This window comes from Arachis ipaensis, chromosome B2 (assembly GCF_059453495.1).
Source record: "Arachis ipaensis isolate K30076 ecotype BB chromosome B2, ASM5945349v1, whole genome shotgun sequence".
Lineage (NCBI taxonomy): Eukaryota > Viridiplantae > Streptophyta > Magnoliopsida > Fabales > Fabaceae > Arachis > Arachis ipaensis.
This window is the reverse complement of record NC_142437.1, coordinates 105,705,559-105,849,737: the sequence shown is the minus strand read 5'-3', so window position 1 is coordinate 105,849,737 and position 144,179 is coordinate 105,705,559. Positions and strand designations below refer to the sequence as shown.

General features: G+C 35.7%; 6 protein-coding genes, 1 non-coding gene and 2 pseudogenes across 8 annotated transcripts; 4 read left to right on the top strand and 5 right to left on the bottom strand.

The window, feature by feature from the left end:
• Positions 1 to 107: 107 nt before the first annotated feature.
• Positions 108 to 632, top strand: LOC148575113 (uncharacterized). The gene has a single exon (XM_088506064.1). The coding sequence runs from the start codon at positions 108 to 110 to the stop codon at positions 630 to 632; it is 525 nt and encodes a 174-aa protein (XP_088362190.1).
• Positions 633 to 7,054: 6,422 nt separating this feature from the next.
• Positions 7,055 to 12,173, top strand: LOC107625669 (O-fucosyltransferase 19). Its single transcript, XM_016328362.3, has 8 exons — positions 7,055 to 7,951; positions 9,048 to 9,120; positions 9,217 to 9,284; positions 9,485 to 9,573; positions 9,679 to 9,811; positions 10,159 to 10,391; positions 10,751 to 11,227; positions 11,352 to 12,173. The coding sequence occupies exons 1-8, from the start codon at positions 7,322 to 7,324 to the stop codon at positions 11,599 to 11,601; spliced, it is 1,953 nt and encodes a 650-aa protein (XP_016183848.1). The 5' UTR covers positions 7,055 to 7,321; the 3' UTR covers positions 11,602 to 12,173.
• Positions 12,174 to 30,069: 17,896 nt separating this feature from the next.
• On the bottom strand, positions 30,070 to 34,060 carry LOC107625668 (uncharacterized). The gene is made up of 6 exons (XM_088503439.1): positions 33,970 to 34,060; positions 33,749 to 33,863; positions 31,386 to 31,427; positions 30,982 to 31,084; positions 30,262 to 30,337; positions 30,070 to 30,149 (listed from the first exon to the last, which is right to left on the bottom strand). Exons 1-6 carry the CDS (start codon positions 34,058 to 34,060, stop codon positions 30,070 to 30,072), a joined length of 507 nt encoding a protein of 168 aa, XP_088359565.1.
• An 8,718-nt stretch (positions 34,061 to 42,778) lies between these two features.
• On the bottom strand, positions 42,779 to 91,414 carry LOC107627585 (serine carboxypeptidase-like 11). 2 transcript variants are annotated; one of them, XM_088503680.1, is made up of 15 exons: positions 91,196 to 91,414; positions 48,242 to 48,390; positions 47,709 to 47,735; positions 47,395 to 47,471; positions 47,157 to 47,276; positions 46,947 to 47,049; positions 46,229 to 46,266; positions 46,018 to 46,116; positions 45,835 to 45,921; positions 45,550 to 45,702; positions 45,057 to 45,128; positions 44,620 to 44,735; positions 44,408 to 44,521; positions 43,791 to 43,836; positions 42,779 to 43,123 (listed from the first exon to the last, which is right to left on the bottom strand). In XM_088503680.1, exons 1-15 carry the CDS (start codon positions 91,360 to 91,362, stop codon positions 43,040 to 43,042), a joined length of 1,452 nt encoding a protein of 483 aa, XP_088359806.1. In that variant the 5' UTR covers positions 91,363 to 91,414; the 3' UTR covers positions 42,779 to 43,039. The 2 variants fall into 2 exon arrangements, with proteins under 2 accessions (XP_088359806.1, XP_088359807.1); XM_088503681.1 differs by lacking the exon at positions 47,709 to 47,735 and having other exon boundaries at positions 42,781 to 43,123.
• Positions 80,899 to 81,006, bottom strand: LOC148575112 (small nucleolar RNA R71). Its single transcript, XR_015906631.1, has one exon. It is a non-coding gene; the product is annotated as a small nucleolar RNA R71 (small nucleolar RNA).
• Positions 91,415 to 93,405: 1,991 nt separating the features above from the next.
• Positions 93,406 to 93,901, top strand: LOC148575111 (uncharacterized). Its single transcript, XM_088504586.1, has 2 exons — positions 93,406 to 93,600; positions 93,671 to 93,901. The coding sequence occupies exons 1-2, from the start codon at positions 93,406 to 93,408 to the stop codon at positions 93,899 to 93,901; spliced, it is 426 nt and encodes a 141-aa protein (XP_088360712.1).
• A 460-nt stretch (positions 93,902 to 94,361) lies between these two features.
• LOC148575110 (uncharacterized) lies at positions 94,362 to 95,142 on the bottom strand (annotated as a pseudogene).
• A 5-nt stretch (positions 95,143 to 95,147) lies between these two features.
• LOC107627584 (uncharacterized) lies at positions 95,148 to 98,343 on the bottom strand. Its single transcript, XM_088506063.1, has 4 exons — positions 96,397 to 98,343; positions 95,839 to 95,907; positions 95,400 to 95,759; positions 95,148 to 95,222 (listed from the first exon to the last, which is right to left on the bottom strand). The coding sequence occupies exons 1-4, from the start codon at positions 98,341 to 98,343 to the stop codon at positions 95,148 to 95,150; spliced, it is 2,451 nt and encodes an 816-aa protein (XP_088362189.1).
• Positions 98,344 to 107,872: 9,529 nt separating this feature from the next.
• LOC107627583 (O-fucosyltransferase 19-like) lies at positions 107,873 to 110,446 on the top strand (annotated as a pseudogene).
• The last annotated feature ends 33,733 nt before the right edge of the window (positions 110,447 to 144,179 follow it).

Genomic DNA, 144,179 nt, shown 5'->3' with positions numbered 1-144,179 from the left:
TAGGTAGGCCTTTACTAATTTATTTATCCATTTCTACTAACGCCATAAGCTCGGTCTTGGTTACAAAAACAGGAGGGCAACAACATCCAGTATACTTCGTTAGCAAGATGTTAGAACACGCCGAGCTACTATACCCACCACTGGAAAAGTTGGTGTACACACTGGTAGTCACAGCAAGACGTTTACGACTCTACTTTCAAAGTAACACAATCGTGGTTAAAACCAGCCAACTCCTACGCCAAATCCTAACAAGTCCTGAGGTCTCCGAAAGGCTGACAAAATGGTCGATCGAGCTATCAGAATTTGATATCACCTACGAACCAAGGACAGCAATAAAAGCAAAATTCTTGGCGGACTTTATAGCTAAATTGGACGAGCAGTCAGAACAACATTACACATGGAAACTATACGTTGATGGAGCCTCAAATGCAGAAGGATCAGGAGCAGGTGTTCTACTCACCAACAAATACGACTTACATACCGAGCAGTCAATTCCGTTTACTTTTCAAGAAAGCAACAATCAAGCCGAGTACGAAGAATTGCTCGCAGGGTTAAGACTGGCGCAGTCACTGAACATCACCCACCTTCAAGTATACTGTGACTCACAACTAGTGGTACAACAGGTAACATGACACTTTCGGGTAAAGGACCAGCTACTAGAAAAGTATCACTCAATGGTAAAAGATCTTATTTCTCAATTTCAATCAGTACAAGTCACACATAGCTCGGGAACAGAATACCCGAGTGGACGCACTATCAAAACTAGCAACAACTAGGAAAGCTACGCAAGAATCTATTATATCTCAACTAACAATCGCTGAGCCGAGCTTCAGTAGCAAATCTATTTTTTCCATATCACAGGAACACGACTAGAGAACACCATACAAACAATACTTGCAGACAGGGAACATTCTTGAAGGACTGACAGACTCAAAAACATTCAAAAAAATAGCAGCATCTTACACCTTATTAGGTCACAACCTATACAAGAGGGGTTTCTCTCAACCTCTGCTATGCCGTGTGGACAAGGAAGAAGCTAACATCATCATGGACGAGGTCCACGAAGGAGTGTGCGGCAACCACATAGGGGGAATGAGCTTAGCATCCAAAATAACCAGGGCCAGATACTACTGGCCAACAATGAAACAAGACTGCATCAGCAAAGTAAAGAGATGCAACAGTTGTCAAAAGCACTCCACAGTAATACACAATCCATCCGAGCTGTTACACACCTCGGAGGTAAGCTGGCCTTTTCACAAATGGGTGCTCGATATCCTCGGCCCATTCCCAAAAGCCCTCGGCTAGGTAAAATATTTACTCGTAGCAATAGATTATTTTTCAAAATGGATCGAAGCCTTACCTTTAGCAAAAATAAGCATTGATAAAGTCAGATTGTTCATATGGAAAAACATTATCTGCCGCTTTGGAATACCACATGAAATCATCACTGACAATGGTCGGCAATCCACCAACCAGAACTTGTCAAGATTTTTGCAGGGTTTCAAAATCAAACACCACTTTTCCTCGGTAGAGCACCCACAAACAAACAAACTCGCAGAGGCCGCAAAAAAAAGTCATCCTCCAGGCACTAAAGAAAAAGCTCGGCAACCCCAAGGGAGCATGGGCCGAGCTAATCCCTGAACTCCTATGGGGATACAACACAACAAAACAAACAACTACACAGAAAACCCCCTTTAGATTAGTCTACGGCTACGATGCCATAATACCAGTCAAAATTGCCGTAGTCTCAATAAGAACCAAGCATACAACGTCCGACAACAACAACATAAGGGAGACAGAGCTCGATACAATAGATGAAGTAAGAGAAAACGCGAGACTACGACAAAAAGCAATGCAAGAAATAATCAAAAGAAAATACAATAAAAAAGTGCAACCAAGAACGTTCCCCGAGCAAGACCTCGTCCTTCGATGAATAGAAGAAGCCAGGAAACCACCAACATATGGGAAGCTCGCCGCAACATGGGATAGACCATACCGAGTACACAAAGTGCTTGGGAAAGGAGCATATTCCCTACAAACACTGCAAGGGGACGACATCCCCGGTATCTGGAACGTTTCATCTCTAAGAAGTTACTTTGTCTAACGTGATGAGGACACGGAGAGACACTCTTTTTCCTACTAACGAGGTTTTCCCACCATGAATTTTTTCTCGGAGAGGTTTTAATGAGGTCCCCCACCCCGCATCACTTCATGTACCAAGTTTGTCGAAAGTCAAATAAAAGTGTATACTAAACCATTTTTCTTTCCTCATTACAAATTAACAAAAACAAACCCTAGCGGGAATAAACATTGTGCATGACAAGTCAGCACTCCAAATATATGTTTCGCAAAACAAACAACAGTCAAACCGAGCTGTTCACACAGCGAGCTATCAAAATACAAAATAAAGTCAAATCCTGCACAAAAGGAAACACTAATCAGCCTTTTCTACTGACACACTTTCATCCTGATTTTTGCCCAACGTTCCATCATCAACCAATTGACCATTACTGACAATCTTCGTAACATCCAGCTTGCTAACATCAACACCAGGCGCTACAACACCAATCTGGTTAACAGCTCGGTCAAAGCCCATGGTAAAAGCAGCCAGGATCTCCTCGTCAAGCTCGGAAATTCTCACATTCAACTTCTCATTCTCAGCAGCACTTAAAGTTAGATCCTCCTTCACCTTGTTAAGCTCAGTACCCGACTCTTTCAACTTCTCCTTCAAGTTCTTCAGCTAAGTTCTTAACTTAACCATCTTCTCATCTTTTTCTTGCAAAGAAACCTTCAACTTCTTCAAAGCAGCCAAATTATCAACCTCAAGGATAGCATCCAGCTCAGAAGTCCGATCAATGGACATCAATCGAGCCCCAATAACCTAAAACAAGAAAAATAAACTCAACAACCACACAGAGGGAACGTAACAAAAAATTTCACATATACTCACCTGAAGATACCGAGCCACCCCAGTCTCCCCAGCTTTGTGAATTATCTTCACATCAGACTCAACCTGCGCAAACTCATCGGAAACAGCCATGAGGGGATACCCAGCAGACCACAAAGAGCAGCTCCGGACCATCCTTGTAGCCATGAAGAACAACCTGGCTCTCATGCGCCGAGTTGATTTCTTCAATAGTAAATGTCCCAACATTCTCATTAACGCCAGTAAGATCAAGGACCTTGACGACCCATCACCCCTCTTCCTTTTCAGACTATCATCAGCAACTGAACGACCCACAACAATTTCGCTCTCCTTCACATTAGTTGAGGAACCCTCCTTTTCTTTTTTCTTAGCCTTCGACACAAATGCTTTCAAATTAGCAGTGGTAAGAGTAGAAGTCTTTTCACCTAGAACAAAAGAAAACACACCAGCACCAACAAAAACTCAATACAAAAGAAAAAAAACACCAGAAACCAGAATACCACACTAGATTACCTAGATACTCCTCAATAGCCTCTTTTCAAAATACTAGATATCGACAACAACTCAGACAAAGACATCGCAGAAATCAGAAAATCCAACACATAATCTTCACTCTTTACCCTATCCTCGCAATCCAGAATCTGCTTTGGTTCGGAAGACCAATATACAGGGAACCTTTCAACCATTAAAGAGTCTAAAAATAAAGGATAAAACTCCTCCTCAATCTGCACCTTAACGAACATCTCTTTAAAATCTTTGAAAGACTGCTTATACAAACTAAATATACTTTGACCAGGGTGACTGCTCAAATTCACCCAACCTCCCCTCCACACCCCCTTGGCCTGGAACAAGGAAAAAAAAATAAACCTAACGAAGGGTAACACTCAAGATACTCCAAGAAACACTCAAAAAATCCTGGACGAAAGCCCAGGAGTTTGGATGCAACTGTGTAGGAGCACAGTTCAATTGCGACAACACACCACACTCAAAATCAGAAAATGGAAACCTCACGCCTAGCTCGGTCAACATGCAAGTATAAACATAGAAGTACGACCAGTCAGACCTACGTTCACAAACCCTATCATCCTCACCACAAGGCAGAATCCTTATCCCTAATCGTTCTCCATTCCTGACCCACCTACAGTTGTTTAACTGAGAAACAGGTTCAACCATATTAAAAATCGACGCACGACTCTTCACATCACTGGCTACCCAACCGTATGGATCATCCTTATCCACCACAATCTTGTCCTTTCTAGCCATACCACGACAAGAAAAAAGTAAAGAGACAGTATAGCAGTGAAAGTGAAAGAACAATGTACTAACCTTTTTTACTCATCGTTATTACTTGAATAGAAGACAAACGGATAGGGTGAAAGGGAACAAAGAAGTTACTAAGACACTTTTTCAACTCCGAACACCCGCACGTTCTCCCACAACCAGCGGAAACGAGACAACAAAAATTGAAACCAAACGCCAGCCAATAACACAAGCCAAAAAAAAAAACAAGTTGAACTTAGGGCCCATGCAGATAATACGTCTTCATACGCAAAATTCTGCAGTCGAGAAAAAAGAAGCTCAACCTGTTTTTTACAGGATAAGCTTGGGGGCTGTGTACTATACCAATAACCTCGGCTACAGAATCATTGACTGAGCATTGGGCACAACCGAATAGAACTCCTCAGAATATTCAAGAGCCGAGATTTCCGCACCATTAAACAACATAACCGAAGATATGGAAAACTAACCTAAGAATCCCGAACATTATCTTCTCAGACCGTTACAAAGCTCAGCCCTCTCAGGTCTATATAAACAACTACAACCTCAAATGAAAATAAGACAATTCCACTGAGACTGAGCTATAGCAAAATCCACATACCGATTTTATTTTCAAAACTCCTTATATTCTTAAAAAACTTATTGACTTGAGCGTCAGAGTCTCTTTTGCAAATTCCACGTCAAGGTCGTCGGAGTTCCGAAGAACACCTCTTGAGTAAGAAGTAATCAGCCGAGAAGACGCACGTTCGAGCTATAACTCAGAGAAAGTATCCTTGAACGGAACATACCAATGAATTGTTGTTTATATAAGACAACATTTAAATTTGTTTCAATACTTACTTAAACAGACTAATAAAATAATTATTGTACTGATCTAAATTGGTTAGTTTATATATATATATATATATATATATAGTATTATAAAATAAAATATATAAATATAAATGGTCTTGAATAATTTATTATATATAGTTTAGAACCAAGAAAGTTTCTTCTATGATAGGGGAAACAGAATCGGGAGTCATATATATAATCTCGATCGATTTTCATACTATTTTAATTATTTATTCCAGCTTTCTTAAATCAATGGACGACAGAAATGACTTCTTTTTGTATGGAAATTAAATAAATGAAATCTAAATAGTAAATGAACATACATTTGAAAATAATTAGTTGATAATTATATTAGATTAAATATATACTAAAATCAACTATTAATATAAAATATATATTAAAATATATATAAACTACATACTAAAATTAAACTAAATTATATATAATTATATATACACAAATATACAATAATTAACTTAATTTTAATATTTAAATAACATTTTTGATTAAATAATCTTGACTGCGACATCATAATAAATTTATCATTATTTAAAAAATAATATATAATATCTCATATAATACAATATTAATTAACAATAATTATTTTTCACCAAATCATGAATAATGTAATTATAAAAAACTAGCAACTCAATAGGTACGATCAGTTATTTTCTTATTATTTTTTAAAAAATTAATTTTATTTTTTTGTTAATATTGTTTATCCTTTAAATTTGTTAGATAAATATTTTTTTCTATTATTTCAAATTTAACATAATCTTATTTATATGATATTTTATTAAAATTAAAATTATTATAAAAAATACTTAAAATGATAAATTATAAAAGTACACAATAAAGATATGTATATGTTATCGAAAAAAAGATATAGTTCATAAAATAACGACAAAAATATTATCTTAATTTAAAAAGAGTATATATAAATTAAAATGCATGTTAGTTATTTTTAAAAGATTAATTTTGCTTAAATATTATGGATATTTATGTTTGTCTTCATCTTTTTTAAATGATAGGCCAAAATATGAATCTAAATATGAAGAGACATTTATTTTCCTACAAATAATCAAAGGTCAAAAGAAATAAATTTTTTTTATTTTTTTGTTTTTAAATATCAAACTATAAGATAATTAATAAAAAAATAGAAAAATATAAAAATTGTGTATCTAAAAAAATCTTTCGTAATTCATCATACATCTCTTTATCAATAATTTTTTGCGTCTTGAAAAATTATCAGATTTTTTTAATCATAAAAATAACTATATAAACGCTTTAGGTTTATTTAATTAAATTGATTCTTTATTATAAAGAAGAATTCAATTAAAACTTGTACAATTAAGATATCTTATTTTGTATTGAATTTTTTAAAAGGACAAAAAAAAAATAACATTAATTCGTGAGTTGTTATTAACAAAATGCATATTAAGAAAAGAAAAGAAAAATAATTATGATTTCAAAACAATATTCGGATAGTGAATTAAAATTATATTGTTACCAATTAGAAGAAAAGAAAAATAATTATGATTTCAAAACAATATTAAGATGAAAATATTAAAAAATAATTTCAAAGAAGAAAATAAATACAGAAAATAGTTTTTTAAAAAAATCTCAGTTTAGTTTTATTGAGTGACAGATGATTTTTTTTTATAAAATAGAGATGAAATTTAAACGCTAGACTTTATTTGAAAAATGTTTCTTTTATATATATATATATATATATATATATATATATATATATAGAATAATTTTTTATTAATATTTTTAATATCAAAAATAAAAGAATGTACATAATGGCAATTATTGGAGTCAAAATGAAATGAATGAGATTATCCAAATAAGGGGAAGAATATAAGTAAATAGTAGAAAATAGAAATAAGGGAAGGAAAAGGAGGGCAAAAGAGTCAATTAAAGTGGATTGTCACATGAAGGCGAACATGGGGAAAATCAAAGCAAAGCATAAACACTATATATATGAAATGAAACCATGAGAATATAGAAAACGCAGAAATTTAGCACAACACAAATTCACATTCTCCCACTTCCCCCTCAGATTTCGGAAACCCTCTCTCTCTTTCTCTCTATCTTTCTTTCTTTCTCTCATTTCAACAAAAACGCTTTCTCCATCATTGTTTGCAAAAACCGCAAACCGGAAACAATAAACATACACATTTAGTTAACTTCTTATATTTATTTATTTTTTAAAAATTAATTATTATTTGTTTTTTTATTGTGTTTGCTTCGGCATCGGTCACCGAAACAAAAGCCACGATGTCGTCCGGCGGCGCCGCCGCGAGCTCATCAAGCACAAGCCCAAGGGTCGCACCGGGCCCCACCACCACTCGCCGTCGCGTCGCCGACTCCACCACCATCAACAACAACAACCTCGTCCTCGTCGACGGCGACCCCAACCCCCAAAACCAACCGCAACAGCAACAACACTCTTCAAGCTTCTCCGATTTCTCCGACAACCGCGACGACGACGACGACAATCCTTCATCGTCGTCGTCGTTTCCGCACCACCACCACCACCACCACGCGCTGCACCCAATCACGCGGTACCTGGTCCACCGCACGCGCCACCTGCCGGTGGAGTCGCTTCTGGTGCGGTTCGAACACGCGTTCCTGTGGATGCTGGTGACGATCCAATCCATGAGGAGCGGGAGGAAGATAGGGAGGAAGATCTTGGTGGCGATGATGGTGATGGTGGTGGTGTCGCTTTTCGTGAAGGTTTCGATGATCGGAGGGATGGTTGAGATGAACGGAAAGAGCATCGAGAACGGGCAGTTGATATTGCAGAGGTTCAAACACGATTGGATATCGGCGCAGAAGGTTGTTACGGAAACCGACACCACGGAGACTCAAACTTCAATGCCCAAAAGGGTTCTTGAGAGGATCGAAGTAAGTCTTTGTTTTATTCTATTCTAATTCTTCTTCAATCTTCACCCTCTTAGTCACGTTTCTGGAAAACTGTTTTATTCCAACACTTAATGTTTGTGTTAATACTTAATAGATAACTAACTAATTCAATTTAAAAAAAAAAATAGAGGTTTTGTGTTGTAAAATGATTTTAAGGTGAATTTAAGATTAATTCTTTTCTCGTGTGCGTCTAAAAGGGAATATACTTTAAGCTTGTTTTCTCATTTTCCTTGTCTGGGTTGCTCAAACCCTTTTTGTTTTGTGTTTTTTTTTTTTCAATTTGGTGGGAAAAAAAGCTGAGGTAGAAAGATTATAATAGTGGTGATTTTGGCATTTTTTTTTTTCAAGCTTTGGTGATTCGGTGCATTTTATATTTTTAACAGAGTTACAAATGAATGTATCGTTAAAGCAGATAAGATTCATCTCTCTAGATTTTTTATTTATTACAATATTTCGTTGATATCGTTGGTTTTATTTTTAACATTTTTGCAATATCCTTGAGAGGTTAGCCGTTACTGATTTTTTGTCCCTTTCCCTCTCAATCACGTTTCTACCAATAAAGCTATTTGTCTTTTACCCTCTTTTGGGGAGTCACAGCTTTTTTTCCTTTCCCCCTATTTTATTACTTTTCTTTTATGGAGACAAAGTTTAGTGGTTAAATAAATAAAAAAGGTTAAAAATTAAAAAAAAAAAGTGCTAATTTGGTTGTTAACCATTATTCATCATATTGAGTCTCGGTTTAGTTTGGTGTCAAAAAGTAATTACTTAACTAGGAATGAATCTAACGATTGTGTGCTAAAAAGTCGTTTTTATTTTGGAGTTGTGATTTTCTTGGTGTTGAAGTTTTGATTTTGTGATTAAGTTGAATTGTCTCGTAGTAATATTTGGAAGTTTCTTAGGCCATTTTTTCTTTTCAAAATTTTGACTCGTTATTAGAACGTGTCAGTTTGTATAGTGGGCGCCTACTGGCAACACGGATACTGAAAATTGAATGGGTAGTGTTCTAAGTGTGGTGGCTCTGACCAATAAATTTAATTTATTTATTTTTATTTTTTTTTTTGGTTCAATTTTTTAATAGATTCCAGAAATATGGAGGAAACCAAATAGTGACAACTATTACAAATGCATTTCCAGACCCAAGAATCGACCCAGTATGTATATTATATATTTGTCTTTATATGTTTATCTATACTTATTGCGTTTGATTCACTTGTCTCACATGTAATTGCACATTTTAATAATTTCAGAATCAAAAAAGACCAATGGCTATCTTCTTGTTCATGCCAATGGTGGATTGAATCAAATGAGAACTGGGGTAAGATTTAAGAAGACTCTTAATTTTGCTTTAGTTATATGATTATATGTAAATGTAATATCACCTAAGCACACCACAGGAAAGGTTAATATAATTTATCCTGTAATTTGATACAAAAGTGAGTCATTTTTTCTTTTGCCAAAATGAATATTGATATTTATGTTAATATGCTAATCCTATGAAGCTTGATTAAAATGCAGATATGTGATATGGTTGCAGTGGCAAAAGTAATGAATGCCACACTTGTTCTTCCTTCCCTTGATCATGATTCATTCTGGACTGATCCAAGGTAAATTCCCAATTCCAGTTTTTTATGTATAAAGTGTGACATTGATGATTTTAAATCCTCATGTTATCAATTTTCCAAAAATATAACGTCCCTAATATATTTCAGTGACTTTAAAGATATTTTTGATTGGAGGCACTTCATGAAAGTTTTGAAAGACGACATTGACATAGTTGAGTATTTGCCGGTTAAGTATGCATCTGTCAAGCCACTTCTCAAGGCCCCAGTTTCTTGGTCAAAGGTGTGTTTGGGAAACAATTCTATTCTGCAATGATTCGGCTCTTCTAAAGTGAAAGCTATGTTTTAGGGAGTAAAGTGCAACAGACTCGTTAGAAAATAAATAAAAAGTTGTTGTTTTTAGATCATGCATATGGTTTGTATCTTATTAAGTTTCACATTGTTGATTTTTTCATCATCGATTCGGATGTTGTAGACTCTTAGATTCCAAATCGAGTTTATGAGTCGAGTTTTATGAACAAAGTTTAGCTAAGCTCAGCTTAGGTGGTCTCTTGAGTTTGATTACCTTGAAACAATTCTTGCTTTTCTTAGTGGGCGCAATGGTGGCTTAGATGCTTCTTCATTTTGCAGGCTAGTTACTACAGAGGAGAGATTCTACCACTGTTGAAGCGACACAAGGTCATACAGTTTACTCACACGGATTCTAGACTTGCCAACAATGGCATTGCTTCCTCAATTCAGAGGCTTCGATGCCGTGCCAATTACGAAGCTCTCAGGTACACAACAGAGATTGAAGAGCTAGGAAGGACACTGGTGAACAGGCTAAGAACCAATAATGAACGATATATTGCCCTTCATTTAAGGTGTTTTCTTGTTCTTCACTTAATTCTCTTTGCTTATTTTTGTTGTCTTGTTGGTCTCACCAAGTTCAGTAGATACACAAGATAGAAATAGGACAGTAAGATCGTGTCACTATCTTTGTTTCTATTTCACCAGTTTTTGGATCAACTAAAAAAATGGACAAATTTGTATCACAACAGAAACATTTTCTGCATTATATCAACTAAAAAAATGGACAAATTGTTACCGATCGAGGCATGAAAGTTTTCTTGACTCTAGTTATAGAGTGAAGCTCTGCTTTTTCTTTTTTGTTAATTTATTTACAAGACTTTAATCAACAATCAAACTAAGGCTTCCTACTTTGTTTTTGCTTACTTTGTAGATATGAGAAAGACATGCTAGCTTTCACTGGCTGCAGCCACAATCTAACAGCAGAGGAAGCAGAGGAACTAAGGGTTATGAGATATGAAGTGAAGCATTGGAAGGAAAAAGAGATTGATAGTGTGGAGAAAAGATTGCTTGGTGGATGCCCTATGTCACCAAGAGAGGCAGCCGTTTTCTTGAAGGCAATGGGGTACCCTTCATCGACGACAATCTACATTGTCGCCGGGCCTATATATGGTAGCAATAGCATGGCGGCATTTAGGGCAGAGTACCCTAATGTCTTCACTCACTCTACTCTTGCAACTGAGGAGGAGCTGGAGCCTTTCAAGCCATACCAGAACCGGCTCGCTGCCTTGGATTATATCGTGGCATTGGAGAGTGATGTGTTTGTTTATACTTATGATGGAAACATGGCAAAGGCTGTGCAGGGCCATAGGAGGTTTGAAGGATTCAGGAAAACTATCAATCCTGACAGGTCAGTTCACAAAGTTCTTTTAGAAATGGTACCTTAGAAATGTTGCAACAAATGGGACCTTAGAAATTTTTACATGGAAATGGTATTTGTCACTGACATATAATCTTTTTCATTTCTTTTTCAGATTGAATTTTGTGAGACTGATTGATCAATTGGATGAAGGTTCCATGGAATGGGAAGCATTTTCTTCTGAGGTGATGAACTTGCATTCTAATAGGCTAGGTGCTCCTTATCTTAGACAGGTAGGCGAGTCGCCAAGAATCGAGGAGAATTTCTTCGCGAATCCCTTCCCCGGTTGTGTATGTAACAAGTCTCAGGAGATGATCACAGCACTGAAACTTGATCATCGAATCGGCCTCGACTCGCAAAGATAGTACACTGGATTTTTTGATACGTAGTTAAAATTGGTTGGGGTTCTTCACAATGTGTATTATGTTAAAAATGGCACTGTATTTAAGAAAAGGTTAAAAAAAGGAAAAAGCTCATTCATGTTGTTATGGTGGGAATGTTGCTTCTTCCTTTGTTTCAAGCCAAGTTTGATGTGGCTGCTGAAGAATCTAAAGGGACATTTGTGTTAGGGTTCTTCTCATTTCACTAAAAGGTATGAGTTTCCGTTTTAGGGAAGGAACAGATAGAAGGTTTTTTGTGTATAATCAATACAAGGCATAGATTAAGATTATAGTGGGAGATTGGCATTTATGACGAAATTACCCTCGTGGAAGTGGAGGGGATTATAATGTATTCATTGATTTTTTTTGAGAAAAACAATCTCCAAATGGAGCATATAGTTACAATTCTTCAAGGATGTAACATTTGAAACATAGAAAATTTTTTTCCCATTGAAGTGTTTTGTGTATTATTTATATTGTTTTGCAACAATCTGCCTTTGGGTGCAGTAAAGAATGTACAAATACTTGTAATTACATTGATTTATTATTCTTTCTGATATTCATTGCAGCTATCCATAGCTTATACCTAACAACAAATCTTGGTAAGACAATTATATACATTAAAAATTAGTTATTAAATTAAACAACACTTATATCGACAAATTAAACAACTCTGTCAGTTTTTATAGTTTCGCAAAATTTTTAATTAGGTCTCCATATTTTTTTTTCTTTTAATTGAGTTCTTGCACCAAATTTTATTTTTAGTTACATCTCTATACTTTTTTTTTCTTTTTATTTGGGTCTCTATACCAATTTTTTTTCTTAATTGGGCCCCTATATAATTAAATCAATTACTGTTAAAAGGGACCTAATTGAAAAAATAATTTGGTGTAAGGACTCAATTAAAAAGAAAAAAAAAGTATAGGAACCTAATTGAAAATTTTACAAAACTATAAGGATCAACAAAGTAATTAAACATTTTTTATATATACCTTTAAAATAGTTATTTAAATATTCACACAAATTCAAATCAAATGTAAAAATTGTTTTATAAATACAAAAAATCTTTTAAATCTTCATCGTATCTATAATTTAAAATTATTTTTGTTAGCGATATATACTTTCAAATACCATTTTGGTATCTAATTATTATTATTATTATTCTTGTTTTCGCTTTACAACGTGTTTTCTTGTAGTTGGATTGAGGGAACAATTTGGATACTTACGTAAAGGGAAAATTGATAATTGAACCATACATCATATTATTCATTCTTTCTTTCATAACAGAAGCAATTCTTTTTGTGTGTAAGATTCGTTTAGTTGACTTAATTTGATGCCATTCGAAGCGTACGTAGTAGCCATAACGGAAGATACGGAATCGCAATGCAAATTTTAGAATTCTTAAATGGTTGTAAAATAAATCGGAAAGAGGTAATAAAATAAAATATAAATAAAAAAACATACTATTAGTATTTATTAATATTATTATACTACTATAATAATAATATATTAATATTATATTAGTAGTATATGAAGAGAAAAAATAAAGAAATGCTTTGTAGTGTAAGAAAGAGAGAGAAAGAGTATTTTTTAATTATTGCTGTATATCGTACGTTAGGCTATAAAGCCTTATTTATAGCTATACAAGATTAGCTTTTTCAAGTTTTGGAAAGGATGACATTGTCTACATTAAAGGTTTGTATTATCCAAGCATCTTTTAATTGGATAAAGGATTGGTGGTCATCCATACTGTAACACTCCCCCTTGGATGACCATTATGAATATGCCTCGTTAAAACCTTACTAAAGAAAACTCAATGGGAAAAATTTTAGTGAAGGAAAAAGAGTACAATATTCTTTGTGATGGAGACTGCCTCATTAAAAACATTGTCAAGAAAAACCCAATGGAAGAAAATCTGACCAAGGAAAAAAGAGTACAGTCTCCCCCTCTTGCCAACATCATTTAATATCTCGAAATCGGCGCATCCCAATCTCATGCACCAATCTTTCAAAGGAGGATTTTGGGAGTGACTTTGTGAATAAATCTGCCAGATTATCACTTGAGCGGATCTGTTGGATATCAATTGTCCCTTGATTTTGAAGATCATGAGTGAAGAAGAATTTGGGAGAAATATGCTTTGTCCTATTACCTTTGATGTATCCACCCTTAAGTTGAGCAATGCATGCTGTATTATCTTCAAACAGGACAGTTGGAGCTATCTTATGATCAATCAGTCCACATGACGACAGAATATATTGGATCAAACTCTTGAGCCAAAAACACTCGCGACTAGCTTCATGTATCGCGAGTATTTCAGCATGATTAGAGGAGGTTGCTGCTATCGTCTGTTTTGTAGACCTCCATGATATAGCTGTACCACCATATGTGAACAGATATCCTATTTGAGATCTCCATTTATGTGGATCAGACAAGTAGCCAGCATCTGCATAGCCAACTAGTTGTGTCTTGGATCCATAGGGATAAAACAATCCCATATCAACCGTTCCATGAAGATATCGAAAGATTTGCTTGATTCCGCTCCAATGTCTTCTGGTTGGAGAGGAACTATACCTTGCTAGTAAGTTTACAGCAAATGATATATCGGGTCGTGTATTATTGGCAAGATACATTAGCGCTCCAATGGCACTAAGATATGGTACTTCAAGACCAAGGATATCTTCATTTTCTTCCTTAGGACGGAATTGATCCTTCTCCACATCCAAAGATCTTACGATCATTGGGGTACTCAAGGGAAGTGACTTATCCATATAAAATCTCTTCAAGATCTTTTCTGTGTATGTTGTTTAATGAATAAAGATCCCTTTTTTATATGCTCGATCTGCAGGCCGAGACAAAATTTAGTCTTTCCAAGATCTTTCATCTCAAACTCTTCTTTTAGAGTTTTTATAATTGTTGGAATCTCTTCAAGAGTTCCAATGATATTTAAATCATCAACGTACACAGCAATAATAATGAATCCAGATGCAGTTTTCTTTATGAAAATAGAGGGGCAGATATCATCATTCATGAATCCGTTTTTGGCCAGATACTCAGTAAGACGATTATACCACATTCGTCCAGATTGCTTTAGACCATATAAAGATCTTTGCAATTTAACTGAGTATAACCCTTGCGAATATTCACTGGATGGTTTAGATATCTTTAGTCCTTCAGGGACTTTCATATAGATATTTCGATCTAATGAGCCGTATAAATAGGCTGTTACCACATCCATTAAATGCATATGCAATTTATGATATGCAGATAAACTGACCAAATAACGCAACGTTATCGCATCCACTACAGGGGAATACGTTTCTTCATAATCTATACTGGGTCTTTGTGAAAAACCTTGTGCCACAAGTCGGGCTTTGTAGCGCACAACTTCATTTTTCTCATTTTGTTTTCTCACAAATACCCGTCGGTATCCAACAGGTTTTACATCTTCAGGTGTATGGACTACAGGTCCAAAGACTTCACGTTTTGTAAGTGAGTCTAATTCAGCCTTCATGGCTGCTTTTCATTTTGGCCAATCATTCCTTTGTGGATATTCTTCGACTGATCTTGGCTCAAGATCCTTACTTTCATGCATGATATTTAATGCCACATTATATGCAAATATTTCATTGACAATTGTCTTATTTCGGTCCTATTTCTCTCCTGTAAAGACATAATTTATCGAGATCTCATCATTTTCACAATTTTCAGGTACCTGAACGTCTTCTAGCGTTAAAATTATATCAGAATTTTGGATAATTGCAGGTGTCTTTACTATGTCTTTTTCAACAGGAATAGTATTTACCTCTTTTCTCTTTTGAGAATTTTTATCTTTGGAACCGACAGGCCTGCCACGCTTCTGGCGTGTATTTGTTTAAGTGGCTATTTGTCCTACTGGGACATCAATTCGAATTGGGGCATTTTCCGCCCTGCCACGCTTCTGGCATGAATTTGCTTCAGTGGCTGCTTGTCCTACTGGGACATCAATTCGAATTGGGACATTTTTCGCTGGTATATAAGATTTGGTTATCCTCTTTGTATCGGAAAATGCATCAAGCAATTCATTTGCTATTCTTTGCAAATGTATAATCTTTTGAACTTCTAGTTCATATTGCCCTGATCGAGGATCTAAATGCATCAACGATGTTGCATTCCAATTAAGTTCCTTTTCAGGAAGCTTATTCTCTCCCCCTAATGTTGGAAATTTTGTTTCATCAAAATGACAATCCGCAAACCGGGCTTTAAATACATCTCCCGTTTGTATCTCAAGATACCTCACTATAGAGGGAGAATCATATCCAACATATATCCCCAATTTTATTTGGGGTCCCATTTTGGTACGATTAGGTGGTGTAATGGGAACATATATCGCACATCCAAATATTCTTAAATGAAAAACATTTGGCTGCTAGCCAAAAGCTAATTGCATAGGAGAGAACTGATGGTAATTCGTTGGCCTCAAACGAATAAGTGCTGCGACATGTAAAACAGCATGCCCCCAAACCGAGGTTGGGAGATTTGTTCTCATAAGCAAGGGTCTAACAATTAATTGGAGGCATTTAATAAGTGATTCTGCTAACCCATTTTGTGTGTGAACATAAGCTACTGGATGTTCAACACTTATTCCATTAGCCATACAATAAGCATCAAAAGCTTGGGAAGTAAATTCACCAGCATTATCAAGACAAATTGCTTTGATTGGATTTTCTGAAAATTGTACTTTTAATCGAATAATTTGAGCCAGTAATCTCGCAAACGCCAGGTTGCAAGAAGATAATAAGCACACATGTGACCATCTCGAAGATGCGTCTATTAGGACCATAAAATATCTAAAAGATCCATATGGTGGATGAATAGGTCCACATATATCACCTTGAATCCTTTCTAGGAATTCAGAGGACTCAAATCCAATCTTTACTGGTGATGGCCTTAAAATTGACTTCTCTTAAGAACATGCAGCACAACAAAATTCACTAGTTTTAAGAATCTTCTGGTTCTTTAGTGAATGTCCATGGGAGTTTTCAATAATTCTCCGCATCATGGTTGTTCCCGGATGACACAATCGGTCGTGCCAAGTTATGAATTCATTTTGGCTAGTAAACTTCTGGTTTACAATGGCATGTGATTCAATTGCACTAATCTTGGTATAATACAACCCATATGAAAGTGAGGACAACTTTTCTAATATAACTTTCTTATTTGAATAATGAGTTATGATACATAAGTACTCGTGATTTCCCTCATTCATAGTCTCAATATGATATCCATTTCGGCGAATATCTTTAAAACTTAACAAGTTCCTCAGAGACTTGGTAGACAATAGTGCATTATTTATTATGAATTTTGTTCCTCCAGGAAACAAAATTATAGCTCTTCCGGAGCCTTCTATCACATTGTCCGAGCCAATAATAGTATTAACATATTCTTCTTTTGGCACAAGATGGGTAAAATATATAGTACTTTTAAGAATAGTGTGCGAACTTGCACTATTCGCAAGGCAAATATCTTCAGAATATGTCCTTGCCATTTTTCTTCAAAAACAAATAATGATAATAATAAAATGAGTAAAAGTACATGCACAGTAAAAAATTATTCACATGAATACTTAACAAACACACATATTAAACTATTCCATTATTAATCAAATGGCCAATATTTCCTTCAAAATCCTCAAAGAAATTAGATACATCATGATGAGTGGTGGAATTTTCATAATTTGAAACAAAATTTGTTTCCTTTTCTTTGTCATCCTTTTTCAATGATGCTTGATAAAGATCAACTAGGTGCCTTGGGGTACGACAGGTACGTGACCAATGGCCCTTTCTACCACAACGGAAGCATATATCCTCAATTGATATACTTTGCCCATTGTTTCTTTCTTTATCCCACTTCTGGTGAGATCTTTTCTTGTGAACATAATTTCTTTTCCTTCCATAATTTTTCTTGTTATCAAAATCTTGCCATTTATCTCTTCTGGGGTTATAATTTGCCGCATTTGCTTCAGGAAATGGGGCGGCGCCAGCTGGACGCGCTTCATGATTTCTTAAGAGCAACTCTTTGTTGCGTTCAACAACAAGAAAGTAAGAAATTAGCTCAGAATATTTTTTAAATTCTTTTTTTTTATTGCTACTGCAGGAGCACATTCGAGACATGGAAGGTCGAGAAAGTTTTCTCTAACATATCGGGCTTAAGGAAGTATTTGATGATTGTACCTTTCTTCAAGGTCTTTCCACAGATTTGCAGGATCTTTTAATGTGGGATATTCATTTTTCAATCATACTTCAAGATGATGACGAAGGAAAATCATGGATTTGGCTTTATCCTTTTGGGATGTATTATTTTCAACCTTAATGGTATCTTCAAGATCCATTAAATCAAAATGGATTTTAGCATCTAGTATCCATGATAAATAATTATTTTCAGATATATCAAAAGCATTATATTCAAGATGAAAGAGTTTCAACATAATGAAAATTTGTTACCTTGAGTCTTCCTAAAATTTCGTTAGAGTTTCGTGCTAATAACGTATTGTAAAATAAATAGGAAAGGGGTAATAAAATAAAGTATAAATAAAAAAACACTACTATTAGTATTTACCAATATTATTATACTACTATAATAACAATATATTAATATTATATTAGTAGTATATGGCCAAGGCCACCGCCAAGGACTTACAGGTTTACAGGAATCGAAGCAATGCCTTTAGGTCTCTCCGAAATTGCCTGTGTTGGGAACCACCGGTAGGCAATAGTTTTAAAGTTAATTGTGATGCAAGCTTGCATATGGATTCAAATTTAGCAGGATTTGGGTGTATTATTAGAGATTCTAAGGGAGATTGGATCTCGGGCTGCTCTGGAAGTATTCCCCCTTGGTTTATAATCAGATGTGAATTATTTGCTGCTTGAAGGGGGCTGGTTTTAGCTTGGGATTGCGGTTTGAGAGATATTATATGTGAAACGGATTGCCTTGACATTCTGCCCATCATGCATGAGCTTACAAGTGGGTATTCATCTGAAGTAACAGATTTGGTTCACAAGATTCAGGAGCTTTTATCTCGTCCTTGGCTTGTTCACGTTGAATGGGTGTCCCGAGAAGCAAATAGAGCTGCGGATTGGATGGCTAAATATGGTGCCAAGAGTAACTCTAATCATGTTATTTGGTCTGAGCCTGGTGTTGATCTCCAACGAATCATCCGCTCGGATTTAGGATAGTTTTTGCTTTGTTTCTTTCCTTGTTTAGACACAAAAAAAAAATATTAGTAGTATATGAAGAGAGAAAGTAAAAAAATGTTTTGTAGTGTAAGAAAGAGAGAGACAGTATTTTCTTTATTATTGCTGTATATCATACGTTAGGCTATAAAACTTTATTTATAGCTATACAAGATTAGCTTTTTCAAGCTTTAGAAAAGATGACACCGTTTACATTAAAATTTTGTATTATCCAAACACCTTTTAATTGAATAAAGAATTAGTGGTCATTCATACTGTAACATAAATCAAATTTTCAACCCTTATTATTATTCATTTTATCACCAAAAATTAATTCTTGTCATTGTTTATTTGGCTACCCAAATTAATAATGCTGGTTCGTTAGAGTAAATTTTATATTGCATTTGTGCAGTATTTTTATCCTAATAGTTCACATTAAGAAAAGAAAACGAAGTTATATATACTTGAAATGAAAACCTTATCTCACAGTTTACCTTTTACTAATTATTACTTATTACTAATTTTTTTTATGTAAAGTATCGTTTTTATCTTTAACATTTGAGATAAGTTTTAAAATTATCTTTAACATTTAAATCGTCCTATTTAATTTCTCAACATTTCAATATTACTTTCATTCTAAATATATTTATTTTTTTATAATTTTATTCTTAAAGACTTTTACTTATCATGAAATATTTGTAGAATGACTAGTACATAAACTTACGCAAAAAGAAAAAAACGAGCATGATACATATACAATAAAGTATAAATTGTACCTTTTGTCTCTGATATATCAAAATTTTTTAATGTTTAATTTAGTTAAATTTTATTTTTAATTTTAAAATAAATTTTAATTTTATCCTTCAATAATATCAATTTTTACGATAGATAATTATTCAATTATTTTTTTAATTTTACTCTTAATCACATTAATTTTTTAAGTGAATTTATTTTTGATTAAGAATAAAATTTAAAAATAAATGAAGTAATTATTTGTCATAAAAAATAAAATTATTAAAGAAAAGATTAAAATTTATTAAAAAATTAAAAATAAAATTTAATTAAATTAAACATTAACCAAGTTTGCTATATTAGAGATAAAAAGATATAATTTATACTTTATTATATATATACATTTTTTTTTCAAGATAAAATTGATTTAATTGAATGAAATGGGTGGTCCAAAAACGGACAGCACAACAAAGGTAAATGTGGATGGTCCAACTTAAGTCATAATAGCCTAATTTAATAGCAAGAAAGAAAACCAAAAAGTAAAGTAACTAGTAGGTGAAGGGACTCTTCAGGAATAGATAGTCAAGGAAGGTGACGGTCTTCTTCCATGGCGTGGCGAGCAGCATCAACAATTTGAAGAGGATGGCGCCTTTGGTTTTCGAATAGAGTCTCGTTCTGGGCCTTCCAAATCTGCCATAGTACGTTTGCTGCAAGCTCCTTCTTCTTTGTCGAATTACTTCCAAACTTCAGATTTTTGTCAAGCTCACTCCACCAAATCCATGGTTATTCAATTAAAGTTGGAACAGGTAGATTAGTGATTTGCCAAGCCTCAGTAGCGTATGTGCACATCCAGAGGCAATGAGCAATAGTTTTAGGAGACCGGTTGCATCGCTGACATAATGGACTCACAGATGGAAGTTTTTCACTTAGCCGTTGTTGGACAGGTAGGCCTTTGTGCATAATTTTTTAGAGAAAATTTTTAATCTTGGGTTGGCATTTGATGCTCCAAATATCAGCCCATAGTTACTTATTTCGACACTGTTCTGGCAGGAACTCTACTGGGGAGTGGAAGACTTGGAATGCTAGCTAGTACCCAAACACTACTGGATAGCATCCATTTTCCTCCTTCAGTCAGGTAACCTCATCATCACTTTGTTGGATTTCAGTGTTTATGATAGCTTCTATAATTTCTGGTCTGAATAGTTCTTGTATTAGTATCTAATTCCATGTTTTGTTTGGTAAAATTAGGTCTGAAACCCATGTAGGATTAAGCTCTGAATTAGTCTTTGTATTAGGAGTAATAGACAGATAATCACGAACCCATGAATCTTCTCTTATTCTGATATCTGAATCGTTGCCCACCTTTCATAGGATACCTTTTTCTAGAATTTTTCTGCCCTCTACTACACTCTTCCATCCCCAAGATGGGTTGTTGCCAACTTCAGCGCTGAAAAAATTGGAGTCTTTGAAATATTTACTTTGATACACCCTAAAGATTAGAGAGTTTGTTCTTGTAAGCAGTCTCCAGCCTTGCTTGACTAGCATTGCAAGGTTGAAAGTTTTAAGATTTTTGAAATTAAGACCCCCTTGACTCTTGGGCCTACAAGTAATCTGCCACCCAATCCATTGCATTCTCCTTTCCGATCCTTTTTTACCCCACCAAAACTGCAAGATGGCTCTTTATATGTCTTCTATTAGTGTTTTCAGGAGTTTAAAACAACTGAGAGTGTAAATAGGCACTATTGTGGCAACTGCCTTGATAAGAACCTCCCTTCCACTCGATGATAGTAGAGTCTGTTTCCAATGTTGTAGTTTCTGTATCATTTTATCCTTGTTGTAATTAAAAGTGATTTTTTTTACCTCTGCATTATAGCCAGCAAGCCCAAGTATATATTCTGGTTACCCATGTGTGGAACATGTAGTAATTCAGATAACATATATTGGGTCTGGATGGGTGTGTTCCTGCTAAAAAGATTGAAGACTTGTCCAAGTTAATTGTTTGTCCACTAATCTCTTCATAGTTACGTAAGACCCAGAGTAAACTCTGGCAGTCTTGAACCATAGCTTTACTGAACAAAATTGAGTTATCTGCAAAAAATAAGTGGCTAACTTTAGGACATTTGCGATTAAGTTTCAACTAAGAAAACTCTAGGCTCTGTTCTCCTCTGTGGAGCAGATGGGATAGACCCTCTGCACAGAATGAAAAGAGATAGCGGGAAAGAGGATCGCCTTGTCGCAATCCTCTACATGGTTTAAAGTAACCATGAGGTGCACCATCCACAGTAACAGAGTAGGAAACCGTAGTCACTAGTTCCTTAATCCAATCCACCCACTTTTTACAAAATCCCAGTTTCTCTATCATGGCCCAAAAAAAATTCCATTCAACCCGGTCATACGCTTTGCTCATATCAAGTTTCAAAGCAAATTCATAATCACCATATCTTTTGTTCTTCAGAGAGTGCATAAATTCATGGGCTATCAAAACATTGACACTAATAAGTCTTCTTTTTATAAAGGCACTTTGTGAGTCGCTAATAATCCTGTGCATAACTGGTTGCAATTTGTGTATAATTATCTTTGAAACATTTTTATAAACTACAGTGCTAAGGCTTATAGATTTAATCTGTGTCAAAGAATTAGTATCATGCACCTTAGGAATTAGGCATATATTGGTATGATTGAAAGCTTTTAGTACTTTACCTCCACCGAAAAAATTCTTAACTGCACAGACCACATCTTCTTTGATAGTTTCCAAAAGTATTAAAAGAATTTAGCCGTGAAGCCATCTTCCCCCGGAGCTGAAAAAGGGTTAATTGAAAACACAGCTGATTTGACTTCTTTTTCTGAAATAGGCCTCACTAGAGTGTGGTTTATTGCTGTTGTTATTTTTCTAGGCATTCCTTGTAACTCTTCAGTAGGATCTTTAGGAAAGCTGGTTGAGAAAAGTTTTTCAAAATACCTTTGAGCGATTTCAGCAATATCCATCGCATCCGATGTTGTCTCCCCGTTCTCATCTCTAAGCTCTTTAATTTTGTTCTTTCTATTCCTAGCTTGAAACTTGGAGTGGAAGAACTTCGTATTTTTATCCCCCCATTTCAACCATTGTACCCGGAATTTTTCTCTCCAGTATCTTTCTTTTTGCTCAAAAGCTTCTTTAAGCTCAGCTTCCAAAATACGAATTGTTGCTCCATTTGCAAACTGCGCCTTGTTTGGTTCATCTGATATCTTCTCTTTAAGGCTCATAATTTTTAATTTTGAATTGGAATTAGAGGTTCTTTGTCACTCTACCAACTTATGCCTGCAAAATTTTAACTTCTCAGCCAATTTAAACATTGTTGACCCCACTACCTTGTGCCTCCAAGCTTGCTTGATTAAATTGACAACCTCTTCATTCTCACACCATCGCTCTTGAAATTGAAATCTTCTTTTATATCTCCTTTTTTCCTTGTTTGAGCAGAATAGCAATGCCTTATGGTCCGAGCCTAAGTCATCTAGGTGTTTGCAAAGGCATCAGAAAATTCAGACCTCCATGCCATTGAAACAAGAGCTTTGTCTAGCCTTTTCTGTATAAAATTACCTCCAAACTGCCTATTATTCCAAGTAAATTCTTCTCCTTCAAACCCCATGTCCACCAATCCTCCCGCATTAATGAAATCATTGAACTTTTGGATGGAGGCATCTGATTTAGCTCTACCACCCTCTTTCTCGTGATACGCTCTGATAGCGTTGAAATCCCCAATTACTACCACTCGGTCTCTCCCATATGCCATAATCTGCAGTAGCTTTGTGTATTGCTCATCTCTTCCAGCCTCATTAGTATGTAAGTAAACACCAATAACTTCCCATTTCCTACCCTCCTGTTGGTTTTCCATGATAAAGTGAATGAAGAACGTATCATGATTCAAGATTTGTACCTTAACTCCCTCCTTCTATGTCACGACCAAACCTCCTGCCATTCCAGTAGGATTCACTGCAAAGCAAGACTGAAAACCTATCCTCCACAGCATTTCTTCCACAGTCGAGATATTATTTTTTGTTTTGGATAAAAATAATACAGGGGGGATGGGATTTATTAATTCCTCTAATGTTGTGAGCTATCAAGGGTTTTTCCAAACTTCAACAATTCCACATTACCATCTTCATACCTTCTTGGGTGCCAATTGTTGGGTGGCACCTACTTCATGTTCTGATTCAGCTATTTCCTCCAAGCATTGTTTCTTATAACTAGCTAAACCGCTGCTCCCTTCCGTCCTCCTTTTACTCCCTGAGATTGCACTGTACGAATTTTTTCTTCTAGCTATCTGTTTCATTTTCAGTTTCTTTGGATTCTCTTTCTCTCCCTTCGCCTCCACCACCCCAATGGAGAAAGTTATCCCCTCCATTTTGTTCTGATTTGTAATTATGCTTTTTTCTTCTCCCCCACCCCTTATAACCTCCACTCCTTTTACTATTTCAGTCTCTCTTCCTTCATTTTCCTTACTAGTTAGGACCCTGCAAGAGCTCTGAACCTCGTTCTTCTCTTTTTTTTTTGTGAACTTCTATCTTGAACAAAGAGGTTTGCAAATTCTAACATTAAATTAACAAGTATTGGCTTTTATTTTCCGCCTTTTCCAGGTCTGTTGTTGTTATTGCTGTTTGGATTCCAATTTTTTTTCATCTTCCACTCTTCTACCAAATTGGTTTGCTCGGAGCCATCCTCCTCATTTTTCCTCTACTTCCTTTCCTGTAGTCATATTTTTCAAGTGCTGTTGACAATTTCTGATTTCATGTCCAATACTCCCACAACAATAACAAAAATTACCAATGCGCTCGTATTTGAGTTGAAGTTCAGTAATTATGTTATTGCTGCCAGAGATTTTTAGCACTCTTCTCAATGGCTTTGTAATATCAAGCTTGACCTTAATTTTTAGCAGTCTTCCCTCCTTATTCCTTATAGAGAAAATACTAACATCTATCACTTCTCCTAAAGTCTCTCCTATCCTCTTTCCCAGACCTTTTGTTTTGCACTGTTCTGGAAGGCCCCAAATCTGAATCCAGATGGGTACAGTGATAAATTCTGCATCACAGATCGAAAAATTCTCCCTCCATTATTTTATATTAAGAATGTAATTCTTGAACAGCCACAGAGCTCCCTTTTCTATTCACAAAGCATCAATTTCTTTTTCAAAGAAGAATTGATAAAGGTTACCTCTATACTCTAGAACTTTGAACCCTCTGGTTGAAACCAAATGACATAGAGGGCTGCTTCGAATGTTCCTCCGCTGAATTGTCTGTCAGCGAGGAGTCTTCCAACTAAATTTTTAGAGCATTTTTCAATCCCTTTTTGGATATCTTCATCAGCGTACGAAATCACCTGATTCTCCTCTGCATCACTCACTCCCTCTTGTCTATTTAGAGGAGCAGCATTGGCTGCCATTATAAAACGTGAGGCACTTGACGGAAATTGACTAGCAATTTTAGTATTACTCTGAAACCCTAGCAAAGCACTAAAACCCTAACAGAGCACTGAAACTCAGATATCTTGTAGAGCGAAGGTTGCCTTGTATGTATTTTCTAACTGCCAAATTTTATTATATATATACATACTCTTTCTTTTTCTTTTCCAAAAGTTTATATACTAGTCATTCTATAAGTATGAGTAAAAATCTTAAATTAGTAATACAATTTGTTCTGTTAAAATTCTTTATCATTTTACTTGATTTTGTAATTTTTAAGAGTAATGTATTATTTTTATCTCTAATATTTTCATCATATTTTAAGTCTCTAACGTTTTAAAATTGTCTCAATTTTATCTAACCATCAATTCGTTAACAGAATAACAGATCACTAATGACAAGATAACATTGAGACGATTTTAAAATGTTAGGAACTTAAATAAGACGATCTAAATATTAAGAATAATTTTAAAATTTAGCCTAAACATTAAGAACAAAAACAATACTTTACTCCTCTTTAATTGAATTCCTTAAATCTATCCATTATGGAAGGCGGGGGAAAAGAAAAAAAGAAGACTAAAAAGCAGAAAAATATTTTTGTTTAGAATCGATTGGTTTTATTTTGAAGGATTTTTTGCGGTAGGGTAAGATTTGTTTAAATGTTAAGTATTGCGACTTCTATTAAATTAAATATAGTTGGTTCCTTAGCACTTATTAATTGTTTAGTGTAATTTTCTCATATTAAAGATGCTTGGTTGCTTAGCACTTGTGCAAAAAGGGAGCAAATTGGAAATATATAAACTTGACAAAGTTTATATAATAAAATTTCTTATAGTCTGCTCTGTTGCTTGGAAAACAGAAAAGTACACAAAGTCGTCGTCCACGCACTTTGCATGAAAATATAAATCGTGTAACATCCTTTGCTTTATGGAATTGGTCATGATCAAAGTTATTTAGTGTAACTTTAACTAATAATAATATAATTACATAATTGAGTATTTTTTTTAATGCTATATTTTATAAGAGTTTAATTTTATGTACATTTTTTTAATTTTATCTATTCTTTTGAATATTTATTTATATAATTAATATAAAAGATTAAAAAATAATCATTTTTATTAATATGATATTCATAACTGAATGTATGTATAGGGGTGGCAACGGGACGGGTAGGGACAGATTTTTGCTCTACCCGATCTCGTTTTGCGGTACAACAACCTACATAAAATCCGTCCCATTTCTACCTGCGAGTAGTAAAACGTTGAACTCTAACCCACCCCTGCGGGTATCCGTCCCGTCCTTACCCGCTCCTATAATTATTAAAATTCAATAAATAAAATTAAATTTCAAAATTTATATAATCATCATCACATACATAACATAAATTAAAGTAAAATTTAAATATGATACAATATTATTAATCATTTACTAATTATTTTACATATATTATATATATTATAAATATAGCAGGGTGGGTAGGGGCGGGTATTACCTAAACCCGACCCGTCCCGCCCCTCCCAAAAACCCGCCCCGCTAAAAACTTACCCCGGTGCAAAGTGGATAATTACCCGTTCCGAGCGAGTAGGGGTGGAGTGGATACCCGCGGATTCGAGTAATATTGCCATCCCTATGCATCTATAAACTTGTTTTTCTGTATGTATAATTAAATTTTGTATAAAAGCCTACATGTTAGAAACGTATTTTTATTGGTCTTGTTCTTTCCTAAAACATCCTTATTGAATTCCCCAAAGCTGATCCATTGAATTGTTGACTGCTAAGAAACTTGATTAGCTGAAGATGACTTTAAGTTATAAATAAAAAGTTTAAAGTTTTTTTTTTAAAAAAAAAAAAAAGAGAAAAGAAAAAGTGGGTAATAATTGGGAGGAAGAAGTAAAGAATGGCAAGTTGACATGATACAAGTAGTCCAAGAAAGAATTTCTATAACGAAATCAGTGTTTTTCCACAAAATTTGATCAATTGTCTTGTTTGGCGGGTGATCAGTGATCACAAACGAATTAAATTAAAATGGTACTTGCGAGAAATGAAGTAGGTAACTAGCAATTCAACATATATGGAAGGTGTAAAGAAACAAAAAGAAATAATGGCATTCCTTGAGCAAGAATTTCATAGAGAAATTATTTATATTTACAATATTCTAATAAAAATTTAATTAAACCTTAGAGTATAGTGGGAAGTGCACTTACTAGTTACTATGTTCATTTCCTTTTCGAAGGTCACCTCCACTTTTTGCTTGGTCCTCAAGTTATACGAAATTTTTCTTAAGTAAATTTAAAAAATTATTGTTTCTAAAGACAAATTTAAATAACACTAAATATCAAAATCATTTTGTTGGAGCGAATAAAATTGGCAAGGCTTACCGAATTATCCTTAAAAAAATGGGTGGATCCCACCCGATTGTGATATATTGGAGCAAAAATAGATAATATTTTTTGAGAAAATGGATTTCAATGTCATAATTAACTATAGTCTATTATGCCAACAGAAAAATAATCAAAATATTGTGATATAGATGTTTATTTAATAATATATAACTTTTTTTTATAATATCAACGATCTTTGTATGTATATAAATAGAAGGAATAAGATCTAAGACAATACATACACAATATTATAAAAAAATACTTCTCTCTATGTACATTTATATAAAATAGTATATATATATCATTTTAATTATATTAAAATAATAATATTAATAAATATTAATATTAGATTTTTTATTTATATATTTTTATTTTATATTTATTTTTTTATTTATTTATTTTACAACAATATGCGCATTTTACGACTTGAATTTTTTTTATATAATTGAAAAGCTAAAAACTTATTTTGCAAACCCTTTAACTCTTTCTAAAAAATAAATTTATATGAGAAATGTTAAATAATTAATAATTTTTTTCATTTGAACTTACATTAACTAACTCTATTTTTTTTTTCTAGTAAAAATTTGAGCCCTTGATATTCTCTGTTTGAAAAACTTTGATTAACTCATTGAATTTATACAAACTTATCAAAATTAACATTTTCAGTAAAATAAATTATTTTTATCAGAAAAACTAAATAAATAAACCAAAACAGACACACCTAAATTCTTTTTTTTTTGTTTCCAAAAATTCTATATATATACAAAAAAATTAATTATTAAATTAATTATTATGTATTTGTATATAAAATATATATTTTTTATTATTTTCTATACAAATGACTTATTTAGTAATTGATTTTTTGTTTCCTATGGTATTTTAAGGGTAAACTACTAAAAATGTATTCGAATAATTTTATCGCTGACAAAAATGTACTCAAATTTTGTTATCGACAAAAGTGCCCTCAAATAATTTAAAAACGCGATAAAAATAACCAACATTAAATATGTATTCTCAAAAAATATTTTAGAGATTGAATTTTGATACGATTTTTTGTAAGTATAATTAAAAAAATGAGATATTTTTATCTTTAAAATTTGGTAATTTTTTGCTAAAGTATATATTTTTTTGTAATTTTTTTTGTCAACGACCAATAATATCTTTAAAAAAATAAAAATAAGAGATCAAATTTTTATCTTCTTTGTTGTGTGGATTTTTTAAGCAATTATCTAATATTTTTTATTTTTTATAAAATTTTAGATCAAATACATAAGCTGTTTATCAAATACAAAAGTTGTTTGCCGCTTACAAAAAAATAACATTCTTTTTAAATATTTTTATCACATTTTAAAATTATTTGAAGATGATGAGTTTGGAAAACTCTAAATTAATATGATGATGATCAAAACATTATTAATATTATTTAAAAATTATCAATTTGATTTCATCTTCAAATTAATTGATTAATAATTTCTATTTTTGTATGCAGAATTTTGGTCATTGCATTTAAGCAACAAAAAGTCCAATATAATAATAATATTCAGCTTTGTCCAAATTTGCTATATAATATGAGGCTGAATTATTTTATTAACATGAATTGGGCTAAGAAAGTTTGGTGCAGCCCAAAATCATTGTGATGAAAAGACCAACATTATGGTCCAAATTAAAAAAAAAAAAGAAAGAAAGCAAATGTTGCATGCTTCCCACGGACACCAATTCACTCCATAGTTGGAATTCAAATTTGATTAAATGGAGTTAATGCCTTGGTAAATGGAAAGAGAAAATCTAAAAATTGATGTGTACGCACTACAAGAAAAACACTCATTCAGGTACACTTGAAAAGTGTAGCCAAAAGTGAAAATAAATGATGCCTTAGGCTACGGCTACGCTTTTTGGGCTACGGCTACGCTTTTTGGGGTGATTCCTATTCGCCTGTTGCCTATTCTCAAAGGCTACGCTTTTCTGCACCAAGGGCTACGCTTTTGGCGTTTGGGAATAGGCTACGCTTTTCAAGTGATGCTGTCCAGGACCAAAGGCTACGCTTTTCAACGCTACTACATCACTTGTAAAGCGTAGCCACATTGTATACCATAGCTACTTTTTATAAGCGTAGCCCTAAGTCCCTCTTTTTTTTTTTAATTTTCTGTATAACCATAGCTACTCTATATAAGTGTAGCCTTAGGTCTCTCATTATTTTTTTTTATTTTTTTAATTTTCTATATATATATATATATATATATATATATATATATATATATATATATATATATAATATTCTAATAATTTTCCATACAACATAATATTTAATAATATTATTACATATATAATTTTACATTTTTAATTAAATGAATTAAATATTATAAAATAAAATTAAACACATAATTATACTAAATAATTTTTTTAAATAATAAAAATTATCCTTACACAATTCAAAGACATAATCTTAAGAAGCAATTAACAATCAAAATATAATTTAAGATAATTTAAGTCACATGAAACTTGTATCACATATCAATTAAAATGCAAAGTTTGCACTCTATATCCAAAAAGAATTTAACAAACAGAAAATCGTTAATCTTCTAATCTTGGCATAATGACTAAAAAATATTCTGAAGCACCTTCAAATTCTTCTCAAACACATCTTTTTCATGCTGATCTTCATCACCATCAAGAAAACTCTTGGCCTTAACAATTGTATCAGTGTTCATTCCCTTGTTCATTCTCTTGTTCATTCCCAGCAAGAACTAATTTCCAAGCAGTTACTGCCCTGCTTACAGCTACAAATTATCATAATTCAAAAAGAGAAGCATGTAAGGATTTTGCATACTGATTCACCACCATACGCAATCAATACAAGATTATGTTGAAGGAAATGACCAGGCTACTTACAAATATTCTTTTGACCAGTCTCGCGACACATGGAGAAAACAAAATCATAGAACCGAATGAATTCTGAAAAGTATCCCTGGCAAGAGCAACAAATGAAGCACATGTTCCAATTGCAAGTATCAGATTAAATATTAAAAATACAAGAAAACAAACTTGTTGCTTTTTTATTATTCTCATTAAAGCTGAATGCTAAATTCACAAAATCATGCCAATCAGTTTAATTTCTAGTGCAAAAGGGAAAAACGACGTTGTTTCAAAGAGTAAAGTGAGAATCATCAACCTAAATTGTAAAATTAAAAATGAATTGAGACAGATATATCAATTTTTTACCAATATCTCAAATGCAAAAGGAAAAACCATAAAATAAATAAAATTGTGCTCTTTCTACTGTTATTTAATTATGTCACTCAATCAAACACAACACAACAAAACAAAACAAAAAAAAATTTTTTGGGGGTACCAATAATGGTAGGAAAAACCATGGAAGCTGGAAAACAACAAAACTAAGGGTAAATCAAATAAACAAAGAAAGAAAAGAAAAGAACATTGCTCACAAAAGCTAAACAGAATTGAGGTTGTATTATTGAAAAGATATACGTATAGTTAACTAGTCTAGCCATTTAAAAAGTAAATAAAAAACAATCTTTTTAATGAAAGCTAAGAATCCCAATTCTAGAGTCCTAGATTGCATTGAAGCCATGTGAAAAATTGGTCAATTACCTTGATAAAGGACATCATCATCAACATCATCATCTGCTTGAAAGTTATCAGTTTTGCACTTGATATTGAACCACTTATTGACCAATGTCTTGGGCCATGAAAGCTTCACTAAATAAAGGAGAGTAAGCAATGGCTATGGCAAAATGCAATTGCAAATGAAGCTTGGAAGCACAAATGTCATTTATTTTAAATCGAGCATTGCTTTTCTTGGAAGCACAAATGCCATTTAACAAATCATGTTAGTCACATTGATCACTTCAATTTCATAATTCAACACATACAAATTAAGAATACGCACTATAACAAATAACAAGTATTGTAGTAGGAAGTAGTCAAATGCAACATATTTCAAGTCTTAATTTAGCACTAATTAAAAAGAATGCAATGTTGGATGAGAAATGAACCACGTATCTGTGTTGCTCGAACCTTTCACGGAGGTTAGCTGCCTGAAAAAGATGAATAAGAACAAGAAAAATGGTTAAATAATTAAAGTTAGGGACCCAAAGTAAAAAAAAAAATTAATCAGAAGGGTAAAAGACCCGGTGATATCAATGTATATCAATTTAGCTTAGCTTGTGAAGGTGGAAAGTGTGAGAACTCATCATCAAACAGAAAATTATTGAACAAAAAGGAAATGTCAAAAATAATGCATAAAATCATAATTAGTTTTCTATTTCAAAATTCAAAACAAAACTGAGTACAATGCTATAAGGGAATCACAGATACAGGGAGAATTTTACACATGTATCAGCACACTGGATTAGTGATGGCAACATCAGGAACAGAAGCTAGCACCAGGATGATAGGGTATCATGAAGGGTCTTGCGAGAAAGCAGAGGAGAAAAAATAAACAGATAAACGGGTAATAGACAAAGATAAACAGATGCACAAATCCAGGCACAAATTCAAAAGTGCAAAAAAACAGGAATTCTAGCAAAGAGAAGTGCACAAAACTAGAATTACAACAACCAGAATTGCACAAACAATTTTTAGCCATAACAACACAACTTCAAGTGTTAAAGTGTCAATAAAGCCAACAACATATGATTTTCAGCCATAGCAATTAACTTAACCATATGAAAATATAAGAGGCATAACATATTATACATATACCTAATATATTATACATATAAAAAAAAGGAGACAAAAGAAATCCTAATATATTATTATTTATTTTGAATAGGAATCCTAAAGTGTACTTTGGTTTTGGTTTTGCAACTGCGTTCTAAGAATTTAATTTTATATAATTTTTTAAAAACTGGCTACTGATTTAGTACACTTCAGAAAAATAGCAAGCAGTAACCAATTTAGAAAAATCATATAAAATCCATCTTTGGTTGGATTCTCCTAAAGTTTGGTGTGATTGAACCAGACTTACCCATCTTTCACCCAGTTCAAGTCCCAGAGCATTTTCACTTCTCTAGAAAAAGTTATGCCTCTCGAAATATGGTTTTGTTTTAAGGAAAGGGTGCTGTCGCAGCAGTGAACAGCCCTGCTTCCAGAAGACACAAATTTCTCTATAAAATTCAAATTGTCCTAAAATTTGGACATAAAATACTAGACATCCTAATATTTAATTCCTCTTTAGTTTCACCTCCAAAGAGTTTCAGAGTATTGAGATATGTGATTTTGAAATTGCTGTTTCAGAATTCGTACAGCATTGTTTCTGCAGAAAATGACCATTTTCTAAAAATCATATCTCCCAAACCACACATCAGAAAATTCTAAAATTTTAGGAAAATAATCTAAACATCTTAAGATTTAATAGAAAAATAATTTCACTCATTTTTAGTGGCTAGATTGCTCCTAGTTTTGTTCACAAATTGCTGCCCGAAACTGCATAATTCTGCAACATGTAACCTCGGGTTTTGAGAGGTCAAAAATTGATTCCTAGCTTTTCACTCACTCTAACCTTGCATTCTAACTTTCTTTTACCTATTGTAACTTGTTGGAAAGATTAAATCAGCTCCAAGTATTCAGGATTAATAAATCACCATTTTTTGTCACTTTTTACATTTAAGCGTACTCATATGAAATCAACAATTTCTGCATTACTCAACATAGCAATCCAGCCACAAATCACTCAAACAATTCACATATATTATCATCAATTTACTGCATCATATATAACAAATAGACCAGCATCATCTCAAATAATCATTAGCATGTATCATCAATTAATTCAATCATGAAACTTGGCTTCTAGCCTTTCAACAAATTCTGCATTCTAACAAACTTAGATTTTACATGTATAAGCCTATTGCGCATTTCATCAAATAGCTCAAGTGCAAAATCACCCGAAGGAGCACACAATCAATAAGCTCATAAATCAAACCAGCAACATTATTAACAAAACGCGCAGGCGTCCTATCTCTATCTCAGCATGCATATTTCTTACCATAACAAAACAGATCATCCAACATTCAAAAACAAAAACAAGTCTTTATATAGATAAACAAAAATTAATACATTCAAATAAAGCATCAATACCTTTATATAGATATTTTACCTCTCAAAAGTTATAAGCTGATATAGTTAGGTGAGTGCAGTAATTAACTACCACTTTTCAACAAAAAATCAGCAACTTCAGCTAATTACTTTCCACTAAGATTACTAGGAACGTAGAACTATATATAATAAGAAAACATCACATCAAATTAATTAAGATTAAGAAGAGAACTAGATGAAGTTAGTGTTGTTGGTTGGGTTAGTTGCAGCCTGATTTTTATATTGAAATTTAATCATGATGAATTGGAAAAAAACATACTTTAGCTGCTCTTGTTCTTGCCCTTGCCCACCTTGACACAGCAGATTCTTGTTTCTCCACATCAAAGAATGAAACTGAACTCCTTTTAAGAGCAGCAAAATCCAATGCCTTCCACCTTCATCATTCAAAAACATTTAATTATTTACATGTATAAGATAGAAATTTAATCAAACACCTAGGGCGCACCAACAAAAAAAGGCATGTTTTCATGAAAAACTAACCATAGTTCCTCCACCACCACAGCACAATCTGCCAAGTTTCTTCTGGTACAGTAACTCTTATAAACCTTCTGCAGCTTGGTGGCAGCTGCATCAAGCTCGCTTTGGAGAAAAAAAATTAACAAAAACACAAAAAATGCTTGACAATTAGTACTGTAGTAGTAATCGTAGGCAAGGAATCAAATTTTTGGATGCTTTGGTGGAATCAAATTAGTACTGTAGTAGTAATCGTAGGCAAAGAATTTATACAGCTGTTTTTATCCATATGTAATGTAATTGACTCAAAACTCGGCTAATAAAACTCTTATTTCCAGTGTGCTTCATCAAATAACAGTATTATACATTCTAGGACCAAGTTTTTCCCTTTTTCCCATTTGCTGTTATTTTTTTGACACATTTTAATTGGCTATTATCACTAAAATTCAAAGCATCTATGAAAAATAACCAAAAAAAGCATTTGAAAAGCATCAGAGAGGAATATAACTTGAAGCTAGAAATTGAAAGCAACCACTATGTTCAAGGAATGCGTATGAACCAAGACATAAATCAAAATATTTCAGTGTGAAACCTGTTCTTTTCACTAATTTTTCCTTAAGATGCTAAACTAATTGAAAACCTAAAATTCGAACCCAAAACCCCCAAAAATTCACAGAACCAATTGAAAATTGATACATACCTTCTCTATCTTAATTAGCCGTTGCAGTTCATCATCACTATCAAAAGCATACCCACTTTCGAACTGAAAAGTGAGAGCGAGTTAGAGAATGAGCGAGAAATGGAGGATACAGAACAGAGAATTTTACCTGGTGACAGAGGATATGACGTTGGTGATGAGTGGCGACGGTGAAGAAGAGATGAACGGCGACGGTGAAGAAGAGATGAGCGGCAACGCAACAGCTTGGCGACAAAGCACGACGGCGGCGAGACATCCCTTCGAGCTCCTCGGCGGCAGCACAGCAGCCCGACGGTGGCAGAACGGCGATGACAACAAGCCCTGGCAACGGCGATGGAGCTTCAGTGGCGACGGAGCACCCCCTTCTTCTCTCCTCCATCGCGTTTTCTCTTTTCCTCCAGCTCTCTCTCTCACTGGCGCTCGACAACGACGGCGGCGGAGCCTTAGCCGGCGTCGTCCTTTCCTTCCTTCCCTCACTTTTCTTCTTCTTCCCGTTCTCCCTTTCAGATTTCTTCCCTCTTTCGTGTGTGGGTAGAGTGAGGATGAGGGTGTATGTCGCGTGAGTGAGGGTGACTGGGTGAGGGCAAATTTTTGCTGGGTTTATTTGAGGGTGTGTTTGTGTGCGAAAGGGTTGGCGAAGGTGAGGGTTATGTGCGAAGGTGAGAATGGTGAAAGGGTGTGCTTCTGAAGGGAAGAGGGTTTGCTATGTGCAAAGTGTCTCGTGGGTGTGTGTTCTTCTGGAGGAAATTGAAAGGGGAACAAAAAATTTACTAAGTGTTAGGGATTTGCCATACATACATTAGGCATCACTTTTAAAACGCACCCAAAACATAATAAATAAGTTACTTTTTAAAAGCGTTCTCTTTGATACGAAAAGTGAACCCATAGATATCAACCTACGGCTACGCTTTATAAGTGATTTCTATAATACCTAAGGCTACACTTTTTAAATGATGCCGCATTTGTGTATCCTTTTCTCTTATAAAAAGGCAACACGGAGAAAAGCGTAGCCTATTCTATGAATAGGCTACGCTTTTCAAATGTAGCTTAAAAAAAGTGTGGTTGAATGGGTATTTTTCTTGTAATGGTGATGGCATTTATTGAGTTATGCACGTTACAAGGTAAAAGCATGGGAAGTGGAATTACTTGATTTTAATTGATTATAATTTATATCACACATTACTTCTATTGCTTTTTTTCTTTTTACTCTCTCTTCCATCTCTTTGCATTCGGTCACCTCACTGTCAGAGAAGAAGATGGTAGAAGCAAGTAATCTGAAGAAAGAAGCAGAGGCTAGGCATGGGTAATGTAAACCTAACCCATTTTTATTTTCTTCTTTAATTACATTGCAAATTTTTTTCTGTTCTCTCTTCTCTTTCTTTTGGTCTTGTCTAGCAGGAAAGGAGGGATTTTGCAAGCTATCAGAGTAATGAAGAAGAAGCTAGAAGCAAGTCAAAGACCATTGTAATGATGGTAAGAAAAAGAAAATAAAAAGTATGTTGTGGCTGAGATCTTCAACCAAGAAAGGTAAGATATGGTGAAATAAGCTCAGCCTCTCCATACCAAAAATGGAAGAAGAGGATTTCGGTTAGAGAAAGAAGATCCTTGGAGGGATGACTTGTCTCTAATTTTGCTCAACCACCACAGGAGGTAGCTACAGTGGCTACGTGATGGAGGAGGCAGAAGTTGGAGTAGATGAAGCTATCATCATCAGTAACTCATCAAGGGATAGGAATCCTTCTTGGAGAGCAAGGCAAGATGGAAGACTCGGATTGATGAAGATTGGTGACCAAGGAAGGACCAGAGATAATTGTATGTTGGGTTTTTACATTCAGTTTCCTCTCCTCTCTCTCTGGCCGAACCGGTTTGCATGAAGAAGAAGAAGATTAGCTTGGTTTATTTGGTTTCAACCGTGGAGGCTTCCCCCTATATATAAGGGTGAACAGCCAGGACTTGAAATAAGGAGTGAGAGTGCAAGGCATAGGGTTCTCATAACTACCTAAGCTAACAAAAGTTCTTCTCCTTCAATGTTTCATTTTGTATTTTTCTGTTTAATTTTGTCTGTCTTGAGTCTCATGAAAAAAGGCAAACAGTGAGGTTTGTAAGAAAAAGTCATAGAGCGGAAAAAGGTAGAGAGTGCAAAATTAAAAGAAAAAGTCATAGATGTCCTTAGAGGTCCTTTGTACCTGTGTTGTGTTTCATGATTTTGTGAAAATCCCCTTGCAAGTTGAGTTAGCACTTAGCAGTTGAAAGCTTGGCAGTAACCAAGTCAAGTTTAGGATTGGAGTTTAGATTCTGGATTTGTCCCGGATAGGAAGGGTAGTTCCTAGGGAGAATTGGTGTTTGTAATCAAGAATGATTATAGTGAAATTCCATCATCATTGTGATGGAGACTAGATGTAGGCTGCACTGCACTTAGCAGTTGAACCAAGATATATCTGGGTGTCATTTTCTCTCTTCTACTCCATTTCTGTTTCTGCTGTACAGGAGATAAAATTGAAAAATATCTCGTGTTGAGTCACGAGATAAAAAGAAAAAGTCTCGTGGTTGGGTATGAGACAAAAAAAAAGTGTCTCCAGAAGTTGTTTCAAAGACCAGTAAGTGTTATCAAGTGAAAAATGGGCTAAGATTCAACCCCCCTTCTCTTAGCCACTGAAAACCGCGGAATGGATAAGCGAAAGGGGGCCTTCTCTTTCTTTCTTCAATCGTTCCGATCAGGACAAGTGAGTTGGTTTCGTCCTTCTATCTACGCAATTCCCATTAGAAGATATTTTAATCGATAATAAATTTTAGGTGTATTTTTATCATCAATAAAATTATTCGTATATATTTTTAGTAGTTTATCCTATTTTTAATTATGACATATCAAAAACTAATTTATTATGAATTATAATTTTATTGTTGACAAATAAATTATTATATAAATAATTTTTATTAATTAAATAAATTAATAAATTAACTATTACGTAAACTCAAATTAGTTAATAATTAATTTTTTTATAAGAGTTTTAGATCTTCCAATAAATGGCCGTGGCTCACTTAGTATACGAAATGTTTTTCGCAATTGATAAACTTAAAACCAAATTGTAGACCAATTCATATCTATATCTTAGAAGAATTAAATTGGATAGTTTTATAAGTAATTTTTTTTCTTTTGTATTATTTTAACTTATAAAAAGTTATACCATTAATATTTAGTATAATTTTTAAAATTAAATTGTAATTTTTTAAAAAATTATAAAAAAATTAAAAAAAATTATTTTTTTATAATACAAAGTTTTTAATTATTTTTTTAAATAAGTATTTTTAAAATTAAAAAAAAATTAAATATAAGATAATTTATTATAAATATTTATTATTTAATTTTTTTTAAAAATACTTAATTAAATTGTTTACTTAAATTGAACCAAATAATAACTAATGATTAATCCAAATTTAATGTGAAATCAAGATTTATGGCATCTATAAACTATGTGAAAAAATAGTAAAGTTAATTTTAGAAAATATATAAATAAATAATAACTAAATAAAATAAAAGGTAATAAACAATCTTAGTTTATAACCTTAGAATTTTAATGGTTGAAAAAGAGAAGACTTATATACCTCTAATTGACGGATGATTTATATTGAAGAGACTCACCTATAAATTGAGTTTTTCTTTAATTCATTTCAATCAAGTCATCCAGATAGAATAATATAATATTTCTTTGAGTAGGTTTTTCCTATATATGTAGAGAGAAGTGTGTTCTCCTTTTGTCAAGAAAGAGTATTATTGTAGTCTCCTTGTGATAGAGAGAAGTTGTAATTCTCAAAGAAAGTTATTCAATTGTTTCTATATTTTATACAAATTTCTAATTTTTTATCTCTATATTTTGCTGTGTCATTTGTCTGGTACCTAACAGTGGTATCAGAGCCAAAGGTTGCTGATTAATATTTTTTTTTTGCTGTGAGTTACTGTCTAAAAAAAATGGCAGCAAAGTATGAAATTCTGAAATTCAGTGGGAGTAATTTTTTCATATGAAAATTGAAGATAAAAGCCATTATGTGAAAAGACAATTGCGTGATAGCAATTGAAGGTAGACCCACTGGAATTACAGATAAAAAATGGAAGGAGATGGACAACAATGTTGTTGCAAACTTACACTTGACACTAGCTGACTCAGTTTTATCAAGTGTAGCAGAGAAAAAGACAGCAAAGAAAATTTGGGATGCTCTCACCAAATTATATGAAGTCAAGTTACTTCACAACAAGATATTCTTGAAGAGAAGACTCTATACTCTTCGAATGAGTGAATCCACATCGGCAACGGATCACATCAACAATCTAAATACGCTATTTTTCTAACTCTCATCGTTAGAATATACCATAGCAGAAAATGAACGTGCAGAGCTCTTACTTCAAAGTCTACCAGATTCATATAATCAGCTTATCATTAACTTAACTAATAATGTTTTGACTGATTATCTTTCTTTTGATGACATGGCTGCTGCGGTTCTTGAAGAAGAATCTAGGCGCAAGAATACGGAAGATAGATTAGAGAGCTCAAAACAAGCAGAGGCTTTGTTGATGACAAGAGGGAGATCAATGGAGCGTGGTTCCAGTGGGAGTCAAAGTAGACCAAGGACACAAAGTAAGAAGCAGGTCAAATGCTACAATTGTGGTAAGAGAGGGCACTTCAAGAAAGATTGTTGGAATAAGAAGAGTATAGAGAAGGTTCCAGAAGGAACAAGTTCTCAAGGATGTGTTGCGAGCACCTCTGATGATGGAGAAATCCTGTATGGCGAAGCAACAATTAGTTCTAAAGGTAGCAAACTGCTCACTGATGTTTGGATTGTTGATTCAGGAGCAACATGGCACATGACTCCTCATCGTGATTGGTTTTGTACATATGAACCTGTCTCAGAAGGATCGGTGTTATGGGAAATGATCATGCCTTAGAAATTGTTAGAATAGGTACTGTCAAAATAAAAATGTTTGATGGTTCTATTCGTTCACTTCAAGGGGTAAGACACGTGAAAGGCTTCAAGAAGAATTTGTTGTCGATTGGGCAATTGGATGAACTTGGTTGCAAGACCCATATTGAAGGTGGGATCTTAAAAGTTGTTAAAGGAGCTATTGTGGTAATAAAAGCAGAAAAAATTGCAGCAAATCTATACATGCTTGTGGGAGATACTTTACAAGAGGCAGAGGCATCAGTTGCTTCATCAAGCCAAGAAGAAATGACGATGATATGGCATTGCAAACTGGGCCACATGTCAGAACGAGGCTTGAAGATTCTTGCAGAATGTAATCTCATTCCTGGGCTCAAATCGGTAAACTTATCGTTTTGTAAGCATTGCATTACAAGCAAACAACATAGATTGATGTTTGGTAGATCAACTGCTAGGAGCAAGCACATATTGGAGTTGATTCATTCTGATGTGTGGGAATCGCCGGAGATGTCCCTAGGAGGAGCAAAATATCTTGTATCATTTATTGATGATTACTCTCGGAGGCTATGGGTGTACCCGATCAAGAAGAAGTAAGACGTGTTTGCGATGTTCAAAGAGTTCAAAGTAAAGTTAGAACTTGAATCTGGAAAGAAGATCAAGTGTTTAAGGACAGATAATGGAGGAGAATATGTCGATGGTGATTTTCTAACATTTTGCAAGCAAGCAGGTATTCAACGACAATTCACAGTTGCATATACACCTCAGCAAAATGGTGTAGCAGAGCGAATGAATAGGACTCTCCTAGAAAGAGCACGAGCTATATTGCAAACTGCAGGTTTAGCCAAGTCTTTTTGGGCAGAAGCTGTTAAAACTGCCTGTTATGTGATAAATCGGTCACCATCAACTGCAATTGAGTTGAAGACACCAATGGAGATGTGGCAAGGTAAGCCACCTAATTATTCTTCTTTACATATATTTAGTTGTCCTGTGTACGTGATGTACAATTCCCAAGAAAAAACAAAGTTGGACCCAAAGTCTAGAAAATGTATATTCTTGGGTTATGCTGACGGAGTTAAGGGGTATCGCCTGTGGGATCCCACTGCCCGCAAGGTAGTTGTCAGTAGAGATGTGATATTTACAGAAGATGAATTGCAAAAAGAACAAGAAAATGACAGCATTGTTAAAGAGATAACCGCTGTTCAAATAGATGAAAAATACAGAGAAGGTGATCTTTCTGAAGCAGAACCACAGCACGAAGAACAAGAAGCAGAGGCCAATGACATAGAAGTTCGTCGATCCACTCGACAAAGAAGAACACCATCATGGCACTCAAATTATGTTTTGACAAACCATGATGCATATTGTCTTTTGACAGAAGATGGAGACCCAACAACTTTTATGGAGGCTATGCGCAATCCAGATGCTTCTATGTGGATGACAGCAATGCAAGAAGAAATTGAGGCATTACATAGGAATCATACCTGGAAACTTGTTGAACTTCCAGCAGGTCGGAAAGCCATTGGTAACAAATGGGTTTACAAGATCAAACGAGATAGTAATGATCAGGTGGAACAATATCGTGCAAGATTGGTTGTCAAGGGATATGCTCAGAAAGAAGGTGTTGACTTCAATGAAATATTTTCTCCAGTGGTGAGACTAACTACTATTAGAGTAGTTTTGGCTATGTGTGTTGCATTTGATTTACATCTAGAGAAATTAGATGTAAAGGCTGCTTTTCTTCATGGAGAACTTGAAGAAGAGATATATATGCTCCAACCAGAAGATTTTGAAGAACAAGAAAAAGAAAACTTGGTTTGCAGGTTAACTAAATCTCTGTACGGTCTAAAGCAGGTGCCACGGTGTTGGTACAAGAGATTTGATTCTTTCATTATTAGCCTTGGATACAACAGACTTAGTTCAGACTATTGTACCTATTACAAGAGGTCTGATGATAATGATTTCATCATTCTGCTGTTGTATGTGGATGACATGTTGGTGGTAGGTCCCAACAAAGATCAAATCCAAGAATTGAAGGCACAGTTGGTTAGGGAGTTTGATATGAAAGACTTAGGACCAGCAAACAAGATTTTAGGGATGCAAATTCACCGAGACAACAAGGATAGGAAGATTTGTCTATCGCAAAAGAACTATTTAAAGAAGATCTTGCAACGCTTCAACATGCAAGAATGTAAGCCAATTTCAACCCCACTTCCTATGAATTTTAAATTATCCTCAAGTATGTGCCCTAGTAGTGAAGCAGAGAGGATGGAAATGTCTCGAGTACCATATGCATCAGCAGTGGAAAGCCTTATGTATGCCATGATCTGTACAAGACCAGATATCGCTCAAGCAGTTGCGGTGGTAAGTCGATTTATGGCAGATCTGGGTAAAGAGCATTGGAATGTTGTTAAGAGGATCCTGAGATACATAAAAGGGACCTCGAATGTTGCATTATGTTTTGGATGATCAGAATTCATTGTCAATGGATATGTCGACTCAGACTTTGCAGGTGATCTTGATAAACAAAAATCTACTACAGGTTACGTGTTTACACTTGCAGGAGGAGCTGTGAGCTGGCTATCTAAATTACAGACTATTGTAGCTTTATCTACTACAGAAGCTGAATATATGGCAGCTACACAAGCATGCAAGGAAGCTATTTGGATCCAAAGGTTGATAGAAGAACTCGGGCACAAACAAAGCTATTTGGATCCAAAGGTTGATAGAAGAACTCGGGCACAAACAACATAAGATTTTTGTGTATTGTGACAGTCAGAGTGCTTTGCACATTGCAAGGAATCCTGCCTTTCATTCAAGAACAAAACACATTGGAGTACAATATCACTTTGTTCGGGAAGTAGTAGAAGAAGGAAGTGTTGATATGCAGAAGATTCACACTAAAGATAACCTAGCAGATGCCATGACAAAACCAATCAACACAGAAAAGTTTGAATGGTGTAGATCCTCATACGGCCTATGGAATACATGAGCAACATGAATTTTAAAAATTTATCAAAATTAGCTTTAAGTGGGAGATTGTGAAAAAATAGTAAAGCTAATTTTAGAAAATATATAAATAAATAATAACTAAATAAAATGAAAGGTAATAAACAATCTTAGTTTATAACCTTAGAATTTTAATGGTTGAAAAAGAGAAGAATTATATACCTCTAATTGACGGATGGTTCATATTGAAGAGACTCACCTATAAATTGAGTTTTTCTTTAATTCATTTCAATCAAGTCATCCAGATAGAATAATATAATATTTCTTTGAGTAGTTTTCTCCTATATATGTAGAGAGAAGTGTGTTCTCCTTTTGTCAAGAGAGAGTATTATTGTAGTCTCCTTGTGATAGAGAGAAGTTGTAATTCTTAAAGAAAATTATTCAATTGTTTCCATATTTTATACAAATTTCTAATTTTTCATCTCTATATTTTGCTGTGTCATTTGTCTGATACCTAACAAACTAAAGAGGCTTGTTAGATATCCACCTAACGAACATGACAAAACTTTCGTCCGGCTTGGTATCTTGAGGTGTATGCGATCCACCCTACAATTAAATTAGGTGAAAAAAATAATAATAATAAATTAGACAACTTCTCAAATAAAAAAAAAAATTAAAATGGTTAGATTTCATAATAATAATTAAAAAGTAAGTTTGATATTTAGATAATGTAAAAATGTAATAACTTGAGTATGTAATTAAAAAGTAAATTTGATATTCTAATCATAACCATAGAAAAATACTAGATAAATGCCACATTAGCATGATAATCATTATTGTTATATTAAAGACACGTGGCAACACACTAGAGTGACACATAGTTTGCTAAAATTAACCACTCCAACAAACACTTGGCAACAAGAAGTGATAAGAGCTTGGCTGCCATGTGACACCATCTTAAAGATGTATTCACAAGAAGCTGGACCCATTAGATGTAGAAAAGATTGTCCAAATAAGTTAGTATTTAACGAGGATGTCATTACTCTAATACTATATTAGAATTCATAATAATAAGTTAATAATTCAAGAATAAACATTTTAAAATGCTTAGAATAAGAAATGTCTATTTATAGGACAAAAATACAATCTAATAATAATAAGCCTAGTATCAAACTAAATAACATAACTTCAATGTAAAATATATTTAGATACTATATTAATAATCTACATGAACCCTTATAAACTGTGACAGAAGAGTTTAATTTGTTCTTACTCTTATAGTTGCAAATGTCATTTGATTCGAGTAAGTCCTCGTGTATCTGCATGAAAGGCAAATTTTTCATAAAGATTTGGCGACATGTTTTTCTAGACGGCGTTTGTTTACAGGAATTAAGTCTGAAATTTAGTTTTGTGTTTAATGGTAAGAGAATAAAATTAAAATTTTAGTTTTAAAAACAAAATTTCAATTCTTTCTATACCTTCAAAAAATAAGAACACATGAATGGAAATATTTCAAGACAAAAATTAAAATTTTAATAATATTTTTTTAAAAATATTTTTATTTAACTTTTTAAATTTTAAATTTATCTCTTAGTCTTCATATTTATTTTAAATTAAACATAATACTAAGATATAACTTAGTCCAATATATTTTACACCAAACACAATACAAAAATTTTATTTAGTCGTTATCTATCTGTCTTTATCAATTTTTATCTCTTATTTCAGTCTCCATTCCAAACGCTGTCTTGTAACTAGTGTGCTTAGTAAAAATTATAAAATATTAAATAAAAAAAAAAGTAAACTATGATTGATAGATTCTTTTTGGTATTTGCTCTCCTAATATTATATCTATTGTTTTTCATGTTGCGAAAAAGTTTCATAGCATACCCTGCAACTTGGTCATTTAAATACCATGGCCTCCAATCATCTAGAATGGAGTAATTTAGAGACCTTATCCATCGTTGAGTCGACGAGAAAGGAACTAGTGCATCGTGATCCCCACTGTCAACATAACATCAATAGTGACACAAAATCAGCTATGAAAGAACAAAACAGTTTTCAGACAAATAGGAACCGATTTAGAACGCAGTAATCTTCACCTGTATATCAAGGAAGGATAGCCTTTGGCACTTAGGTTTGCATGAAATGGAACGCTGCTAGGGATTTCAAATACATAATCGTCACCATAGCACCAGTTCCATTTCCCTATAGTTCCCTGCAGAACATTGATATAATAATCCATTAAATACGATTTCAAGGTTAAGGATTAATGAACCAAGTATTGTAAAACACTAATCAATAAAAAGCGGCGATACAAACATTGAAACAGCAATAATAAAAAGGATTGCATTAGTGGAAGATAATTAATTAACTGTGAAAATTCGTGTGCAGTTTATCTCCATTTAAAGTTAATAATTAAAAATTATTAGATAATTAAAAAATTTTGACTAAATTATTATTTATCGATTTTTAACTATCTAATTAAAAATCTTAATTAATACTTTATTAGAATTTTAAACTATAAAATTATACAAACCTCGCGAATATGCAGTGCCTTACGGACAGCAGGGTCATTTATCCATTCCATAAGAAGGAAGCCACCATAAATCTACAACAGGTAAAAAAAACAAGGTTCAGATCATATTTTGAAAACAAAAAGATCTTCCCATGTTATACTATTCCATTCTCGACAATGAATCGATTTGATAGCTTAGCTTAGATATTATTATTCATTATATTCTACCCATATCAAAATTCCACTCATTTTAAATCCTTCTCTCTGGTGTCGATTATGTAAATATTTACTCGAAATCTCACTTATCAGATTTCATTGTGTCTTCTTTCTATCAACTATAATAGGTATATACTCAATTTCAATCACTAAATTATTCACTCGTATATAATAAATGTTAAAATATAAAAATAATTAAACTACATAACTATTTATATACAAATATAGAGGGACTCATTTTTAGTTTGTATATAAATTTTTTTTATGAAACTATACAAGATATGCAAAAGAAAGTTACTTGGCAGCGCATATCCGGCAGTGTGACCGGAGAACTCAAAGGTGCCTTTATCTTCTGAGCCAGAGATCTCCTGGGGTTCTGTCTTGTTCCTTTGATATTCTCATCAACACAATATATCTCCAAAAGGTTTAACAACTCAATATTTTCAAGTAGCTGGAAAAGATAAGAAACAGTGAAAGTTTTACCCATATTGTGAACAAATTCTGAACAAGAAAGACTAGAAAGAAGTAAATAAATAAAGATCCTATAGTAAAATAATTAAGGGTAGTCATCATCATCACTTGCCTCATAATAATACTGCATGTCATTTAGACACGGTTTGTTCGTAGAATCCACATTTATAATGTTGCCGTGACAAGTATTTTGCAAGGACTGTATCCGTAGATAAAAAACATGTTAGAATCACTAGCATTTCATTCTAGTAATAATAATCAATTTCATTGAATGCTTGAAGAAAAATAGTATTACCCAATAGAGTTCATCAGAGATAAGTCCCATTCCGTGAACATATGGGATCTGATCATTATGTTCTAATCCTGATGTTACTGGGTTTCCTAGTATATATCCCTGTAAAGTTTAAGAACAATTTAGGCTTCATTGTTCATAGTTCAAAGAGGAAGAATGCACTTCCTTAATTCTTGTTAGTAGTGAAAACATAGGCAGAGGACTGATTACAAACCTGGAGATTTATCCGGGGTTTGAGACCTCTTTCATTTCCTGTTACGTAAGGAAATTTAATAAAGAAAAGTATAGGTAAATAATGAAAATATTAAACAATGTGAACAATGGATATATCGGATGTTTAATTCACTAGGTGTGCAGATGGTTATTCTAATATTAAGATTTAGATGAGTAATTTAGAGTGTAGTGTGTTTTATTTGAATTGGGCCAATTTTAGAATCCGTTGTTTATGTTGTTCAAGAAAGTCATTGGTTACCTAACATAGCCCATTTAATAATCATGGTTAGTTATGTTTTATTATTGAATATTAATGCAGACAATAATAGTAAGTTTAAGAATAAATAGCTATTTTGGTACTCCAAAGTTTTTTATTTTGACAAAATGGATATCAATTTTTATTTTTGGCAAAACAGATTCCCAAATATCAGTTTTGTTTGACAAAATAGTATAAATATCCAGATTGATGGGTTAACGATTTGTCTATTTTATCAAAAAGATCTTATATTTGGGAGTTTATTTTATAACAAACAAAGACTGAAGTCTGTTTGTCAAAACCAGAATCTTTCATATGCCAAAATGATTATTTACTCTAAGTTTAACTATAATGATGTCTCAGTCAAACTTTTTATATGGTAACCATATATGCAGTAACTAAGTAATATGATTAAGAAACAATATCAGCCATATATGCACATTGATGATTAGAAATTCATTACCATCAGCGATCTCTTGAATAATAGGAGGAGCAGGAATGCCGGAGTATGAATCAGCTGCCATGTAGAACTTATTTGAAAGAAATTCCGGGTTCTCAGCAAGCCACTACAAAGATTAAGACACAAAAATATCATACCTTATTACTACATTGTCAAAGTTATATAGCACTGAATATGTGGGAAGTGACATGTTCTTAAGCATAGTGACTTTACCTTTCTAATAAATCGATGGGTTTGGTGAACAACCTTCCAGTCACTTCGATGGGGAATGACATTTTTGGCGTAAGAGAAGCCAGTTCCCATTGGCAAATCCACAAAAATAATGTTAGCCACCTGAAAAAACAAAAAAGAAAGAAAGAAAAACCATGAAGATAGCAGAAAAACAGTTTATTTGTTAAATAGTCTTATTACTACTAAACAAACCAAATAATTAATGAGGACAAATAGTTACCTTTGTCCATGACTGTGGCCTCGAGATAAGCTTAGGCAAGCTCCCATCATATTCCTCAACTTTTAATTTCATTGGGCCTGTAATTTTGCATTTTTATTAGGAAAACAAATTTCACAACCTTGGCTTCCATTTTCCTGCAGGGTTGAAAAGTGTATGCCAAAAATGGACTATATAACCTTTCTTTTTTTGTTAACATTCGAATATGAGACCTTGCTTAAGAGGAACAAGCATTGGTAAATGGACTACAATGTGATTTTACCAAGGTTGTAAAAATGGATCGCTGAACTAGTGAAGCTAAGCTTTAAAGACTCAACTGAAATTCAAAGGTCCTGGTTCAAACCCTGGCAATTGCAATCAAGGAGAAAATATGGTAATTGTGTGAGGAGTGTATAAATTCCACTAATCCAAAAAAATATTTTTAATTGGAATTTAATCGAATATAATAAAATAATATATTTATATACAAAATATATATTTTAAATCAGTTAATAAATAAAAAATTGATTCGGTTTAATTGATTTATATTTTTTTTTCACAATTTGATAATCAATTTTCGGTTAACCTAGTTGAACCAATCAATTTAATTCGGTTTCATAACCTTGGATTTTACTCGAAAGGCAACTTAGATTCAAAATGCAGTAACATTTATGCTAAAACGAGAAAAATGAAGTCTTATAAATGCTTTACTATACTATTATACTTTCAAACTTGTGCTTCAATTTCATACATTAGTTTGTTTTTATAAATAAAACTAGCATTTTAGAAGTGCCATTTGCCAAATTGTTTTAAAGAACCGGTTAATGTGGGTAAATTTAATCAAATGTTATGAAATAGAATTGAAGATCACCTATTTGATAAATAAAGCCGCAAAATGAAGAACAACCGGGACCACCAGAGAGCCATAGCAAAAGAGGGTCATTCTTACTATCATTCTCTGACTTAATAAAGTAGTAGAAAACTTGCATGTCATCTTCTGAATCCCCCAAACCCACATACCTGTCAAGAATTAAATAACATAGTTTTAATATTGGATTTAATTCCGACATACATTATTATTTGAAAAATTATTCGTTCTTTCAAATTAGTTTATGAGAGATTTTTTTAATTAAATTGATTATTTAAAAATTTTAAATTAGTCAGGTTACTTCTTTTGTTACGTTATTTATTTATGGCGTCAAAATTTGCTAATGTGACACTTTCAATGACATCTCAATACACACCTAAAAATCTGAAGGCGCGTTTATTTTTGTGGACATGATAGAATATGATACGAAAAAAGAGACAATAGAACAGAGACACTAAAAATTATTCTTTGTGTATTGTGTTTGAATACAATATACAAAACACATAATGTCCTATATTATGTTTGGATAGGCATAAATAAGACTAAAATATTATGCGAAATGACTAAAATACACATGTGATTCCAAATTTGTTGCCTCAAGTATAAACTAATTTAATAAATAATGAGAGTCTCTGGGAGTACATGAAATTACAAGAAAAATTATTCTATGAACTAACAAGGTAAAAATGGTATTGAAATAACAAAGTAACGTAAGTAGAAGAAGCTTCTATTGAATAAACTTGTAGCATGCCATAGAGAAGAGAATGAATAATAAAAAAGAAGCCAAATAAGAAATTCTACAAAAAAAAGAGAGTACCGGAAAAAAGAGAGAAAGAATAAGAACGAACGCGAGATAGAGAATTGAAAGGGGAGAGAGAGGAGAGAGTACCTTTTTGAGGAAGACAATGCATAAAAGAATTTCAAATTAGATAAAAATAAGAAAGAATAACAGTGAAATAACAAAAAAATATCTATAGATAAAAAGGAAAAAAATATTCATAAAAAAATTCGTGTCCACCCTTTCTAAATTTCGTATTCATTATTGTCCTTCATAAAAGAATGGACATAAAAATAAAGTAAACTATTCCGAAAATAATGTGTCTAGTGTCTATGTCTCTACTTCCAAACACTTTTTAAATATTCATTGTCTATATCTCTGTGTTTTGTCTCCAAAAATAAATACAGCCTAATTGACTATTAACAAGGATTAATTTATAAAATTAGATCAAATTAATTTTAAAATGAAGGATTCTAAGACCATTTCTAGTAGGAAACTCATCCCAGTCTCTATTTATGTCCCACTTGTCATAAAAAATAACTCCACATTAGCTTTTGCGTCATAAACAGTAAATAGGAACTCAAAACATCTCTCTCTTCTCTATTAGGAGGAACTAACTTTAGTTCCTATTACGGTCCCATTTAATTAATTAATTAAAATAATTAAAATTAATATAATTACTATTTCTTACAATAATATTTTTTAAATTTATAAATTCAAAAATAATTCACTGTTATAAAATATTAATATTAAAAAAATCATACAGAAAAATAATACATAATATATAATTCGAGATTATACTAATTTGTAAAATTATTTAATATAAAAAAACATAGTTAAGCTCTATAGCTAACGACAAATATTGTGAAATTGTCATATGTGTTCAATCAAGTTCTCTTTCAATTGTCTATATTGCTGCTTATTTCGAAGTTGGGCATTTCTTTGAAGAAATTGATGGTATGGTGCAAAATCTTTCTCTCCCAGTTGAGGTTGTGATAAGCCGTTTTTGACATTGTCATACTCTAAGTTTTGAGCAAAAATTCCTGCATAAGTGTCTCTTTCATCATCAACAATCATATTATGCAATATAATACAAGCTCGCATTATGTTTGCAAGTTTCTTCTTTTCTCAAAAGCGCGTTGGACTACGTATAATTGCAAAGCGTGCTTGCAACACTCCGAATGCTTGCTCTACATCTTTCCTTTGCCCTTTTTGGTATTGTGCAAATAACTTACTTTTCTCTCTTTGTAGTTTTGAGATTGATTTGACAAATGTGACCCATTCAAGATAAATACCATCTGCTAAATAGTATCCCATAATATAGTTATTACCATTAATAGTATAGTTTACCTCCGGAGTACGGTCATTTAGAATATCATCGAACACTGGTGAACGATCTAACACGTTGATATCATTATTTGAACCAGAAATCCCAAACAACGCATGCCATATTCAAAGGTCTGAAGATGCTACAACCTCAAGTACTATGGTTGTAACTCCACGATAACCACTCATGTACATACCTTTCCACGCCTTTGGACAATTCTTCCATTGCCAATGCATGCAGTCAATGCTACCCAACATGCCAGGAAAGCCACAACCTTCTACCATTTGTAGCAGGCATCGTACATCATTTGAATTTGATTTTCGCAAGTATTCATCCTCGAACACCGAAATGACACCTTCAACAAATTTTTCCAAGCATTCAATTGTAATGCTCTTGCCTATGCGCACATAATCATCTACGGCATCAGCAGCTACGCCATATGCTAACATTTGTATCGTAGCAGTGCATTTTTGGAGTGGTGACAAGCCCCTTCTCCCAGTTGCATCGACTCTCTGTTGGAAATACGGATAAGCATTTGAGAGAGCATCTACTATCTGAAGAAACACATGTCTTCTCATTCAAAATCTCCATCGAAAAATGTCAGCATTATACACCAGCTCATCTGCAAAGTAATCTTGGAAAAGGCGATCATGTCCTGCTTCTCAATCTCTGTTGATCCATCTACGAGGAGTTGGTAGAGCTTCTATCAGTATCTTCTTCTTCTGAATCATCAAGTAAACATTCATCGATCCAATTATCTATGAGCGTGTTAACTCACCGTCTTCCTTTACCATATAAATCCTCATTAAACATATCATCAAAATTTCTAGCCATAGCTTGAGGTATGTTTTAGTATTCCTTTGAGGTGAGAAACTAGATTTGGAATGGAGTTGCTGAATTATTGATAGTTGATATTTATAAGTGTGTCCGTAACAGGGAGCTACTTCTCAACGGCTAGTTTTGCAATGGCTAGTTAACGGCTAGTTTTTTCTTATCTAAGTTTAAAACGGATAGTTTTACAATGATCACTTTCATAAACAATAATGGCACAATAATATTGACTAATTTAAAATGTTACATCAGAAATGAATAAAACAAACTACATCACATACTAGTAATACACAATAAAAATAAAAACATACTACTTAACTCTACGAATACAAGGAACCATTAAGTAAACCACTTATTGATTATTTTCTCACATGCAATCTCATGAAGAGCTCGTCATTTTTCACTCATTGTAGACATGTCAGCATTAAGTATTTGCATATCCATTTCTCTTTCCCTTTCGTTAGCCATCCTTTCCATTTTCCTTTCCTTTGCATTTATCTCCATTTCTTTAATATCCCGTTGAGTTTGTAATTCTTGTTCTTTCATCGCAGCTTGAATCTGTAACTCCTTTTCTTTGATTGCCATAATCTTTTCTCTATGTTCCCTCTCCTCTTCTCTTTCTTTTTTCCTATCTATTGGTTCCTTTTCTCTAACATTTTTAATATCTTCCATGAGAGATAGTTTCTTAGCAACTGATGATTTCTTCTCTCTAAGATCTTCAGACATTTGTGCTTTTTTCTTACCCTTTCTTTAGCTCTTCTTTGATCATTGTGGGCGAACGGGAGAGTCCACACCGGTTTCGTCACACAACAGTATTTCTGGATTTGATGATGATGAGTATGCTCCAGTTGCACTAACTTTGGTTCTCTTTGAGCCTCCACTCTGTGTAGGTAGTTGGCTTCTCCATTTTTGTTTCAAACGAAGCATATTCCAATGCCTTTTGGAAGTGAATTTCTGACCATAATGTGTGGAATAAAGTTTATAGGCCAACTCTTTTATATCATCAGCATTCGAACCACTCCTTATGTTTCGACTAGCTTGATCGTAGCAACTAGCAAATTGTGCAACTGTTTTGTTGATCTTATACCATCGTTTCTTACAAGCAACTGCCCCTCTTTTTATGTCGGAGTTGAATTCCACACAATAACTGTGAATTTGACTCCAAAATATTTCGCCGTTTTGGTCGGTACCAACTATAGGTTCGGTTGAAATATTCAACCATGCACTGATCAACATCTCATCCTCTTTCCATTGCCAGTATTGAATACTATCTTGCCTACGATTTTCAAAGTCATCTTCATTGAGGTCGATAGCATCTAATGCACGGAGGTTGGCAAAATCTGAATATTATGAATTTGGACTACATTGTATCAGAGTCTAAGGGATGGGTTAGAAGAGCCACCAACACCAAATGAGCTATGTCTCGATGCACTGAATTGAGTTGAAAACGGCAAAGATTTTGGAGCAACATTTCTGATAGACGGATTAAATATGGATAAAAATGGAAAATGTGGTGTTTGTGAATTTTAATTTTGTGGTTGGAACATAGGAAATTGATTATTGTAAGGAGCTTGAAAATTGAAATTAGGAAGATTTTGTGGATTTGGATTTTGAAATGTATTTGGTAATGTGAAGTTTTGATTTGAAATTTAAGAGTTTGAGGTTTAAGATTGTTGGGTATTTGAAATTTGAGAAAAGTTTTGTAAATAATTAAAAAAAGAGTTGAGTTGGTTTGGATCCATTTTTCCGAACAAAAAATAGTAGCAGTAGAACTTTGATTTTGTAAGATTTGAAAAAAGATGAAGAAGAGTAGAAGAAAGTGTGAGAATAAAAGTATATGTAAGTAGTATATATAGAGTAACAAAATATTAATTTATTAATAATAACGACTAATTTTGCAACGGCTAGTTTTGCAACGGCTAATTTTATAATGTGGTTAGTATTTCAAATTTCATATATAAAAATAAACCACTCAACAAAAAATTATTTTCTAATATGTAAAAAATTAAAATTATTTTTTTATGTAAACAAATTTAATTATTTATATTAATTATGATTTAAATAATTAATATAAATTATTAATTTACTAAAATTATAAATAATTATATTAAATAAGTAAATCATATTTAATTTATAAATAATTATAACAATTAATTATATACATAGAGTAAAATATATATAGTTAACATATTATGTAACAGTCATCTTTTATATGTATATAAAATATTGTTAATTTTATTAATAAAATATTATTTAATTTTTTTAATTTAATTAACACATGTTTGTTTATCATTGGTTATAATTGAAAGAAGTAAAGTCTCTTTGAGCAGGATTTTGTTTGCCTCGAAAATTGTGATAAAATTCACTCACAATCAGAAAATGGATTCATACAGACAGATTTACAGACAGATTTAGTCTTTATTACATACAGATTTTTAGTTACCGACGGATTTTGTCCCTCTGTAAAAGCCTCGTCGGAAATTATTTACTGACGGATTTTTACCAGTTACCGACGGATTTTCCCTCTGTAAATTCTTCATCCATTTTCCTGAAATGGCAAACTTTCTGACGAATTTTTTGTCGGTAATCACAGACAGATTTTTCAATGATTTTTCTGTCTGTAATTACAAACGAATTTTTCGACAAATTTTTCATCGATAATTACAGACAGATTTTTCGACGGATTTTCCGTCAGTAATTGAAACTTTAGAAAACCATTCTATACTCTAAATACAGACAGAAAATCAATTATGTGCTTGATTATTTATTAAGTATGCAGAAAATAAGTTAATCAAAACAGGCCCAAGAAAGATGAACACAAGCTCAACATTAGTTCAGCTTGAACAAAGCATTCATACTGTCACTCTTAATCCAAAATTGAGTGGCTGAGCTATATGGAAGAAGAGCAAAAAAACTGGCCCAAGAACATAAATAAGTCCAAATTGGTGGTCCACATCCGAGTCCAATCATTCAACTTAGTTGCTAACTAAGTAATTCAATTTCATTTCATCTGAACCAAATCTCACCACTGAAACCAATTTCTCTCTTCTCTCTCTTCTCTTTGTCCATTACCCACGTGATTTTTCTGAAGTAAAGCAAGAAAAAGAGAAGCTCTAAGCTAGGAAAGAATTAAAGAACAAAAAGCAAATTTTTAAATCCAAACAAAGAAGAGAAAGTCAAAGAGGATAGGACAAAAACCAAGATCACATCTGAAGGGCAAATCACAAAAAGGAGTTTTTAGATTTGTGCTTCATTAAAACTCGATGAAAAAATCCTCTCTTTGCATGCACAGAAGTAGAAAGTTGAAAATATTGAAGATCATGGAGCTCTGCTATAAATCAACACTCAAGAATCTGACTTGGGGACAAAGCAAAAATGAAGGGTTTAGATTCAACAAGCAAGATGAAAAATATTGAAAGAAAAGATAGACTGTATGGATGCATGCATGGTTAAGTCACTACTTCTACTCTATCTATGCTCTGTCACGTCGCTACTGCTTCTATTTTTTTGGGAGAAGAAGTCAAACAAGTGCTAAAGCAAGTTTCAAGTTTTGGAAACTTTACTCCTCTATTAAAGGGGTGAACGACCAAGAATTGGAGTAAGGAGAGAGTGCACAAAGTTTAGGTTCCCATAGCTCGTTGAGTTATTCATTCTTCTCCTTCATAGTTCTCATTGAATATCTTATTTTCTTAGTCTAGTATTTCTTTGTTTTCAATAAAAAAAGTCAATACAGTGAGGATTGTATGAAAAAAAAATCATTAAGTGAAAAAAGGCAAGAGAATTAGACTTGGAGAAAAGCTTAAGTTTATTTCAAAAATTATTTGTAAGTTTTTCTGTTTTGTTGTCATGATCCTAAAGGGATTCCCTTGTAAGATGGGTTAACACTTTACTGTTGAAAGTTAGGGTGAGTTCCTAGTCAAGTCTGATCTGGGTTAGAAACTGGATTTGTCCCAGATAGGATTTGTTAGAATCCTATGAAGAATTGGTGAATGTAATCTTGTTGAAAGATAGTGAAATTCCGTCATAGTTGTGATGGAGATTGGATGTTGGATACATTGTACTGAGTAGTTGAATTAGGATATATGGCCGTGTCTCTTCTTATTTTCTTCTCTGCTTTTGGTTTTGCTCATTAGAAAACAAAACAGAAATATCTCCTGATTATTCTATCCAACTAAACTTCAATATATTACACCTTGCATGTAATTCTATTTTGACTCCTCTTCTGACAAGAGATAAAATAAAATAATCTCCTATCTTTCACCTAAAGCAACACTCCAAAATCCAGAAGTTTCATCCAACTCCAAGATTAATTATGCAAAGCAAAACGAAGATAAGATTTAACCTTCTTTTTCTTAACTATTGATATCTATCGTTATCGACTTACTGTTGATAGATACTTTAAAAAATGTGTATATAATATGCACCTTTAAATTGAAAAATATTATAAGTGACAACTCTATTGAGAGTTGTCGAAGGTTTTTCAAAATAGATAAAAAGAAAGTTTGATAATTATGCTAGTATATATGACTTTAAATTTGGTAGTAACACCTTTTGGAAGAATAATCATAAAATTGACAAATATTTACAAAGACATTACTAGTCAAATCATGTTATTTGAAATTAGAAATAAGTCTATTATTATTATTATTATTAGTTTCTCCTATACTCAAATTAACTAAAGATAAAAATTAGGGCAAATCACATAATTAAGCTAATGGGAGTAGAATATTACACAAATCAGCCAAACCAAAAACTGGTTCATGAATCAATCAAATCACGTCTCTATGTAGTTCGAATCAAGTAAATTCGAACTTAAAACACATGTAATTCGAATCAACTCGATTCGAATTACACACACACGCACACACTCACTAATTCGAATCAATCTGATTCGAATTACACATTGCTTAATTCGAATTAGGCTGATTCAAATTACCCACTCGCACGATTCCCCAGTGAAACCCTATAGGTACCCAGTGAGAACGAACCAGTAGGAGTCATCTCCGCGATGGTGAACTCTGAGTTATCTCTGTCGTACAAAGTCACCGTGAAGTACCTCGCCTTCTTTAGATTGGCCTCGATACACTTCACCAGGTGTTGACTGAATTGTTGTCCGGTACCCAGCTGGGCCTCAGCCTCTCGCCCCTTGCGGACGAATAGTTCGGTCAACCTTCCGTAAGTTACCTTGACCAGCGAGCACACAGGGAGATTCCTGACCCCCTTGAGTATTGATTTAACACAGTCGAAGATATTTTTCGTCATGTGCCCAAATCTCCGACCCTCATCACGATGCTGTGTCCACAATGAATACTCAATCCGGTTCGCCCACTCACACATGGCAGGGTCTTCAGACCGCAGAATATCAAAACAGTAATTGAACTCCACCTCGGTCTTAGCATACGCTGCATTCACAAGAAGCCTCCTTGCGTCCTTGCCCTTGAAGGTCAGGGCAAAATTTGCTGCCACATGTCGAATGCAGAATGCGCAGTAGGCAGCTGGAGGTAGCCATCCTCCGTTCGGAACCTCGAGCGCGGCCTTGATGCCGTTATGCCTGTCCGATATAACCAGTAGACCCGGCTGCGGGGTCACGTGCTGACGCAAGTGGGAGAGAAAGAAGGACCAGGACTCGGCATTCTCACCCTCAACCAGTGCGAATGCAATAGGAAAAATGATGGAGTTCCCATCCTGTGCAATCGTGACGAGCAACGTTCCACCATACTTGCCATACAGATGGGTGCCGTCAATACTGACTAACGGCTTGCAATGACGGAATGCCTCGATACATGGTGGAAACGTCCAGAACAGTCGGTGAAAATAAGCTTGCGACTCGTCCACCTGTCCCCCAACTCGAACAAGGCTTGTCCTAAGGACTGCAACAGTACCAGGCATCGTCATCTGAACTCCTAACACCCATCTAGGGAGCTCGTTATATGACTCATCCCAATCACCATAGATGTGGGCAACGGCCTTCTGCTTCGCCAGCCAGACCCTTCTGTACATCGGCGTAAACCCAAAGTGTGCGGCCGTGGCATTTAGGAGCACCTTGATGCTTACGGATGCATCAGCCTTAACCATTGGCATGATGAATGCTGAGATCACATGATAATCCAAACTCCTGTGGTCACTGGAGATGGAGGTCGCTAGACACGTATGTGGTCCGTTGTACCGTTTGACCTCCCAAATGCCCTTGCGCTGCCGGAGACTAAGCCGAATCAACCATGTGCACCATTCCCAAATTCAGAACACTTCCCAACATACTGGCGATAGTCAGACTCCACCACCTTGTACTGTATCCCGCGTCGGATGCTGTAAGTCTTCACACTTAACACAGCCTCATCTTTGTCCTGAAATTGCTGACCAACCTGAAACTCTGTCAGACCTGTAGACCCTTTCGCATCTCTAGCGCCAAATCCAGCAGGCTCCCTAGGAACCCCCTCCTGCCTCATGGCATCCAAGTCCAAAGATGAAAAATGTGGAGGGTACTGCTGTGTGCCAGAGCTAGAACCACCTCCCGCCCAAGCAGGCTCACTCGGTCCAATATCATCGCCACTGTCATCAGCAATGATATTCGGCTCCACATCATTGTCATCTGGATCATCCGATAATGCATCTCCAACACCAGCCGATGCAGCACACTGTAAAGGGGTCGGCACATAATCCCCTATTCCAACCTCGCCGCCTCCACTTCCGTTGAGATCCACAGCGAACGAAGGGGACGCAACAGGACCTGAGGTTCATACACAGGGATGGAGGAAGATGCACCCGCAGGTCTGGAGCTAGAACCGGCTACCGCGGCTACAGTGGGGGTATTCTGGTTCGAATCCCCCGAGCTGGATACTACGTCAACCAACTTCGCCAACAGTTCTGGTGTCCTCACTTCAGGAAACTGCCGGCGACAATGAAACATGACCTCCAAGTCCTCATCACTACCGATCGTGAAACAATCATACTTCACGATTTCTTGGAGCACCGAGATTGAAATGCGATAGAAAAACTTCTTAACCCGTTTTACGCCTTCCAGACCAAGTTTCTGCAGTACAGAATTAACAAGGTCATCATAGCTCGTCGTAGGCTTCATGAAAATACTGAGAGGATCCTTATCAGTGAACTTCGTACCGGATCTTGTTTTCCTCTTAATCGATCCTCTGTGGTGAACCAAGACTACAAAACTCTCCTCACTAGCCATTTTTTCCCTCTAATGAGATCAATTCATGTTCACACCATATATATACACCTCTAGTCCTTTATAATTCGAACCAGGCTAATTCGAACTATACATGGTGTAATTCGAATTAACCAACTTTGAATTACATGGGAATTCGTGTTCGGGAGTAATTCGAACCAGGTGAATTTGAATTATGTGTGGGTGAGTTTGTGTATAATTCGAATCAACATGATTCAAATCATATGCAAATGCAGTTCGAGCTTAGCTGATTCGAACTACATATAAATGTCTTTGGGTTGATACATGAACCAGATTTGGCTTTGGCTGATTTATGTAAATAATTACTCACCTTGGCTTATTTAAGTTTTTTGCCCTAAAATTAATAGATAAAATATATTTTTTGTCTTTAAAATTTGTCAAAAATTTTAAAAATATTCATAAATTTTATTTTGTTTTAATTTTGTTTAAAATTTTTTTAATTTCATCAAATGTAACTTAATAGTTATTGTTTAATTTCATAAGTCCTTACTCTTTCTACCAAAGACAAAAGAAATCAGCCTTCACTTCCATTCGCCATCTCATCCACAGAAACCCTTCTCCTCCTCCCAAAGAAGTTATCCAGTCTTCTCATCTCCAACAGTGTGGTTTAAAAGCCACTACTGCTGAACAATACATAACCTTAGAAATCCCACAAGAACTCATTCAAAACTACCAAAACCAAGGCTACACTCATATGCATCTGGGAGCAGTCAGGCTTATTCTTACCCTTCATGGAAGAAGGTCTCTTCCGGTGATAGCCAAAGTTGCACTTTTGGACACCACTTTCAAAGAATACCAACATGCCTTGATAGGAGCATTAGTAACTACACTTTCCAATGGAAGTGTCACTCTCACTATAGCCCCTAATTTCACTATGAGACTTTCAGATCCAACAATATGTCAAAGGCTAAAGATCTAAATACAGCTGGTTGGAGTAATCCAAGACTCCAATGCTGAACAAGCCACCTTGCACCACCAAGTCCTCTACAGAGTTCAAGACCATGCTCTCGATCTCAATCTCCCAAACACTACAGGGGAAGCATTATTCATGTTCACAGATAATGCAAGAGGACCAGCAATCGTAAACATTCCAAGAATGATCACTACTGATGAACTTTCTTCTATCATTCCATTGGAATGGATTACTGATTATGAGAAAGCCTTACCAAAGGAACAGGTTGATGTTCATACTACAACACCTCCAACTATTACTCATAATAGTGATGGAACGGTGACAACTGTTTTCCAAAGACCTGGAATGACCAAACAAACTTCACTGCGAGGACCATCCTTCAGAAGAATCAATATGATCTCTCCTGTTCAGGTGCAAATAACTCACGATCAAAATGATCCACTTGTGCACTTCTATGAGAACGGAAAACTTGTTTATGTCTCTCACATAAAAGGCCACTTCATTTAGGATGTTGATCCCTCTATGTGCGATTTTAACTGTGACTGTGCTGATCAATGGAGTAACACTGATGATGAAGATTACGCTAGGAGACAGAGGAACAAAAAAAAGAAGAAGAAGTTATTACAGGCCCCTTTCTCATTTAAAAGACCTGAGCCTCCTGATGAAGCTGAATCAGCTCCAATGATCAGAAAGAGGCCAATGCTTAGGAAGACGAAACTGTCCCGAAAAATCTCCATGGATTATCTTTATCAGCCAATCGATACAATCTCATGTATCGCCACTCTCAGACCTTATGAGGAAGAATTCCCACCTCTAGTGACCCAAACTGATGAAAAGAAAATTACTAGAAGACCTTTTGTAATCCCTCAAGGAATTACTCCACATGGACATCAAGCAACAACTCCTCAAGAGGAAGTACTCAATTGGCACACAGACAATGCAGTCAGCCAAAACAAAGTACTACTCCGAATAGATCACACTCTTGATGCTCTTGTAGAAAAAACTGAAGGTCTTTCTGCACAAATGAGTTCCATGGCAGAACAAGTTGCAGAACTCAGAAACCAGCTCTCTGCACAAGCTTTCCAACTTGATCAAAAACTCAAAGCCTATATTGATAATAGGTATTTTGGCCCAGAATTCCACAAGAAAAATAGAGAACTAGATCAAGTCAAGGCCCAACTTCGACAAATTGAGATGGACAAAGGCAAAGCAACTGTACCTCAAGCACTGGCTATAGACCCATTATCCATGTATCCTAAACCATATCCCTCATATTCACCTGTCTTATTTTCTTCAACATACTCACCTCCAGAAACCCCAGATTATGACTCCATCTTTAAATCCACCTACCATTTAGCCAGACAAGCAAACACTAGAAGATCCATCTCTCCCCAAGGACGGCATTACTCATCCCAGCCCCAGCCACAACAATCTCAACCATCTCTCCAACCCAGACCTCATTCTCCTTGGAAACCAGGGAATTTTTTCAGAGAAGAAACATCTTCTAAAGATAAGGGCATCAAAGAAGGGTCACCTGCTCCAGGACGATCAATTTATACCCTTACACTGGATAATCAATCACACAGTGAAGAAATCACTGAAGAATAAGAGGATGAGACTACTGGGACCAGTGAAGAAGTAGATGAAGGATCCGAAGAGAATTATGAAGCAGACCTTTCAGCAATACCCATGGTTAACCATGTAGAAGAAGAAGAGGAAGAGATAACCTCTGAGAGAGATGAACCAGAAACTTCAACTAGTCGCATTCATACTAGGTCAGCTGAAGTCAAAACTTCTAACAAATGGTTCACCTTTGATGATATTCCACCAGCAAGATACAGGAAAAGGTTAAATAAATTCAGTGCTTGGATTGAGACCACAATGGCTAACCCAAACCTCACAAGCAGACAAGTCCTTGCAGATTTTATAAATCGGATGACAGGCAATCTCCGAGAATGGGTGAATAACCTTTCTAAGTATGAAAGACTCCAGCTCATCAATGGTACCTCTTCACAGTTTCTAGGGATATTACATCAAGAATTTCTGGGAGACATTACAATCATCCAGAAAATAAATTCTCAAGAATACTTTGAAATGAAGTGCTGTTCACTCAACAGGAAGGACTTGGAGAGACATTACAAGAAGATGGCTGCCAAATATTATCCTCTTGGAGGAAATAATAATCCACCACTTAAACAAGTCTTCATGGCATCCTTGCCAGATGAACTCCAGCCAGAGTTACAACGAATGATGATGACTCTTTGCAAAGAAGTGGCTACCACAACCATTGGAGAAATATATCAGTTGACCCTAGCTGCCTTGGACAAATTGTGTGAACAACAACAGATGTTCAAACAGCTTAACAAAAACTCAGGCAAACTCAAAGGAGCATGCAGCAAATCCCATTTGAAGATCAAATGCAAAGAGTCAGGCATGTGTGAATGTAAGACAAAGAAGAAGATGCATTGGAAATCACCAGCTATGAGATTTCACCAGAATATACCCAGAAAGAGAAGAAAGATGCAGAAATATCGCTATTTCAAAAGAAGAAAACCTCATACTAAGTCAAATAAATGCTTCATTTGTGGAAAACAAGGACACTTTGCTAAGTCCTGTCCTCACAAGACAAAGAAGGAGATAAAAATGCTCCGGTCTTTAAATGGATGCTGCTTCCATTGCTGATGAGGAAGATCTAGAGTCAGTACTTGAAGAACAAAGAAGCAAAAATGATGAAACTGAATATGTTTTCTAAGACTCTGACTCAGAAGGGAATAGTTTAAAGGAAGACCTCCCACCAAAAAGGTCTATCTTTACCATATCATCCATTGCTTCCATCACCACAAGAATTCCTAAAGGATCGAGTATTCCAAAAGAAGAACTTGGATATCTTGGATCCTTGGGAGTAAAGCAGATTGATGGTACTCCTCGACCTCATTTCAATTTAAAAGTCAAGGCATCTATCTATGATAAACCGATAAAGATTGCTGCACTAATGGACGCTGGATCTTGTGCTACTGTCATAAAACCACATGTCTTACCAAAAGAAATGTGGGCACCTTTTTCCAAAAGGTTCGCAGCAGCTAACAGTGAAGTCTTCACCATCAATCTCATCTCCAAAAAACCAGTTGGATTGGAGATATTTGCAGGCCAGACCACTTGGATCAGAGTACTGGGAAGCTATCTCCTAGGCAAAGATGTTTTATTCGGATTTGATGCCTTCTTCCGAACTTATGGGCTACATATCAAACCCATTGGTCTAAGTTACAAAGGGCAGATTTTGCCTTTTACAGGGATACAAAGTATCCTTGAAATCCAAGAAGCTCCAGAAGAATATAAGAAGATCCAACAACTACTCCTTAGTGCCTGTTGCGACAGTCATGATCAATTCAACCATCCTGCTCCTTTGTGGAAAAATCCAGAATTTTATGTTCGACTCCCTTTCAAAAGAATGAAGACATCAAACCTACAAAGGCCACGCATTCAGGGATGAAACCTGAATATCTTAAGCTGGCAAGAGCTGAATGTGCAGCCATTCTTGTTCAAGGGCTCATTGAACCAACCAATTCTAACTGGGCGTGTCAAGCATTCTATGTTGAAAAAAGGGCTGAACAAAATAGAGGAAAGAATAGGCTTGTTATTGACTATAAGCCACTTAATGTCTTCTTACAAGATGACAAGTTTCCTCTACCATGAATCTCAGTCATTACACAAAGATTAAGTGGAGCAAAGATATTCAGCAAGTTTGACTTAAAGGCGGGTTTTTGGCAAATCGGGCTCCATCCTGAAGATAGGTACAAAACAGCATTCTGTATACCTGAAGCCCAATACCAGTGGACGATAATGCCCTTTGGACTCAAAGTAGCCCCATCTCTTTTCCAAAAGGCAATGACCAAAATCTTTGAGCCCATATTACACTCCACACTCATCTACATTGATGATATCTTACTGTTCTCAAAAGACAGTAAAGCCCACAAAGCACTCCTGACCCAATTCGCTCAAATCATCAAAGATCAAGGAATCATGCTATCTTCAAAAAAGAGCTCTATTGCTAAAACAAAAATTGAATTCCTTGGGATGATCTTCGAAGATGGATTTTTTCAACCAGGAGAGCATCTCGCCAAAGAGTTAATCCACTTTTCTAATGAAAACATGACGGTCAAACAAGTCCAACAATTCTCGAAAATTGTAAACTATATCAGAGACTTTATCCCAGATGTGACCAGACACACCAGCCAGCTGTCAAAACTCCTAAAAAAGAAGCCCCACCATGTGGACTTGAGAGCAAACCACAGCTGTCAAAACCCTGAAGAAGATAGCATAAGACCCCCCACCTTTAAAGATTCCCAGCACAGGAAAAAGAATATTGCAGATAGATGCTAGTGATGAGTTCTGGGGAGCTGTGCTACTTGAAGAAATTGATGGGGCAAGACACTATTGTGCGCATGCTAGTGAACAGTTCAAAGAATCTGAAAAACATTACCATGCCACTTACAAAGAGATTCTTGCTGTCAAGAGAGGAATAGAAAAATTCAATTTTCATCTCAGTGCTTATCATTTCATTGTGGAAATGGATAACACCTCTTTTCCATCAATGCTGGAAATCAAGAAAAAAATCCTGCCAGACTCTCAATTGCTAAGATGGAAAGACTGGTTCTCCCGCTATAAATTCGAGGTGAAACACATCAAAGGACACCAAAACACACTTGCTGATTTTCTCTCCAGACCTACCAAAGAACCAATCCCAAAAACAATCCATTACATCTGCACCATGAGTTCCTACAGTCCTTGATGTACCATTCCATTCCCTAACTGCCCACTTCGCCGGAACCCATACAGAAGAAAGATTGGTCCTTTTCCACTTAAAGCAACACCCCAGACAGAATTCCAAATAGACAGTCTAGCCAGACAAACCTTATTTTACTGGCTACATCAGCTCCTTATCATCACCCAAATCCATCCAAACCCAAGGTACTTCAACATAGATACCCCTTTTTGCACTGTACCAATAATCCAAGGACCTATTCTAGAGGAAATGATGTGGTATATCTGGGCTCTTTCTTCTATGTATACATGTGCCATCATATTGCCACTCTTTCCTGTATATCACATCCTCTGTAATAGCACTCAAGCCCATTCTCATCTAGTCCGATTATTCTCTATGTATGCACCACTTGACGCATGGAGAGGAATGTTATATAATAAGCTCGAGCAGCACCAATTATGGAATAAATCTTCTAGGGCAAAATGGAAATTCTGTTGTTTTGTCACCTTACAGAGGAGTTATTTCACTGGGAGAGATCCTCACACCATGAACAGAGTTGATATTGTTGGATACTCTACCATGTGGCCCACGGATGAGAAGATAGTCCTAAATGCCTTGGCCAAATACCTTTGTCAGAAATGGCAACCTGGATTATATGGAGACGGAGATGCAGTTGAAGGACTCCCGTTTCAAACAGATGTTCCCCCAATAACTCTCCAAGAGTTCCAGTCCAGATTCATAACTTCAGGAATAATTAATCAATTTGGACAATACTCTTTTTATGCTCCAAGAGACCAGCCCAATACGTCTACACATATTCCAAACAGAAATATTGAAGAAGATCTGAATTCTGAAGATCCAGGTGGAAGAGTGTATGCCTTACCACCAAGCCCAACTAGAGTTGATGCAGGAATACCCAATGATGCTGAAGGCCCAAACTCAGACCCATATGACTCATATTTACAAGATGCCCAAGATCCAAATGAAGAGAACACTGAAGACCCGTTTGCCTATCTGCATGACCCAGATATGGATCTTAGAACTGTCAATTTGGCTTTTGAAGACACATCATCCTTCTCAGATGGTGATGGGACCCTTCTTGAAGATTATTTCAAACCGTCCCTTTATTAGGACAATAACTCCACTATGTATAATTATTAAGTGTGCTAGAATAAAGTGACCTCTGTCACATGTGTAAGAAAAATCAGAAAGAGATAAGGCTTATCCTTATCCTCCAGCTAGCATTGTATGATAGAATTGTCTAGATTTTGTAAGATATCACTTCTATTTAGAGACCTCTATAAAAGAAGGTACTCACCTCAGTTGTAATCAGATCTCAATAAACATTGTAATATATCCACTTTTCCTATCTCACAAAATGTTCCAAAATTTTCTTCTCTCTCTGAAAGCTTAGCTAGTATTATTTCCTTCTTCCTCACTCCAGAGCCATAAAGTATGCTCTGAGCTTGCCTCTGCAGAGGATCCTGCTCATCAGAAAATGGCATGGATGAGATCCACGGAAATTTCTCATAGTGGAAAAGGGACTCAATGTTATAATGCTAAGTTTCGCTCGGACCCTTTAATCTCACTCGTTTTAATAGTTAGAAAGAGTGTTTGGGATAAGAAAATAATGCATTGTTTGGTTGTCATCCCGAAGTACTGGAGATCCAAAGTTGCACTTTTGGACACCACTTTCAAAGAATACCAACATGCCTTGATATGAGCATTAGTAACTACACTTTCCAATGGAAGTGTCATTCTCACTATAGCCTCTAATTTCACTATGAGACTTTCAGATCCAACAATATGTCAAAGGCTAAAGATCCAAATACAGCTGGTTGGAGTAATCCAAGACTCCAATGCTGAACAAGCCACCTTGCACCACCAAGTCCGCTACAGAGTTCAAGACTATGCTCTCGATCTCAATCTCCCAAACACTACAGGGGAAGCATTATTCATGTTCACAGATAATGCAAGAGGACCAGCAATCGTAAACATTCCAAGAATGATCACTACAGATGAACTTTCTTCTATCATTCCATTGGAATGGATTACTGATTATGAGAAAGCCTTTCCAAAGGAACAGGTTGATATTTATACTACAACACCTCTAACTTTTACTCATAATAGTGATGAAATGGTGACAACTGTTTTCCAGAGACCTAGAATGACCAAACAAACTTCACTGCGAGGACCATCCTTCAGAAGAATCAATATGATCTCTCCTGTTCAGGTGCAAACAACTCACGATCAAAATGATCCACCTGTGTACTTCTATAAAAACAGAAAAGCTGTTTATGTCTCTCACATAAATGGTCACTTCATTTGGGATGTTGATCCCTCTATGTGTGATTCTGACTGTGACTGTGCTGATCAATGGAGTGACACTGATGACGAAGATTACGCTAGGAGACAGAGGAACAAGAAAAAGAAGAAGAAGTTATTATATGCCCCTTGCTCGTTTAAAAGACCTAAGCCTCCTGATGAAGTTGAATCAGCTCCAATGCTCAGAAAGAGGCCAATGCTTAGGAAGATGAAACTGTCCCGAAAAAGCTCCATGGATTATCTTTATCAGCCAGTCGATACAATCTCATGTATCGCCACTCTCAGACCTTATGAGGAAGAATTCCCACCTCTAGTGACCCAAACTGATGAAAAGAAAATCACTAGAAGACCTTATGTAATTCCTCAAGGAATTACTCCACATGGACATCAAGCAACAACTCGTCAAGAGGAAGTACTCAATTAGCACACAGACAATACACTAAGCCAAAACAAAGTACTACTCCGAATAGATCACACTCTTGATACTCTTTTAGAAAAAACTAAAGGTCTTTCTGCACAAATGAGTTCCATGGCAGAACAAGTTGCAGAACTCAAAAACTGGCTCTCTGCACAAGCTTTCCAACTTGATCAAGAACTCAAAGCCTATATGGATAATAGGTATTTTGGCCCAGAATTCCACAAGAAAAATAGAGAACTAGATCAAGTCAAGGCCCAACTTCGACAAATTGTTATGGACAAAGGCAAAGCAACTGTACCTCAAGCACTGGTTATAGACTCATTATCCATGTATCCTAAACTATATCCCTCATATTCACCTGTCTTATTTTCTTCAACATACTCACCTCCAAAAATCCCAGATTATGACTCCATCTTCAAATCCACCTACCATTTAGCCAGACAAGCAAACACTAGAAGACCCATCTCTCCCCAAGGACGGCTTTACTCGTCCCAGCCCCAGCCACAACAATCTCAACTATCTCTCCAACCCAGACCTCATCCTCCTTGGAAACCAGGAAATTTTTTCAGAGAAGAAACATATTCTAAAGATAAAGGCATCAAAGAAGGGTCACCTGCTCCAGGACGATCAATTTATACCCTTACACTGGATAATCAATCACACAGTGAAGAAATCACTGAAGAATCAGAGGATGAGACTACTGGGACCAGTGAAGAAGTAGATGAAGGATCCGAAGAGAATTATGAAGCAGACCTTTCAGCAATAGCCATGGTTAACCCTATAGAAGAAGAAGAGGAAGAGATAACCTCTGAGAGAGATGAACCAGAAACTTCAACTAGTCGCATTCATACTGGGTCGGCTGAAGTCAAAACTTCTAACAAATGGTTCACCTTTGATGATATTCCACCAGCAAGATACAGGGAAAGATTAAATGAATTCAGTGCTTGGATTGAGACCACCATGGCTAACCCAAACCTCACAAGCAGACAAGTCCTTGCAGATTTTATAAATCAGATGACTGGCAATCTCCGAGAATGGGTGAATAACCTTTCTGAGTATGAAAGACTCCAGCTCATCAATGGTACCTCTTCACAGTTTCTAGAGATAATACATCAAGAATTTCTGGGAGACATTACAATGATCCAGAAAAGAAATTCTCAAGAATACTTTGAAATGAAGTGCTGTTCACTCAACAGGAAGGACTTGGGGAAACATTACAAGAAGATGGCTGCTAAATATTATCCTCTTGGAGGAAATAATAATCCACCACTTAAACAAGTCTTCATGGCATCCTTGCCAGATGAACTCCAGCTAGAGTTACAACGAATGATGATGACTCTTCGCAAAGAAGTGGCTACCACAACTATTGGAGAAATATATCAGTTGACCCTAGCTGCCTTGGACAAATTGTGTGAACAACAACAGATGTTCAAACAGCTTAACAAAAACTCAGGCAAACTCAAAGGAGTATGTAGCAAATCCCATTTGAAGATCAAATGCAAAGAGTCAGGCACGTGTGAATGTAAGACAAAGAAGAAGACGCATTGGCAATCACCAGCTATGAGATTTCACCAGAATATACCAAGAAGGAGAAGAAAGAAGCAGAAATATTACTATTTCAAAAGAAGAAAACCTCATACTAAGTCAAATATATGCTTCATTTGTGGAAAACAATGACAATTTGATAAGTCCTGTCCTCACAAGACAAAGAAGGAGATAAAAATACTCCAGTCTTTAATGGATGCTGCTTCCATTACTGATGAGGAAGATCTAGAGTCAGTACTTGAAGAACAAAGAAGCAAAAATGATGAAACTGAATACGTTTTTCAAGACTCTGACTCAGAAGGGAATAGTTCAGAGGATGACCTCCCACCAAAAAGTTCTATCTTTACCATATCATCCATTGCTTCCATCACCACAAGAATTCCTAAAGGATCGAGTATTCCAGAAGAAGAACTTGGATATCTTGGATCCTTGGGAGTAAAGCAGATTGATGGTACTCCTCGACCTCATTTCGATTTAAAAGTCAAGACATTTGTCTATGATAAACCGATAAAGGCCGTTGCACTAATGGACACTAGATCTTGTGCTACTATCATAAAACCACATGTCTTACCAAAAGAAATGTGGGTACCTTTTTCCAAAAGGTTCGCAGCAGCTAACAGTGAAGTCTTCACCATCAATCTCATCTCCAAAAAGCAGTTAAATTGGAGATATATGCAGGCCAGACCACTTGGCTCAGAGTAATGGGAAGCTATCTCCTAGACAAAGATGTTTTGTTCGGATTTGATGCCTTCTTCCGAACTCATGGGCTACATATCAAACCCACTGGTCTAAGTTACAAAGGGCAGTTTTTGCCTTTTACAGGGATACAAAGTCTCCTTGAAATCCAAGAAGCTCCAGAAGAATATAAGGAGATCCAACAGCTACTCCCTAGTGCCTGTTGCGACAGTCATGATCAATTCAACCATCCTGCTCCTTTGTGGAAAAATCCAGAATTTTATGTTCGACTCCCTTTCAAAAAGAATGAAGATGTCAACCCTACAAAGGCCACGCATTCAGGGATGAACCCTGAAGATCTTAAGCTAGCAAGAGCTGAATGTGCAGCCCTTCTTGTTCAAGGACTCATTGAACCAACTAATTCTAACTGGGCATGTCAAGCATTCTATGTTAAAAAAAGGGCTGAACAAAATAGAGCAAAGAAAAGGCTTGTTCTTGACTATAAGCAACTTAATGTCTTCTTACAAGATGACAAGTTTTCTCTACCAAGAATCTTAGTCATTACACAAAGATTAAGTGGAGCAAAGATATTCAGCAAGTTTGACTTAAAGGCGGGTTTTTGGCAAATCGGGCTCCATCCTGAAGATAGGTACAAAACAACATTTTGTATACCTGAAGCCCAATACCAGTGGACGGTAATGCCATTTGGACTCAAAGTAGCCCCATCTCTTCTCCAAAAGGCAATGATCAAAATTTTTGAGCCCATATTACACTCCATACTCATCTACATTGATGATATCTTACTGTTCTCAAAAGACAGTGAAGCCCACAAAACACTCCTGACCCAATTCGCTCAAATCATCAAAGATCAAGGAATCATGCTATCTTAAAAAAAGAGCTCTATTGCTAAAACAAAAATTGAATTTCTTAGGATGATCTTTGAAGATGGATTTTTTCAACCAGGAGAGCATCTCGCCAAAGAGTTAATCCACTTTCCTGATGAAAACATGACGGTCAAACAAGTCCAACAATTCTCAAAAATTGTAAACTACATCAGAGACTTTATCCCAGATGTGACCAGACACACCAGCCAGCTGTCAAAACTCCTAAAAAAGAAGCCCCTACCACGGGAACTTGAGCAAACCACAGCTGTTAAAACCCTAAAGAAGATAGTACAAGACCCCCCTCCTTTAAAGATTCCCAGCACAGGAAAAAGAATATTGCAGACAGATGCTAGTGATGAGTTCTGGAGAATTGTGCTACTTGAAGAAATTAATGGGACAAGACACTATTGTGCGCATGCTAGTGGACAGTTCAAAGAATCTGAAAAACATTACCATGCCACTTACAAAGAGATTCTTGCTGTCAAGAGAGGAACAGAAAAATTCAATTTTCATCTCAGTGCTTATCATTTCACTGTGAAAATGGATAACACCTCTTTCCCATCAATGCTGGAAATCAAGAAAAAATTCATGCCAGATTCTCAATTGCTAAGATGAAAAGACTGGTTCTCCCGCTATAAATTCGAGGTGAAACACATCAAAGGACACCAAAACACACTTGCTGATTTTCTCTCCAAACTACCAAAGAACCAATCCCAAAACCAATCCATTACATCTGCACCATTCCATTCCCTGACTGCCCACTTCGCAGGAACCCATACAGAAGAAAGATTGGTCCTTTTCCACTTAAAGCAACACCCCAGACAGAGTTCCAAATAGACAGTCTAGCCAGACAAACCTTGTTTTACTAGCTACATCAGCTCCTTATCATCACCCAAATCTATCCAAACCCAAGGTACTTCAACATGGATACCCCTTTTTGCACTGTACCAATAATCCAAGGACCTATTCTACTGGAAATGATGTGGTATATCTGGGATCTTTCTTCTATGTATACATATGCCATCATATTGCCATTCTTTCCTGTATATCACATCCTCTGTAATAGCACTCAAGCCCATTCTCATCTAGTCCGATTATTCTCTATGTATGCACTACTTGATGCATAGAGAGGAATGTTATATAATAAGCTCGAGCAGCACCAATTATGGAATAAATCTTCTAGGACAAAACGGAAATTCTGTTGTTTTGTCACCTTACAGAGGAGTTATTTCACTGGGAGAGATCCTCATACCATGAACAGAGTTGATATTGTTGAATACTCTACCATGTGGCCCACAGATGAGAAGATAGTCCTAAATGCCTTGGCCAAATACCTTTGTCAGAAATGGCAACCTGGATTATATGGAGAGGGAGATGCAGTTGAAGGACTCCCGTTTCAAACAGATGTTCCCCCAATAACTCTCAAAGATTTCCAGTCCAGATTCATAACTTCAGGAATAATCAATCATTTTGGACAATACTCTTTTTACGCTCCAAGAGACCAGCCCAGCACGTATACACATATTCCAAACAGAAATACTGAAGAAGATCTGAATTCTGAAGATCCAGGTGGAAGAGTGTATGCCTTACCACCAAGCCCAACTAGAGTTGATGCAGGAATACCCAATGATGCTGAAGGCCCAAACTCAAACCCATATGACCCATATTTACAAGATGCCCAAGATCCAAATGAAGAGAACACTGAAGACCCGTTTGCCTATCTGCATGACCCAGATATGGATCTTAAAACTGTCAATTTGGCTTCTGAAGATACATCATCCTTCTCAGATGGTGATGGGACCCTTCCAGAAGACTATTTCAAACCGTCCCTTTATTCGGACAATAACTCCACTATGTATAATTATTAAGTGTGCTAGAATAAAGTGACCTCTGTCACATGTGTAAGAAAAGTCAGAAAGAGATAAGGCTTATCCTTATCCTCCAGCTGGCATTGTATGATAGAATTGTCTAGATTTCGTAAAATATCACTTTTATCTAGAGACCTCTATAAAAGAAGGTACTCACCTCAGTTGTAATCAGATCTCAGAAAATATTGTAATATACCCACTTTTCCTATCTCACAAAATGTTCTAAATTTTTTTTCTCTCTCTGAAAGCTTAGCTAGTATTATTTCCTTCTTCCTCAATCCAGTGCCATAAAGTATGCTCTGAGCTTGCCTCTGCAGAGGATCCTGCTCATCAGAAAATGGCATGGATGAGATCCACGGGAATTTGTCATAGTGGAAAAGGGACTCAATGTTATAATGCTAAGTTTCGCTCGGACCCTTTAATCTCACTCGTTTTAATAGTTAGAAAGAGTGTTTGGGATAAGCAAACGATGCATTATTTTGTTGTCATCCCGAAGTACTGGAGATCCACCCCTGTGGTATCAGAGCCTCAGGTCTATAAGGGGAAGAAGAAGGTATTACTAGTAAAAGCAAGTAAGAGAGAACCACTAAATATGAACCCCTCAGACTCCTCAAGATCTTCACACCCCATACATCACTCTACCTCCCTAAGCATAGATCGACAACCCTCCAGTTTAAAGAAAACCCTTGGCAATAAAATTGATAAGTTAGTAGAATTCACTCATGTCCCAGAAGACTCTCGAACTCCAGCCACTGAATACCCTCTCATAAGTCCTTACTCTTTCTACCAAAGAGAAAAGAAATCAGCCTTCACTTCTATTCGCCATCTCATCCACAGAAACCCTTCTCCTCCTCCCAAAGAAGTTATCCAGTCTTCTCATCTCCAACAGTGTGGTTTAAAATCCACTACTGCTGAACAATACATAACCTTAGAAATCCCACAAGAACTCATCCAAAACTACCAAAACCAAGGCTACACTCATATGCATCTGGGAGCAGTCAGGCTTTTCTTACCCTTCATGGAAGAAGGTCTCTTCCGATGAAAGCCAAAGTTGCACTTTTGGACACCACTTTCAAAGAATACCAACATGCCTTGATAGGAGCATTAGTAACTACACTTTCCAATGGAAGTGTCACTCTCACTATAGCCCCTAATTTCACTATGAGACTTTCAGATCCAACAATATGTCAAAGGCTAAAGATCCAAATACAGCTGGTTGGAATAATCCAAGACTCCAATGCTGAACAAGCCACCTTGCACCACCAAGTCCTCTACAGAGTTCAAGACTATGCTCTCGATCTCAATCTCCCAAACACTACAGGGGAAGCATTATTCATGTTCACAGATAATTCAAGAGGACCAGCAATCGTAAACATTCCAAGAATGATCACTACTGATGAATTTTCTTCTATCATTCTATTGGAATGGATTACTGATTATGAGAAAGCCTTCCCAAAGGAACAGGTTGATGTTCATACTACAACACCTCCAACTATTACTCATAATAGTGATGGAACGGTGACAACTATTTTTCAGAGACCTAGAATGACCAAACAAACTTCACTGCGAGGACCATCCTTCAGAAGAATCAATATGATCTCTCCTGTTCAGGTACAAATAACTCACGATCAAAATGATCCACCTGTGCACTTCTATGAGAACGGAAAACCTGTTTATGTCTCTCACATAAATGGCCACTTCATTTGGGATGTTGATCCCTCTATGTGTGATTCTGACTGTGACTGTGCTGATCAATAGAGTGATACTGATGATGAAGATTACGCTAGGAGACAGAGGAACAAGAAAAATAATAAGAAGTTATTATAGGCCCTTTGCTCGTTTAAAAGACCTGAGCCTCCTGATGAAGCTAAATCAGCTCCAATGCTCAGAAAGAGGCCAATGCTTAGGAAGACGAAACTGTCCCGAAAAAGCTCCATGGATTATCTTTATCAGCCAGTCGATACAATCTCATGTATCGCCACTCTCAGACCTTATGAGGAAGAATTCCCACCTCTAGTGACCCAAACTGATGAAAAGAAAATCACTAGAAGACCTTATGTAATCCCTCAAGGAATTACTCCACATGGACATCAAGCAACAACTCCTCAAGAGGAAGTACTCAATTAGCACACAGACAATGCAGTAAGCCAAAACAAAGTACTACTCTGAATAGATCACACTCTTGATGCTCTTGTAGAAAAAATTGAAGGTCTTTCTGCACAAATGAGTTCCATGGCAGAACAAGTTGCAGAACTCAAAAACCGGCTCTCTGCACAAGCTTTCCAACTTGATCAAAAACTCAAAGCCTATATGGATAATAGGTATTTTGGCCCAGAATTCCACAAGAAAAATAGAGAACTAGATCAAGTCAAGGCCCAACTTCGACAAATTGTGATGGACAAAGGCAAAGCAACTGTACCTCAAGCACTGGCTATAGACTCATTATCCATGTATCCTAAACCATATCCCTCATATTCACCTGTCTTATTTTCTTCAACATACTCACCTCCAAAAACCCCAGATTATGACTCCATCTTCAAATCCACCTACCATTTAGCCAGACAAGCAAACACTAGAAGATCCATCTCTCCCCAAGGACGGCGTTACTCATCCCAGCCCCAGCCACAACAATCTCAACTATCTCTCCAACCCAGACCTCATCCTCCTTGGAAACCAGGAAATTTTTTCAGAGAAGAAACATATTCTAAAGATAAAGGCATCAAAGAAGGGTCACCTGCTCCAGGACGATCAATTTATACCCTTACACTGGATAATCAATCACACAGTGAAGAAATCACTGAAGAATCAGAGGATGAGACTACTGGGACCAGTGAAAAAGTAGATGAAGGATCCGAAGAGAATTATGAAGCAGACCTTTCAGCAATAGCTATGGTTAACCCTATAGAAGAAGAAGAGGAAGAGATAACCTCTGAGAGAGATGAACCAAAAACTTCAACTAGTCGCATTCATACTGGGTCGGTTGAAGTAAAAACTTCTAAGAAATGGTTCACCTTTGATGATATTCCACCAGCAAGATACAGGGAAAGGTTAAATGAATTCAGTACTTGGATTAAGACCACCATGGCTAACCCAAATCTCACAAGCAGACAAGTCCTTGCAGATTTTATAAATCGGATGACTGACAATCTTCGAGAATGGGTGAATAACCTTTCTGAGAATGAAAGACTCCAGCTTATCAATGGTACCTCTTCACAGTTTCTAGGGATAATACATCAAGAATTTCTGGGAGACATTACAATCATCCAAAAAAGAAATTCTCAAGAATACTTTGAAATGAAGTGTTGTTCACTCAACAGGAAAGACTTGGAGAGACATTACAAGAAGATGGCTGCCAAATATTATCTTCTTGGAGGAAATAATAATCCACCACTTAAACAAGTCTTCATGGCATCCTTGCCAGATGAACTCCAGCCAGAGTTACAACGAATGATGATGACTCTTCGCAAAGAAGTGGCTACCACAACTATTGGAGGAATATATCAGTTGGCCCTAGCTGCCTTGGATAAATTGTGTGAACAACAACAGATGTTCAAACAGCTTAACAAAAACTCAGGCAAACTCAAAGGAGCATGCAACAAATTCTATTTGAAGATCAAATACAAAGAGTCAGGCACGTGTGAATGTAAGACAAAGAAGAAGATCTAGAGTCAGTACTTGAAGAACAAAGAAGAGAAAATGATGAAACTGAATATGTTTTCCAAGACTCTGACATAGAAGGGAATAGTTCAGAGGAAGACCACCCACCAAAAAGGTCTATCTTTACCATATCATCCATTGCTTCCATCACCACAAGAATTCCTAAAGGATCGAGTATTCCAGAAGAAGAACTTGGATATCTTGGATCCTTGGGAGTAAAGCAGATTGATGGTACTCCTCGACCTCATTTCGATTTAAAAGTCAAGACATCTGTCTATGATAAACCGATAAAGGTCATTGCACTAATGGACACAGGATCTTGTGCTACTATCATAAAACCACATGTCTTACTAAAAGAAATGTGGGCACCTTTTTCCAAAAGGTTCATAGCAGCTAACAGTGAAGTCTTCACCATCAATCTCATCTCCAAAAAACCAGTTGGATTGGAGATATTTGCAGGCCAGACCACTTGGCTCAGAGTACTGGGAAGCTATCTCCCAGACAAAGATATTTTTTTCGGATTTGATGCCTTCTTTTGAACTCATGGGCTACATATCAAACCCACTGGTCTAAGTTACAAAGGGCAGTTTTTGCCTTTTACAGGGATACAAAGTCTCCTTGAAATCCAAGAAGCTCAAGAAGAATATAAGGAGATCCAACATCTACTCCTTAGTGCCTGTTGTGACAGTCATGATCAATTCAACCATCCTGCTCCTTTGTGGAAAAATCCAGAATTTTATGTTTGACTCCCTTTCAAAAAGAATGAAGACATCAACCCTACAAAGGCCACGCCTTCAGGGATGAACCCTGAAGATCTTAAGCTGGCAAGAGCTGAATGTGCAGCCCTTCTTGTTCAAGAACTCATTGAACCAACCAATTCTAACTGGGCGTGTCAAGCATTCTATGTTGAAGAAAGGGCTGAACAAAATAGAGGAAAGAAGAGGCTTGTTATTGACTATAAGCCACTTAATGTCTTCTTACAAGATGACAAGTTTTCTCTACCAAGAATCTCAGTCATTACACAATGATTAAGTGGAGCAAAGATATTCAGCAAGTTTGACTTAAAGGCGGGTTTTTGGCAAATCGGGCTCCATCCTGAAGATAGGTACAAAACAGCATTCTGCATACCTGAAGCCCAATACCAGTGGACGGTAATGCCATTTGGACTCAAAGTAGCCCCATCTCTTTTCCAAAAGGCAATGACCAAAATCTTTGAGCCCATATTACACTCCACACTCATCTACATTGATGATATCTTACTGTTCTCAAAAGACAATGAAGCCCACAAAGCACTCCTGACCCAATTCGCTCAAATCATCAAAGATCAAGGAATCATGCTATCTTCAAAAAAGAGCTCTATTGCTAAAACAAAAATTGAATTCCTTGATGATCTTCGAAGATGGATTTTTTCAACCAGGAGAGCATCTCGCCAAAGAGTTAATCCACTTTTCTAATGAAAACATGACGGTCAAACAAGTCCAACAATTCTTAGGAATTGTAAACTACATTAGAGACTTTATCTCAGATGTGACCAGACACACCAGCCAGCTGTCAAAACTCCTAAAAAAGAAGCCCCCACCATGGGAACTTGAGCAAACCACAGCTATCAAAACCCTGAAGAAGATAGCACAAGACCCTCCACCTTTAAAGATTCCCAGCACATGAAAAAGAATATTGCAGACAGATGCTAGTGATGAGTTCTGGGGAGCTGAGCTACTTGAAGAAATTGATGGGACAAGACACTATTGTGCAGTTGATGAGCGGATAATTTATACGTTTTTTGGCATTATTCTTAGTATGTTTTTAGTATGTTTTAGTTAGTTTTTATTATGTTTTTATTAGTTTTTATTTAAAAATCATATTTCTGGACTTTACTATGAGTTTGTGTGTTTTTCTGTGACTTCAGGTATTTTTTGGTTGAAATTGAGGGACCTGAGCAAAAATCTGATTCAGATGCTGTTGGATTCTGACCTCCCTGCACTCGAAGTGGATTTTCTGGAGCTACAGAAGCCCAATTGGTGCGCTCTCAAGATATAATAGTCCATACTTTGCCCAAGATTTGATGGCCCAAAATGGCGTTCCAAGTCAGCTTAAGAATTCTGGCGTCAAAACGCCAGAACTGGCACAAAAGCTGGAGTTAAACGCCCAAACTGGCACAAAAGCTGGCGTTTAACTCCAAGAAAAGTCTCAACATGAGAAAGCTTCAATGCTCAGCCCAAGCACACACCAAGTGGGCCCGGAAGAAGATTTCTGTATTAATTACTTATTTCTGTAAACCCTAGGCTACTAGTTCTCTATAAATAGAACCTTTTACTATTGTATTTTAATCTTGGTTCTTCAGGTTCCCTCTTGGGGGCCGAAGCCAATGACCACCATTATCACTTTTGTATTTTCAACGGTGGAGTTTCTACACACCATAGATTAAGGTGTGAAGCTCTGCTGTTCTTCATGAATTAATGCAAAGTACTACTGTTTTTCTATTCAATTCACGCCTACTTCTTCTCTAAGATATTCATTCACACACAAGAACATGATGAATGTGATGATTATGTGACACTCATCACCATTCTCACCTATGAACGCGTGCCTGACAACCACTTCCGTTCTACATACAAACAAGCTTGAATGTGTATCTCTTGGGTTGCTAATCTAAGATTAGAACCTTCGTGGTATAGGCTAGAACTATTGGCGGCCATTCTTGAGATCCAAAACGTCTAAACCTTGTCTATGGTATTCTGAGTAGGATCTGGGAAGGGATGACTGTGACGAGCTTCAAACTCGCGAGTGTTGGGCGTGTGACAGACGCAAAAGGATCAATGGATCCTATTCCAACATGATCGAGAACCGACAGATGATTAGCCGTGCGGTGACAGCGTGCGTAGAACATTTTCACTGAGAGGATGGGAAGTATACAACGGTGATGCCCAACATAAAGCTTGCCATGGAAGGGAGTATGAATGATTGGAAGAAGGCAATGGGAAAGCAGAGGTTCAGGAGGAACAAAGCATCTTCATACGCTTATCTGAAATTCTCACCAATGAATTACATAAGTATCTCTATCTTTATTTTATGTTTTATTCATATTTTAATTATCAATCCTCCATAACCATTTGAATCCGCCTGAATGAGATTTACAAAATGACCATAGTTTGCTTTAAGCCGACAATCTCCGTGGGATCGACCCTTACTCGCGTAAGGTTTATTACTTGGACGACCCAGTGCACTTGCTGGTTAGTTGTGCGGAGTTGTGATAAAGAGTTGAGATTACAATTGTGCGTACCAAGTTGTTGGCGCCATTGATGATCACAATTTCGTGCACCAAGTTTTTGGCGCCGTTGCCGGGGATTGTTCGAGTTTGGACAACTGACGGTTCATCTTGTTGCTTAGATTAGGTATTTTTCTTTTTATTTTTCAGAATTTTTAAGAATGAATTCTAGAGTTTCAAGGTGATGTTCTTATCATCACAAAAGCTGATTGATTCTCATCAATTTAGCTACTGAATGTAATGTCCTGCTGAAGCTTGGCTAGCCATGTCTAATCTTTTTAGAGTGAAGCTTTAGACTAACATTGCATGATTCCTGGAATTCTTATTAAAAGTTTTGAATCTCTTTATTCTCTTTTCCATATAATTTTCAAAAAATCACAAAAAAATTTATAAAATCATAAAATAAAAAATATTTTTATGTCTCTTGTTTGAGTCTAGTGTCTAATTTTTAAGTTTGGTGTCAATTGCATGTTTCTATTCTTCTTGCATTTTTCAAATATATGCATTATGTTCTTCATTAATCTTCAAGTTATTCTTGATGATTTCCTAGCTCTGATCTTTAAATTCTCTTGTTTTATGTGTTTTGTTGTTTCTTACATGCATTTTCAAATTGTTATAGTCCTTAGTATACAAACTTCTAAGTTTGGTGCCTTGCATGCATTGTTTATTTGATCTTAGTTGCATTTTTTATTGTTTCTCATCATTAAAAATTCAAAAATATTTTCAAAATTGTGTCTTTTCAAGTCAATAATACAGAGAATTGAAGATTCAGAACATTCAGCAGAGGAATTAAACAAAAAAAGCTGGGCGTTCAAAACGCCTAGTGAAGAAGGAAAACTGGCATTTAAACGCCAGCCAGGGTACCTGGCTGGGCGTTTAACGCCCAAAAAGGTAGCATTTTGGGCGTTAAACACCAGAATGGATACCATTCTGGGCGTTTAACGCCAGGAGGACACTAGAGGGAAGATTTTGTTTTTAATTCAAATTTTTTTCAAATCTTCATAATTTTTCAAAATCAAATCTTTTTCAAATCATATCTTTTCAATCATATCTCTTCAAAATCAATTTCTTTCCATTTTTTATTTTTATTTATTATTATTTCCGAAAATCCTTGCTACAATTAATGATTTACTTTAAAATTTTCAAGTTGATTGTTACTTGCCTATTAAGAAAGGATCAAATTTTAAATTTTAGAATCATATCTTTTAATTTCTTGTTAGTCAAGTAATCAACTTTAATTTTAAAACTTTCTTTTTTAATTTGATTTTCAATCATATCTTCTCAATCATATCTTTTCAATCACATCTTTTCCAAAATTTATTTTCAATCATATCTTTTTAATTTCTAATTTCAAAATCTTTTTCAAAATCACTTAATTTCTTTCCCAATCTTAATTTTCGAAAATCTCAATCAAATTTTCAAATTTCTTTTTATTATTCTAAAAATCTTTTACTTTAATTTCAAAAATTCTTCTCCTCTTCTCACATCCTTCTATTTGAGGGACTAACACTCCTCCTTAAGGTGCAATTCGAACTCTATCCTTCTTGATAAGTTCGAATTCTCTTCTATCTACCTTCTCCTTCTATTCTTCTTTTCCTCTGACACCTCAAGGAATCTCTATACTGTAACATAGAGGATTTCATACTTTCTTGTTCTCTTCTCTTTCATATGAGCAAGAGCAAAGACAAAGGCATCCTTGTTAAAGCTGATCCTGAACCTGAAAGGACCTTGAAGAGAAAGCTAAGAGAAGCTAAAGCACAACTCTCTCTAGAGGGCCTAACAGAGCTCTTCAAGGAGGAAGAAGCCATGGCAGCCGAAAACAACAATGCCAACAATGCAAGGAAGGTGCTTGGTGACTTTACTGCACCTACTTCCGACTTCTATGGGAGAAGCATCTCAATCCCTGCTATTGGAGCAAACAACTTTGAGCTTAAGCCTCAATTAGTTTCTCTAATGCAACAGAATTGCAAGTTTCATGGACTTTTATTGGAAGATCCTCATCAGTTTTTAGCTGAATTCTTGCAAATCTGTGACACTGTCAAGACCAATGGGGTTGATCCTGAGGTCTACAGACTTATGCTCTTCCCTTTTGTTGTAAGAGACAGAGTTAGGACATGGTTGGACTCACAACCTAAAGAAAGCCTGAACTCTTGGGAAAAGCTAGTTAATGCCTTCTTGGCAAAGTTTTTTCCACCTCAAAAATTGAGTAAGCTTAGAGTGGAAGTCCAAAACTTTAGACAGAAGGAAGGTGAATCCCTCTATGAAGCATGGGAAAGATACAAGCAATTGATCAGAAGGTGTCCTTCTGACATGCTTTCAGAATGGAGCATCATAGGTATCTTCTATGATGGTCTGTCTGAACTGTCCAAAATGTCATTGGACAGCTCTGCTGGAGGATCTCTTCATCTGAAGAAGACGCCTACAGAAGCTCAGGAACTCATTGAAATGGTTGCAAATAACCAATTCATGTACACCTCTAAAAGGAATCCTGTGAATAATGGGACAAATCAGAAGAAAGGAGTTCTTGAGAGTGATACTCTGAATGCCATACTGTCTCAGAACAAAATATTGTCTCAACAAGTCAATATGATTTCTCAGAGTCTGTTTGGAATACAAGCAGCAACAGGCAGTACCAAAGAAGCTTCATTTGAAGAAGAAGCTTATGATCCTGAGAACCCAGCAATGGAAGAGGTGAATTACATGGGAGATTCCTATGGAAACACTTACAATCCTTCATGGAGAAATCATCCAAATATCTCATGGAAGGACCAACAGAGGCCTCAACAAGGCTTCAATAACAATAATGGTGGAAGAAACAGGTTTAGCAATAGCAAGCCTTTTCCATCATCTTCTCAGCAACAGACAGAGAATTCTAAGCAGAGCTACTCTGACTTAGCAACTGTAGTCTCTGATCTAATTAAAAGCACAAAAAGTTTCATGATTGAAACAAGGTCCTCCATTAGAAATTTGGAGGCACAAGTAGGTCAGCTGAGTAAGAAAGTTACTGAACTCCCTCCTAGTACTCTTCCAAGCAATACAGAAGAGAATCCAAAAGGAGAGTGCAAGGCCATCAACATGACCCACACGGCCGAAATTAGAGAGAAGGAAGAGGCAGTGATCTCCACTGAGGAAGACCTCACTGGACGTCCACTGGCCTCCAAGGAGTTCCCTCATGAGGAACCATGGAAATCTGAGGCTCACACTGAGACCATAGAAATTCCATTGAATTTACTTCTGCCATTCATGAGCTCTGATGAGTATTCTTCCTCTGAAGAGGATGAAGATGTTACTGAAGAGCAAGTTGCTAAGTACCTTGGAGCAATCATGAAACTAAATGTCAAGTTATTTGGTAATGAGACTTGGGAGGATGAACCCCCTTTACTCACCAAAGAACTGGATGACTTGACTAGGCAGAGATTATCTCAAAAGAGAAAAGATCCTGGAAAGTTCTCAATACCTTGTACCATAGGCACCATGACCTTTGAGAAGGCTCTGTGTGACCTAGGGTCAAGTATAAACCTCATTCCTCTCTCTATAATGGAGAAGCTAGGGATCATTGAGGTACAAGCTGCAAGAATCTCACTAGAGATGGCAGACAATTCAAAGAAATAGGCTTATGGACTTGTAGAGGATGTCTTGGTAAAGGTTAAAGGCCACTACATCCTTGCTGATTTCATAATCCTAGAGACTGGAAAGTGTATGGATGAATCCATCATCCTTGGCAGACCCTTCCTAGCCACAGCAAAAGCTGTAATTGATGTTGATAGAGGAGAATTGATCATTTAAGTGAATGAAGATTCCCTTGTGTTTAAAGCTTAAGGATATCCCTCTGTAACCATGGAGAGGAAGCATGAAGAGCTTCTCTCAATACATAGACAAACAGAGCCCCCACAGTCAAACTCTAAGTTTGGTGTTAGGAGGCCACAACCAAACTTTAAGTTTGGTGTTGAACCCCCACATTCAAACTCTAAGTTTGGTGTTGGGAGGTTTCAACATTGCTCTAAACATCTGTAAGGCTACATGAGAGCCCACTGTCAAGCTATTGACATTAAAGAAGCGCTTGTTGGGAGGCAACCCAATCTTTAATTATCTATGTTAAATTTCTATTTTCTTTTGTTATTTTATGTTTTCTGTAGGTTGATGATCATGTGAAGTCACAAAAAAAAACAATTGAAAAAGCAAAAACAGAAGGAAAAATAGTATTAAAAATAGAACACCTTGGAGGAGAAATTTACTGGCGTTTAAATGCCAGTAAGGGTAGCAGAATGGGCGTTAAACGCCCAGTCTGGCACTATTCTGGGCGTTTAACGCCAGAAATGGGCACCAGACTGGCGTTTAACGCCAGGAATGGGCAAGAAGCTGGCGTTAAACGCCAGAAATGGGCAGCAGCCTGGCGTTTAACGCTAGGATTGGCAGCAAGGGGCGTTTTGCACGCCACATGGTACAGGGATGAGAAATCCTTGACACCTCAGGATCTGTGGACCCTACAGAATCCCCACCTACCCCACCTCTCTCTCTCTCTTCTTCACCCATTCACCAATCACCTCAATACCTCTTCCCCAAAAACCTCTCACCTATCAAATCCCACCATTCTCTTCACCACTCACATCCATCCTTCATAAAACTCCACCTACCTCACCATTCAAATTCAAACCACTTCCCACCCAAACCCACCCATAATGGACGAACCATACCCCCCTCTCCACTCCTATATAAACCCATCTTCACTCCTTCATTTTCACACAACATACATACTACTTCTCCCCCTTGGCCGAAACACTAAGCCCCCTCCATCTCCTCTATTTCTTCTTCTTATACTCTCTTCTTTCTTCTTTTGCTCGAGGACGAGCAAACCTTCTAAGTTTGGTGTGGTAAAAGCGTTGCTTTTTATTTTTCCATAACCATTTATGGCACCTAAGGCCGGAGAAACCTCTAGAAAGAGGAAAGGAAAGGCAAAAGCTTCCACCTCCGAGTCATGGGAGATGGAGAGATTCATCTCAAGGGTGCACCAAGACCACTTCTATGAAGTTGTGGCCAAGAAGAATGTGATCCCCGAGGTCCCTTTCAAACTCAAAAAGGGTGAATATCCGGAGATCCGACATGAGATTCGAAGAAGAGGTTGGGAAGTTCTCACCAACCCCATTCAACAAGTCGGAATCTTAATGGTTCAAGAGTTCTATGCCAATGCATGGATCACCAAGAACCATGATCAAAGTGTGAACCCGGACCCAAAGAATTGGCTTACAATGGTTCGGGAGAAATGCTTAGATTTTAGTCCGGAGAATGTAAGGTTGGCATTCAACTTGCCCATGATGCAAGGAGATGCACACCTCTACACTAGAAGGATCAACTTGGATCAAAGGTTAGACCAAGTCCTCATAGATATCTGTGAAGAGGGCGCTCAATAGAAGAGAGATTCAAGAGGGAAGCCGGTTCAACTAAGAAGGCATGACCTCAAGCCCGTGGCTAGGGGATGGTTGGAGTTCATCCAACGCTCAATCATTCCCACTAGCAACCGGTCTGAAGTTACTATAGACCGGGCTATCATGATCCATAGCATCATGATTAGAGAGGAAGTAGAAGTTCATGAGGTTATATCCCAAGAACTCTACAAGGTGGCGACAAGTCCTCCACTTTGGCAAGGTTAGCCTTCCCTCATCTCATTTGTCACATTTGCAATTCGGCTGGAATTGACATAGAGGAAGACATCCTCATTAATGAGGATAAGCCCATCACTAAGAAAAGGATGGAGCAAACAAGAGATCCCACTCATGGACATGAGGAAATTCCTCATCATGAAATCCCTGAGATGCCTCAAGGGATGCATTTTTCTCCACAAAACTATTGGGAGCAAATCAACACCTCCCTAGGAGAATTAAGTTCCAATATGGGACAACTAAGGGTTGAGCACCAAGAGCATTCCATCCTCCTCCATGAAATTAGAGAAGACCAAAGAGTCATGAGAGAGGAGCAACAAAGGCAAGGAAGAGACATTGAGGAGCTCAAGCACTCCATTAGATCTTCAAGAGGAAGAACAAGCTGCCATCACTAAGGTGGACCCGTTCTTTAATCTCCTTGTTCTTTATTTTCTATTTTTTGAATTTTTATGCTTTATGTTTATTTATGCTTGTACCTTTATTACATGATCACTAGTGTCTAAGTGTCTATGTATTAAAGATATGAAAATGAATCCATCACCTTTCTTAAATGGAAAATGTTTTTAATTGAAAAAGAAAAAGAAGTGCATGAATTTCGAATTTTATAACAGATTAATTATTTTGATGTGGTGGCAATACTTTTGTCTTTCTGAATGAATGCTTGAACAGTGCATATTTTTTAATTTGATTGTTCATGAATGTTAAAATTGTTGGCTCTTGAAAGAATGATGGAAAAGGAGAAATGTTATTTGATAATATGAAAAATCATAAAATTGATTCTTGAAGCAAGAAAAAGCAGTGAAAAGCTTGCAGAAAAAATATATATATGCGAAAAAAAAGAGAGAAAGAAAGAAAAAAAGAAAAAGCAAGCGGAAAAAGCCAAAAGCCCTTTAAACCAAAAGGCAAGGGTAAAATAAAAAAGGGATCCAAGGCTTTGAGCATCAGTGGATAGGAGGGCCCACAGGAATAAAATCCTGGCCTAAGCGGCTAAACCAAGCTGTCCCTAACCATGTGCTTGTGGCGTGAAGGTGTCAAGTGAAAACTTGAGACTGAGCAGTTAAAGTCGTGGTCCAAAAGCAAAAAGAGTGTGCTTAAGAGCTCTTGACACCTCTAATTAGGGACTCTAGTAAAGCTGAGTCACAATCTGAAAAGGTTCACCTAGTTATGTGTCTGTGGCATTTATGTATCCGGTGGTAATACTGGAAAACAAAATGCTTTGGGTCACGGCCAAGACTCATAAAGTAGCTGTGTTCAAGAATCAACATACTTAACTAGGAGAATCAATAACACTATCTGGATTCTGAGTTCCTATAGAAGCCAATCATTCTGAACTTCAAAGGATAAAGTGAGATGCCAAAACTGTTCAGAAGCAAAAAGCTAAAAGCCCTGCTCATCTAATTAATACTGATCTTCATAGATGTTTTTGGAATTCATTGTACATTCTCTTTTTTTTATCCTATTTGATTTTCAGTTGCTTGGGGACAAGCAACAATTTAAGTTTGGTGTTGTGATGAGCGGATAATTTATACGCTTTTTGGCATTGTTTTTAGTATGTTTTTAGTATGTTTTAGTTAGTTTTATTATGTTTTTATTAGTTTTTATTTAAAAATCACATTTCTGGACTTTACTATGAGTTTGTGTATTTTTCTGTGATTTCAGGTATTTTCTGGCTGAAACTGAGGGACCTGAGCAAAAATTTGATTTAGAGGCTGAAAAAAGACTGCAGATGCTGTTGGATTCTGACCTCCCTACACTCGAAGTGAATTTTCTGGAGCTTCAGAAGCCCAATTGGCGCGCTCTCAATTGCGTTGGAAAGTAGACATCCTGGGCTTTTCAGAAATATATAATAGTCCATATTTTGCCCAAGATTTGATGGCCCAAAATGGCGTTCTAAGTCAGCTTAAGAATTCTGGTGTCAAAACGCCAGAACTGGCACAAAAGCTGGAGTTAAACGCCCAAACTGGCACAAAAGCTGGCGTTTAACTCCAAGAAAAGTCTTTACATGTGAAAGCTTCAATGCTCAACCCAAGCACACACCAAGTGGGCCCGGAAGAAAATTTCTGCATTAATTACTTATTTCTGTAAACCCTAGGCTACTAGTTCTCTATAAATAGGACCTTTTACTATTGTATTTTAATCTTGGTCCTTCAGGTTCCCTCTCTGGGGCCGAAGCCAATGACCACCATTATCACTTTTGTATTTTCAACGGTGGAGTTTCTACACACCATAGATTAAGGTGTGGAGCTCTGCTGTTCTTCATGAATTAATGCAAAGTACTACTGTTTTTCTATTCAATTCACGCCTACTTCTTCTCTAAGATATTCATTCGCACACAAGAATATGATGAATGTGATGATTATGTGACACTCATCACCATTCTCACCTATGAACGCGTGCCTGATAACCACTTCCGTTCTACATGCAAACAAGCTTGAATGTGTATCTCTTGGGTTGCTAATCTAAGATTAGAACCTTCGTGGTATAGGCTAGAATTATTGGCGGCTATTCCTGAGATCTGGAATGTCTAAACCTTATCTGTGGTATTCTGAGTAGGATTTGGGAAGGGATGACTGTGACGAGCTTCAAACTCGCGAGTGTTGGGCGTGTGATAGATGCAAAAGGATCAATTGATCCTATTCCAACATGATCGAGAACCGACAGATGATTAGCCGTGCGGTGACAGCGTGCGTAGAACATTTTCACTGAGAGGATGGGAAGTAGCCATTGACAACGGTGATGCCCAACATAAAGCTTGCCATGGAAGGGAGTATGAATGATTGGAAGAAGGCAATGGAAAAGCAGAGGTTCAGGAGGAACAAAGCATCTTCATACGCTTATCTGAAATTCTCACCAATGAATTACATAAGTATCTCTATCTTTATTTTATGTTTTATTCATCTTTTAATTATCAATCCTCCATAACCATTTGAATCCGCCTGACTGAGATTTACAAGATGACCATTGCTTGCTTCAAGCCGACAATCTCCGTGGGATCGACCCTTACTCGCGTAAGGTTTATTAGTTGGACGACCCAGTGCACTTACTGGTTAGTTGTGCGGAGTTGTGATAAAGAGTTGAGATTACAATTGTGCGTACCAAGTTGTTGGTGCCATTGATGATCATAATTTCGTGCACCAACAGTTCAAAGAATCTGAAAAATATTACCATGCCACTTACAAAGAGATTCTTGCTGTCAAGAGAGGAATAGAAAAATTCAATCTTCATCTCAGTGCTTATCATTTCACTGTGGAAACGGATAACACGTCTTTCCCATCAATGCTGGAAATCAAGAAAAAAATCCTGCCAGACTCTCAATTGCTAAGATGGAAAGATTGGTTCTCCCGCTATAAATTCGAGGTGAAACACTTCAAAGGACACCAAAACACACTTGCTGATTTTCTCTCCAGACCTACCAAAGAACCAATCCCAAAACCAATCCATTACATCTGCACCATGAGTTCCTACAGTCCTTCATGCACCATTCCATTCCCTGACTGTCCACTTCGCAGGAACCCATATAGAAGAAAGATTGGTCCTTTTCCACTTAAGGCAACACCCCAGACAGAGTTCCAAATAGACAGTCTAGCCAGACAAACCTTATTTTACTGGCTACATCAGCTCCTTATCATCACCCAAATCCATCCAAACCCAAGGTACTTCAACATGGATACCCCTTTTTGCACTGTACCAATAATCTAAGGACCTATTCCAGAGGAAATGATGTGGTATATCTGGGTTCTTTCTTCTATGTATACATGTGCCATCATATTGCCATTCTTTCCTGTATATCACATCCTCTGTAATAGCACTCAAGCCCATTCTCATCTAGTCCGATTATTCTCTATGTATGCACCACTTGATGCATAGAGAGGAATGTTATATAATAAGCTCGAGCAGCACCAATTATGGAATAAATCTTCTAGGGCAAAACGAAAATTCTGTTGTTTTGTCACCTTACAGAGGAGTTATTTCACTGGGAGAGATCCTCACACAATGAACAGAGTTGATATTGTTGGATACTCTACCATGTGGCCCACAGATGAGAAGACATTCCTAAATGCCTTGGCCAAATACCTTTGTCAGAAATGGCAACCTGGATTATATGGAGAGGGAGATGCAGTTGAAGGACTCCCGTTTCAAACAGATGTTCCCCCAATAACTCTCAAAGATTTCCAGTCTAGATTCATAACTTCAGGAATAATCAATCAATTTGGACAATACTCTTTTTATGCTCCAAGAGACCAGCCCATCACGTCTACACATATTCCAAACAGAAATACTGAAGAAGATCTGAATTCTGAAGATCCAAGTGGAAGAGTGTATGCCTTACCACCAAGCCCAACTAGAGTTGATGCAGGAATACCCAATGATGCTGAAGGCCCAAACTCAAACCCATATGACCCATATTTACAAGATGCCCAAGATCCAAATGAAGAGAACACTGAAGACCCGTTTGCCTATCTGCATGACCCAGATATGGATCTTAGAACTGTCAATTTGGCTTCTGAAGACACATCATCCTTCTCAGATGGTGATGGGACCCTTCCAGAAGACTATTTCAAACCGTCCCTTTATTCGGACAATAACTCCACTATGTATAATTATTAAGTGTGCTAGAATAAAGTGACCTCTGTCACATGTGTAAGAAAAGTCAGAAAGAGATAAGGCTTATCCTTATCCTCCAGCTGGTATTGTATGATAGGATTGTCTAGATTTCGTAAGATATCACTTCTATCTAGAGACCTCTATAAAAGAAGGTACTCACCTCAGTTGTAATCAGATCTCAATAAACATTGTAATATATCCACTTTTTCTATCTCACAAAATATTCTAAATTTTTTTTCTCTCTCTGAAAGCTTAGCTAGTATTATTTCCTTCTTCCTCAATCTAGTGCCATAAAGTATACTCTGAGCTTGCCTCTGCAGAGGATCCTGCTCATCAGAAAATGGCATGGATGAGATCCACGGAAATTTCTCATAGTGGAAAAGGGACTCAATGTTATAATGCTAAGTTTCGCTCGAACCCTTTAATCTCACTCGTTTTAATAGTTAGAAAGAGTGTTTGGGATAAGCAAACGATGCATTGTTTTGTTGTCATCCTGAAGTACTGGAGATCTTGAAAATTTTAGCTGTTAAAAAATAATTGATGCAAATAAAAATTTTATGAACAAAATTAAAACAAAATATAAGTATGTTTTTAAAATATTTGATAAATTTTAGGGGTATAAATTATATTTTATTCCAAAAAATTAAAATATTTTTTAATATTTTGATAAATAACTTTTTAGAATTATTTTGAAAAACTAAAATACTATTTTAAGAAAAAAATTGTTAAAGTATATTAAGAATTAAAATTTGTATTGCATGTTAAAAAACGTATTTTAGTCAAATTCTAATGCATACAAAAAATCGAATTCTAAAAAAGACAAAAATTGGTCCAACCATTGTCTCATTAGTTTCACCCCAACTAGCCCAATATTTAATATTATTAACCTTTATCATTTATGTTTAAATATAAAATTATTAAACATCTAATCAACTATCCTAAACAAATTTTGTACAGCTGCAACTATTGTCTCCTGGCATGCAAGTAAAACTTTTTGCAAGTACATTTATTTTTTAAATATGTCAAGGTGTTGACAGTTCTTCTATAGATGTAAAAAATTTTTCTTTCTACATAGTAGTAGCATTCACCAAGGCATACTATTCAATTATTCCTCGCTACTGAACCAATCTTAGAGGTTAGAAAGCAAAGTATTTGAGGGAAGTCTAATGGAGAATTTCATTTGATGTTCTTAAAAATATTTCTAGATTTGTCCCGATTTATTTTTTTCTATTTACTAATGTGCAATAAAATTTCTGAAAATTAATTTTAAACTCTAATCCAAATTGAATCGTTTGATTGGAACTTTTTATGCAATCTGCCTCAAATTAATAAGAAAAAATGACATCACTACCATCACCGCTATCGTATAATGGTATTGATGGTAAAGTTTTAATAGGTTTAATGTTCAAAGTTCTAAATGTTCTCTTATTTTTCTGTCCTTTTTGCTTCTCGTCATTGCAATGCAAGCTCAAGGACGACGAATTTTTTTGGGTTTAGAACTTAAAATTCATTTCCAAAAGTATTGTTGCTTGTTAATAAATATAATATGAACATGGGCAAAAACAGTAAGAACTTTTTTTATTTAGTATTTATTAATTATTACAATAATTAATAAATATTAAATAAAGTAAATTTTAATTTTTTGTCTTTTTAATATTACTGTTTTATAAATATTAGATAAAATATATTTTTTGTTTTTGAAATTTGTTAAAAGTTTTAAAAATATTTATAAATTTTATTTTATTTTAATTTTGTCCCAAAAGTTTTTGATTTGCATCAAATACATTTCTGACGGTTAATTTTTTAAAAAATTTATGACCAATTCAACAACAATTTTATAAGAACAACCCACAACACAAACAAATTAAGCATAATTTTTATACATTATTGTTAGATTGGTCTTAAATATTTTAAAAATTTAGTGGTAGAAGGTATATTTGATGTAAATAAAAAATTTTTAAGATAAAATTGAAACAAAATAAAATTTAGGAATATTTTTGAAATTTTTATTAAATTCATCGTGAGCTGAGTGAAAGATCCATCAAATAAAAAAATAAAATAAGAATGACTATTTCTAAATCTCTTTCTCTCTATTTTATTTTGAAATAAAATAAAAATTTTAGATTAGCTAAGAACAATTTCTGTGTCTTATACTCCTCTACAACATCAAAATCAGCTTCAAAACATAAACTTTTAGTGACAGTTGATGGAGATGGAAAGTGGTAAATATATATAGAGCTTACCCAGTTTCAAGTTGAAAGGGGAGAGGACCATCAAAACCAGGAAGGTATTCAACTTTTGAACCACCTGCTTCAATTTGATTAGATGCTATCTGCAACAAAAGTGTGAGACAGAGAAGCACTAATTGAAAAAAGTAACACCATTTTTTGGAATTGGAAGCCATTTTCATTCACTGCTCTGTACTCCGCAGCCTCACGTGCAATTCTTAATCCCAATTTCTAGGCATTAGTATTTAATTAGCATTGCTTATTTATACAAAACGACTCTACTATTTGAAAATTTGTTAACCGATTTTAATTCTATAAACAGTGATTATTGATATGTCAAAATTTATTTAAATTAATTACTTAAATAATTAAAAATTAAATAAAAACTTTTTAAATTATAAAAAACTACTTTATTCTTCACATAAATGATAGGACCAAAGATTATCTTATTAGGATATAATAATTTTTAAAATTCTCTTAAAATTTATTTATTATTTAAATATTTTAAAATTATTTTTGTTAAGAATATAATTTTTAGATACTATCTTACTAAAAGCTAAATGACACGTAAAAATGCATAGAAGATTGTTAAACAATTTGAATAATATACTCTAAAGTATGATAATATTAATTAATTAGGCATTATGACTCATAATGTTTCGCCATCATGACAAAAAAAAGTTGTTGAATATAAACAAAATATAAAAAGTAGATATTTCAAAAAAAATTTTATAATTGTTATTATAAAAATATTATTTTTATTTAAAATGTAACAAAATAAATAAATTATACTTTTTAAAATCAAAATTATTATAAAAAATATTTTTAATATTTTTATTAAAATAATTATCAATATAAAAAACGTGTTATTATTCTTATTCAATGTCATAGTTAAATATTTATTTACTTCTTTTTTATTTTGGTAATCTCTTCCAAAGATTATCTTGTTAGATATAATAATAATAATAAATCTTTGAAAACGAGGACACATGTCAATTCAGTTTTTTAATTAAGAACTATTCTATCATACAATATCATCCACACAAAGGCACAAACATCAACTTCTAGTTAGATATTTGTAGCCATGTCGGGTATCATCATTGAATTATTGTTTTCTGTATTCAAAAGTCAAAACAGTACAAAGAATGGTTGAATCATAAATTGGAGTTAAACCCAAAATAGTCTTTGAGATTGGCGTCGTGCACTAAAATCGTTTTTGAGATCTCAATTGCACCGATTACATCTCTGAGATTGAAAAAAATGCACCATATTAGTTTCTGACCCATTTTTCCTTTACGACGTGATGACATGGCTAGATGACGTGGATGGTAAGTGACACGTGTCACTCCATGATTTGGCCACGTGTAATGAAATGATGATGTGATGACCAGTGACACGTGGCATGCTGACGTAGATAGTTGTGCCACGTGTCACAATGTTATTTGGCCACGTGTCCATTTGTGCCACGTGTCGCAACAGTATTCGTCCACGTGTCATCCATAGGTAATCGTTGTAGATGCACCAAATTAGTCTCTCACTTTGCATTAAGTGACTCATTTTAGTCCCTGAAATTGAATGTGGTGAGAGACTAATTTGGTGCATCTACAACGATGACATAATAGATGACACGTGGACGAATACTGTTGCGACACGTGGCACAAACAGACACGTGGCCAAATAACATTGTGACACGTGGCACATCTATCCACGTCAGCATTCCACGTGTCACTGGTCACCACATCATATCATTACACGTGGCCAAATCATGGAGTGACACGTGTCACTTACCATCCACGTCATCCAGCCATGTCATCACGTCGTGAAGGGAAAATGGGTCAGAGACTAATATGGTGCATTTTTCTCAATCTCAGAGACGTAATCGGTGACTAAATTCCCATAGTGGTCCCCCAGATTCAGCCCGTGCACCAATTTTGCCCCTGAGATTCCAATTGCACTATTTATGTCCCCCAGATTCCGATTCGAGCACCTTAATGGTCCTTCGAAGATTTTCCGGCGTGACTCAGCGACGGCGTTGCTTATGTGACACAGCCACTGCCACGTTGGACGCTGTAGTGTACATATGACATGGAATGTGTGATAAAATTCCCTAATGTAGTCCCTGTCTTCATTTTTAAACCCTAAAATTTCGTTGGCCTTCCCTCAATGTGGTTCTCTCCATCAACGTCTTCTTCTGCATCTCTTCTGTACACCGATAGCTGTCCCCCATGAGAGGAAGTGGGAGCCATGTTGCAGGAAGTTCCAACCGGTCATCGTCGACGGAGAACTGGAGAAGAAGCACGACGCGAAGCAGGCATGGACGGGTTCCGGACTGGTGCGGCTGTGGTTGTCGCCCGGTGCTAAGGTGGTCTGGGACGGAGTCGCATCCTAACAAGCCCTTCTTTGGTTGCCCCAACTATAATGTGAGTAAAGTTTAATAATTTGTAGCTGATTGAAAATTTTTTTTTGGTTGATTATTTTGGTTGGTTGCAGACAAGTGGAAAAACATGGTGTGGGTTATTCGTCTGGGCTGATTCTGTGCAAGAGGAGTTGTCTGAAGGAGCTGTTGCAGGAGATGATGATGGTGACAGGAAGATGAACTTTGCATGGCGGATGGGCAAGATGGAGGCAGACATTAGGAATCTGAAATTCATAACTCATGTTCTTGGATTTGGGTTCTTAGTAATTGTTGTTTTTGTAGGATTGGTGCTATTAAAGGGTTGAGAACATGTCAATGTAATGCAGTTTCCAAATTAATGAATGAAACTATTATGTGGTAACATAACAAGGTTTGTGTAAATCATCTTACTTTGATATAATATAATATCATGTTGGATGAAGTAAAAGAACTTGTAAATAAGTAACAGCAAGATTGATCCAAACCATGGACAGTATTAATTGATCAATACCAAAATATGGCAAACTATTCATAGTTTTAACACATTACAACCATAAGTAATTGAACAAGTAGCATGACATACTTGATTAGTAATCAACAAAATGAACCATTGTTTAGAGTGAGCGTAGTCACTGTATCTTTTAACAAAAAACAAACAGTTGACAAGCAAAATGTCCTAATGTCCTAATATGAAAGTTCACTTCTTTCGGGGGTGCTTAAATCCAGGAGTTGGCACAAACTTCAGAAAATTTGTGAATCGTGAAGCAGTGGCAGAACTCGCACCCTTCATTGGGTCCAGTGCTGTAGAAGGGGTTGTTGGAGGTGACCTTCTTCTAGTAGGCAGTTTGGCAGGTCTTGTGGCTGGTTCCCCGGTTACTTCAGTGAACTACACAAATTTCAAACCAGAAATAAATACCAAACATTATCACTCACTAAACCTTTTTCAGAGTTTTTACTCCATGAATTACAAAGGCTTATTATAGAATTAAAATTGTACCTTTTGAGAGTCTTCTGGTTCAGAACAAATTGGCTGTGACAGATCAATTTCTGATGCTTGACCAATAGGAGTAGAATTGATGGTAATATTAGCATTAGCCATAGCTGTAGCAGTAGTAGTTGCATTTGGAGTAGCAGTTGCAGTGGCACTGGCAGATGCAGAGGCAGTTGCAGTGTCAGTTGTGGTGGCCTGGGCAGTTGCAGTTGCTTGTGCACTAGCATTTTTAGGGTCTTTAGCAGCCTCTGCTGCCTTTGCAGCAGCCGCAGCATCAGCTGCAGCTTGAGCAGCATCAGCTGCTCTTTTCTTTTCACATCCTCTCTTGGTGTGACCCTTTTGCAAGCAGTACTTACATGTGAAAGGCCGAAGCTGTCTTTTCAAGGCTATTACTGGCTTAGATTTCTTGCTAGAACTTGAGACTTCATCTGAGTCCTTCCTCCTCTTTGTTTGAAGATTCCCTGGCTTCCTCTTGATTGGTGGTGCCAATGGCTTGTTAAACTGACTTTGTTCCCAGAAGGCTTGGCCAGGTATAGGATTGATGTGGTACTTGTATGTTTCCTTGTAAGACTCCATGGTTATCAACTTATGGCAGAAATCATCTGGGTGCTTGTTGACTCTGGCCAGTGCTGCACAAGCATGAACGCATGGAATCCCTACAAGTCCAGTTTACTTCCAGCTTAGGTTAAATAAAAAATTATTTATAACACTAGTGTAAAATTAAATGAGCAAAGGTAAGTGGGTGGGAGAGAATAACCTGTTAACATCCAGAACTGGCAGGTACATAATCTTTTCCCCAGGTCTACCACATGATTTGTTGGACGCCCATGGACCTCAAACTTCTCATATCCAGTATCTCCAGACCATATAGCATGCCAATGTCTGGACTCTTTCCTCACCTTTTCTAACCTACTTTTGATTACGGGTGGTAACAGCCCCAGGTGATTGTCCAACTTAACCTTGTTCTTAGCCATAGTCCTCATGACAAACATTCTCACCTCTTCTAGAAGAGTAAGTATAGGCTTGCCCCTTGCTTCTTTGATCTTTGAATTGAAAACCTCACAGGCGTTGTTGCAAATCGAGTCCAATTTCGGGTTGTGCCTGAACTGTGACCTCGTCCATGCCTCCCTTGGCCACTTGTCAAGATACTTCCATGCGTCCTCGTTCAGCCGCTTTATCCTATCCATGTATTCCTGAAATTCAACAGCTAATAGTTGGGAAAGAAGTCCATGTAAGCTAACTCCAGTTTCAAAAAAAAGTGGCTTTATGTACCTTAAACTCTTGAAATGTTGTAGCTCTAGCACACTCCCATAGCAGTCCCCTAAGCTCCAGGTCCTTCCACTGCTTATTGAAATTTTGCCACAAGTGTCAGATACAGAATCGGTGTCCCACATTAGGCATCACGGCTTTCATAGCAGGCAGTAATCCCTAAAGATATCAAGCATTATGTTACCATAATAGTCCCTAACTTTGAAAATCGATCACCATAATAGTCCCTAACTTTGCATAACGATAACCATAATAGTCCCTAACTTTGCCAATCGTTCACCATAATAGTCCCTAACTTTGAAAATCGATCACCATAATAGTACCTAACAGCACACCATCATGGTATAGTACGTAATCAAACAATTAGATAAGAGCAGTATTCACAGTATACACCACAGTATATACCACAAAGGTATCATCACAATTGTATCAAACAATTGTATCTTAGGTATCATCACAATATGGCAGTATACTGCACTATATGCACTACATCAAGCTAACACAGTTTTACACATTTAAACTTATGTGAGAGTAAGGATTAAGGTTTCAGTAAGAAATTACCTTTTGCATATCAGAGATGAAGTTCCACCCATGGGTCTTGTAGTCTCCAAGATCCTCATGTAGCAACTCTAGAAACCACTTCCAATTCTCAAAGTTCTCCACTTCCACAACTGCCCAGGCAATGACATAGACATGATGATTAGCATCTTGTCCAACAGCCGATAGAATTTGCCCCCCGAAAACAGTTTTTAGAAAAGCCCCATCAAGTCCAATTAACGGACGACAGCCAGCCTTGAAACCTGACTTGCAGCCACTCAAGCAGACATACATCCTCTCAAATATGACCTCACCACTAGGCTGTGGCTTTGTGCATATCTGAACAGTTGATCCCGGGTTTGTTTTCAATAGTGTTTCACCATAGTCCCTAAGCATAGCATATTGCTTCTTGGCATCCCCATAGACTATATTTCTAGCATCACACAGTGCCTGTGATATAGAGTTCCTATTGAGCGACAAGTCATATTTCGTCTTGAAATATGTTGTAGCCTCACAGTTCCTGAAATTGGGATATTTCCTTAGTTTTTTTACCAACTTACCTGCAACCCAATTTCTATTTGCTACCCTGTTTTTATCCTCTCGTGGACAAGTGTGGTCATTGAAGAAAGTCTTAACTTGCCAGCAACTGTCTTCGTGGTCCCTTGATACGTACACAACCCACTTGCAATCTTTCACCTTACATACTGCCCTCACCCTTTTACCATCTTTCTTCCTAAACCTCATCCGTCTCCCTTCTTGTATAGTGAACTCCCTCACTGCCTCCTTGAACTCCCACTTAGTATTGAACTTCATCCCGACTTCTAAATGTAGTTCCCCGAATCTAGCACCCTGTCTAAACATCGGAAATACCTCATCTGAACTTTCTTCTCCAACCAGCTCATCCTCTGAATTAGGTGGTGTTTTCATCTCCAAAGAGTGCCACGAATTGCCACCATCCGATTCTGACCCCGGATCAAAAGCATCATGGTTATCCCCCTTTATACCTCCCCCCACAAATCCAATGTCCACATCTTCATCAGAAACGTCTTCCACAAATCCATCATCATCAACACAGACCTTGGCCTTCCCTTTTTCCTTTCCACTCTCAGCCTGGACCTTCTTCCTTGCATTGGGTTTCTTGACTTTCTTCTTCTGTGAAGGAATAGTATATCCAGTGCCCGATTCATCTGAGCTATCATCCGGCTCTTGTGGCTTATAGGCCTCGTCCTCAGCACTCTCGTAGCTGTCATGAGAGTCTGAGTCAGAGGATAAAAGAACATGATCACTAGCATTTTCCTTTGCTTTTGAAATACTTTTCCCTACAGACCTTAGACAATATCTCCTAGTCCTAGTTACATTGTTCTGTCTGGGCATGGGTTTGGGTTTGGGAACTGTCTTAGGCTTACACTTTGACTTAGGCTTAGGCTGGGACTCCATGTTAGAATTCACATTGCTCTTCTTCAGTAACGCCTCTTTAGCTTGGGGCTTGTATGTTACCATGCTTAAACTCCTAGGAGGGTCCTTCTCGGTGGTAGGTTTGACAGGGGGGTCTTTCACCATCCTGACATTTGACTTGGCTTGCTCTCCAAGATCCCTCACCTCGTCATCAACATGCATAACAACATCCTCTCCTTGTACTATTTCAGGTTCTGAAATGCCATGTTCAATGTAGACATCCACTACCCCATTGTTCTTTCCACCATGAGAACACAGCTCTCTCAACTCATTATCAGAGTCTAAACGCCTCAAACCTACTTCCAGGCTCATCCCAGGGACCTGCCACCAAACCTCCTTCATGGTCTCATAGCCTAGCTCTTTGAAGTAATTTCTCAGGTAGAATACATCCAACCTGTCCACATCCAGATCACCCAAACAATGCCTATTGTCAGGTGTGTATGTCCATCTCCCATCCTTCCCCCTCTCAAAATTTCCCCCATGATGAAACATTATGTCTAACAATTCGGCGTTCATCTGCAACATAACAGAGGAAATGCTTAAAATTTACCACGCATGCAACACAAAAACAACAAATAACTTAGATATTACACACCACCAGAGATTAACCCCTGTTCTTTTCACAAGAAATAGAGCATGCATTACTGGTTTGAAGAAGGAAAACACTAAAACCCTAACAGGCAGTGGATTCTAACACAAACTACATGCATCATGTTCAAGTAACTTTAACAATCGGCCATATCAGGAATGAAACATGATCCAAAAAATTCAAAAAATATAATAAAATTTGTACCTTGAAGCTAGCTTAAACGAGCAGCAGTGCCCTTGCCTGTCGCTACTGCTTATGGAGGAGGAGACCAAGCGTTGAGAGAGGTGAGAAAATATGGAGGAGAAGACGTAACGAATACCAAACCCTTTGCCCAAGTTACTACTACTCTCACTATGATCAAAACGGCGACGTGTGGGCTTTCAATCGTTTTGCCCCATGAAACGACGTCGTTCTGACTCTCCAACGTGGCAGTGGCTGTGCCACATAAGCAACGCCGTCGCTGAGTCACGCCGGAAAATCTCCGAAGGACCATTATGGTGCTCGAATCGGAATCTGGGGGACATAAACAGTGCAATTAGAATCTCAGGGGCAAAATTGGTGCACGGGCTGAATCTGGGGATCCACTATGGGGATTTAGTCCGTAATCAGTGCAATTGGAATCTCAGAAATGATTTTAGTGCACGACGCCAATCTCAAGGACCATTTTGGGGACTCTCATAAATAGCATGGGTCATGGTTGGTCCTTTATTTTGAAAAGTTGAATCCTTATCGTAGGGATGTCGATGGGGCGGGGCGGAGGCGGAAGATGTCTCCCTACTCCCCGTCTTTGCCCTCAAAATTAATTTCTGTCTCTGCCTCGTTCTTCGTTATAGGAGAATAATTGTCTCTATCTTCGTTCTTTGTATTTTGCATGGGTCCTATTCCTCATTTCCTTATATTTAACATTTATATGAAAATTATAATAAAAATATTAAAAAAATAAAAAAACAAACTACAAAATATTATTACAAACACACAAGCATATTTTATTCAAGATTATAAGTCCAGAAATATAACATAGCAAATCATAGTCTATAAAATAAATTCTTGAACAATAGGGTTAAGATTTTTAATGAGTAAATTTACTAAAAAATTCCTATATTAAAAATAAAGTAAGGGTTAGTAAGTAAGTTAAAAAATTTGAAAATTATCGGAAATGGGGCGGGAATCCCCGCTCGAGTCCCACGCCTGTCTCGAAAAAATTTTGCTCCCCATCTCTATTCCCACGAAAAAAATTCTCCACCATTAAAGCCCCATTCAGAATAGTCTTCGTAGAGATCCCCGCCTCCAAAAAATTTTTGACACCCCTACTCATCGTTCAAGCTAGGTAGTTAGACTGCACGGCCAATATAAACTCTTGGCAAGAGAATATTCTTATCAAATTTACAAAATTAGGTTTCAGCAAGTAATTAAATATCACAGTTAATAAAAGAGTGAAAAAAATAAAATAAAGAGATCAATATTACTTGATTTTTTTAAATCAATTTTCAAAACGTGAATTCTCTATTTTTAATAATATATAAATTACTAAAAGATTATATGTTTTACTCTATAATAATTTATGCTTTGAAGTGTTTTCAAAAAATACATATAAATTATATTAGGATACTGAATTTTTAAAATAATATAAATAGTTTCAAAGTGTAATAATTTATATATTTTATACCTAAAATATATTAAAGAAATACGATTTATGTGAAAAACTAATCTTTACTAATATAAAATGATTTATGTACAATTTTTAAATACACAATAAAGTGTGATTTAAGTTGATAATAATAAAGCTTTTGCAACTTTTTTTTTCATCTTTTTAAGCGATCATTCTCCTAGTCTCTATTTACATTTTGACTAGAGTCTCTTGCATACTCTCCATTAATGATAATAAAAATTATATATCATATATTATATATGAAGTTACTACGAAATGTAGAGAGTTTTATTAAGTATTCAACCGTTTTTGTTTTAACAAGCAAGTAACCAACACTAATAAATAAAGTTCAAAAGATAAATAATGTTTAAAAATAATAAAAAAAACCAGTCTAAATAATTTAAAATTATTTTATTTAGTAAAATAATTATAATTATAAATATTAAATTAAATAAAATAATTTTAATTATCATTATTATAACATTATCCAAATTATAATGATTTATGTGTATATCTTTTCTGTCAATTTATATGTGTGTCTTATTTTTATTATTAGTAAGTTCCAACATGTTTTTGCTTTAAACAACTACATACACATAAATTGCAGTAGCCAAGAAATATTTAATATTTTCCATAACATATAATAAATCGCAATAATGAAAACAAAAAATTTTAAAGAAATATAAAGATGCGTTTTTATTTTTGTTTTTATTTTAATGTCTTCTATTTTTAAAATTTTATAAAAAAGATTGAAAGGTAAAAATAAAAAATAAAATTTTATTGTTTTACTTTTTTTTATAAAATCTAAAAAATAAAAAAATAGTAAAAATAAAAATAAAATATAAAAACAAAAACTAAATACACCCTAAATTTTTTAGAGCTGCTGCGATTTAAGGATTTTGGCTTGTTTTGATGCATTAGAGTATTGGAAAATTATTGTTTATTTTTGGGAAAATGATAAATAGGTCTTTAATCTTTTAATTTGTGGACATTTAAATCTTCGAGAATTTGAAAATACATTTAAGTTCTTAATCTTTTTAAAATTTGGACATATCGATCCCTCATGTTTGCTTGGGTCTGACAGACCCAACGGAAAAATCAAACGTGACTCCCATTGTACTGACCTGGTTGATACAGATGCATACGTAAGAGAGTTTTAAAATGGGACAAATTAGACCCAGGGATCGATGTGTCCAGATTTTAAAGAGATAAGAGACTTAAATGTATTTTTAAATCCTCAAATACTTAAATGTCCGTAGACTAAAAAGTCAGGGATCGATTTGTCCTTTTCTCTTTATTTTTTAAGCCTCCATAAAAAGATATTCATGATTTTTTTTGAAACAAAAAGCTCAACACAATAAGGTGGAGCATCTAGAAAGTACAGAATCACTAGTCACCAAATAAGAATAAATCCGTAATCATTTTCGGTATTGCCATCAACAACTAAAAGGATTAAAATCAGTCCACACTGTGTAGTTCCTAATTGACTTGTTGATAATCTCCGCAACACCTGCTTCTTGATTCTTGAATATCCTGTCATTCCTTTCCAACTAAGTATTCCAGATGATAGCACAAAAACCAATCAACCACCTATTATATTCTTCATTTCTTGTAGAAGCCTCTGTCCAACTCTCAAAGTGTTGCTTAATTGTTCCTGGAGTAGACCATAGTTTATTATAGGCGATCAACCAAGCACACTACACCTGTCAAGTAAACTCACAACCAATAAATAAATGATAATCATTATCAGGACCCTTTTTACATAACACACAAATATTATCATTTTGATCAGTAATGCCAAATCTACTTAATCTCTCCTTAGTATTGACCCTACTAACTAGCACAAACTAGGTAAACAACTCAACTCTTGATGGAACAAACCCCCTCCAAATGGGACAAGTGAAACTATAACTTGCAATGTCCTCCGAGAGTGTTTCATCCTACAAAATCTGCACACATGAGATAATAGAATAAATGTCAATTTTATCAAATTCCTATACTATCCTGTCCTCTCTCAGATGCTAAGTTGACAGATTGTAACACCCTATAAAGCTGATTCACTAAATCCAACTCCCATTGAAATATCTCTCTTTTCCATTGAAAATTCCATATCCACTCTAACCCATTCCAGAACCCACAATCCCTAATTATAGATCCACTCTGGTTTGAAACCAAAAAAAGCCGTGGAAAGATTTCTTTCAGCACACCACAGGCTAGCCAATCATCCTCCCATAATCGAATTCTTTTTCCATCCCCTACCTCCAAAGACAATCTTTTGACCATCTTATCTCTCACCTATTGTTCTTTTATCTGTAGCTGACATACATCCCTCCATGGACCTCCTCTTTTAGGTATAGGCTGACAAGAGAGTAGGACATTCAGATTCAGGTCATTGCAAGAGTACACAATTTTCTTCCATAACAGGCAGTCTTCCTTCAAAAATTGCCACCACCACTTGAGTAATAGTGTTGTATTACGAATGACTGCATCACCCACTCCCAAACCTCCTAATCGTTTTAGAGCCTGCACGATTTCTCACTTCACCAAAGGTACCCTATGCTTGCCATCCTCTCTACTCCACAAGAACTTCCTCTACAAAGATACCAACTTCTCTGCTACTGCTCAGGACATCACATATAAGCTAAGGTAGTAATCTGGTAGGCTATTCAACATAGATTTGATCAAGATTAACTTACCAACCTTATTGAGCATTTTGATTTTCCACAAATTGAGCTTCTCTTTCACTTTATCAATTACCGGCTTCCATGTCTTGACTAATCTTGGATTTTCTCCCAAAGAAATACCAAGGTATTTGACTGGCAGTGAAGCTTCTTTGCACCTCAGCACTCTACACATCCTTTGTGTCTACTCTTGGTGGCAATTAATAGGAATCAAGATAGATTTATCAAAATTAATACTCAACCTAGACATTAACTCAAAACACTGTAGAAGTCTTTTGTAGTTCCTTGCAGTCTCCTCTTCTTGTTGGCAGAACAGAATGGTGTCATCCACGAATTGTAGGTGAGACAATTCAATATGATTCTTACCAACCAACTAGAGGAGAAATCCTTTCATGTCTTACTACTTCTCCTACCATTCTATGAAGAACGTCAATAACAAGAACAAATAAGAAAGGAGAAAGAGGATCATCTTGTCTTAAGCCCATTTCCATCTTAAAAGATTTAGAAGGCAAACCATTTATCAGAACCGATATTGACGTCGGGCATACACACTCTTTGATCCACCCTCTCCATCTTTGTCCAAAACCCATCTTCTGAATTACAATATCCACAAAGTTCCACTTTACTCTATCATATGCTTTTTGGAAATCCAGCTTGATTATCGCCGACCTCTTCTTACTCGTCTTCAGCCACTGTACTGTTTCACACGCAATCAAAGCCCCATCATTTATATTTCCCCCTTCATGAAAGTACTCTGAGTCTCTCCTACTAATCCTGGCATTACCTTCCACATTCTTCGAATGAGCACCTTCGATATGACCTTGTACACACATTCTACCATGGTAATTGGCGAAAGATCTTTAATCTCCCTAGTTCCAACAAACTTTGGAGCCAGCGCCACCCAAGTAACATTAGAATCTCTTGGTAACTCAGCTGACTGAAAAAAAATCCATGACAGCTTTAGTGAAATCAGACCCAATTTCTCCTCAATACTTCTTGACGAAGTTCATATTGTAACCATCATAACCAAGCGCCTTCGACGGCTCATAATCCCAAACTACATCTTTTATTTCTTCAACCGAAGGCATCCCCTCTAACTCTGCAGACTCATCTTCCTGTATCTGATTAACTAGTCCATCATGAAAACCTATCAAAGGTGACGCTTCCTAATGATACAAGTTCCTATAAAAATCTCTAATGACAAGCTTGATCCTGGCTTAATTCCTCTTCATAAGGCATCAATTCGATTGCTCTGTCTTCTTGCCGAGGCTAAGTCATGGAAATATCTTGTGTTCTGATATAAAAATTGAAGAACAAATTTTTATAGAACTACCGGCAAGTGCACCGGGTCATATCAAGTAATAAAACTCACGAGAGTGAGGTCGATCCCACGAGGATTAACGGATTAAGCAAGCAATAGTTGATTGATTTCTCTAGTTAGATGGTTTAATTTTGAATGATGAATAAACAAGAAATGTAAATGACTTGAAATTAAATGAAAACAATAAAGAACAAGAAAGTAAATGATGGAAATGTAAAGTGGTGGATGCTAAAGTGTAATAAAGTAAATGATTGGAAATGTAAAGTACTAGGAATTAAAGTGCAGGAATGTAAATGACCATAAAGTAAACAACAATAACTAATAATTAAAATTGAATTTTGGGATCAAGAGATATTGCATTCTCAGGATCAACAATTCTCATTTCGACTTTAATTATGCAATCATTGATCTCTTGGCAAATCATAAGTAACCAAACCCCAATCTCTTGGTGATTTGATTTCTTTTAACTTGATCAATTGCCAATCTCTTGATATAATTGCTCATGAAAAGAGATGAAGTTCAATTTATTCAAAAGCCACACAATCCTCAAAATCTTAATTCATAGTGATTACATCTCACATATCAAGCTATGAATTATCAATCAAGAGAAGTGTGAGAGAAGAGCCTCAAACTGAATGTTATGAATCCTTTCTCAAGCTCATCATAGCAGTCTAATAGATCTAATCCCTTTCTCGATAGAACTAGATCTTTGAAGCACAAAGACTCTCTCTAAAGAAGCAATGAAAGAATAATTGACGATAAAAAATGAAAATCAATCAATCCATTAAATTATAATAGAGCTCTCTTTCCTAATTAAAAGACTTAGAGACTCATAACTAAATATTTACAAAAGTGGGTATGAAAGAAAACGGAAGAGAAGAAGAGAATGAGGGTGAGAAGAGTGGGTCCGAAGACTCCCCACCCCCCAGGATCATCTCCAAAATGATAAGCTCAAGCCTATTTATAAGCTAACTAAAATTACAAATTCAAAATAAATTACAATCAGATAAAAATGAACTAATTCTACATGATTCTTGTGGCCTTGATTGATTGTTGATTGTGGGCTTGCTTGCTTGAATTTGGAGTGGAATTTGAGTGAGATAAGTGGTCCAAATTGAAGGCTTCACGGGTGGTTCAAGGTGTTGGCGTTTGGGGCGCCACTTAAAGGCATTGGAAACGCCAAGCTTGACTTCAAAAATTGCTTCCTGGAAGGTGAGAGAGAGTGGCGTTTGAGGCACCAATGAGGGGTGTTGGAAATGCCAAGTTGGAAGCTCAAACTTGCTTCCTGGAAGATGTGATGAAGGCGGGCATTTGGGGCGTGGTTTTGGGTGTTCAAAATGCCAAATCTAGCATACAATTTATGCTCCTGAATGATCTTGGCATTTTAAATGCCCTTAATGGGCGTTTGAGTGGGCATTTTAGACGCCCTTAATGGGCGTTTCACACGCCGGTTTGGCATGTTCGTATTTGGGCGTCACTTTATTTCTCCTTGTTCATGTCCCAAACGGCATGGAACCATGGACTATCATATATTGTTAGAAAGTTCTGGATGTATATTTTTCAATACCACTAAAATTACACCATTTGGATCTCTATAGCTCAATTTATTCTCGTTTAAAGGTGAAGAGGTCAGCTGGCACCTCTGCAGGGACATGCTTTGCTCACTTGGCATTTTAAGCGCCACTATTGGCGTTGGAAATGCCACTTTAAGTGCTTAAACTGTGGCTGGCTCTGGAGAATAGGGATAGGGCATTTTATACGCCCTTAATGGGCGTTTGCAATGCCAATGAGCTTCTTGGGCATTTTAGACGTCGGTGCTATGCTCACCTTGTTTTTTGGGGTGAATTGCAATCTCATATCCACTGTCCACTATAAAGTGTTATATATGGTTGAAAATATCTTGAAGTCTACTTTCCAATGACATTAGAATTACCTTATTTGAAGTTTTGTAACTCAAGTTATTCATGTTGGAATATGGAGAGGTCAGGTTGCCAATTCATCTTTGAACTTCTTATGCTCATTGAGGCTCGAAGGTGTTTGGTTATGTAAACGCTTCTTATCCTTGGCGTTTGAAGCGCTGAAGTATGCTTTATCATAGGCTACGCTTCTTCAAGGGCCACGCTTTCTAAAGCATGGCTTAAGGTTCCAAAGCGTGTCCTAGGCTTCAAAATGTGCCAAAATTTTCTATTTTCTTCTTTTGAGCTTGTTTTGTGCTTTTTGCTTCTTTTTCATTCATTTCCTACAAAATTAATTAAATCAAAGAGATCAAAGCAGTATACAACTTAAGCACCAAAACACTTCCATAATTAAGCATTAAGTATTAATTTCTTGTATGAAAAAGCATAGAAAACACAACATAATGCGCATGCATCATGTTCTTATCCATGTTCTTAGCAGGTCAAGACCTTGACATCTGCTTCCAATGTATCTTTTTCCTAACATACCATTTCTTACAAAAGCTGACAAGGGCCTTCCTCCTTGCCTCCATAGTTCCATCATACAATCCATCACTAGCCATATCATCTACCTTTCTAATTTCATCCTCCAGTTTGGTTATCCTGAACTCAATATTACCAAAATTTTTCTTATGTCATCTACTCAAAGATATCATCAAAGCCTTCAGCTTTTCAGTAAATTGAAACTCTTTTAGCCCCTTCCATTCCTCCTTCACCATTCTGAGAAATCCATCTTGTGTGAACCAGGAATCTAAACTTCGAAACAGCCTCGACCCACCTTGCACTCTACTATCCTCCACTATTAATGGACAATGATCAAATAAACCCCTTTGCTTACCTTTAAGCCGTGTCTCAAGAATCTCTTCAATCCATTCCACACTGACCAAGACCCGATCAATGCGACTACATGATTAGCCCCTGAATCACATAAACTTACAGTAATTCAGCTCTAAATCCACCAACTCCATATCCTGCATCCAGTTTTTGAAATCTTTCGCAGATGCTGTTAACGTAATGGCTCCTTTCCTTTCCTCCACTTGCACAACCTCATTAAAGTCACCCATGTAACAAATAAGAACTTGAAATAATCCAGAGATAAAACTCAACTCTTCCCACATAGTCAGTTTGTCGTCTCTGGCATGCGCACCGTACACCAAGCAAAACACACAATTGAAATTATTGTTCGTCAAAACCCCTTGCACACACAATCATCTCTCCCCTTTATAATAATTACTCAAGTTGAACATCATGTCATCCTACATTAACAATAAACCTCTAGAAGTACCTTTTGATCCCACAAAATCCTAACCTACCGCATCATTTCCCTAGATTTGCACTACATCAAACTCAGTAACCACCTTTTTCTTCATTTCTATCAATCCTAACATATTTACATTATTTTTTCTCTTAAAATTTTTCACCATACCCAATTTTTCAACACCCCCTAAGCCCTTCACGTTCCAAAAACTATAAATCATTTAAGCACTGTATTACACACCTTATTTTGATTTTTAGGATGACTATTTTTTGCTTTCTCCTTTTGTTTTGCTTGCCTTCTTTTCTGTGCAATTTCTTCATTCTGAGTCTGAAGAATAGCCATAATGTCTTGTTTCGCATCATAAAGAACATCTCCTAATTCCACTACCAAATCCCAAGTCACTCTATTTTCAACCAAGTCTTCATCCCAGCTTCTTTGTAAGAACCAAAATTTAGTAGCCATTTAATCGGAATAAAATAATTTAATTGTCCAAAATAGGTTAAAAAATTTAGGAATAATAATTTAAAATTTTAAAGGTGAGATTTGGATTTTGTGGATTTTTTCGAGTGAAAAAATATAAGTTTCTGTGAAAAATGTGTAAAAATGCGTACCGGTAATTTAGTCTGCAGTACCGGCTTAAATCTGTCTGGTACTGTTTATAAGAAAATAGAAACTGCAGAAATACTTAGAAAAGTATTTAAAATTGAAAACCGATCACTTATTCTAAAGGTTTTGGCCCGAAGTTGAGTATTTGCCGGTTAAGTATGCATCTGTCAAGCCACTTCTCAAGGCCCCGGTTTTTTGGTCAAAGGTGTGTTTGGGAAAAAATTCTATTTCGCAATGATTCGGCTCTTCTAAATTGAAAGCTATGTTTTAGGGAGTAAAGTGCAACGTTAGAAAATAAATAAAAAGTTGTTGTTTTTAGATCATGCATATGGTTTGTATCTTATTAAGTTTCACATTGTTGATTTTTTCATCATCTATTCGGATGTTGTAGACTCTTAGATTCCAAATCCAGTTTATGAGTCGAGTTTTATGAACAAAGTTTAGCTAAGCTCAGTTTAGGTGGTCTCTTTAGTTTGATTACCTTGAAACAATTCTTGCTTTTCTTAGTGGGCGCAATGGTGGCTTAGATGCTTCTTCATCTTGCAGGCTAGTTACTATAGAGGAGTACCACTGTTGAAGCGACACAAGGTCATACAGTTTACTCACACGGATTCTAGACTTGCCAACAATGGCATTGCTTCCTCAATTCAGAGGCTTCGATGTCGTGCCAATTACGAAACTCTTAAGTACATAACAGAGATTGAAGAGCTAGGAAGGACACTAGTGAACAGGCTAAGAACCAATAACGAACGATATATTGCCCTTCATTTAAGGTGTTTTCTAGTTCTTCACTTAATTCTCTTTGCTTATTTTTGTTGTCTTGTTGGTCTCACCAAGTTCAGTAGGCACACAAGATAGAAATAAGACAGTAAGATTGTGTGGCTATCTTTGTTTCTATTTTCTCCAGTTTTTGGATCAACTAAAAAAATGGACAAATTTGTATCACAACAGAAACATTTTCTGTTTCTGCATTATATCTATTGTTTGGAGACGGTTACCGAACGAGGCATTAAAGTTTTCTTGACTCCAGTTATAGAGTGAAGCTCTGTTTTTTCTTTTTTGTTAATTAATTTATTTACAAGACTTTAATCAACAATTAAACTAAGGCTTCCTACTTTGTTTTTGCTTACTTTGTAGATGTGAGAAAGACATGCTAGCTTTCATTGGCTGCAGCCACAATCTAACAGCAGAGGAAGCAGAGGAACTAAGGGTTATGAGATATGAAGTGAAGCATTGGAAGGAAAAAGAGATTGATAGTGTGGAGAAAAGATTGCTTAGTGGATGCCCTATGTCACCTAGAGAGGCAGACGTTTTCTTGAAGGCAATGGGGTACCCTTCATCGATGACAATCTACATTGTCGTGGGGCCTATATATGGTAGCAATAGCATGGCGGCATTTAGGGCAAAGTACCCTAATGTCTTCACTCACTCTACTCTTGCAATTGAGGAGGAGTTGGAGCCTTTCAAGCCATACCAGAACCGGCTCGCTGCCTTGGATTATATCGTGGCATTGGAGAGTAATGTGTTTGTTTATACTTATGATGGAAACATGGCAAAGGCTGTGCAAGGCCAGGAGGTTTGAAGGGTTCAGAAAAACTATCAATCCTGACAGGTCAGTTCACAAAGTTCTTTTAGAAATGGTACCTTAGAAATTAGGGGTGCACATGGCCCGGCGTCGAACATTTTAAGGGTTAATTTGGTGTAATTTCACCGGGTCTAAGACCGGGTAAAGGTCTTAAAGATTGACCCGGTCATTATTTCGGGTCGGATACGGGTCAAAGCGAACCCGACCCATGTACACCCCAAGGAATTAAAAAAGATATATGTTTTAAATTAATTTCAATATTATGTTATATTAATTATAAGCTTATTGTTTTATTTTTAATCACACTTGGTGAATTAGAAAATAGATCAAAGAAGCATCAAATTAGAATTTATGGACAAATTCAAGTTCAAATATGGATATCAACTTTTCGGTAACAAGTTTCTTCTTTATAAATAAGTGGATCATAAATAAGTTTCTTTATAAATAAGTTTCTTTATGCTTTAAAGACCCGCTTTTCACCTGGTTTGGATCCAGTATAGTTGTGCGCTGAAAATATTTAGGTTTCATCGGGTCTAGTGCCGGGTTAGGATCTAAAAAATAGATCCGGTGTATATTTAGGGACAAATCTGGATTTAGACAAACCCGATTTCACCCGACCTATGAACATCCCTATTAGAAATGTTGCAACAAATGAGACCTTAAAAATTTTTACATAGAAATGGTATTTGTCACTAACATATAATCTTTTTCATTTCTTTTTCAGATTGGATTTTGTTAAACTGATTGATCAATTGGCCGAAGGTTCCATGGAATGGGAAGCATTTTCTTCTGAGGTCAAGAACTTGCATTCTAATATAGGCTAGGTGCTCCTTATTTTAGACAGGTAGGCGAGTCGCCAAGAATCGAGGAGAATTTCTTCGCGAATTCCTTCCCCGATTGTATATGTAACAAGTCTCAGGAGATGATCACAACACTGAAACTTGATCATCAAATCGGCCTCGACTCGCAAAGATAATACATTGGATTTTTTGATAAGTAGGTAAAATTGGTTGGGGTTCTTCACAATGTGCATTATGTTAAAAATGGCACTGTATTTAAGGAAACGTTAAAAAAGGAAAAAGCTTATTCATGTTGTTATGGTGGAAATGTTGCTTTCTTCCTTTGTTTCAAGCCAAGTTTGATGTGGATGCTGAAGAATCTAAAGGGACATTTGTGTTAAGGTTCTTCTCATTTCACTAAAAAGTATGAGTTTCCATTTTAGGAAAAGAACAGATAGAAGGTTTTTTGTGTATAATAAATACAAGGCATAGATTAAGATTATAGTGGGAGATTGGCATTTATGACGAAATTACCCTTGTGGAAGTCGAGGGATTATAATGTATTCATTAATTCTTTTTTGAGAAAAACAATTGCCAAATGGAGCATATAGTTACAATTATTTAACGAAGTAACATTTAAAATGTAGAAATTTTTTCCCCATTGAAGTGTTTTGTGTATTATTTATATTGTTTTGTAACAATCTGCCTTTGAGTGCAGTAAAGAAAGAAATGTCTTAGGTGAGAAAAGTATTTTCTGGTGTTTGAAACACCAAGAAAAAAGATTTTTGATGGAAAGTCTAGATTATTGCAGGACACAAATTATTAGTATTGTTAAATTTGATCTTACATATAATTATGAACCAGTATATGAGATGGTCTGATTGAATCTATAATTTTATGATATTTTTTTTTTGTTAGAAAAAGTTATTGATTAGTGGTTAGATTTTTTGTTAGATTTGGCCACATGGGCCTGTACCCACAATCCATCCAAAAAAAAATATTGTAATACAAACTCATACTTCCAAAAATTAGATAAATAAAAAAATAAGTTAATTATTTTTAAATTAAGATAATTTGATTCAAACATGATAAAAATTATAAATTTAGTAGTGATTAATTACTTACTTTACATTTTATAATTCTTCTCATTTTAAAAGATTTTTCTAAATAAAAATACTATATATATAAATAAACCATTAAATTAATTATTATATATTTATATATAGTAAAAATGTATGTACAGTTAATTTTATGTGAAATTGATAATTGAAAGTCGTTAGATAATAATTTTAGCCAAATTATTTACAGACTTTCAACTATCAACTTCACATGAAATTAACTACAATATATAACTAATGATGAAGACTTACGTATACTAGTCTTTATGCGAAGTTAACAATTAAAAATTCTTAGTGATTTAATCAAGTTTGTCAAATCATAAATAACTAATTTTTTACATTTTCACATATATAAATGACTAATTTTCAAGCAAATTATTTAAAAAATTATCTATAAATTTAATTAAATTAATGTGCAAGATTTTTTCTTATAAACGGAGGGACAAAACACATAAATAAACTAAAGCTAATTTAATATTACGTGATTCATCCAAATAAAAAAATTTTACGTTGATCCCCAAATCATATTTCAAATTGGTTAAATTCGATTTACGGATATAGTAGTAAATCGAATTGGTTCAATTTGATTTACTAAAAGAAGCAGTAAATCGAATGTGACCGATTCAAATTACATGTCACAACAATAATTAATTGAAAGTTTGTGTCCTTAGTAAATTGAATGAGGCAAGTTGGGTTTATAAACAAAAATGGCCAGGATAAATTGAAACAGACAAGGTCGAATTAGTATGCATTGAGCTATATGCACAAATTGATTTACCAAGATATATAAATGAATGTAAGTTAATTCGATTTATTATGGTCCAAACGTATATAAAGAGTATATTTAATAATATCCATAATGAATACAATAAAGAGTACATTCAATAATAAATTTAAAAAAATAATAATTATAAATAATTTCTATAAATTATTAAAAAATCTCATTATAAATTATAAATAATCATAAAATTTAAGATTTAGAATTTAGCCTTTAATATTTAAAATTAGTGAAATATTTGCCAAAAATATTATATTTTGTTGATTAGTTAACATTATTGAATCTATTGACCACGATAATATCCAGATTATTGGTTGGTTTTCATATAAAAATATTTTTATTCTATTTAGTACTTAATTTTGGTAAAATATTAATTAATATTAAATTTAGTTATTATGAATTCTAACTTCTAAGAATACATGTTAAGATTGTTATTAATAAAAATTTTAAATTTTTTTATTTTAATAAATACTTAACAAATCATTAAAAATTCAACTTTATAACTTTACTAAATAAAACTTGTTTAATTAAAAATTTAACTTTACTAAATTTATCTTATTTAGTATTTATTAATAACTATAATTATTAATTAATTAAAATAACTCAAACTTATTTTATTAATTATTTTATTTATTAATCTCCAAAACAACAGCGTTTCAATTAGCATTAACTCCTTGCCACCACTACAAGAAAATAGCTCAATTGCCACGCTTTTAAAGCGTGGCGAAAAGTTGAAAAAAGCTTGGCGATAACTTTTTGCTACGCTTTTTGAGCTACCGCAACGCTTTTGAAAGGGTGGCGTCTGAAAGCGTGGCAGTTGCTCTATCGCCACGCTTTTGGTGACCTATCGCCACGCTTTTTCTTTTGCCACGCTTTTTACAAATGACCTCCCGTTAAAGCATGGCCGTATATGGGAGATTTGGTGATAGAGAGAGATATGGCCACGCTTTTGAAGCGTGGCGATAGCAAGATATGGCCACGCTTTAAAAAAGCGTGGTCATAGCCAGAGATACGGCCACGCTTTAAAAGCGTGGCAATAGCCTTATAAAATAAAAAAAATCATTTTTTTATTTTTACCTTCATCGATACAAAATATAAATTTTTCATTTCTTTTTTATTACCAAACTTATATTACAAGACAAATCAAATAATAATTATAGACATATATAATTTTTGCTATAATTATTTTATACATTAAAAAACTAATACTCAAATACAAAATAAATCTCAAGTTCAAATTCCAAAACTAAAAACTAAAGAAAAATACAAAAACAATACAACTTAAATCCTAAGTCCTTCGCTGTTCCTCCTTCCTCTAGCCCTCTTAAACTTCCTTCCTTTAGATCATACATAATTGTTTCAGAAACATTTGTGAACTTTTTTACCTGCAAAAGATGGCAAAAACATATACAAAATTGATAAATTATTTTGAAGCTTCACTTTCCATTCTAGGCAACACTAGCTTTATTTTCTTTTAGCCTATTACTCAAAGTCGCAAACCAAAACATGTGTTATCTTGTAAAAAAACTTTAAAAGAAGATTAAAGAATAAAAGAAAAGGAAACAAGGATTATTACCAGAAGCCCTCCTCCAACAAGAAAAGCCAATTTGATTTCCTTTGATCGAAAAGCATCCCAGAATTTGACATTATTCCTTTTCTGTCGGTCTTGCTCTGATTGAGCTGTGAGGAAATCAACTTCATCCTCTAAGCGAGCAAGATCATATATAGATCTTAGAAAGCACATCAACTGCTTCATTTCTCCTATTTTGTAAACATAACATTTGTAAAATAGCATCAGAGGTCAAGCGAAAGAATATAAACTCTTGAAGAAGATACACGCATGCATACACACAATGAAAATTTGTGCTACTAAAGTAAGTTATATGGATTAGACAACTTCATGGTTTCATATCCTAAACAAAACCATGAAAAGGTAATGATATTTGAAAGTAGCTAATGTTATTATAACTGTAGAGAAGACCTTCAAATAATGCATTTTAAATATGGTATTTGAGAGCATATAGTAATACCATCGTTGAGAATGGCTATGACAAGAACCATAAAGGGAGGAAAGTTAAATTCCCAAATGCATGTGAGTAACATAAAGCCAACCTACAACCCAAAATAAACTGAAAATGAGAAGGAAAGAAAATGATGGCTTGATCACTGCTAAATTCTCCATATATCATATATGCACTTATAACTTACCACAATACGGATGGTGATAGATACAGCATATATCTGCAAAAGAAAAATAAAATAAGGCTTTGAATTACTTTTTTCAATGATTTGGAGTGCTTACAGCTAAAGAACCACACTCAGCAATGATTTTGTTCAGCATAAACACAAAAAAAAGAACAAAACTTAGTTGCACAAATGAACCAACTAACCTTCTGAGATTTAACTACTATAATGACAGTAAAAGAACCACATTCGAAATTATTATATGAGGCTCAAACAAATATCATTTAAACTTCTCTAACTACTTACGAACGGAAGAATCAGGGAACTAGGGAAGCACAAATGAATCAGAGAATAAACATAAACAAAGAAGCACAAATCAATTTTGTTCAGATGAGAAGCCAAACCCTGCTAGTAACCTTGTTCTTTGGGAACTTGACGGTACCATCGGTTCTCTCCTTCCATCGGTTCCCTTCCTTGTCGAACCTGTAAAACTTCGATTTCCAAAAATCAATTGGAAAAGAGTAATAACAATTAAAAGCACAGATTTATTGTAATATTAAAAAAAAGATTAAATGATGATCGAAGATTTACTGAAAAAGCGACGGCAACAGTTCTCGTGGCTCCCTCATCGGCAACCAGGAAGCACGACGGTGACTGGCGAGGGAGCAGCTCCTCTTTCCCCTCCTCGGCGGCGGCGAAGAGCGAAGCTCCTCCAGCGGCAGCGACGCGTTTGGTGACGGCTCCTCCTCTCTCATTGTTGCACACACTCTCTCTCTTGGATTTGACTCGACAGCGGCGGCAGGCTGGTCTTCCACGGAGCTGGCAGCAAGGCGGCGTCTCCTTCCTCGAGCTCTCCTCTTCCACGTGGGTGAGGTGGTGCGTGTGAGTATTGTGTTGTGTGCGCTAGAGAGGGGAAAAAGGGGGAGTGGGGCTGCGGCGCTGTTGTGAGCTCGATCGATTAGGGTGGCCAGGGTGAAAGGGTTGGGGACCGGGTTGGGGGCCGGGTCATTAGGGTTTTTCTGTTTTAAACCTTTTGGCCACACTTTTTAAAGCGTGGCCATAATGAAACCCTATCGCCACGCTTTTAAAACATCCCTGTTTCTTTCTATGGCCACGCTTTTGAAGCATGGCAAAAAAACGTGGTTGTTTCTCTAATCAATTGTTACCCTTACAAAAGCGTGGCCGTTTATCCTTTTCGCCACGCTTTAAAAAAAGTGGCCAAATCTCTAATCTATCGCCACCCTCATAAAAGTGTAGTCATTGACCACTTTTGGCCATACTTTTAAAGCGTGGCAAGAAAAAAGCGTGGCCATAGGCCTTTTTCTTGTAGTGCACGGGCCAACAGCGCCGCCGAGAACGGCCTCACCATTTGATTTCCATGTCCTTTTCCTGGACTTTCAAATTCGATTCCACAAACCCTAAAAAAACGAGAACACAAGGCGTCGTGGAAGGCACTGTAGAGAGCACAGCAAGCGGCAACCTTGCCTTCGATGCGAGGTGCATTGAGGCGGACATCATGGCAAGAAGTAGCTATATCGGTTGAAGAGACGCAAATGGACTTAAAGAAGTGAGAGGAGATTCAGTGATTAAGCCCATCACAAACCTAGAGCCCGCTGAATTGAGGACATCATCAAGGCTTTCTTCTATTGTTAGGCATTCTTCCATTGTTTTCATGGTTCATAAACAATATAAAAAAAATTTCCTATTTTTATTTTCATTTTTTTCCCTTTACCTTTGCTTTCGAAATCGGTGTTTGTCAGAAGCTCCTATTCAATATCTCATCGCTGACGTCACCGCCGCCACTAACATCGCCTAGTCGGACCCACTTCGGATCTTCCGGTAGCCATTTAAATCGCACATTTCTTAGAATTTTTCAATCACAAAGGCTTCACCTTTACCGTTAACCACACACCATACAATGAGGTTCTGCATTTTCCTGTGAAATACCTGCTACAATGAAAGACCATAAAACACCTGCTGTAATGGAAGACCGTGTTTTTTAGAAAGCTTGTGAATTGATATGTCTAAATCTGACATATGTTAAATAACAAAGTATATTTTCTTTAAATTTATTCCACATGTTACTTTTTTTTAATTGTGAACCGACCCTCATATATTTTATTAATTTTTTTTAGGAGTGCGCTACACATCCATGTAACCATGTAACCAAGTTGGCCCAATCTCAAATAGAGTCACGCGCATTAATGAGAGTGAAAACACGCGCCCGCTCATTATGAAAAAATGTTACTTCTTCCTCAGTTCTTCTTCTTCTGCTCGCGTTATAGGCTTCACCGTTCTCCTCTGCTCGTGTTTTCTTTCTTGTTCTTCTTCTTCTTCTTCTCTACTCGCGTTCTTCGTTATGGATCTGGATTGACTTCAACGTAATTAGCTTTGTGGTTCTTCTTCTTCTTCGTTTTCTTCTTCAATCTGGACTTTTGAATTGAAACAATGAATGAATCAACTTGAAAATCAGTTGAATGAGTGTGATTTAGATTATTCTTCCGAAATGCATCACAATAATCTTAAACATTGAACAAAGTAAAAAGAGGCCACCGAACCGAACAATATTTATTTGGTGAACCGAAATCACAAAGGCCACCAAACCGAACAATGTACATGTGGTGAATAAATGGTGATCAACTTTCGATCAACAAGAATAGTATTTCTCCATGCAAAAGAAGTACTGAACAGAGTAACAACCAATTTCAAAGCCCTAGTTACACTATCCACTGAACTGAAGAAAGAAGAAGAACCTACGAGCGCAAATTTGAAAGAAGAAGGAGGAGGAGGAGGAGGAGGAGGAAGAGGAGGAGAAATACTATTCTTGTTGATTGAAAGTTGATCACCATTTATTCACCACATGTACATTGTTCGGTTCGGTGGCCTTTGTGATTTCGGTTCACCAAATGAATGTTGTTCGGTTCGGTGGCCTTCTTTTACTTTGTTCAATGTTTAAGATTATTGTGATAGCATGCAACAATCATTCCGTAGCTGTCTCAACGTAATAACCTCATTCAACTGATTTGAAGTTGAATCATTCAGTGTTTCCATTCAGAATAGATCGAAGAAGAAGAAGAAGAAGAAGAAGAAGAAGAAGAAGAAGAAGAAGAAGAACGACGGAGCTTATCACGTTGAATTCAATGCAGATCAATAATGAAGAATGCGAGCAGAGAAGAAAAATGCGAACAGAGAAGAACGACGAATTTTATTAGGTTGAAGAAGAAGAAGAAGAAGAAGAAGAAGAAGAAGAAGAAGAACGAAAACGCAATACGTTATATGAGGCGCATGTATAACAAACGACTTTAGGGTGAGGGAACGCGTGTGTAAAGGAAATTACTTGGATAACATCCATATATTTTTTACATGGATATAGAGCTTTTCTTTTTTTTTTTATTACCTAATCCTTCAAGGTCGGAAAGATACTTTTTCCACCTAAAAAAGTTCCAGTAAAAAATGTTCAAATATTTGTAATTACATTGATTTATTATTCTTTCTGATATTCGTTGCAGCTATCCATAGCTTATACCTACCAACAAATCTTGGTAAGACAATTATATACATTAAAAATTAGTTACTAAATTAAACAATACTTATATCTACAAATAAATATATAATCTCTAGTTTTTTATATATATTTTTTAAATAGTTATTTAAATATTCACACAAATTCAAATCAAATGTAAAAATTGTTTTATAAATACAAAAATCGTTATTTATAAAAAAACATGATTTTTTTTATTATTTGTCACGTTTATAAATCTTTTAAATCTTCATTGTATATATAATTAAAAATTATTTTTGTTAGCGATATATACTTTCAAATACCATTTTGGAACATAATTATTATGATTCTTGTTTTCGCTTTACAACGTGTTTCCTTTTAGTTGGATTAAAGGAACAATTTGGATACTTACGTAAAGGGGAAATTGAAAATTGAACCATACATCATATTATTCATTCTTTCTTTCATAACAGAAGCAATTCTTTTTGTGTGTAAGATTCGTTTAGTTGACTCAATTTGATGGCATTCGAAGCGTACGTAGTAGCCATAACGGAAGATACGGAATCGCAATGCAAATTTTAGAATTCTTAAATCAAATTTTCAACCCTTACTATTATTCATTTATCACCAAAAATTAATTCTTGCCATTGTTTATTTGGCTACCCAAATTAATAATGCTGGTTGGTTAGAGTAAATTTTATATTGCGTTTGTGCAGTATTTTTATCCTAATAGTTCACATTAAGAAAAGAAAACGAAGTTGCTTGTAATAGTTTAAAGACTATATATATACACTTGAAATGAAAACCTTATCTCACGGTTTACCTTTACCTAATCATTACTTACTACTACGCTTTTTTTTTTTTTTAAGTAAAGTATCATTTTTGTCTTTAATGTTTGGGATAAGTTTTAAAATTGTTTTTAATGTTTAAATCGTTTTATTTAACTTCATAACATTTTAAAATTGGCACAATATTGTCCTGCCATTAGGGATCTGTAAGCAAAATTGACGGCAGAACAAAAATTGAGACGATTTTAAAATATTAGAGACTTAAATAGGATGAAAACGTTGGGGACAAAAACGATACATAGAAATAAATTTTAATTTTATCCTTCAATAATATCAATTTTTTACGGTACATAGTTATTCAATTATTTTTTAAATCACATCTAAGTAAATTGCACTTAATCACATTACTTTTGTTCTAAATAAATTTATTTTTTATAATTTTACTTTTAAATATTTTTACTTATTATAAAATATTTGTAAAATGATTAGTACATAAACTTGCAAAAAAAAAAGCGAGCATGATATATATACAATAAAGTATAAATTGTACCTTTTATCTCAAATATATCGAAATTCTTTAATGTTTAATTTAGTTAAATTTTATTTTTAATTTTAAAATAAATTTTAATTTTATCTTTTAATAATATCAATTTTTACGATAGATAATTATTTAATTATTTTTATAATTTTACTCTTAATCACATTAATTTTTTTAAGTGAATTTATTTTTTATTAAGAATAAAATTAAAAAATAAATAAGTAATTATTTGTTGTAAAAAATTAAAATTATTGAAGAAAAGTTAAAATTTATTAAGAAGTTAAAAAAATTAATTAAATTAAATATTTAAAAAGTTCGATATATTAGAGACAAAAAAATATAATTTATAGTTTATTATATACACGTATATACTCTTTTTTTCTTTTCCAAAAGTTTATATACTAGTCATTTTATAAGTATGAGTAAAAATCTTAAATTAGTAATACAATTCATTTTGTCAAAATTCTTTATCATTTTACTTAATTTTGTAATTCTTCTAAGAGTGATGTATTATTTTTATTCCTAATATTTTTTCGTCTTATTTAAGTCTTTAAAGTTTTAAAATTGTCTCAATTTTATCCTACAGTCAATTCTGCTAATAAATTACTAATAATGGTATAATATTGAGACGATTTTAAAATATTAAGAATTTAAATAGAATGATTTAAACGTTAAGGATAATTTTAAAATTTATCCGAAACATTAGAAATAAAGACGATGCTTTATTTTTTTTAGTTGAATTCCTTGAATCTATCCATCATGGAAGGAGGGGAAAAAGAAAAAGGAAGACTAAAAAGCATAAAAATATTTTTGTTTAGAATCGATTGGTTTTGATTTCAAGGATTTTTTGTGGTAGGGTAAGGTTTGTTTAGTATTGTGACTACTATTAAATTAAATATAGTTGGTTCCTTAGCACTTATTAATTTAGTGCAATTTTCTCATATTAAAGATGCTTGGTTGCTTAGCACTTATGCAAAAAGGGAGAAAATTGGAAATATGTAAACTTAGACAAAGTTTATATAATAAAATTTCTTAGGAAAAGTATAGGGTAGCAACATATTATCTGTCAATTTCTGCCAACTCTTATTTATAATTGTGTTTCATGGAAGTGTGTTCGTGGATGTGTCTAATAATTAATATATGTTAAATACATATATAAAGAGACACATCCAGAAAATATATTTATAAAGACACTTCCATTAAACACAGTTATAAAAAAGACATTTTTATTAGACACATCCACGAACACACTTCCATGAAACATAATTATAAATAAGAGTTGGCAGAAGTTGGCAGATATGCTGTTGGTAACGTAGCGGAACCGAATTTCTTATAGTCTGCTCTGTTGCTTGGAAAACAGAAAAGTACACAAAGTCGTCGTCCACGCACTGCATGAAAATATAAAGGCCAATTATAGTGTATAGATGCTCTTTGTACAAATTTTTCTTGGTTGAATACCAGGATGACACGCGTCATAATGCTGGTCCTGAGGGAGCAGCTTGCAGAACTCACTGAACAAGTTGCAAAACTTGGTGCAGGATGCGTAACAGCAGAAGCCGAGTCGCATGAGTAGCTTAAAACGTTGTTAGGGGTATTAGTATTGGGCTCTGTTTTTTTTTTTTTCGTGATCCTATAATTTGGGGTTCATGGCCCATATGATTAATTCATAAAATATAATTTTTGTGGGCTTCTAAATAGCACCTTGAAAATATATGTGAATTTTGGTATCTTTTAATTTTTGTAATTGCTAAAAACTCTTATCACTGTAAAGGGAGTGAAGTTGTTGCTCCATCCAGGGGAAGGAGAGACCCGAAACTCATCGCCGACCAGAAGAAGTGGGTGACCAAGAGGCTCCACAACGGGCAACAAGAAGAACTGCCATCACCCATCACCGGCGACACCATCATCGGCAGACCACAACCGGAAACTTCGTGCTACCGCCGTAGTCATCCCTGTGAAGAACGCGACGTCTCCACCCCTTTTTCGATCAGATTTTCTTTTCGCTTCCCATAACGGAGGTCTTCCCACCATACCGTGGTCGCTGATGCATGCGAGTTCGCCGACAGCCGCCCCACGCCTATGAGACTCACTCCGGCCGCTGCGTCCTCCCCACCTCCCGTAGTGCGATTCATGATGAATTCAGCGCCGGACTGGTATTAGTTTGTGGAAGTTATTTCAAATGTAAAATATTCGTACTTTCAAGTTTCAATCATGTGGGTGGATCCTAAATAGTTTGGTGAATTGCCAGGAGTGCATTTTCCTAATTTGCCTACTTTGGATGGCTATTTAAGGCAATGGGGAACTCATCCTATCACTCAAGACAGAACACTTTACACTTGGATTAATGAAAAAGGTGCATCGATAGGCCAGAGGACTTATGCAGAACAACATCTTAATGCATCTTGCATTGCTCATAAGCTCTTAACAAGCCAAAAGCCGGTTATCAAGCCTTGGGACAAGGTTTTTGTTGTTTATGTGCCTGGTCTAGACTTCATCGATGCCTTCTTTGAATGCCTAAGAGCTAGAGTCATACCAGTTCCAGTTCTTCCTCCGGATCCAATGCAAAGAAGTGGACGAGAACTAACAAAAATGGAAAACATTGCCAAGTCATGCAGCATTATGGCAATTTTGTCAACAGTTGCTTATCACTCGGCTGTCCGGGCAGGTTTATTGAAAATTTTTTTCTCATTAATGGGGAAAAGTAGGAAGTCCAAGATGAATCCGTGACTTCGATCAAAATCGGTTTTCAGACGTCAACCTCCACCACAGCACCACGATGGCGGCTGTATCTGTCTCCCTGCAACCTAGAATTTTGTTTTTGGGAAGAAGATCTTCATTTCTATTTCAACATCCATGGCTACTGTAAACTTGTTTCTCTTTTTTTCCTCCTATTAATAAATTAACCAAAAAAAAAAGCTTTGGGTTCAATTTAGTTTTTGGATACCCAATTCACTGCCAAAGCCCACTTCAGCAAGTCCAGCAGCTTATATTTGAATTACATTATTTTTGCTAGTTGGCTCAGCCACAGTCCACAGCTAACATAAGGCAGCAGACAAGCTCTGAAACACAGCACCACGTGTTAATCTCATAATCAAAGAGAAGGAATATATGTATATCTGTACCAATTTGTATGTGTACCGTAGAGCGCCCCAAATATAAATCGTGTAACATCCTTTGCTTTATGGAATTGGTCATGATCAAAGTTATTTAGTGTAAATTTAACTAATAATAATATAATTGTTGTAGAATAAATAAATAAAAAAGATATATGAAATATAAAATAAAAAAATATAAGTAAAAGACTCTAGTATTAATATTTATTATAATTTATATTTTAATATAATAAAAATTATATATATATATATATATATATATATATATATATATATATATTGCCAATATATAGTAGCGTATATAAAAGAGAGATGAGAGTGTTTTAGTAGTATAAAGAGAGAGAATTTTATTAATTGTTGTTGTGTGTATTATTTTAGACGTTCACTTCCTCTATTTATACACACAGAAAGTTATTCATTTCAACCACTATTGAATTCATTCTCCCTTGATATCTTCAGCCTTTAACATTGTAAAATATGAACCGCCCATATTAATGGTCATCCACACCATTCATACTTATCACAACACTCTCCCTTGGATGGCCATTTAGAATTATGCCTCGTTAAAACCTTACTAAAGAAAAGTAAGACTCATGCAATGCAACCTATGTATGAATGCAACTATATGATAAGATGATTTTTCCTACTTGGTTAAAAGTAAATAAGTCCTTTAAGACAAAAATAACTCAAATTCCACTAATTCAAATTATACAGTAAAAACAAGTAAACTTATAAAAAGACAGCTCATAAAAGCAGGGAACATAGAATTAAGCATTGAACCCTTACTGATAGTATATGTTCACTCTAATCACTCAAGTGTATAGGGTAATTACTCTACTCTTCCCTAGTCATGCTTTCTAAATTTTGTTCTTTACCTAACCAATCAACAAGTATTTGATGTACCAATGCAAACATTATGAGGTCTTTTCAAGGTTGTAATGAGGCTAAGGTAAAGGTGAGGATATATATATATGGCTAAGTGAGCTATGAATTGAATCTTTGATTAACTTAAGCTCCTACCTATACATACTCTATGTACTTTTAAATTCATGCATAGCTACCCAAAGTTTTTCCACTTTTGCATTACATACTCATGCATCAACTTTTCGCTTAACTTGTATCACACATGCATTGATCTTTTATTAACTTAATATTGGGATAATTTTGTCCCTTTATTCATTTATTTATTTACTTAATTATTTGAATATTTTTGGATTTTTTTTAAAGGAAAAAGTAAACATAACTTTATCAATGCACATGAATTTTAATTTTTCTGTTTTCACATGAGTAGGTACCCAAATTCCTGATATTTAAAAATAAAAACATAACACATTCTCTTATTAACCCATGTTCCCACAGTTTCCCCACACTTAGTTAATACACAATTTCTATCTTAAGTTAACCAAAGATTCAATTGGGGTTTTTAATTATTTTTCCGCTTAAGGGTAGTGATGTGGTAAAATATAGAACAAATGGAAATTAAAAGGCTCAAAGTGGCTAACAAAGGTAAATGAAAGGGTATGCTATTTGGGATAAGTGAGCTAATAATCAAATAATGGCCTCAATCATATGCACGCATATAACACATTAAACATTGGACATATAGGATGGAACAAAATATAGATTACAATCATAGAGAAGAAAAACACACAAGAATAAAATATTATGGTTAAATAATGTAACCATGTAATTAAGCTCAAATCTCACAAAGTTGTGTATTCTAGCTTTTAAACTATGTTCCAAATACAACTTCCAACAAGTTTAACATAAAAGTTTTGGTTTAAATTAGTGAAATTTTTCAAAAAAAAATAGGGTCTTAAAAAGAAACTTATAATTTTTCAACCAAATAGAACATGCATGCAAAAAACCTATTACTATGCAATCTATCCTATCCTAAACAAAAGAAAAATAAATAATTTATTGGTGCTAAGAAAGAGAAATTACCTCCGGAAGTCAGGTACTGACCGACCTCCCCACACTTAAAGCTTGGCACCGTCCTCGGTGCTATCAGTCAGGAACAAAAGGGGGCCGGTAGCAGCATCTCCACAATCGGGACCGTCATGGCTCCCTGTGCTGGTAAATGAAGTGGAGTTCGGGGTGTCTGGGTCTTCTTCAGGTGGGTGGTTACCAACAAGCAGCTCCTTGAGGTATGTAAATCGGCGCTTGTTACGGCGCTCCCTTTGCTTTTCTTCCGGTCAAGCCGGTCTAACCTCTCAAGTATCTGATGGAGCAGTTAGTTTGTTGAAGGTGCTTGTGATGTGGAAGGAGAAGGAATATCTCCGGCCGATTCTGCAGTCCGGCTAGTAGTGGCTGCTGAAAGTCTGATATACTTCCCGTTAGGGACGTACTGATCATCCCATGGAATCATAGCCTTGGTGTCCCTAGCTCTGTAGGAGACTCCATCTGCTGAGACTAGATTTAAAACCAAGGTGGGAAAAGGTAGGTTGCCCACGATCTGTACGTGTCCCATAGCATGCCGAAGGTGTCTTGGTAAATTGAGAGGCTGGTCTGTAAGGATACACCAGAGTAGAACAGCCATTTCTGCAGTGAAGGAGGACTCGTGAGTGCTTGAAAAGACGTAATGGGACATAATCTGTGCCCATACTCGAGCCTCCAAGGTGAGTGCTGAAGCCAATATGCCCTTAGGTCGGGATCGATGGTATCCATAGATCCATTTGCTGCCAGGTTGTGCTATAATTCTGAGAACGGCGCCCCAGTCAAATTGGTATGTCTGGCGCTTGAAAAAGGCTTCTTGGAATGCGTCCAATCCTTCTGGAGCAAGGGGAAGATCTAAAGCTTGCTGAATGGCCTCTTCAGTTATGGAAACTTGCTTCTGACGGACATAGACAGACTGCAGGGTTGGCATGTAAAAATTGGATTAGAATTCAACTACCCATGAAAGGTTAACCTGCCGTGGCTGTCTCCGTAGGAATCCACATTGTCTTCGCTCAATGCGGGGCTCAACAAATTCAACAATGTGGGTCGGGAGGATGAGTAGGTACTCGTTGTTATAGTTCCGCTCAGCCATGATGGGGAACATCTGCTCATAGTAGCGGTTAGTGAACCGCGCAGTGTCCTTTGCTGGAAAGGATTTCTCTTTTTCATCAACCTTGATGATCCTCTTGACTCGCTTTGTTGAGGGCGTTACTGCTGTTGAAGAAGGTTTCGCAGCTAGTGCTCTTTTTGTTCCTTTCCTTGCCGGTGGTTTGGGAGTAGCTTTCTCTTTACCTTTCTTGGTGGCCATCCTGAAAAGGAAAAAGGAAAGTAACATGTAAAGCTAAGGGTTCGAGCAAGGAAGAGGATGGTACAAGTGATAATCAATGCATGGTAAAGAAGGATGTCGTTAACACATGGTCGCAACTACATGTGAAAAGTTCATCAATGGAAATATAGCAAGTGCATGTTATGGCAATTAGATGCAAGATGTTTATTGGCATGCCGGCAAAGGCATGAGTAGCATAGATCAAGCATTAAATGCCCAATTTGATTATCAAGTGTTTCAAACTAACAATCTGTTTGTATTAAAAATTATATTCAATCAATAATATATAAAAAGGGGTTTTGTGAAAACTGGCATTAGAGTAGAAGAATAGAATAACTTAAAAGTGCACAATGCCATATGGACTTTTTCACAAACACTTAGCATGCATGAAAAATATGTTGTTGAAAGTATTAAATTTGAACATGTAAGCAACCCTTTAAGAAATAATATTAATTGTCAAACAATTCTTTAATAATCCACAAGCAAAATATAAAAAAAATAATCACCCAATTAAATTTCTAACACCAATCAAAAGAATGTAAAAAGAAAAAGAAAGAAAAAGAAAACATAGATAATGAAAGTAAAAAGAAAAAGAAGAAGAAAACATAAATAAAAATAATAATAATAAAAAAGTAAAGAAGGGAAAAGAAAAGAAAAGAACCTTGATAATGGATGTGAAAAAGAAGGAGGGAGAAAGTAAAAAGTGAGAAAGAATAAAGAAGAAAGAATTAAGAAGGGAGAAGAAAAAAATTAGGATTGGGGAAGAAAAGATAAGAATTCTGGCGCAGGTATAGTTAAACTGTGCGTCGCATGCGACGTGGACGCGTGGGTCACGCGTTCGCGTGAGTTGCGCTATTTTCAAGTGACGCGTACGCGTGGATGACGCGTACGCGTGACTTGATTTGTGCATTTGGCACGAGAGCAGCCTCGCGTACGCACAACTCTCTGTTTCATACGCACATTACCAAAATTTAGGGTGACGCGTGCGCGTGAGGGACGCGCACGCGTGAGTGGCCTGATTTGGAAAAATGAAGCGTACGCGTAGGGGACGCGTACGCGTTATAGGGCTTGTGCTTCCAGCACCATTCCAGCCCCACTCCATCATAACTCTCTGCCATACACCCATTTACGTCGAGTTCTCAAGGTCACGCGTGCGTGTAGGTAACGCGCATGCGTGGATGGCTTATTTTTCAAGTGACGCGGACGCATCAGGAACGCGTACGCGTGGGCGTGCGTGTGCCTTAGGCACGCTTCCAGCCATGCTCCCGCGTGACTCTCTGCTTCTTTTCTTCTTTGTTCCAAATGCACATATGACGCGGACGCGTCAGCGACGCTTGCGTGTCACGTGCATTTTTTTTAAATTATTTTTATTTTTATTTTTTATGCAAAATGTAAATGCAAATGAAAACTATATGCAGAGATTATGAGAAGAGTCACTAAGAAAAATAAAGTAGAATAAAATAAAACAAAACTAAGACTGAAACGGAACGATCATACCATGGTGGGTTGTCTCCCACCTAGCACTTTGCTTTTACGTCCTTAAGTTGGACGGTCTTCAGGCTCATTCTGCTTCTGTTGGTGGGTCTTCCAAGAGGAAGACCTCTAACTCTTTGTGATCCTTCATCTTCTCACCATGATAAAGCTTTAGGCGATGTCCATTGACCTTGATGAATTTGGAGCTAGAAGGATGACGCAGGTGAAAAACTCCGTATGGCTCTGCCTTCTCTACTCTGTAGGGACCTTCCCATCTTGATCTCAGTTTACCTGGCATGAGCCTCAGTCTGGAGTTATAAAGAAGAACTAACTCCCCTGGTCTGAACTCTCTCCTTTTTATGTGCTTGTCATGGACAGCCTTCATCTTCTCTTTGTATCGCCTGGAGTTGTCATATGCTTCTAGGCGAAGGTTCTCTAATTCTGCTAGTTGCAGCTTCGTTTCAGCACCAGCTTCCTTAAAATTCATGTTGCACTCCCTCACAGCCCAGAAGGCCTTGTGCTCCACCTCTACTGGAAGGTGGCAAGCCTTTCCGTACACTAAGCGGAAGGGGCTCATCCTAATAGGTGTCTTGTACGCTGTTCTATATGCCCAGAGTGCATCTTGTAGCCTGGCACTCTAGTCCTTCCTATGAGGCTTTACTATCTTCTCTAGAATGTGTTTAATCTCTCTGTTAGATACTTTGGCTTGCCCATTCGTCTGGGGATGATAAGTTGTTGCTACTTTGTGAACTATCCCATGCTTCTTTAGTAATCCTATTAGTCTCTTGTTACAAAAGTGAGTGCTTTGATCACTCACGATTGCTCGTGGTGATCCAAAGCGACAGATAATATGGTTTCTAACAAAGGAAACAACAGTGTTAGCATCATCAGTATGGATAGAAATTGCTTCCACCCATTTAGAAACATAATCTACAGCTAACAGTATATAAAGGTAACCACTAGAGTTTGGAAATGGACCTATGAAGTCAATGCCCCAAACATAAAAAATTTCACAGAAAAGCATAATCTGTTGAGATATCTCATCCCTCTTAGATATATTACCAAACCTTTGGCATGGGAAACAAGATTTACAAAAAGCAGCGGCATCTTTAAAAAGAGTAGGCCACCAAAATCCACAGTCTAAGATTTTTCTAGCTGTTCTTTGAGGGCCAAAAAATCTTCCACTCTCAGAAGAGTGGCAGGCCTCTAAAATAGACCAGAATTCTGATTGGGGCACACATCTTCTAATTACCTGGTCAGCACCACACCTCCATCAATATGGATCATCCCATATATAATATTTGGACTCGCTTCTCAGCTTGTCTCTTTGATGCTTAGTAAAATTGGGAGGGAAAGCATGGCTAACTAGATAATTAGCTACAGGTGCATACCAAGGAACGACTTCAGATACTGCATGCAAGCTATCAAATGGGAAAGTATCATTGATAGGAGTGGAGTCATCCTTAATGTGCTCAAGACGACTCAAGTGGTCTGTCACTAAATTCTGGTTACCACTCCTATCCTTAATTTCTAAATCAAATTCTTGCAGCGGCAGTATCCAACGTATTAGCCTTGGTTTGGACTCTTTTTTAGCTAATAAATACCTTAGAGCTGCATGGTCTGAGTACACTACTACCTTAGTACCAAGTAAATAGGCTCGGAATTTATCCAGAGCAAAAACAATAGCAAGAAGCTCTTTTTCAGTAGTAGTGTAATTAGACTGAGCAGCGTCTAAGGTCTTAGACGCATAAGCAATTATGAAAGGATCCTTACCTTCGCGCTGAGCCAGCGCCGCTCCTACTGCATGGTTGGAGGCATCACACATAATCTCAAATGGCTGGCTCCAGTCTGGTCCTCTCACAATCGGATCTTGAGTCAGGGCGATCTTCAGCTTATCAAATGCTTGCATGCAATCCTCACTAAACTCGAACTCAATATCTTTCTGCAGTAGTCTGGATACAGGTAATGCTACCTTACTGAAGTCCTTAATGAATCTCCTGTAGAAACCTGCATGGCCAAGGAATGAGCAGACTTCCCTCACGGGGGAGGGGTAAGGTAAACTAGAAATGACATCTACCTTTGCTGGATCTACAGAAATACGAGTATTAGACACAACATGTCCTAGTACAATACCTTGTTTTACCATAAAGTTACATTTTTCAAAATTCAATACAAGGTTTGAACTAACACACCTGTCTAATACTCTAGCTAAACTATCCAAGCAAAGGTTAAATGAATCACCATAAACGCTAAAATAATCCATGAATACTTCCATACAGTTCTCAATAAGATCTGAAAAGATACTCATCATGCATCTTTGGAAAGTAGCCGGTGCATTACATAAGCCAAAAGGCATCCTTTTGTATGCATACGTTCCAAAGAGACATGTAAAAGTAGTCTTCTCCTGATCTTCAGGAGCTATATGAATTTGAAAATAGCCTGTATAACCATCTAAAAAGTAGTAATGGGATTTACCTGACAGGCGATCAAGCATCTGATAATAAATGGCAAGGGGTAATGATCCTTGCGAGTGGCTTGGTTGAGACGCCTATAGTCAATGCAAACCCTCCATGAATTCTGCACTCTAGTTGTCAAGAGCTCTCCATGCTCATTTTTTACTGTTGTGACTCCAGACTTCTTGGGCACCACTTGTACTGGACTGACCCATTCACTGTCTGAGATGGGGTAGATGATATCTGCTTCAAGTAGCCTGGTCACTTCTTTCCTGACAACTTCTAAGATGGTGGGATTTAATCTTTTTTGGGGTTGATGGACAGGCTTTGCTCCCTCTTCTAAGAATATTCTGTGCTCACAAACTTGAGGGCTGATGCCTAATATATCTGCCAAGCTCCACCCAATTGCTTTCTTGTGTTTTCTCAGCACACTGAGCAGTTGCTCCTCCTGTTGAGAAGTGAGTTCCCTTGCAATGACAACCGGGAACTTCTGATTATCCTCAAGGTAAGCATTCTTGAGGTGTGGAGGAAGGGGCTTCAATTCCAATTTCTGCTCATGGCTAGGCTCTGGATCATCCGGGGCTAATGATAATGGCAAAGTGTCCTCATTGTGTTCAGAGGGTGTTCCCACACTTGGACCTTACTCCATGTGCTTCTCTTCTACTTCTTCTTGGTGAACTTCAGCTACAGTTTCATCAATAATGTTGTACTGGAAGATAGAATGATCTTCCGGAGGGTGCTTCATAGCTTCATTTAAACTAAAACTCACTGCTCTGCCATCTATCTCAAAGGAGTAAATTCTTGAGAATGCATCCAGCTTGAACTTCGAAGTCTTCAGGAATGGTCTTCCAAGCAGGATTGATGATGGTCTTCCTGAGTCATTAGGGGGCATTTCCAGGATATAGAAGTCAATGGAAAATGTGAGCCCCTTAATGCTCACTAATACATCTTCAGCAATTTCAACTACTGTAATAATGCTTTTATTTGCTAACATAAAATGAACTGCCGACCTTTTTAAGGGAGGGAGCCTCAAAGTATCATATATAGACAATGGCATTATACTAACACACGCTCCTAAATCACACATGCAGTTAGAAAATATTACACCTCCAATGGTACAGTTAACCATGCATGGACCTGGATCACTACATTTTTCAGGTATACCTCCTATTAAAGTAGATATAGAACTACCTAAAGGAATAGTTTCTAATTCATTAATTTTATCTTTATGTATTCATAAATCCTTCAAAAACTTTGCATATTTAGGTACTTGCTGAATAACATAAAAAAGGGGAATAGTTACCTCAACCTTTTTGAAGATTTCTACCATTTTGGGATCAAGTTCCATATGTTTTCCGGACTTCCTTACAAGGTGTGGAAATGGGATAGGAATGGCACCACTTGCAGCTTCTGCTTCCTTTGGTGCTCCATTCCTTGGCTGAGCTGCTTCTTCTTCAACCGTGTCTTGTACTTCCTCTTCCTCTTCAGCATCTTCCACTTCTACCACATCTTCAACTGGGGTGTGTTCTTGTGGACTTGGCTCCTCATGATTCCTCTCTGGCAGTGTGGTTTTGGACCTCAAAGTGATGACATTGATGCCACCCTTGGGGTTAGGTAAGGGTTGAGAAGGAATTTCACTGGAGCTTGGAGGTTGGTTGGTGGAAGCAGGTAATAAATCTATCCGGAAGACGAGAGCTTGTAAAGTGGCATTCAGACCATTTAAAGTAGAGTTCAGTGTAGTCTGCATGTCTTGTTGTCCTTGTGTAAGAGAGCGTAGCATCTCGTCATTTGATGAGGAAGGGGGATAAGTGATCTGAGGGACCTGTTGTTGGTTGTGCTGGGGTCCTTGGGACTGCCTTAGGTGAGGTGCTCTGTAAGGCTGGTTCTGATTTTGCTGTCTGTTGTTGTTATTCCACCTCTGATTTCCATTATTGTCTTTGCCTCCTCTGTTATAGTTGTCCCTCCAGCCATGGTTGGAATTGTCTCTCCAACCCTGGTTGGAGTTGTCCTGCCATCCTTGGTTATAGTTCCCACCTTGGTTGTAGTTGCCGCCTTGTTTATTGTAACCTTGATTCGAGCGGTCATAGAAGTTATGAGTAGTTGCCACAGTGTTGTCTTCTTGTTGGAGCTGCGGACATTCATCAGTATAATGACTATAATTAGCACATATTCCACATACTCTTTGGGAAACTAACTGTTGGCTTTGTTGTGGTGGGGAAGGCTGTTGTTGTTGTTGTTGATTCAACTCCATCTGCTTTAGTAGGTTGGTCATTTTACATATACTCTGTGTAAGAGCAGTAGTCTCACTGCTAGAGGAAACCTCTACAACAGCCTTTGAGTGGCTGCTCCTGTGCCTGTGGTTCCTAGTGGACTCAGCTAAGTCGCTGATCAGTTGCCATGCATCATCTGCGGTCTTGTACTTTTTCAGAGAACCATTGCTAGCACCATCCAGTGTAGTTTTATCCCGAGACTTCATGCCTTGAGTGAAGTAGCTGATCAACACTAACCTGTTAATCATGTGATGGGGGCATGCGTCCAAAAGTTCTTAAAGCGCTCCCAGTACTCATAGAGAGTCTCCGATTCACGTTGAACAATGCAGGAGATCTCTTTTCTCAATCTATCTGTAACTTCAGCTGGAAAATATTTTTCCAGAAATTCTCCCCTGAGCGTATCCCAGTTGGTAACAGTTGCTTCAGGTTGGGAGTAGTACTACTCATTCGCCTTTCCCTCAAGAGAAAACGGGAAGGCGGTTAACAGAATAGAAGTTTTATTTGCACCATGACGCCTAACAGTAGAGCAGGCTGTCTGAAAATCCCTGAGGTGCTTGATAGGCTCCTGAGCAGGTAAGCCATGAAACTTGGGCATCAAGTTGATTAGTGCAGTCTTCAGTTCAAAATCTGCAGCCAGAGTTAGATGATGCACTTGATACGGCTGCAGTGTAAAATCTGGGGCTCCAGCTTCCTGGAGAGTAATCCTCCTAGGTGCTGCCATTCTATCTGCACATGAATCAACTGAATCAGTAGTAAAGGAGCTTGTTTCGCTCTCAGATGGCGGTTCAGATTCGCCCTCAGATGAGACTGGTGAATCGATAACAATCACTTCACCACCCTCAGAGGCTAACTGACACCAAGCTCGCCTAATACGTGAAATAATTCTTTCAATTTCAGGGTCAAACGCGGCTAAGCTCGGATCAGGCAGTGAACGCGTCATTCAATGAGAGAAACATATAGCTCATGGTAACAAAATAAAAAAAATAAATATGCAAATAAAAACAAAAATATGTACACTAATTAATAATTTAGCACACTATTGCAACTCCTCGGCAACGGCGCCAAAAATTGATGCGGGGCGTAAGTCAGCCAATTAAGAAGTCAATATAAAAACAGCGTTGTGAATATAGTTCTTAACCAGCTAAAATTCGCCTCATCAATTTAGAAAGATTGTCACAAAGTTTAGAATAAAAATACTAGGAGTATGAGTCCCAGGTCGTCTCCCAATGAGTTGCTAAAAAGGGTGCTAATTTATTAATCAGGAGCTTCTGAGAGATTTTGAGAGTTGAATGATAGAAAATAAATAATTGTAATTAAATTCAATGAAAATTAAAAGGAATTTATATTATTCAAAATAAAAATCCTTGACTGGGAGAATGATTAATTGGAAGTTCTATCCTTGTTGGAATTTTCTCGAGTGTAGTATAAAGATGTTATTTTCACTTAGTTAACCCTTACTAAATAAAGGAAAGTCAAGTGATTGAGCTAACTCTTATTCGCAAATCCTAGTCCTCTCCCTTGGGAAGGTCTAGCGTTAGTAAATACAGAATTAGCCAACAACTTCCAATTTAACTAATCACTTGAGCATTCCAACTCAAGTGTCTCCTCTTAATCAACCCCCATGTCAAGTAGGGAATCTACTCCATTGACATGAATATAACGCTCATAAAAATATAAGAAGACATGATAAATTAAATAAAATAGGGCTTGAAAATTAATTAAGGGAAAAAGTAACTTTCTGCATTAACAATCCATGAAAATAATCCAATTGTAACTTTAAACAAGAATTAAGAATATGGAATAAATAAATAGGAAGTAGGAAAACAAACTAGAATAGTATCTTCAACGGAGGTGATGACTCTTCAATATCCAAAAGCAAAGCATAAAACTAATAAGCTATGAATGTAAAGAAAACCTAGAGGAAAAGAAAATTCTCTCTAGATTTAGATCTAAAAACCTAAAAACTATCCTAATGAGAATGTGTGTTGAGTCTCTCCACGTTCCCTGGCTCTAGTCTGTGTTTCTGGACCGAAAACTGGGTCAAAACTCGGCCCGAAATCGCCCCCAGCATTTTCTGTTATTTCTGCAGATCGCGCATGTCACGCGTACATGTCAATCACGCGCACGCGTCGTCTTGCAGAACTTCAATCCACGTGTACGCGTCAGGCACGCGCACGCGTCGCTGCAAATTTCTTCATATCGCGCAATCGCGTGAGCCATGCGTGCGCTGATGCGTGAGCATCTTTCCTATCTTTTCCTAGTGAATTTGCATCTAATTTGTTGAGTTTAATAAAGAATTAATTATCTTTTAGCCAATATGGATGCTACTTTGAGTCTTTTGCAATTTTGTTTATTTTAGGTAGCATTCGGCTGGATTTGATGGAGTTTCTGCAGCACAAGAATCAAAGGAGATGGCAGCGATGAGCGACGTGTACGCGTGACTGACGCGTACGCGTGATTTGGAGCTTTTCATGGTGACGCGTGCGCGTACCTGACGCGTACGCGTGACTCGCAGAAAAGACCATCGACGCGTATGCGTGACTAACGCGTACGCGTGACATGTGCCACGTGCAGAAAACGCAGAGAAATGCTGGGGGCGATTTCTGGGCTGTTTTGACCCAGTTTCCAGCCCAGAAAACACATATTAGAAGCTACATAATGGACTAAACAAGTGGTCCCCACCATCAACTGAAGACTTGTTAATTAATTCAAATTTAAATTCATATATTAATTTTAGAAAAAGATATTATTTTGATTTTAAAAATTAGATTTTAAATTTATTAGGATTAGATATAAAAGGGAGAAGAAACCTCTCTTTTGAGAGGTTCCGAGAGACTTCCAACATTATTCCATTCTAATTTACAATCCTTATTTCACTCTGAACCATGAGTAACTAATCATCCATTGTTAAAGTTAGGAGCTCTGTCTATTTGTATGGATTGATTTTATTGCTTTTTCTATTTTAATTTATGTATGGAATTATAATTTAAGAATTGTTTTCGCTCTTTATCTTATGAATTTGGGTGGAACGGAAGTATGACCCTCTCTCTATTTAAGTTCTTATAAAACTTGGAAAAGCTCTTTACTTGAACAATAGCTTGAAAACATATTCTCCTAAATTTTATTTATCTGGATTTAACGGGATACGTGACATATAATCCTTTTATTTTTGGGTAATTAGAGTTTTTGTGGCATATAAACTGGAGTTTGATCATGTAGCTTCTAATTAGAATTAATTGACCAAGGAATTGGCAGTTAATGAATTTTAGAGGAGACTAGAAAGGTCTAAGGAATTAGGGTCTAGTCACACATAGTTTGCCATGAATTAAATCCTACATAATTAAAATAGTTAGTAAGAAAAGTAAATCCGGAAAAATAGATAACTCTGAAGCCTTAACTGCTTTCTCCATATTTTATTTCTCACCTATTCACCTGCTAGTCTTCAACTTAGAATTTACTTTAATGCTTTTGAACTTCCAAACACTATTTTCTGTTTGCCTAACTAAGTAAATCAAGTAACCATTGTTGCTTAGTCCTTCAATCCTCGTGGGATCGACCCTCACTCACCTGAGGTATTACTTGGTACGACCCGATGCACTTGCCGGTTAATCTGTGGTTAGAAAATCCGCACCATGCACGTCGATGCCCGCTGGTTATCTCCTTAGTTTCTTGTGTTTCTTCCATTTTTGCAAGCTATCTCTCCATTTTCTCAGCCATTCCTGCCCTATAAATCCTGAAACACTTAACACACGGATCACGACATCGAATGGTATAAAGGAGAATTAAAACATAAATTAAAGATCTCTAGGAAGCAAGTTTTCAACCATAGAACAAACTTAGGAAGGAAGTATAAAATCATGCAAATCATATGAATATGTGGGTAAATACTTGATGAAACCACTCAATTAAACACAAGATAAACCATAAATAGTGGTTTATCAATGTTGTTTGATGAATAAATATCCTACCTTTTGTATGCTCGATCTGCAAGCCGAGACAAAATTTAGTTTTTCCAAGATCTTTCATTTCAAACTCTTCTTTTAGAGTTTTTATAATTGTTGGAATCTCTTCAAGAGTTCCAATGATATTCAAATCATCAACGTACACAGCAATTATAATGAATCCAGATGCAGATTTCTTTATGAAAACACATGGACAGATATCATCATTCTTGAATCCATTTTTGGCCAGATACTCAATAAGACGATTATACCACATTCGTCCAGATTGCTTTAGACCATATAAAGATCTTTGCAATTTGACTGAGTATGAACCTTGTGATGCCAGGGCATTTTGGCCAGTTTCACTGACCTTTTCTTTACTGTTTTTAGGGTAGTTTCATGCATTTCCTTAGGAAATAAGCTAGTTTTGGGTAGATATTCAATTACATCTTGATTCAAGCATACATTGTGCACTCTACATGATTTCATGAGGATTTTGCATGAATTTAAGGAAAAATTGGATGTTGCATTTCCCATGACATGGACTAGAACTTTGATGCACTTTATTGCTTGATTTCAGGACAAAGGAAGCAAAGAAGAACCACATTAGTGGCTACGTTAGTTACACTAACGTTAACACTAACGTAGAATTGGAGTAACTTGCAAAGTTAATGAGAAAAGTGATTGCCAATAACACTCTCGAAGCCATCATTGCCCACGTTAAGAGTCACGTTAACTAAGTTAACGTGAACTCTAACGTGGAAGAAAGGAAATAGAGCCAACGTTAGTGACACTTAACATTATCACTAACGTTGAACCAAGCTCATAAGTGGCCACGTTAGTCACCACGTTAACTTAGTTAACGTGGCCTCTAACGTTAAGAAGAAAGGGGGGAAGCCAACGTTAGTGACATTCAATATTATCACTAACGTTGGCCAAGTCACACTAGGCCACGTTAACTCCCACGTTAACCTAGTTAACGTGGAAGCTAACGTGAAGAAGGGAGGTGACGCCAACGTTAATGACACCCAACATTGTCACTAACGTTGGAAGGAGCCCACACATGCCACCATGAGCCACGTTAACTCCCACGTTAACTTAGTTAACGTGGAAGCTAACGTGGATAAGGGAATGTTGAGCCAACGTTAGTGACACTCAACTTTGTCACTAACGTTGGAGATGGCTAGCATGGCCACGTTAGAAACCACGTTAACCTAGTTAACGTGGACTCTAACGTGGGAGCTAAGGGGCACATTGGAACGTTAGTGACAATGTTAAGTGTCACTAACGTTCTCAAAGGTTGGCAAGCCTACGTTAAAAGAGCCACGTTAACTAAGTTAACATGGACTCTAACGTAGGGAAAGGGGAGGCTTCTCAACGTTATTGGGAAAGTTGAGTCCCAATAACATGCGCGAAGGACAAAGAGGCAACGTTAGTGGCAACGTTTGTGCCACTAACGTTGAAGTTAACGTGGCTCTTACTTGGGTAAGGAACGTTAGTGAAAAAGTTGAACGTCACTAACGTTCTCGAACCCATATTTTCACTAAACATTAACACCACTAACGTCCTGAGCCAAAGCCTCTGCCCACTTCACACTTTCTCTCTGCAAGTAAAGCCAAGCCCAATGAAGAAGATAACTGCTTCAAACTCAAGATCCAAAGGCCCAGACCCAAGACTTGAAGAACCAACTAGAAGAGTAGAAGAGTAGTATATATAGGAGTAGCTTTGAATTATTTGGGGAGTTGGAAATTATAGGGAGCCTCTGGGCATAGAACTACTCTCTGTAATTACTTTCTCTGCACTTCTAGTATCATCATGTATTATCCATCTTTGTTTTCATTTTCTAGAGCTATGAACAACTAAACCCCTTTCATTGGGTTAGGGAGCTCTGTTGTAATTTGATGGATCAATACTAGTTTTCATTTTTCTTCTTCTATCTTTTCTCTTGATTTTACTTGAAAGCTTTCGATCTTCATCCAATTGGGTAGTTATCTTGGAAAATAAGTTATTCATACTTGGATCTCTTCTGAACCTTGAAAGAGGAAAGAAGAGATCAAGCTAGAAATGCTTTCTCATGCTGGACCAAATTAGATTTGAATGGATATGTGACTATAATCCTCTCAACACTTGATTTGGGAAATGCATGTGGTATAATCAGTGACCATACTTCATCTCTTCTCATGAGCAATTGACCAAGGAATTGGCTATTGATCAATATTTGAGAGATTGAATTACAAGGAATTGTAATTCAATCACTTAAGATTGCCAAGGAGATCAATGAGTGCATTAATTGAAGAAGAGATAAAAATGAAATTGATCAGGAGAATGCAACATCTCCTAAGCCCAATGAACTCCCCATTTCTGATCTTACCCATTCTCTTTAATTTCTGTTATTTACTCTTATGAGCAATTCCCCCATTCCCATTTACAATTCTGCAATTTACTTTCAGTCATTTACTTTCAGTTCTTTAATTCTAGCATTTACTTTTTCTACCATTTACTTTCCCGCCATTTTATTTTCTGCAATTCTCACTTCAAATTCTGATTCGCTCAACTAGAACATTCCTCTAATTAAAGTTGCTTGATCAATCAATCCTTGTGGGATTCAACCTCACTCTACTGTGAGTTTTTACGTGACGACAAATTCGGTACACTTGCCGAAGGAAATTTGTTGCGAGACAAGTTTTCCGTGCATCACCTTGCGAATATTCATTGGATGGTTTAGATATCTTTAGTCCTTCAAGGACTTTCATATAGATATCACGATCTATGAGCCGTATAAGTAAGCTGTTACCACATCCATTAAATGCATATGTAATTTATGATATGCAGATAAACTGACCAAATAACGCAATGTTATTGCATCCACTATTGGGAAATATGTTTCTTCATAATCTATACCGGGTCTTTGTGAAAAATCTTGTGCTACAAGTCGAGCTTTGTAGCGTACAACTTCATTTTTCTCATTTCGTTTTCTCATAAATACCCATCGGTATCCAACAGGTTTTACATTTTCTGGTGTACAGACTACAGGTCTAAAGACTTCACGTTTTGCAAGTGAGTCTAACTCAGCCTCCATGGCTTCTTCCCATTTTGGCCAATCATTTCTTTGTCAACATTCTTCGACTGATCTTGGCTCAAGATCCTTACTTTCATGCATGATATTTAATGCCACGTTATATGCAAATATTTCATTGACAATTGTCTTATTCGGTCCCATTTTTCTCTTGTAAAGACATAATTTATCGAGATCTCGTCATTTTCACAATTTTCAGGTACCTGAACATCTTCTGGCGTTAAAATTATATCAGAATTTCGGACAACTGCATGTGTCTTTACTATATTTTTTTCAACAGAAATAGTATTTACCTCTTTTCTTTTTTGAGGATTTTTGTCTTTGGAACCGACAGGCCTGCCACGCTTCTAGCGTGAATTTGTTTCAGTGGCTATTTGTCTGACTGGGACATCAATTCGAATTGGGGCATTTTTCACTGGTATATAAGATTTGGTTATCCTCTTTGTATCAAAAAATGTATCAGATAATTTATTTGCTATTTTTTGCAAATATATAATCTTTTAAATTTCTAGTTCACGTTATCCTGATCGAGGATCCAAATGCATCAAGGATGATGCATTCCAATTAAGTTCTTTTTAGGAAACTTATTCTCTCCTTCTAATGTTAAAAATTTTGATTCATCAAAATGACAATCTGCAAATCGGGCTTTAAATACATCCCCAGTTTGTATCTCAAGATACCTTACTATAAAGGGAGAATCATATCCAACATATATCCCCAATTTTCTTTGGAGTCCCATTTTGGTGTGAGAAGGTGGTACAATGGGAACTTATATCGCACACCCGAATATTCTTAAATGGGAAACATTTGGCTGCAGGCTAAAAGCTAATTGCATAGGAGAGAACTGATGGTAACTTGTTGGCCTCAAATGAATAAGTGTCGTGGTATGTAAAATAGCATGCCCCCAAGTCGAAGTTGGAAGGTTTGTTCTCATAAGTAAGGGTCTAGCAATTAACTGGAGGCGTTTAATAAGTGATTCTGCTAACCCATTTTGTATGTGAACATGAGCTACTAGATGTTCAACACTTATACCATTAGCCATACAATAAGCATCAAAATCTTGGGAAGTAAATTCACCAGGATTATTAAGACGAATTGCTTTGATTGAATTTTTGGAAATTGTGCTTTTAATCAAATAATTTGAGCAAGTAATCTCGCAAACGCCAGGTTACGAGAAGACAATAAGTACACATGTGACCATTTTGAAGATGCGTCTATTAGGACCATAAAATATCTAAAAGATCCACATGGTGGATGAATAGGTCCACATATATCGCCTTGAATCCTTTTTAGGAATTCAGGGAACTCAAATCCAATCTTTACTAGTGATGGCCTTAATATTAACTTTTCCTGAGAACATGCAGCACAACAAAATTCACTAGTTTTAAGAATCTTCTGGTTCTTTAGTGAATGTCCATGAGAGTTTTCAATAATTCTCTGCATCATGGTTGTTTCTGGATGACCCAACCGGTTGTGCCAAGTTATGAATTTATTTGGGCTATTAAACTTCTAGTTTACAATGGCATGTGATTCAATTGCATTAATTTTGGTATAATATAACCCAGATGAAAGTGAGGGTAATTTTTCTAATATAACCTTTTTATTTAAATCATGAGTTGTGATACATAAGTACTCATAATTTCCGTCATTCATTATTTCAATATGATATCAATTTCGGCAAATATCTTTGAAACTCAACAAGTTTCTTCGAGACTTGGTAGACAATAGTGCATTATTTATTATGAATTTTGTTCCTCCGAAAAATAAAATTATAGCTCTTCCAGAGCCTTCTATCACATTGTCCGAGCCAATAATAATATTAACATATTCTTCTTTTGGCACAAGATGGGTAAAATATATATTACTTTTGAGAATGGTGTGCGAACTTGCACTATCTGCAAGCCAAGTATCTTTACTATATATTCTTGCCATTTTTTTCAAAGACAAATAATAATAAAATGAGTAGAAGTATATGCACATAAAATTATTTTCTTGATTGAAAATATTTTTCTAAGAAGTATAGTATATACTAAAAATTTTATTATTATTATCTTGACACATTCAGTAATTTTGAAATTCATAAATATTTTATTATACATCATATTTAAAATTCAGATGCATAAAATAAAACTTAACAAGAAGTTCTTTACATTATTTATTTACATGAATACTTAACAATCTCACATATTAAACTATTCCATCATTGATTAAATGACCAATATTTTCTTCAGGATCCTCAAAGAAATCAGATACATCATAATGAGTGGTGTAATTTTCAGCATCATTTGAAACAAAATTTGTTTCTTTTCCTTTGTCATCCTTTTTCAAGGATACTTGATAAAGATCAACTAGGTGCCTTGGGGTACGGCAGGTATGCGACCAATAGCTCTTTCCACCACAACAGAAATATTTATCCTATGTTGATTTATTTTACCCAATATTTCTTTCTTTATCCCACTTCTAATGAGATCCTTTCTTATGAACATAATTTCTTTTCCTTCCATAATTTTTCTTGTTACTAAAACCTTAATATTTATCTCTTTTGGGGTTATAATTTGTAGCATTTGCTTCAGAAAATGGGGCGGTGCCAGCTAGGCGCGCTTCATTATTCCTTAAAAGTAATTCATTGTTGCGTTTAGCAACAAGAAGGTAATAAATTAACTCAGAATACTTTTTAAATCCTTTTTCTTGATACTGCTGCTGCAGGAGTACATTCGAGACATGGAAGGTCGAGAAAGTTTTCTCTAACATGTCATTATCAGTTATCTTTTTTCCACATAATTTCATTCGTGAGGTGATTCAAAATATTGCTGAATTATATTCATTTATGGATTTAAAATCCTGTAAACGCAAGTTCGTCCATTCATATCGGGCTTGAGGAAGTATCACTGTCTTTTGATGATTATACCTTTCTTCAAGGTCTTTCCACAAATTTTTAGGATCTTTTAATGTGAGATATTCATTTTTCAATCCTTCGTTAAGATGACGACGAAGGAAAATCATGGCTTTGGCTTTATCCTTCTGGGATGTATTATTTTCAGCCTTAATGGTATCTGCAAGATCCATTGAATTAAGATGGATTTCAGCATCTAGTATCCATGATAAATAGTTGTTTCCAGATATATCAAGAGCATTAAATTCAAGATGAGAGAGTTTCGATATAATAAAAATTTGTTACCTGAATCGTCCTAAAATTTTATCAGAGTCTCGTGCTGATAACGTGTTGTAGAATAAATAAATAAAGAAGATATATGAAATATAAAATAAAGAAGTATAAGTAGAAGATTCTAGTATTAATATTTACCACAATTCATATCTCAATATAATGAAAATTATATATATATATATATATATATATATATATATATATATATATATATATATATATATATATATATATATATATAGTAGCGTATATAAAAGAGAGATGAGCAATGGCGGAACTTGAAACAAAATTTTGGGGGGCCAGATAGAAAATAATTGTCAAAATATTTTTGATATGAACCCCATTTAAGATAAGCTCGGCTAATCCCATCTCTCTGGTTTGGCTGATATTGCCAAATTTAAAGCCGTTTTTCAAGATCTCGTTCCAAAAAGTTAAGGTTAAAGTCATCAGATGTAACTTTTTGAACTTTTGAAGGTTATATCTCACTTTCTTCGTGATTCATTAAAGTAGAAGAACTATCTACAGGTGTTGATATTGTAAAAGTTATATGTTCTTATTCTTAAATATTAGCCTTTCTCTTAAAAAATTATCAATTCTATGATTTTTCATTATTATTTTATATAAAAATTTGAATTATATCCTGTAAAATATGTAAAGAAGAAGTTAGAAAGATAAATATTAAAATTTATAATATTTATTGAATTTTTTATCAATTTATACAAATACAATAATATTAATACTTATTGAATATTCTATTATTTTTTATCATATAAAAAATTAAATTAAATAAATAGTAAAATATAAAATAATATTAAATTAAATAAATAAAAAATATCTAATTTTTTTATATTTGAACTTAAAGATAGAGAGAGTGTTGTTTATTGAACTTATTAGATACTTTAAGTCATAGTAAAGTATTTAAGTCAATTGAACTATTTTTTATCTTTTGAAAAAGTACTACTAAGTTTTTTATAAAAAGTGCCATGACCCTCCTTGTCTGAACTAAGCTCCGCCACTGGAGATGAGAGTGTTTTAGCAGTATAAAAAGAGAGAATTTTATTAATTTGTGTGTATTGTTTCAGACGTTCACTTCCTCTATTTATACACACAGAAAATTATTCATTTCAACCACTATTAAATTCATTTTCCCTTAATATTTTCAACCTTTAACATTGTAAAATATGAACCGTCTATATTAATGGAATAATGGTCATCCACATCATTCATACTTATCATAACAATAATTACATAATTGAGTATTTTTTTAACGTTATATTTTATAAGAGTTTAATTTTATGCATTGATATTTGTCTAATTTCATCCATTTTTTTGAATAATTATTTATATAATAATTCTTTTTATTGATATGATATTCATAATTAAATGAACATATAAAACTGTTTTTTTAGTGACCTGGACATTAAAATTAAATTTTATATAAAAGCCTACATATTAGAACCATATCTTTATTTGTCTTGATATTTCCTAAAACATCCTTATTGAATTTCCCAAAGCTGATCCATACGAATTGTTGACGGCTAAGAAACTTGATTAGCTGAAGATGACTTCAAGTTATAAATAAAAGATTTAAAGTTTTTTTTTTAAAAAAACGAAAAAAAAAGTGGGTCATTATTGGGAGGAAGAAGTAAAGAATGGCAAATTGACATTATACAAATAATTTCTATAACGAAATCAGTGTTTTTCCACAAAATTTGATCAATTGTCTTGTTTGGTGGGTGATCACAAACGAAATAAATTAAAATGGTACTTCCGAGAAATGAAGTAAGTAGGTAACTAGCAATTCAACATGGAAGATTGGAAGGTGTAAAGAAACAAAAAGAAATATTGGCATTCCTTGAGCAAGAATTTCGTAGAGAAATTATTTATATTTACAATATTCTAATAAAAATTTAATTAAACCTTAAAATATAGTGGGAAGTGCACTTACAATGTTCATTTCCTTTTCGAAAATATTCTAATAAAAATTTAATTAAACCTTAAAATAAAATAAACATTATAAATATTTTAAATTTTTTCGAAAAATATTAAGAAAATAGAAACTTTATTCTAATAGTAATATGTATTTTTTTCTTTTTAAAGGAGTTATTTCTTTTACTGTAAATTATCATTTTTATATTCATGTATTAATTAATTGACAAATTATTAATGAGTATTTATAATAAAATTACTTTAGTGTATGCCATATAAATTAATTGGAGATAGTATATCTTAATCTCAAAGGATCTAATAATGATTTTATTTTATTTC

Coding starts and splice junctions, on each gene's coding strand:
- LOC107627584 (XM_088506063.1), bottom strand. CDS start 98,343: ATGAACGCCGAATTGTTAGACATAATGTTTCATCATGGGGGAAATTTT. Junction 95,760..95,838: donor CAACATTTCAAGAGTTTAAG/GTACATAAAGCC, acceptor GTTGAATTTCAG/GAATACATGGATAGGATAAA. Junction 95,223..95,399: donor CTGGATATGAGAAGTTTGAG/GTCCATGGGCGT, acceptor CTGGACTTGTAG/GGATTCCATGCGTTCATGCT.
- LOC148575113 (XM_088506064.1), top strand. CDS start 108: ATGTTAGAACACGCCGAGCTACTATACCCACCACTGGAAAAGTTGGTG.
- LOC107625668 (XM_088503439.1), bottom strand. CDS start 34,060: ATGCAGCTGCCACCAAGCTGCAGAAGGTTTATAAGAGTTACTGTACCA. Junction 33,864..33,969: donor GTGGTGGTGGAGGAACTATG/GTTAGTTTTTCA, acceptor TGAATGATGAAG/GTGGAAGGCATTGGATTTTG. Junction 30,338..30,981: donor TGATGATGTCCTTTATCAAG/GTAATTGACCAA, acceptor TGCTCTTGCCAG/GGATACTTTTCAGAATTCAT.
- LOC107625669 (XM_016328362.3), top strand. CDS start 7,322: ATGTCGTCCGGCGGCGCCGCCGCGAGCTCATCAAGCACAAGCCCAAGG. Junction 9,121..9,216: donor CAGACCCAAGAATCGACCCA/GTATGTATATTA, acceptor TAATAATTTCAG/AATCAAAAAAGACCAATGGC. Junction 11,228..11,351: donor AAAACTATCAATCCTGACAG/GTCAGTTCACAA, acceptor TTTCTTTTTCAG/ATTGAATTTTGTGAGACTGA.
- LOC148575111 (XM_088504586.1), top strand. CDS start 93,406: ATGAGAGGAAGTGGGAGCCATGTTGCAGGAAGTTCCAACCGGTCATCG. Junction 93,601..93,670: donor TTGGTTGCCCCAACTATAAT/GTGAGTAAAGTT, acceptor GGTTGGTTGCAG/ACAAGTGGAAAAACATGGTG.
- LOC107627585 (XM_088503680.1), bottom strand. CDS start 91,362: ATGAAAATGGCTTCCAATTCCAAAAAATGGTGTTACTTTTTTCAATTA. Junction 46,117..46,228: donor AACCCCGGATAAATCTCCAG/GTTTGTAATCAG, acceptor TAAACTTTACAG/GGATATATACTAGGAAACCC. Junction 45,129..45,549: donor TGCCGGATATGCGCTGCCAA/GTAACTTTCTTT, acceptor TACCTGTTGTAG/ATTTATGGTGGCTTCCTTCT.